At 38.9% G+C, this 144,179-nt stretch overlaps 1 protein-coding gene across 1 annotated transcript; it reads left to right on the forward strand.

Annotated features, from left to right (window-relative positions):
* Positions 1-14,738: 14,738 nt before the first annotated feature.
* LOC136048932 (bifunctional heparan sulfate N-deacetylase/N-sulfotransferase 4) lies at positions 14,739-116,167 on the forward strand. Its single transcript, XM_065736859.1, has 14 exons — positions 14,739-15,360; positions 31,993-33,236; positions 61,735-61,822; positions 66,822-66,976; positions 75,122-75,307; positions 77,226-77,354; positions 101,125-101,307; positions 103,609-103,705; positions 105,428-105,551; positions 107,049-107,223; positions 108,320-108,490; positions 110,450-110,559; positions 114,552-114,654; positions 114,962-116,167. Exons 2-14 carry the CDS (start codon positions 32,256-32,258, stop codon positions 115,079-115,081), a joined length of 2,622 nt encoding a protein of 873 aa, XP_065592931.1. The 5' UTR covers positions 14,739-15,360; positions 31,993-32,255; the 3' UTR covers positions 115,082-116,167.
* Positions 116,168-144,179: the final 28,012 nt, after the last annotated feature.

The raw sequence follows: 144,179 nt of genomic DNA on the forward strand, positions 1-144,179 counted from the left end.
TGTATTTAATCTGAAATCCTTTTTGCATTCTCTATTATGATTTTAATCAGGGTGAGTTTACTTGCCAATATTTGAGCTGTAACAGACACTGAAGTCTTTTGAATTACAGAGTATACTGCACCAGGTGCACCCTCTGACTATGATTTACTCTGAAATGAAACAATTTCTACCAAACTGGTATTTCACTATCTCCACTTCAGTTAATGGCAATTGATTTTTCATTGAGTTTATCTGTATTTTCACCCATTCTGCCTTCCAAGCTGTGAGCCTCCCAAACATACACTAGAACATCCCTAAACATATAATAGAAAAACTAGTTTCAAAAATGCCTCTGCAGATTTTACAATTGTTTTGGTTTGTTTCCAACATATTTGAACTATCTTGATGTTTCTGTTCTCAAATTATATGATTTTTGGTTTCATCTACACTCCTTGTTAATGAGGGAATATGAAAAGCTAAAGGGACTTGTTCATGGAATCTGGAACTCTGTCAGATGTACTGCAGTGTCCATAAAAGACAAAGATTAGCAAAAAAAAAGGAAGGAAATGACTGAATGGCCCTCATGATCACTAACATGATGGCTCCCTGTGTCTACAAGCTGGACAGCTTCCAACCACCAGGATGCATAGATGAAGAGCTGACAGCTTGCCATGCTCGACTCCATGCAATTTCTCTCCCAGCTGGGACAAGAAGTGCTCAGGGCTCATTTGGGGCAACCACGTCCTTGTGTCCCCTGCTGCCATCGCCCCTGCACAGTACAGTTGCACTGGTTGGGTAAAGATTGCAATGCAAAAGCAAGGTTAAATGGTTTCCTCCCTCTAATGGGGGCCACGAGACAGGATGGAAAACTTCAGGAATGGACTAAAATGATTTTATGCCCTAAGACTCACACAGAATGAAAATAACATTCTTACACCGTACATACAAATATTAGGTTTTCCCTCCAATTCTTTTCCAGACTAATTTTCCATGAACAGCAAATTAAAATGAGAAATCTTAAAACATATTTTATCATAGAATTATAGAACGACTCAGGTTGGAAGTGATATTAAAGCACATTCAATTCCAATTGGACAGAATTGCCGTCTATCAGATCAGGTTGCCCAGGGCCTCATCCAACCCAGCCTGATGTGCCTCCAGGGATGAGGCATCCACTACTTCCCTGGACAGCCTGTGACCATCCCCTTTGAGAAAAGAATTTCTTCCTAACCCAAATCTCTTCTCTTTTAGTTTAAAGCCATTCCCCTTTGTCTAATCACTATCAGACTGTTTAAAATACAGTCCTGCTCCTGCTTCTTAGCTCTCTTCAAGTACTGGAAGGCTGCTGCAACATGGACTCCATGGAGCCATCTCTTCTCCAAGCTAAACAAGCTCAGCTCCTTCAACCTTTTGTCATAGGAGATGTGCTTCAGCCCTTTGATTACCCCATCATTGTAAAGCAGATATCTGCTATGACTTAAAAAACAAACAAAAACAAAAACTACAACCTTATAACTACAATGACTGTTCTGCACAACTATGATTCTAACACACAATTTGCTATGCATTTTTTCATTAGTGACTCAATCTCTCTTTCAGTTTGCCTCTTCCAACTCTAATTCTGCTGGCAGCATTTCACTTGAAAAAGTTCTCCTGTAATACCGCACACCAAGCTGTGCAAAGCTTTTAAGATTAGCAAGCTTTACAAAATGGACCTAAAATTCTTATGTCCGTGTTACAGCAGGGTTATCCAAAGCCCAGAAGTTATGTAAATTGACTGAAGATATACAGAGTTGAGCTCTGAAGAAAATACTAATATCCTTACTCTATGCTTCACTCAGACCTAATCACAGATAGATCCACCGCCATAATTAATGTTCTTATTTATGACATACATTTTTTCTAAAGATGTAATTGACACAGTTTTGTTTACCATATACAGACTGTATTGAAATGTCTTTTCTGATGACTAATTTTCAGTAAAGTAATAAGAACGTTGAAAGAATTATTGGAGAAGTCTTGATTATTGAATAATATGCTTATTGTGAACTCTTATATGTTTTTTCTAAAGCGTAGTAGATAGAGCCAGTTCTATAGGTAAAACTGGAGTTTCCTGTTGTAAGATTATTTCTTTTTCAAATGAAATCTATCTTGGTAATATGAATGCTTTGTTTAGCTAGAATTCAGTAAAATCTGCCTTTTGTCAAGAAGGGGATGATTTCATATATTTAATTAGCCGTACAGATTTTCTCATAGATTAGCACATTTTCCATTTAACTCTTAGAAGAAGGATAAAGGAAATAAGCTTAGAAAGCGACTATAGCACAGCCTAAAGCAGGAAGGGAATGACTGATTCCAGTCCATTTAAGCAGAATCTGAAAAAAGAAAAAAGCAGCAGATCCTTTTTGATTCATCTCATTTTTAGCAAGCTAGGAGCAAAGAAAGAAAATTGAAATTGAGAGATTTGAAACATAAAGTTTGCTCCTTTTCTCCCCCACAACTGAACACAAGAATTACCTGTTGCTCAGTAGTAAGGTGTGATTCTCTTAAATGCATGTTAAAATCCAGTACAATTGGATGCAGTTCTACTGCTGACACTGCATTTGAAATGACAGGCCTGAATATAACAGAAGTTATAATTGGAAAGCAAATATCAAGCTTCCTTCTTTCTCCCCTGCACGTGATCACAGAGACATATCATTCTAGAAAGCATCAACCAAATTCACTGGAGTACATTTTTGAATTGTTATTTTTTATGTAAGACATTCTTGTATTTCCCTATAGAGAGACTTTGGAAATACTTGTTTTTGCATTACATTTCTAAGAGTTAAAACAAGGAAGTTATTTAACCCATGACTGATAATATCTCCATCAGGAACATAGAAAATATTCTGCTCCAACATGTGATGCAACACTGCATAGAAATGCTACACTGCTATACTACATATATTTAATAAAGATAATATAGAGGTATAGCCACCAAGTGTCATTCACTGACTTTTAAGTAACCACTGAACACGTAAATAACGAGTCAATTCAATTCAGATATAGGATCTGGATGGAAAAACTAATATATAGGAAAAAAAATGGGCTTGCCAAAATATTTGGTAGCTCAGTACTGGATAAAGAGTTTTTGTCATTTCTGACTGTACCTCTTGGATACATGCCAGCTATTAGGAACTGGACTAATCTTGGTACTTAACATTAGAGAAGGATTCCTTGGACTTGAGAGGTGAAGAGGAAGGGAGGGAGGAAGGGAGGGAGATACCTTCTCATTACATATCATTTGCAGTAGACATATTATAATCTGTTTCATTCAGCGTTGCTAGCATTAATGACACTAAATTCCATTTCAATAGCATTTCATAGCGTTTTCCTTATTTCTTTTCCTTGAACATTTTGGGAGATTTTGTCACTTTCTCTGGTGAAAGTTACCTCAGACTTGCCTTCCCTGCATTTGAAAGTAGGCTACTCTTACAACTGGCAATGCTTCTGTATTCTGACATCGTGTAAGGTTCCCTACCTGAGATCACATCATCCCCAATGAGCTCTGACTGTACAGTCAATGCTCACCCCGTATTTTCCCTCCAGCCTGCATGATCTATCCAACCTTTTTGCCATTTCCTCCTCCTCCCCAAAGCCAATTGCTCGGCCATCAGGGGCCGGTGCATAACAGGCATCAGGATTCTTCCTTTTTCATTTCATATGCTCTCACTAAGGAGATCAGAGGCTTCACTTTGCTAAGTCAGATATTTCTGGAGAACATTAGCAAATAGCTGTTTTCATAGCTACAACAAGCTGTTGTATCCAGTGAGATCATACCAGATATACCTAAAATACTCTTTATGTTTTCCCTTGTTTTGTTACAGTACTTTAGCAGATGGAAAGAGGCTTTCACATCCCTGTTGGAGCACTGAAACATATGCAATGGGCTGAAGAACTGCTTCTCTATCTGTCTCAGCTGGTTGCTTTTCTTTCCTAATCCTTGGAGGTGTCTGGCAGCAGCAAGAAAGTTTGCTGCAAGCCTCCCTGGCCCACTTAGGATGGCAAACAGTTACAGAAACAACTAATGCCACTGACTGAACTATGATGTGAGAATAGCATTTAGGGTGATTGTCATAAATATCACTATTAAAGTACATGTGAAAAGAATATATGTATATTATACAAAAAAAAAATACAATCTAATTTGTTTAAATACAGTAGTTAAGTGAGATAATATGAGGAAAAACACATATTTTTTCACCCTTTTACGTAAAGTAATCTGAAGCAGCCTGAAATTCCAGTATCTTTTCTAACATCTGAGAAGCATCTTTTCCTTGAAGTCTATTTTGTGGACCCATCTGTGCTAAGACCAGAGTGTGCAGTGTGTGCATTTCCCCATTGCAGCTCAGCTCTACAGAGAGCTCGTGATGAGACAAGAACCAAGGGTCCACTTTCCCCAACCATGAGCTCAGCTGGAAGCAAAATCATGGGCAGAGCTGAGGAAGCAACACTGCAGCTTCCAGAAGGATATTCTTTCCGCATGATCAAAGGACCTCAAGGTGAGGTATACTCAACTCAAGCGTTAGACTCGGCCAGTGGTATTACTCTTAGAAGGAGATAAATGGTAATACTCACAAAAATACAGAAACCTGACCTGAAGTGACCTGAACACATTTCAAAGAACACAGCTCATTCTCTGCCTAATACCAGTCAAGTGCAATGATGTGTAAGAACAGACCCCTAAGTCTTAAACAAATATTTCTCATTAAGCAAACTTCATTTTTAATAGATACGTGAAAGTAAACAGTGTAATATTCAGAGCAATAATTATTAATGTTTAATTCAGGGGCCTTCACCAGTACATCAACTAATCTGATTTCTGTGAAAATATAGGAATTTACCACTTCTGAGATTTAATCAGTCATGTCTAATCTGACTGAATCTTTTAAAGACATCAGTATTTTTCTTCATATGAATTTTAACATCATTGTTTGAAAGAATATTATCTGAAACACTGGGAACATGTAATTCTTAGAATTGTGGAGATGTAACTGCAAGGCTCTTGCTTCCCTGGAAGGAGTGTTTCCCTCTCCCATCACTATCCATGAAATTAAAGCCAACACCGACACTGTAAACAACTTATTGACACAACTCAGTAGCTCTCATGAAGCAGGTAAACAAAGTTAGGATAAAAATTTAAAGTATGATGTTATTTTAAAGTGGCATAGATCTTTCCATGCTCCACCTTTTGAAGAGTCGGAGGACTGAAGTCCAGAGTGCCATGCTGACAACACATCAAAAGCAGAAAAGTGCAAGAGTAAATTATAACATGATGGTACATTCACGTATGCATTTTATGGGAAAAAGTATACCAGATGCAGTACAGAAATGTGGATGATTTCAGAATGTTCCAGACAGATCTAAAGGCTATACCCAGGACTGACTTCACAAACTTAGGTGCATTTTCTTATGGATATGCTCAATCAACTTTAAGAGAGTATTACTGTGACTCAGTTACTGAACAGAAAATGTGAGCCGAAATATGATAGTTTGTACTTTATAACCTACAATTTGGTAATCTACAAAATTAATTTCCTTCATCTTTAACGAGGTTCTGTTATGTGGTTTTGTGTGCATTATTATGTGTATTAGTCATAGCCTGACTAAAGGGAAATGCGGCATCAAATTTATCGTAACAGCAATTTTCCTTAAAGTATATTAACACAGATGAATTGGCAGATCTCTAATAAATGGCTTAAACCTATCCTTTATACAATATTGCCCTCTATGGGAGCACAATATGTAACAGATTTGAAATAAGCATGCCACTGTTCTTTTGTCTTTTTACATTTTTAGCATAATTTCTGCCTTAAAATGCTTTTCTTTTTATCACAAAAGCTTCATGCATCAGAAAAATCAACCTATTCTCCAATTATTATTTAATCTATTTCTTTCAAACCTATGTATTGTATTGTAATAAACATATCTATTACTGGTATTTTGCTTCTATATGATAATTTTAGTTAACAGAGTCTCTGCTCAAAAGGTGTATGCCTTTCTGCCATGTTGGGTTTTTTAAAAGCTTGAATCAAATGCACACAATGAAGTAGTTGCATCAGTGGCATAAAAAAAGTGAAAAATATTCTGAGGAGCATTTCTAAAGCACCCAGAAATTTGCAGAGAGCAGAGATGCAACTCCAGAACATTATTACAGATAGAAGGAAATATGTTCAAATATATCGGACACGAGTGGCATGAGAAGTAATGAGGCACAAGAAGTGTGAGGGTTAAGTCAAGTATCAAGAGCTTATTCATTTGAAGTACTCTCACTCTAGATTACTCCATCCATGTTTTTCTTCAATCATTTTAATAATTTTCTTTACTTTCTTCCTATGGTACAAAAAATAAAAAATAAAAATCAAAGATTTGTACAGAAAGATGATTGCTTAAAGAACAACGATCATTGTGTATTTTTCACACTCCACTATGCTACACCTTCTCAAAACACCTTCTGCTTCTCTCCTGATTTAGGAGAGCTGTGCTGAAAGTCTATAAATAATTCCTACCTCAAGGAAAATTAATCTATAGCAGTTAGACATCAAAAACATTTTTAGCTTATTAACTCTGTTCTCCTTACAGACACTGCAGAGATATTTCATAATTCTAAAGAATGCCAATACAATATAAATATAAAATTATGATCTTGATTTTCTTTGTAAGACTAAAATTCCTTGATGTCTGTCAGCCACCCTTTTGTTGAGCACAGTTCTGTACATTTTACTAAATGTTAAGGCAAAGCACAGTTGCACCAGCTTAAAAATAGACCTTAGAGGAAACATTTCCATCTTTCCATTCGAGCTATCAGGTTTCATGGTTTGAGGTTGCTTTTATTCAGCATATCATATTAAGGCCCAGGAGGGAGATAAAGAGAGTCCTCCCAGTGTACTGGCATATGCTAAACTATGCCAGACTGGAGGTTCCACAAGGCTCTTGTGTGATAAGAGCACGAGCCTGCCATGATCATTTGGTGCAAGTTTCTCATCTAGTTTTGAAAGTTTGAAAACCATCCTATAGCGTTCAGCTAATGGTTAGTGCAACACAAAAACATTGGGCTCAGAGTTCTTATCCTGCTTACTCAAGTAATCCCACTGAAATTAACAGTTCCATGTCTAAGGGAGACAATTATATTTGAATGCTTAAAGACAAACATAATTTCCTAGTATTTTTTGCTAGCCTTAAAATAAAAAGCTGCACAAAATATTCTGGAGATCTTTCAAGTGCAGAACATTCAGGTACCCAATAATCTCTAGGAACATAATCAATTTACTTAAGAGAGGGAAGAACAAGAACCTTGGAGTACCAGGGACTTGCCTCAGAGTGGTGGCAAATTGCAGAGGCCACAGAAGAAAACAAAAAGTGATTCACAGAGGCTCAGTTCAACAGTATTTCCCACACTAGCTAGGATATTATCAGCAGTGGCTTGTAACTGTAAGACCTCCTCCTGTAGGACTAGATGAAGCTGGAAACAAATTATAATGGGATTTCAAAAATAAAATAATTTTGCTAAGAGCTGAAACAAAATACTCTGTACAACAACATCCATTTATTACTGTAATACTAGAATACCAGTTTGAATGTGGTTTAGTAATGGATTTTTCACTTTGACTTTTTTTTTTAGTTTTAAATTAGGGTATATAAAAAGCTATGCTTGTGAGGGCTAACCTAGAAAAAAGTCATCCTTAGAATGTAATGGAAGCTTGATATCTAGATCGCAAAGACAGAAAACTAAAAAGAGAAAGATAAATGCTCTTTGTAGTTCTTTCTTTGAAAATATCATTCCTAGTTTCACCTTTTATTCAGAGTGGATTAGAGTATTTAAAGAACCTCTACAGACATGTTAAAGGGGACTCCCATTGGAGCTACGGTCTAATTAAGTTACTTTATGAACCCTTTCACTGTCTGAATAACTAAAAAAAAAAAAAAAAAAAAAAAAGAAATCACTTAATACTTTAAACCAAGAGTTCAAGCTTCTTAATTTTCAGTAATCAAGGAAGAAATGCTTACTTTCAGGATTTGTATGCTGTCAGTTTTCTGCATGTTCTTCTACGTGATAAAGACTTTGCAAACAACTGCTTTGGATTCCTCTTTATAAGAAGCCATGTGCCTCCAGGCAGCTTACTAGCCCTGCAACAATTTCACTGTTTTTACTGTTTGTTCTCTAGAGTGTGCTATTAGCTATTGGGTCTTCAAAGAATTTATTTTAGTTATTGACTTGTTGATTTATCCATCAGAAAATAATGCACTGTGGTTGAATAAACTGCTTTCCTCTCCCTCTATTTAGAAAGCTACCAAGGCTTAGCTATGCAGCTGGCATATGACAACCAAAGGATGATATTATACAGAAATAAAATTTCTCATTGTCCCAAGTGTTGTGATAGAGCAGCAAGAATGAATTACTTCTTTATTTCCCAATATAATGCTGTAATTCGTCTTATAATTGCTCCTTCAAGTGAAAATGGTGTGGAAAGAAGGATACATGACTCCCGAATGGCTGAGCCACAGACCTTTCCTTTGAGCACACTGTGGTTCCCTCCCTTAGTTTAATTATTTTAAAAAATAGCTCCACTAAGTTTGGAATGGGAGAATGCAGAAAGGCCTAAGGAACCTCAGCAGAAGAGTGAATTAGTTGAGACCAGAACAATAGAGGTTTCTTTTCATTTTATGGAAATCCAGAATCAGTGCAAATCTTTGTGTTTTGTTTTATTTTTGTGACAGCGAGGCAGCCCTTTTGGTAGGGACTTTTACTCTCAGATTTGCCTCACTCCCTTGAGGGTTCCCCTCTCTTAAGATCATCAGAAGGCAATGTGTGAGTTGGCCGAACACCATGCTGGAGAAGAGAATGCTACACAGCCTCCTTCTGAATAGTTCCTTGAGCTGCTGCAAGGTCATGCTGAACAAAACATTACTCCTTAAAGTAAGTCATTTTATCACCCTGAACTTGTATTATGAGTGGGCACTGGAGAACTGGAAATAGCGGACACATACCACGGTGACAGCATTTCTACTGTCTGTTTTTGACTGACTATAGGACCAGGGTGTCACGCTCCAATCTCTATGGTTCACTTGCACAGGAGAAAGCAGAAGAGTAAAGGAACCTTCGTATTTTCACAGAAAGAGAAAAGGGGTACTCTATTGGGGTTTCTAGAATGGCAGATTTCCACAGGTGCTGCAGTTAGCTATGTGCTACAGGTAGCTGCACAAATAGTGAACTTTTCTGAGACAGGTAGCAATTGGGTGACTTGGCCGTGCTTTTAATTTAGTGTTTAAAATGATTTATAAATATAGACTGACTTGCTGATTAGTGGGGAGGCCACAGGTACAATCTTCAGGAAAACACACCAGATAGGAAAGTGGAACACCATTGGCATGGTGTTACAGGTGCAAACACAAATTATGGTGGACCAATAATACTAACCAATACAATTAACCTACCAATACAATCCTTCTGCCCCATGAATGTGCAGCCCAGAAAGAAGTTTTTTTCTTTCTAGTCTTACACCCATTTACCTCATTTCTGCTGACTTGAGGCCTAACCCAAACCAAGGAAAGTCTCAGCATGGCAAACAGTGGGAAAGAGCCCCAAAGGCTTTAAAGACATCCAAAGACGTGCTTTCACACTTGCACAGTGCTAGTTCTTCTCTCAGTGTCACAGTGAGCTCAATAGCTCAGAAAGCAGTGATGTAGATCATATTTTTGACTGAGTGGAACAAATACATTTTTTGCTTTGATAGCATCTTGATGGCAGTCCTTGCAGACTAGAATTTATATGTTCATAGTTGAGTAAGCACTTAAGACATAAAACAGTAATGCAATTAGAGATTTGCAGAACAGCTCTAATGATACATGTTAATGAATGTATGTTAGTTTAACAGATACTTCAATATTAGTTTATATCAACACACTCTCTAAGACATACACATCTGTCAATGGTTTACTGGGCAGGTTCAGCCCAGTTCCATGACAATTGGTTCGGGGACCCGCAGACCCACGCCCCAGGAAAGGGGAAGGGGGAAAGGGAAAAGGGAGATGGGACTAGGAACAAAACAGCAGCAACAATCTGAGTAGGAAAGCTAATTTACTAAATAAGATATCAGAAAACAAAATAACACAATATAATTGGTATTAAAGCTAATAAATCACATAAAATGAGCAAGAGAGAGTGTCTGATACACCGAAGGCCTTACGCTAACGCTGAAGGCGAGATGGCAGTGAGCACCCACTGCTGAGTCGATCCCAAAGGAAAAAATGACTGTCCAGTGACCACAGACAGTTTTTATCTTTCCCTCTGAGCGTAAATACATAAAAATGCAAAGCATCGCAACGTCCTCTGGGGAATGTAGTTCTTCTCTTCTGAGACAGGTATACCTGGAACTATCAATGATCCATGGAGCTGGAGCATTAACTCTTTAACTCCAAATGCACTACATGATGTTATGATGTGGAATACCAGTACCAAAAATCATAAAACCATGACAACATCCAAAGGTTTACAGGAACTAAGACACACTGGAACACTGACATTATTTCACGAAGATATGAAAGTTTAAGATAAAGGTCATTACAAAACTGATATGTGCTGATTTGCCTTAGTCATTTGCAGAAGAAATGTGGCCAGACATCAAAAAGGAAGGTTAATAGAAGCTGTTTAGCTGGGAAGGACAGCAGTCAAGTAATATAGTTCATATTTTTGCATATTTTATTTTGTATATAGGACTTTGCAGTATTTTTGCTGTTGTTTCAAATCAGTTCTTCATGCTTAAGCTGAATACTCACAGCAAGTTCTCCACTGCTATCTGGGAAATAATAATCCACAAGAAGTCAGGCACTTCTAGAGAAGACAGAAATGTCTTAGCTGAGTTGTGATGCACAAAACTCTGCTCCAAGTATCTGCAAATTTCATTTCCACATTTCTGAGCATATAAAACCTCTAACACATTTTGGGTCAAAATAATGACAGAACCAAAAAAAAACAAATCAAAAGATTTTTCTTAATGAAGTACGTTTGAATACTCTGAAAAGACCCACATTCAGCTGTGCCTTTCTTGCACCTTTGATGTGATTGTAATTAAGTTCTGCATATCTTGAGAAGCTGCTGGAGAATTACAGACTAATCTATAATTCTCATAAGTTGTCATATTTCCCCTGAAATCAATGGATATTTTGATAGTTTACACCAGCTGAGGAACTGCTCTGTGTTTTTAATAAAAGACACACCGTTGTTCAATTATAGGGAAGTTTAAAAAGTCTCCACAGCTCAAGAGCCAGCCCTTTGAGCAATAGTCAATTTTTGTTTCTTTAAACTCATTAGAACTCAAGAGTCAAAAGCCATCTTTCTTTCAATAAAGACTGTACAGATGTCTACAGCTGAAAGAAACACTCATATGTATTGAAGTCAACTTCATTTTGAAGTGTGGGCTTTGTGCTACAAGGCAGATTTTGAGAGAAGTCAGGAATGCCCATTAAAGTGTCACCAGAGCACCGTAGTTACAGGTGAGAAAGCAGATGACAATTAGAAAAAACAAGAGCTCTGCATAACAACATCAATCCATATATTTACGTGAACATTTTCAAGCAGCCCAGAAGTGTGAACAAGGGTTAGATCATACACCATACACTAATTTTGGAAGTACTTGCATGCTCTGTATCACATCTCTAAGCACAGAATTGAAGGAAACGTATTTTTATTCATTATAATCTGTTGTGAAGATAAATAGCTTAAAAATAGGTAGGTGGATAGACACTGAAGCGATATGACAGTACGAAGAACAACTACGAACACCAGAATCTGGATTTAGGTACCTAAACAGGAGGACACTGAATTTTCAGCAGCTGCCCTCAGTGCTCCTTTAAAAAACAATTAAATCTGATTCAAAGTCTTTTTAACATACATAGAGCTAAGCACAGCCTAAGTGGAAGCACGAGGCTTAGAAAAGAAAAACATCTGTTTACATATGTGTAAGCTCCAAAAAATCTGGACAAAACAAAGCAACACTTTCATTGAAGTCTGAAATAGAAACAGATCAAAAACAAAAACAAATAAACACACCAAGAAAAACAACAGCAACAACACCACACCAGCGTAACAAGTCAAAAAGGCATGCTTCTGAAAGATAATACCAGTTTGGGGGCAAAATATGGACAGTTTTTACCTACAACTTTTGAACTATCGAGATAAAAGGGCTAGGCAATGATGGTTAGCTACCTATACATAGGAGAAATGAATCATGTAATAATTAACTAATACGCTGTTTCCATCAGCTAATGCAAAATCTATGCTGCAGGTAAGTACAGAGAAATGTACACCCTGTGGCAAGGATTTCAACATAAATATGGTACCTCATTAATATGGTATTTCATTATTAGAGTTTCCCTCGCTTTACTGCCTCTCTCCATCCATACTTAATTTCTGTTTCTTCCTGCTCTATTTCTGCTTTTGGATATTTTCTCCTAAAGTAGAGCATGAAAATAATATCTTGATTGGAAGAACATTCTTGATATGACAAGGGGGAATGGCTTTAAACTAAAAGAGTGGAGATTTAGGTTAGATATTAGGAAAAAATTCTTCACTCAAGAGAGTGGTGAGGCACTGGCACAAGCTGCCCAAAGACACTGTGGATGCCCCAGTCTGGAAGGATCCAAGGCAAGGTTGAGTGGGGTTCTGGGTAGGCTGATCTGGTGAAGGGCAACTCTGACATTACAGGGGTCGAAATTAGATGATCTCGAAGGTCCGCTTCAACCCCAGCCATTCTATGATTCTATGATCCTAGGAAACAACACCAAAGAAAATTTGTATATGAGCAAGACAAGTTCTTCTCTCATCACTACCCTAAGGAGAGAGCTGAAGATTCACATTGTACTCTGCCTTTATTCCAAGGGTCAGCATGCTCTCATTGTGCAAAGATTTGGAGAAATTATTCCCAATTCCTTTCTGTATATTCCTAATAATGGCAGAACATGGCAAGAAACTGTAGTAAGTCATCTGATGCTTCACTTAAAATGAACTGCTAAAAAAGAAAACAGATACTGAGGCGGCACAAATCAACAGCCATGCTTCTTCATGTTGAATTCATCTAGCAGGGCATGCTATTAAGCCAAGGATTTAAGTTCAAAGAGCGACGTTAGAATTAAAATACACTCCTGACAGTATGCATAACCAGTTGGTCGCTGGCCTGGGAACATCTGCAGCAGCAGTTCCACTGGAGTGCGGCAACTCCAAAGAGGCAACCGCTGCTCTGCCACATCTGACAGCAGCTGAGCTGTCCTGACACACACCCACTTCCTGCAGCGAAGGCTGGCAGCTCACAGTGGCACCTCTGATGCTCTGAGTACAGCCAGGAACCAAAAGTAGACAGGCAGTAAGAGAAACAACTAATGGACTTTTTTTCTGACAAAACTGCGGCAATGGGATGGTTAGTAATAGGAACTATTATAAAAAGCTAATTCTTTTTTACACTGGGAAAAGAGTCTCTAACTTGATTCAGAGGTCTTGGTCTACTACCTGACCAAAAATTGCCCATTCAAATAGGGTGGAAGGAGACACCTGATCATCACTCAGGTCCTATGGGAACCTGGCCTCCCAACCTTCCCAACAGTATTTAGAAAATAAACCCCAAATCCAGAGTCAGCCATAGGTGCGAGGGATTTTTAAAAGACCCCAGTGCTTGCTTTGTAATTAGAAATTGCAGGAAATGACTCAGACATACTTTTAATTTTAATTTTCCCTCAGTTTCTAATTTAACCAGAAGGAATAAATTAGTCCCCAGTCAGGAATATCTACCATCTTTGAAAACAGGATAATCACAGAGAGTTCTTCACATAGAAGGTCCCAGCTGAAGGATGTAAATGGGAAAATGCATGGAATACCATTTATTTACACTATTTTGGAAACATGAAAGGTTGAGCTGACCCTTCCATGATTCAAATCTGAGTTTACAGCATCATTCATCATCTCAGAATGGGTTTGTTCCAGTCTCCTTGAACAAAACTATTTTCTCCTCACATTTGCTGCACAGAATTGGCTGAATTTCAATTCCGAGGTGCATGGTACAAAGAATAGTTCTGGAGTGAAAGGTGTCAAGCTGGCAAAAATTGAAAATTAGATTGGTATAAAATCTAATTTTTCTAATATAGGAAGTGTTTAGATTTTCCTCTGTAATATAATTTAACCCTAGAAAGTTGCATAACAATCTTGTATCTTGGCAATGGGCACAGGTTTCAACCTTAGCTGGTTGACATAAAGGATTTTAATAAGAAATTATGCAACAAATACGTGGAATTTGTGTATCATATAGTAGAAAAAACTCTTTGCATCTCCGAGCACCACATGTTTGCTGGAATCCACCCAGAGGTGGTAGCATCAAGAGCACTTTTCAACTAGCTTGCCGGGTGACCTTTGCTTGATTTTGGTCACGCCATGCTGTTGCACAAAAAAACAACCTCTTGTTGCACGAGGTGATCTTACCAGTGACCCAGCAAGAGTACGAACCGCTGTGATTTTCAGGAGCCTCCATTAGCATTTGGGGTTGGGGGGGCTCCCGTTGCACACTTGCCTGAAGCACACTCCTTCCATAAAACGACTCTTTCAACTTTTCCATTTTTTATCCAGGCTTTCAGCTGCAAGCTCCAGGTGTACAATCAGAAGCTGTGAGCGGTGCTTTCCTCCCGCATTTTGGGCGGGAGGTGGACCAACTGCACAATGACAGATTATGCAAATCCTCCCGGAGCATCTAATCAATCACGGTGGCGCGAGAGAGACGCGGCTCATCTCCGAATTAGCCTGCGTGGCGGCGGCCTCGCGTGAAGCATCCCCCCACCGCCGTGACATCAGAGCAGCTCGAGTCCTTGAAAGTCTCGGGGTTGATTAGCGGAGGAACGGGCTGCTCCTGCCAATCACCGCCCTGATACTCGTGGAGATACGAGGCAGAGGGAGGCTGGCTCCAGCAAACAGGAGGCACGGCGGCAGCGGCACTAGTAACAGGAGCAGCTGGTATTCGGGTGATTAAATAGTTCTCGCAGCCTTTTCGCTGCGCTCCGGCTGCTCCCTGGTGTAATCCCCGTGTCCGAGAAGGAAGCTGCATTTTAACGGTGCGCTGAGCAGAGGTTTGAATCGTTCCAGCTGGCTGCTTGTTTGGAAAAGGACAGCCTGTGTATAAATGAGATGTGACTGTGCCGGCAGAGTTCAGTCACTGGGACTGGAGCAAGAGGAGCCTTCCCGAGATGCTGCTCCGACAGCTGCTATCAATTGAAAACTCTCTCTAGCTTACCTGGAGCCATGTGAGGAGATGTGAATAGCAGATGTCTCTTTCCTGCACACTAGGAAAAGAAATTCTCCTCTAGGTAAGCTATTCTTCAGTTTCTGCATGCATTGCCATACTAGCCTATACTTCTGGGTATATGTTAAGGCTACTTATTAGACATACATATACTCAGAGAAAACTGTTCTTGAAAAGGTAGGATATATACAGAGCATACAATAGTATGCTTATAACCTATTCATATATAACAAGTACTTGTGAAAGCTGCTGACAGCCTGGCATTCAAAGGTTCATCTGAAAGTTTGATATCCTTTAATTCTGTGCACGCAAGTATAATAAAAACAGAGTAAATAGAGGGGAAAAATAGTTGTATGGATAAATATGTGAAAGAGCACAGAAGTTAGAGCACTGGAAGTTAGATGACAAGAGTTAAAAAACAAAAACAAAAAGATAAGATTGCAGTTCTGTAGTCTGCTCCATATACTCTGCTTTTGTTTGCCACCATGCAACAGTTAAAGTTCAGCAAAGCAAAGTTGAGCACTAAAATGACGATGTGAAAGCTTGCCATGGGTATTTAGTAACAATTACTATTAGAAGTGATCTGCAAGGAAGCAAAGATCTGCTCTTTTCCAGCAGCTTTGTTTCCAATCAGCATCCATTGGCAACATTATTTTAAAATAATATGATCATTCTCTGAGTGGGAGCAGGGAGCATGTCAGGCAGAAAGAGGTAAACCAAAGAAATCAGCATTTATTCTTCAGATTACTACAGTCAGAGCACAGAGGCAGTCCAGAATTTTTGGGTTGCAGCTGGCACATAGGCTCAAAGTCATTGCTACTGGGAATAAGCCTTCAAAGGAGAATTGTGTAGAGGTTAATAAGTCTCTCCCTACAAGCACTACACTAAAGTAACCACACATGCATACAGAAGCCATGATCATTAATTCTGTCTTCCCCTGGGAATTTGCCTTGATATTTTTCTTAACCAACTTTTGTAGCTCCTAATCCCATTAAACCTTCCCTCGCTTTTCATAAATGTTTCCAAATTTGGCCTATCCTGTGTAGGCGGTTGTTCTGCCATTTCTACCTCAATACTCTGGATGTTATCAGAGCAAGTGTAAAATAGAAACAAGTAATTTTCTCTTAGTTACTTCAGTAGTTTTTAAATTATGATCCTTCTGCTATTAGACATTCAACTTGTGGAATAATATCAGAATCTCCTTGCTCAAAGTTTACATAGTTGGCAGTGCTGCCAGGTGCTTCCCTGTCTTGCCCTATCATGTCTGCATACTTTCATCATGCACATTTTACCATCAGCCAAGATGCACTGTCTGATTTGCTTTCTGAATTGCTACTCTAAAGAAGAGAGCAGTGGGAAATGCCAAGTCACATTTAACAAAGGAAATTCTAGGCTTTCAGTTTTCTTCTGAACCTTATCAATTCAGATAATATGATGGGCTCAATTAAATTAGATTTTCAGATTGGCACTGCTCCCTACAGAAGTTTAAGATTGTATATTAGGTTTTTGAGCCATTTCCTCAGAGCATGGCTATTTTTCTAATTCATAATAAACGCCTCATGTCTGAAAGCCTAAGAAATGAAAGTAGGAGTTTCTTGGTTTCTTGTTAACACCAGTTTTCTGTGAGGCTGGAGGAATGATGCTCTGTCTTTCCTTCTATTGCAGTAGTTCAAATAAAAAGTACTAGTTTTAAGCATGGATCAGCATGCTCAGATCAGTGACTACCTGCAGATATATATATATATAAATACACAGACATATTTCTGTCTGAACATGCTGTTAACTCTCGCTATAAAGTTGGGGAAGTCATTAAAACTTTATGGATGTCTAGAGGCTGTGATAGCCACTATATTGCTCTTTGTAATGGTACTGATCACAGCTGATTTGGCAGCACACAGGGAATCATGAGCTTCTCAGGAGTTCAAATATCATTCAGTATGAGTGCATGTGGAGAGGAAATATGCTAATAGTAAAGATTATTTTTGTGAAGCCATATAGTAAAGGAATTCATAGAGGTATGATACTCTAAGGAAAATGTGATTACATATTGCAAAACCAGGGCAATATTGGTTCAAAGAAAAAACTGGTGAGTTACTAGCAAGTCATGACTGAGCTTTCAGTTAAGCAAAAAAAAAAAAAGCATTTAAATGTATTCCACCAAAAAAAAAGCTCCTTTTATTTTTCTACAAGCAATAAAATAAAGAATATCATGCTCTCTTAACAAAATATATAGATATCAGTTCTGTTCCAAGTCTGATTGAGCCCACAGTATTTTGATTTCCCAGCTTCTATGTCCACCAGGCTGACAGAGCTTCAGCTGTGTGTATATACTGATGCTTCCATCAAGCGCTGGCTTTGCAAAGCTTTAATAATGCTTCAGCTTCACCCAGAGAACTACTCCCCACATATCTGCAAGAAGACGTGTCCAAAAAAAAAAAAAAACCAACAAAAAACCACAAAAACAGCCACCACCAAAGACTAGGCTATGAGCAAAGCATTTCAAGCTGGCGTCTTGGTGACCAAGGAAAGAGTAACTCAGAACTGTGCAGACAGCTGTGATTCCTGAGCCCGCAGAGTCAGAAATGGGACACTGAGCTAGCAACAAGAGAGGGTTCTCCACAATTCCCATGGTGAGGGGAGCCTGACTGTAAAACAGTCTGCAATAATCAAAAAGTAGACTATAGGGTGGCAACTAAACAGATCCAGCGTTCCAGGGTGGGAGGAAGCTGGGGATCAGAACAAGGAGCCAGCATGGAAGGGCTGAACTACAAGAGGAGGAGGGTTGTATTCATGCTGGAATTTACTTAGAGCATTAAGTTAGTGTCAGATTTTGAGAAATGCTGAAGAATTGCCATATCACTGCAACAAGCCTTTCCTATTGAGATGTTAAAGTTACACCTTTCATGGAGCAGAAGCCACACAGAAGAGTGCAAAAATAAACAAAACAAAAAATGTTCATTCCACAGTAACATCTAAATTGGAAAAATTGTTTGAACTATTAAAAAAAGCATCTGCTGATCTGCTGGAAGAAAATAAAAGCCATGCACGTCAATCCAAAACATTTATTACAACTACTGTCAGTAATAATAGTTACAATGAAATCACAGATACTTCTGAAATTAACAGTTGCTATAGAAAATGAATAATATTTTATCTAAACAATAATTCTACTAGAATCACATGGCAACAGCACAACAGTGTAGAGACCATGTCAGTATTTGATGAAGAAATTACATTGGCACCAGAAGTACTGTATTGTGACATGATGTTCTAAACTATATCTGGAAGGAACAGAGAAGTATTAAAACCAATTTCCATTTCTTGGGCTACAGAAAGGCTCACAGTTTCTTTCCCAAGTGCAGGCAAACATAGGAAATGAATCCCTCCTCCAAGGCTACAGAGATATTTTGGGGGAACTACAGCAAATGCAGAAGTGTGAGCAGGGTGGGCTTCTTCTATGGAGGAAAAAAAGAACAACAAAAAACACACAGCAGGAAGAAAAGGGTTTCCTCTTTGTATTTAGCTCACTTGACCAAGAGAAAGCCTGCTGAATTTCTGAACTGCTTTCCATGACCTTCATTCTATTTGCTTCATGTCACATAGAGGCAACCATACAAGTTTCTTCCCTCCCTCAAAACTTGCTAAGACAACATATTCAGTACTGCAGCCCCAATACCAGACAGTATAAAGCAGTCAGCAACTTAAAATCTGTTTACATACAGCTGCTAATGCATTTCTCCCAGACCACAGAACAGCTGCATTTAGTGAGTGCATCTTTTTACATTCAGCTGGACACTAACAAGGTTGCTGTCCTGGCTGAAATTCTCCAACAATTGTGAAACTTCAGGATTCAGCCCTAAGCAGCCACAAGACAAGAGGAGTACCTGCAATCCTGTCACAGCCCACCAGAGCACTGAGAAACACACATCTTGCTAATGCTCAGGGTTGATTCATCTATAGCTATAGAGTTTTACTAACGGCTGGGTCTTAACCTCACGTCTTTATATATCATTATTAGAGACACAGCAGACAGTACAACATGAGTGGGTTCCTTCCCTGAGCAAAACTGGGCTTGAGATGTATTCTCCTGAAGGACTACGCACAGCTACTTATTTCAACCTGCACTCTTCCAGAGTTCCACTGAAAGGATTGCATTTAGCTCTTAGTGTATAAATAAGTGTAGTGCTAAATAATTAATAGCAGCTGCTGGCCGTAAAAGAGGCAACTGTTCAGAAAGTTAAAACAGTCTGTCATGAAATATGCACCCACCTACGTTCTAATTTCGGAGGATGCTTTATCCGCCATCCTTTCCCTGTACACAGGACCAGCATTTTGAAAGAAAGACAAAGCTTGAGCTCCAGAGCCTAAGGATATTCTTTGAATATATTCATTCCCATTGGGATGATTTATCACCCCCTAAACCAGCAGAGGGGAAGGAGGCAGGTGGTCGTCTGTTTCACAGAAATTTTTAGATTGCAACTGGTCATTTTTGATTTTAAAGCTCTCATGGTTTTGGGGATTCTTTTCTTTTTGTATAAACAAAGTAGGACCACCTACCTTGATATTTTTTTTCCTAAAACACTGACATTTTGCCTACTTAGATCACTGATATAACAGGCAGTTTATTCACCACCAGTCTTTTTGTCTTTTCATTCAGTTTGATTCATTTCTAGTCTTCAGACTGTATTCATGCTATTTAAATGGTTTAACTGTTCTACTTCAAAATAATTGTACTGTAAATGGTAGGACATCCTGTACACAAAAAGTTTGCAGTCCATTAGGTCATAAGGCACTGTAAAAGCCAGTGATCACCATCAGCAACTATGAGGCCATGCTTTGAGTTGAAACACTGAGCTTGAAATGCCTATGTATTCCAATGATAAGTATAAGTAATAAGCCAACAAAATAATGTTTTGCAAGTCCCTTTCATAAATCAAAAGCCAAGCTAAGTTTCAAGAAACATCCTGAGATACATATTAGAAAACACAATCCATAGAAGACAATAGGAAAATGACTACAAAGGGCACTGGCAGCATGTTAGGTTAAAAAGATTTTGATTACTGGTTGAATATTTTTTTGGTTAGATAATTTTTTCCATCCAGAAACAAGTTAATGTTTTGGCAAATCAATAAGCAGAGATTTTTCACAAAGCAGGTTAGTCAAAGCCTTTTCATTCTATCATATAACTCTAATGGTATTAGTTCAAGTTCCAGACTGCAAGCTTAGTGTGACTCAACAAAAATCCCTTGAATTCCCAAGTAGGTCCATTACCCAACTAGTGGCATTTCTAAATTCAGCTTTACCTAGATTAATTAAAGAATAGATCATTTGAAAGGAAATATTTGTTTGTATTTTGAACCAAAAGAGAAACAGTCCATATAGGTCACAGATAAAACATCAGAAATCTGAGAAGTGCCCTTCCACTTGACTGAAAGTGGCTTATCTCAGATAAACATTTGAAAAAAATTGTGAAAGTATGGAAAAAAAAGGAAAACAAGCACTGCAATTCATTGGTCTGCATATATGAAAATACTAGTTCTGCTTTGGATTTTAAATGAACTGTTTGCAGTACTTACACTATATACAATTGAAAAAATGTAAATCTTAGAATAATAGATGGAAAAGCTGAACCACTGAAAAAGCAGTAACTTCCAGAGGGCAAATGATGGGGGCAAAAAAAACAGAAATCAACATTCTGGCTTCTTGCTTTGTCCTCTCACCACTAGGCATTTTTTCCTCTTCATATGCAAAGACCAGTCATACATTCATTTCAAGATTAGCAAAAAAAAAAACAACCAACCCAATAACAAAACAAAAAAACCCAAATGTTGAACGTGTATTAACATTGTTCAGAAGACTTTCTTGAACTATCTTGTCTTCTTGCAGTGTTGGAAATACTTTAATGTATTAAATGAGATACAGTCTGTTGTATTGCACTGTAATATTTTTAGCAGATGATAAAGTTTCTGTCTAGGCTAGTTTTACTGACAAAAGAAATATGTACAGCCACAATTGGTTTCCAAAAAGGAGATGTTTCCAGTTTTAAAGAGCTGGTAAGAGGAACCAGAATCTGCTAACTCTTGTTTATTTAACTTAGTATGAAAACTGTTACCACCAGTCACAGGTTAGCAATGCCATCTCACCACATTAGCCTGCACATCCTAGGCCAGACCCAACAGCTGAGATGATACTTCCACTCATGCACTTGCTCTTATCAGAGGCTGCTAAGGCCAGACACAGATTTTGAGCAATCTGAGAGGTACATGGAAGGTCTTTGGCTGCACATATCGTTGCACTACTACTTCAAGGATCTCCCAGAAAAGTCTTGCTTTTGCCTAGCTCATTGTCTACACTACCTGTTTTTCTATCAAATCCTCTCGATGATAACATAGCCCTTCAACCAACAATGATGAAGACAGGGAGAGGGAACTTATTTGAAGAACAAATACAGACAAGCTATTATTGTATCCAGAGCTTGAAAACTATCCCTGCCTGCGTAGGACCTGGCTTGAGCAAATTCAGAATAAACCTGTTTAAATGTTATGTGTAAACATGCTGCTCTGAGGATTTAGGTACAAAGTCATCCTTATCTGAGTTTAAATAGACTTCCTTTGTAGCAAGTAATAGATCATTACTGTGTGACAGCAGTAGTTTTTCTTAAGTTAGTGGCCTCCTAATTCCTTGCACAGATGTAACCACAACAGACTTTCTCACAACTACTGCCAGTGACAGGATACAGGTATCAGAAAACATGTTACACAGTGAAATAAATTGTCACTGGCATAAGAACCTGACATTTTGATTATCTTGTATGACAGCAAATGTTTCTAGATCCCATTACAGCAATAGGAAATCAGAAAATGTAGGAAACTATTAAGCACTGGAAAAGAGTATCAAGATCAAAGAATTTAGCACAGAATAAGCTAGTTCAGATCCTCTGACTATATAATGTAAGCAAAGAGACTATTTATTTGTAAACAAGGAACCTTACAAATCTATTTAAGAAGTCTTCAAAAAGTACCGACAGTTAACCGGCAAATCTATAATCACTGTCAGATTTGCAAACTACACAAATTCCACCATTAGATAGATGCTAATAGAATCATAAAGATTTTTGTGATTTTTTCTTATGTATTATACCTTATCTGGTGTTTTTTTTTTTTAATGTCAACGTTCACATATGAACAAACATGCAGAGTTTAACTACTATACTGACTGAATTTAAAGACTACTGGTAGGCTACCATTAAACTGCAAAAATATTGTATCTTGACTAAATTCAAAGCACAAATCATTCAATTGAAACTGCATTGCTATAACTGCCTTATAGGAGCAGACAAAGATAACAATACAAGGACTGTAATAAAACATCTGATACACCATCTCACAAAAGTTTCACATGAAAACTTAAATGAATTCAAACTGGCTTTCATTGAAACATTGAACTATAAATTGAAAAGTGATGAAGAGACATTAACCAAGCAAGACTAGATTTGTTGCATCAGGGTAGGGGGAACTTTTTGCAGGCTGTCTTAGGGAAAACTTGTGCAGCCTGCCTTTATCCACCATCTTAATTCAAAAGCACTTGGTGAAATTATAGGGTGTTCAATATACCTGCATTCTCTCTTAATCCAATTGGGAAAGCAACGAATGAACAACAAGAACATGAACCTGCAAGTCACACCCTACTTTGTAGCATAGGAATACCCTTTCTCTTTTCAACCACAACTTTTTGCTGTGACATTTTGGCTCTGTCATTGTGACTTAAACAGTAAGCTTTTGACATTCAGATTATAGCTCAATCTTCCCATCTTTGGTAGTATTTTTATACAGATCTCACAAAAGTTATAAAGACAACTATCAGTTGAAGGAGGTCATTATCCAAGAGCAAATGGCTATGGCTTCCAGCTCAGCCAAACTGCCTTAGACAGGACTGTACTCATGAATAATGGCATTTATCTCTTGAATTTTTGGTAAATTATCAACAAGAAAGGGTATACATTATCATTACTCAAGCAAGACCAATACACATTGGAAAAGGCACAGTGTTCTGCTTATTAAGAATCAAAATTGCTTCTGGCATGTTTTTTACACTACTAAGCAAAATACTTGCAGATAGACTAATAGTCATACACAGAACAAAGAGTTGAACTCACACAACTGGTAAAGAGGATGTCTAGTCATACCACACTCCTTCTCAGGGAGCAACAGCTTAGGTCCAAGAGATTCCATCCCTTCCCTGGCTGGCCCTCATATGAGCTCAGTGTGGCTCCGCTGTTGGTCCATTCCCTCTGGTCACCTGGGGAGCACAGGTGCAAGCAATTTGCCCACGCTCCCAAGGCCAGCCTCACCCTTTCACCAGGTGCTCAATCAACAGCTTAAGTCATGGCCTAACATTTCCTCTACATATGGAGAGGCTACTTTGAAAAAAAAAATGATAATCTTACCACATAGATGAAGTTTTTATTTAGATGACATAAAAATGTTATGTATGTTTCAGTACATGATACTTTTGGAACAAACCAAAATATGTACACAGCTGTTAATGCCTCCTCATTTAAACAATTAGAACCACCTTATCAAGAAACAGGAAAAAGTATAGGTTTCCCTTTTATGTATGGCCCTCCAAAGATCATATTTATATTACTGTATTCTGTGAGCTTTCACACCGGATATTTAAGAAAAATGTTTATGGAAGTATTGCAACCTCATATTTTCCTAAAACACTGAAGTGTTTGAAACTGATAACCAGTGACAACTGGAGGAAAGGTCATTGGACCATTTTTTATGGATATTTATGCAAATTCCTGGATGGTCCAAATAACTGTGGGACTCTGGGAAGTTAATGGGATAAAGTAAAGAAGAATTAGAATTTACTATCAAGCAACATTCCACAGAAGCGAGGTCTGGGTAAAACTTGGGTTAAAAATTCCTAGTAGGATTTAAGCACCAGGAAATATTACATATGGGCTGGAGAATCAAAGGAGGCTACATTTCCACAAGGGAAGATTTGCTGAAGGAGAACATAATCATTACAGACTCACTAGTTCATGTTTGTAAGCATTCTACTGATAGAATGTTTTTGTGGGTTTCTAGTTAGTGGAGATTAAGTTTCTGGTCAGAGAAACTATCACTGGCAAGTCAGGAGCTTCGGATGTGTATGAATTAATGAGAACAAAATACATCTGTTTACATGCTGTCATGAAAGTACATCTGTCATATATGTTCAAGAAAGTGGGCTTTATGTCAAGTCAGTGGTGGCTATCTCTTCATCTTTGAAAGTATGAGAAGGAATAGGGATGATAATTATTGCTAGGCTCTTGTTGTAATTCTTCTACTCAGTCAAAAGACAAGTAAAGCACTGAAAGAAATAAAACCATTAATGTTCTTCGAATTATACTTGACAGTACTAAGCATGATAAAAAGAAACCAACTTTGGTGATCCTGGAGTGAGATCAGAAGTTAGCTTTGCATTAATTAGTCTGCATCAGTCAGATGTTATCTGCTTTATCAAGACTAAAGAGTCTGAGGACTCAGTAAGTAAATCTTTATATATGATAGATATGGGAGATCTGATGTATTTGTTTAGAGGTTTTTTGCATATATGTACACATGTGAGAATGGGTATGCATAAAACTCATCTTCTGATATGCTTTCAGCTGCCCTTTCACCAGGGAAGCATTATTTTCTTCAAGTTCTGAAATCATCTGTTAAATTTAAAAAGCAAAGGAATTTGGAATTTAGCTATTTGAATTCCAAGTTTTCTTTCATGCATAAATTGTAGTCTTTCTAATATAATTTGGAAAGTTCTGTTGAAAGTGAACTATGAAGACCATCAAGTCCAATTGCTTGACCAATTGAAGGCTAAACAGAAGTTAAAGTATTTTATTAATAAAGCTTGTTCCAATGTTTGACCACCCTCATGGTAAATCAATTTTTCTTAATGTCCAGTCTCTACCTCCCTTGATGCAGCTTTGTGCCTTTCTCATGCATCTTATCAGTGGTTACCAAAGAGCAGAGCCTGGTAACTCACTGTCCACTTCCCATCCTTGAGAAGAGAGCAATGAGGTCACCTCTCCTCAAAGGAGATACCTTGCAGCCCTTTTACCAGATTATTTTTTTTTTCTTCCTCTGGACACATTCAAGTACCTTAAAATTCTTTTTTTATTAAGGAGCCCAGAAATACATACAATAGTCAAGGTGAGGCTACATCAATGCTAAATACAGCAGGAGAATCATATCTTTTGTCTAGTTTTGCTGTGCTTAATGCACCTCACAATGTACTTTGCCCTCTTGGCTGCTAGGGCACACTGCCTGACTCAGAACCTACTGTCAACCAAGTCTCTCCACAGAGCTTTCTGCAGCCATTCATCTCCCAGTCTGTAATTGTGTCTGGCATTACTCTCTCCCTGGTGCAGAGCCTGGCATTTATCCTTGTTGAATTTCATGCCATTGATGATTACCCAATGTGCCAGTCTATGTAGATCACTCTGCAAGGCCTCCTGTCCCTTGAGAGCCAACTGTATTTCCCAGTTTAGTGTAATCAGAAAACTTGCTTTGGATGCACTCCACTCCTGCATCCAGACCACTGATAAAAATGCTGAACAAAACTGGCCCTAAAATCGAGCACTGGGGAACACCAATAGCAACTGGATACTGGGAAGATGTAGCCCCACTCACAATGGCATTGAGCGCTATTGCTGAACCAACTCATTATCAAGAAAAAGCATCTATATGCTTATCTCAAAGATGGACAACTTCTCCAAAAGGATGTTGTGAGTGACAGTATCAAAAGCCTTAGTAAAATCCAGAAAGATTTCGAACACCACAAGGGCTGCTCTCTCTCAACTGAGAGCAGAAACCCTGGACATTTACTAATGATCAACAGAAGTTATTTTTCACTTGAATTGGTTTTCTTGTTTCTGTGTTGAATGAGCAGTCATTATGTAAGGAGTAGTAAGCTGGTGTCATGGATCATTAGACTGCTAATAAATGGCAGAAGTCACATAAGCATAGAACGGAAGGAAAAGAGGAAAGATTTTAGCCTAAAGGGAAGTTTTATATATAGGGGAAAAAAAAAAGACACGCTGACTTCTGATTTATACTGGAATAGGATGAGAGGAGGCCCTGGCCTGTTTCCAGATGAGGTGCACATAGAGCATTGCATGCAACATTGCACACTGGCTGAGACAAGCAGCCAGAAATTACCATATTACAGAAAGTACACTGCTCCTCTACATACCCTTGTAGTCAGCATCATATTCTTAACCTGTTACAGATGTGAAGCCTATTCAGTCAGTCAGCAACATGGATAAAAACAACAGTGTGCTTGGTGTTAACAAAGATTTCTGCTTTTCATAGGCCAAATCAGAACCTTAGCCTGGCTACAATGATAGACAAGCTGATAGCACTGGCAGGCAGCGTTCTCCCTGCCCTTTACTCAGGCTGGCAGCCTAAGCACCAGATACCTCCTGCTGTCCTCATGCCCAAGTCAGGCCACTCACTTATCATGTATGTCTCCTGATGACACAAGGCTGCGGCTCTCACTCTTAATAGAACTCTATTTACACAGGCAATAACTTCATTACTGCAGTGATCTCTCAACAGCAATAGCAAGCTGATTTTGCATTGTAGAGCTGAATTCTGATTCATATGCGTTTCCCTATTCATTACTTGCACCCAGTTTGGTTGAAATACACGCTAAAATCACTACATACTGCTAGAAGATCCATATTCAGAAAGTGGGCCACGAGGGAGTCAGCTTTAATTCCTGGTGCAGTGCTAACACAAGGCATTAATAACAGTTGTTTTCTTCACTGCTGCACTATCATTTTTTAGCCATTGAAACTTTATCTCCCAATCAATCACCTTCAATATCAGTATGCTTTAAGCAATCCGATACATTTGTATGAGGAAGCAGCAAGTATTATTTAGCAGAGATGAATTTTTAAAATTTCAAGGCTGCCTAAATTAAAGAAAACTGACAATTCTAGCAGATAGGTGTGCCACCTCAACAGGATTGCATCATACAGTTGTACAATTACTAGCCAGAGGCATCATGTTTAGTGAGACAGCTAAACACAAGACAGAAAGACCTACTAAGGATCAAGTCTGGATGAATGCAAGCCGACTTCCTTGATGAGTGTACCCAGCTCTAGACTTTGTCCCTGAAGAGTCAGTGTGACCAGCGATCATAGGTTCACAGGCCCCCAAATACCAGTTTCTAAAATGAAACTACATTAGTAATGCTAATTATGAAAGATGGCCTATTTTCATGTTTTTAAATTAATACAGTACAGAAACTCTAAAGAAATTTGAATTTTCGAGTGAATATAAAGCTGTTGAACTTTGAGGGGGAGAGTTTCAAAGGCAGAAACAGCACTTAACTTCCAATTATGCTTTGGAAAATGTCCCACTAACGGCTAATAGAGATGATTTATTTTTATAAACTTATTACTTCACACTTCTTTATTTTTAACTGAACAATATAATCGGTTCAACAGATCAGCTCAAATGCAACACACAAAGCAAAAAGGGACCTGCTCCAAATCCAGATTTCCACATCCAAGTTTAAATTTTTTTTAATTCATCTTAATATTGCATGTCTAGATCATAGAACTGATCAGGCTGGAGGGGACCTTACGAACCACCCAGATCCAATCCCCTGCCTCAGGCTGTTTGTCTCACTGTTGTTCCTGCCAGATCAGGCTGCCCAAGGCTCCGTCCAACTTGGTCTTGGGCACCTCCAGGGACAGGACATTCACAGCTTCAAGACAGAAAGCTGAATTTGCTATAGCATCTACATACAGGAAGCATACTCTTCCACATAGGTAGAAACTACATGCTATTCTAGATAACTAGGAGGAACTTTTAAATTAGCTACTTCAGGATAAAAAAAACTTTAGTATGAATTTGCAGACCTTACTTTTTTTTTTTGTTTTATCAAACTAAATGATAACAACACTGAAGAACTAGCTCAAGTGTATTATTTGGATAGCTTGCAATGCCAGAGGGACAGCAAGACAGAAGAGTGAGGAAAATGTGTAGTTTTAGGTCTTGCATGCAATTCCCCCTTGTGCTACAGACATTGATTGAGACATTCACTAAGTATTCAAAGGAATTTAGCAGCAGATTTCTTAGAACAGAAATCCTGTTTATTTTATTTATTTATTAAACGTGTCTCAATGAAAGCGTTTTACGTGCCTGAATGATTTGTGAGACCCTTCTAGAAAGAGCACGAGGACGGGGCTGTTTGCTCTGTGAGTTGAGGTCAAAACAGGTGCTGTCTGGCAAAAAGCAAGAAAATATTGCCCTCTAGTGCTCAATGAAAGCAGAAGATGCAAAGTCCAAGGTGCGTGTGTGGGAGGGTGTTAATCACTGTTTCAAGATATCTGCATCTCACATGCTAACAAAACCAAGACTTGCTGCAATTAGCTGTTTTGTGGGAAGATTACCTCCCTCCCCCCGAAGCAAGGCTGTCCTTCCCGCAGAGAGCAGTTCTTCTAATCCAATAAACCCTCAGAGTCAGGCTGAGTGACTCATCAATGTCACAGAAACTGAAGCACAGCCTCGCAGACAATGCTTCACTTGATCTGGTTTTATCTTTTTATAAAATCTTAATTAGAGCTTTAATAAGAAGTGAGATTCCAACAAGCACACAGAAAACTACAGAATGAGGGAAGTACCAACGGGATTCAGGGATGGGGTGGGGAGGAAGGGGAAGGTACTCTTATAATTATCTTCCTGACTTTTAATTTCTTAGTGATAGTTGCATTTCTTTTCTATTTCTCTCTTCACACATTAGACATTACTAAATCCAGGACACTTTTCTCACATCCATTCACTTATTAACCTCCATGAAGAAGTTACTCACCTTGCTTACTGTTTTTGTTAACTGCCATACGACACACAGCAGGGTCACTAACACTAAGTAAAACTCTAGCAAAGTCACTGCCAGTCTCAGCAGCAACTCCTTCTACCTAAACTGCCACAGAAGGTGGCAAGCTTCTGTTGAATAAATAGACCTCTTGATCCACAATTCAGCAATTGTTCATGGCTGAGAGCAGCCTTTCCGCATCTAAAGGGAGGCTATAAGATAGGAGACAGACTCTTCGGTAGGGTCTGTGGTGGTAGGACATGGGGAGATGGTTTCAAACTAAAAGGGAAGAGACTGGATATAAGGAAGAAGGTTGGTGTTTGTTTTACAGTAAGGTTTACAAACACAGGTTTGCCCAAGAGGTGGTGAAAGCCCCATCCCTACAGGCATTCAAGGTGAGACTGAAGAGGCTCTGAGCACCTGATGGAGCTATAGGTGTCCCTGATCATTGCAGGGGAGTGGGACTAGATAACTTTTACATGTCCTTTTGAACTCAAACCACTCTATGATTCTAACTCAATACCAAAGTTATATTTTATAACTAGCAAACAAGTTTCCTCAATACCTTCCTTGAAAGTACTTCGATTTTTTTTTGTGTGTAGAAATTAAGATGAATAGCTTTCAGAATAGCAATAAATAAATAAAAAGTATAATCCAATAGACACTTGCCAGTTGACAAGTATCTTCTGTGAAAAACTTTCTTCCTCCTTGCAGTTCAAAAATCATCCACTGCTTACAGATCCACATTTTTCCAATAGGGAAACAAACTAAATAATTCAGGCAGACATTAATTTCTTATTTAAATCCATAGAGCAGCATAGGCTATTTGTTTAGTTATTTTTAAATGATTCTGAGCCATATGATTCATTGTTAGCAATGGTAGCTCCTCATGAATTTAGGTACAACTATCTAGAAGTGCACAAGTGTGTTAGAGTTGGCCAGGCAGTCAGGTTTGAGCACCTCATATTTCAACTATACAATATAGTAAGAAGAGTCCAAAGCCCCCATCCTTTAGCAAGAGGTGCTTTGATCCAGGGAACACACTTATGCTCCCACCCAGCGCTCACAGGAGAAATCTTCATGGCTCAGCAACTGCAACACTACTCATGTCCCATACAATCCCATCATTTATCCCTGGGAGAACAGAAAATTGAGCTTGCACTGCTGTAGCCTGCAGTTTCCACAACCTACTCATTCATTTGAAAACTTCATTTGAAATTTTAATCACTGACAGTTTTTAAATACTGATCATTTCAGGTACAGAAGAGAAACTGGAGAGACAAGTTCTCCAAAGCACTTCCATCTTTTTCTTTGCCTTCATTAGTTTCACAGTCTAAAAGACAATCCGTTACCCCCTTGCAGAATACTTAACCACAGATTTTTGATTTTAAGATAGAAAATGTCAGTTAAATGTAGGGTAAAGTTCCTTCTCATTTTATTCTATAATCTTTAGTCATTCTTAGTTGCAATAGTAATAAACCAGTTTAGCCAATAAATGGCCATAAATAAAAATAGCGTTGTGCTCAAAAAAACCCCTATGTTTAGACTTTCTTTTTCTTTACCATAAGACTATGTGAGGATTCTGCTGCACTAAGATAAAACACATACACCCTGAAAGTAATGCCTCCTATTTATTTCCTTGGAAACTACAACAGATAAAAGAGCAAATTCTCAGTTACAAAAGATTCTCTTTCGACATAGTCACTGCCACTGGCTATGCATGTTTGCTAGGGATGAGCAAGAGCCTCATAAAAAGCCATATCAGCAGAGATGACCCACTGTTTCATAGCTGCTATGACAACATAATCACTAGGAAAATGTTGCCCATGCAGTCCATCTTTCTTCATCCTGAACAGATGGAAGCCAGAAGGCAACAAATATGATCTATACAGTGGGTATGGTAGGATAGTTCAGCCTAGATTGGCTAATGTGCTCTGCAGTCTTCAAACTGGTATGGGGCCTAGCATTATCACTTTGCAAGAAAAAGGTTGTCTTCTCTCACCTGACTCTAGACGTATGAACCTTGAGCTTAGTCAGCATCCTTACGTAGCGATCAAAGTTCATGGTTTGTCCAGGTTCCAGGAAAAATAACCCTTTTCCCATCTTAAAAGTACACATCACTTTACCCACTGGGGGCTGCATTTTGATCTTTTTGTTTGATGAGGAATCCAGATCATCACTTCATGGAATTCACTTGGCACAAGCTTTTCAATACTCCAACACTGCCACCATAATTTCCAGCTCATTGAAGCTGATATTCAGCTTCATGCACATGTAATAATCTAGTGATTCAATGGACAAGCTGATTGAGATGCTCTGCATTTTGCGGTGTGACAGCTGAGCATGGCTTGCCTTTCATGTCACTACCATGACTGCTGAAACACACCACCCGCCACTACCTCACTTTGCTCACATGCTCTACCTAACATTCAGCAAGCATTGATGAATGTCAGTGGATGCCATTTTTCTTCCACATGGAGAAATTTAGTGACACTCTTTTGCTCCGTATGCACTTCCATGTCAGACACCATTTTGTCAGACTGCCTCTCTGCTGCCGTCCGTCACACTGCAACAAAATGTAACAGAATATTGGCAGGAAGGTTCAACCCCCACTGCTATATCACCAAAATCCTCCTCTGACACTGTGGGCCGACATAATAAAATAGAAGCAGCTCTGTTATGTTAAGAAAGCAAGCAACATTTGAACTGTTCAAGTAGTGCTTGAGTGTCCCTCTCAACTCACATCACTGATATAATTGTCTTTATTAACATCCATTTTTAATTCCTTTATAAATTTTATTTACTTTTCTTGTTGTTGCAGATAATGTTAAGAGTTCTCTTCATTGATTATTGGCAACTGCTGCATTCTGAGAAAGCCTCTTTCAATTTAGCTTTCCAGATCCTTTGATTTCCTGCTCCAACAGCTTTATAATCTCCCCAGCAACTTCATAAATGCACTGCAATGGTCACATGAACATCCCAGGAGAGGAATCAGCACCTCCGCATCTCATTGTTATTATGGCACTTTAGAAAGAGAAAACCAAATAGAAACAAGTCCAAATCAAGTTGGAAGTCACACAAAAGATGAATCTAATAGTGAGGCTCCGAAGAAGTTTCAGAACAGTGGTCATTCTCCTGGCTGCCTTCTGTTTAGCAAGTATTGTCATTTCTGCCTATTATCTGTACACTGGCTACAAGCAGGAGATGACTCTTACAGAAACCACTGGTGAAGCAGAGTGTGAAGATCTCAAGCTTTTACCATACAGGTCCATGGAGCTGAAAACAGCTAAGCCAATTGATCCATCTAGAACTGATCCCACTGTCCTTCTCTTTGTGGAAAGCCAGTACTCTCAGCTGGGACAAGACATCATAGCTATCCTTGAATCCAGTAGATTTCAATACCACATGGTCATTGCACCTGCCAAGGGGGATATTCCCCCTCTCACAGACAATGGAAAAGGAAAATATACAATTATTATATATGAGAATATTTTAAAGTATGTATCCATGGACTCATGGAACAGAGAGCTTCTGGAAAAATACTGCGTGGAATACAGTGTTAGCATAATCGGTTTTCATAAAGCCAATGAGAACAGCTCCCCAAGTACAAAACTGAAAGGCTTGCCATTACATCTTTACAATAACATTGCCCTCAAAGATTGTGTTGTAAACCCTCAGTCTCCCCTTCTGCACATTACCAAAGCACCAAGGATTGAGAAAGGCCCACTGCCTGGTGAAGACTGGACAGTTTTCCAGTTCAACCATTCCACGTACCAGCCTGTGCTTTTAACTGAACTGCAGACTTCCAGGCCAACCCCCATGGCATTGCCAAAGGCTGCTCCGTATGCAACTGTCATCCAGGACCTGGGGCTTCACGATGGGATTCAGAGAGTTCTTTTTGGAAACAACCTGACCTTCTGGTTGCATAAACTGATCTTTATTGATGCCATCTCTTTCCTGTCAGGGAAGAAGCTTACACTGTCTTTGGATAGGTACATTCTGGTTGACATAGATGACATCTTCGTTGGGAAGGAGGGAACAAGAATGAATGTCAACGATGTGAAGGTAAGGCAAGAACTAGGGAATAGCATCCCAGATGCAAGTATGTTCACTGGTAGCAAAGACAAAGGGTGAAAGACCTGAGAATTCCACTTCTATTTAAAGGCCTGAAATGCATAAATGTACCCAGAAAATACAGAAACAATAATCCCAGGTTATTTTAAATGTTTGTTTATCCACATGCATACAAAAATGCATTCAAGTATGTTAAATGCACAGAGGTGACCTCAAACAATAACATATATAGCAAACATATTGACTGCTTCTTACTCTTGTGAGTCCCACTCACTTGAGCATGTGGATAAAAAAGAAAAAAACTTTTTAATACCTTACTTTTTTTTTTTTCCTCCTCTGAACCTAAACAAAGACATCTCCGCTTCTGGAGCAAATATACTGCTGAGAACTCTGAACTCAGATAACGACATGTTTTACACTGCATTAATTTGTCCTACTTTGAATATATGGATATACACATGTAATATCTGCTTATGTCATAAATTTCATTTATATGCATTTATATAAGATTGTTTATTTTCTGAAATCTCCCATAACTATTGCTATATCAAAATAGAATTAAAAAGGAATGGAAAAATTGGTCACAGTTTGACTTACAATGCTTAGCAGGATAATCTTCATTAACAGATAAGTATACAAAGTTACTAGTGATAGGTTGAAAGCACAGCCTACACTTTAGCAAAATACCTAAGTATGTGATAAGGTGGACTGTTCACAGACTACTGTTTGGAGAATCTTTCAAACTTATTTTCATAGTCTTTAATACTCAGAGACTCAATTATATCTGTTTAGATTAATTTTTAAAAGTTCATGCACTATAGGAAGACATGGAGTCTTAAGGAGGAGAATAAATGAAGTCTATTGCATGAAAATTACTTTCTTGTGATTTTCCACATGCATGAGAAATCATGTTCAGATGTTAACTGAAGCTCCTAAGCATGCAACATTACATTCTCTAGCCTTTATTCTAGAATTTTCATGTAAATATTCTACTGCTTTCATGAGCAATAAGAAAGCCTCTTTTTTTTAATACCTAGATATCTGTTTTTCTTCTTAATACTTATTTCCAGTTCTATGAGTTTTATATTTGCCTGCCAATTCACTTGGATCACTAAGAGAGTGATGTAATAACCTCCAAAAAGAGTAGTTCGTACATATAAAACATTTGAAAAATTCAGGTAATTCTATTAACCAAACTAGGTATATGATAGATCAGAGCAGGCATTACATATTTTGGTTCTTGTGATTGAAGCAATGATCAAGTGTTTCTTCTGCAGAAATGTATGATAAAACCCACTGACAAAGGGCCCATCTAAAAGAGGAAATTAGCTGAAAAGGCAATTGTGGAGCAAGTTATTCCAGGTGGAGTTTTCTGTGCACGTAACTTTGAGAGCCTTTTTCTACCTTGATTAAAGAATCCCTATTACTAGAATGGAACATCCAAATGAAGTAACTTGAAAATTCAAATCATACAGTCAATTGAAATAACCTCCAAGCCCCAAGAAAAGCCCCTGTATCATTTTCCTTATCATCCAGAAATCAACAGCACTGATCAACAAACTTTTTCACTTACGCTTGGCGGAAGAGCAATGCCCCATTGTCATTTTTTATAGGAGATATAGCACAAAACTGAAGATCTGAGGACTAAGTTAGGAGCTGGATGTCAGAATTCTAGCTGCTTAAAGCATTCAGCATCACTTTTGTATACTGCACATGTTTACCCATCAGAAAACTGAACACTACCCAGCACTGAATACCTTAACAAGAGAAAGGATCTGCTAGGCTTCAGACATGAATTATCATCATGGTGAGACTTCTCTTTATGAATTATATTAAAGACAAGGTTTGAAGGGAAGCTTTCGTTCTTCCCACCTTTCTCAAGTGCTAGACAACTTGCCCACCTCCATTGCAATACTACTAATAGGTCCATTCACAGGAGAGATTCTCTCATGGTCTCAGAGAAGAAATCATGCAGCAAACTGTGGCAAGATATATTTTTGCAAGCACATGCTCAGAACCAACTTCCCCACATCAGGCACACTTTTGGAAGGGGGAGTTTATTTCCATTTTAGATGATGCTCCCATGTAAAAGATCCTTCACCTTGACCCACTGTTACTACTCTGCATGTCAAACTGGAGCTTTCATTTCAAATCAGACGAGACATTTTCAGAACATAGTAGCATTCAAGGCTGGATATTTGCTAATGAATATGTATAGAAAAAAATAAATCAGCGTGTACTTTAGTTAGTTTACAGTAAAGGATAATTACATTGAGTTAGAGGAAAATCTGAAGTCACTTGGGAAAGGAAGCAATTAAAAGCCAATGGTTCTGGCTTCACTTCTCACAACAAAGCAGCCTCCTTGGTAAAAAGGCAAAATAGCAAAGGAAAACAGCATTTAGGAGGCTAATACTTAAGTGATATCAAAGTATTGCCAAGCATTGTGATCAGCTGCTCAAAGGGGTCGGTGTTCCCACGGCACAGTGGGAGACTGCCACGGAGATGACACACAGAGGCAACATGAGATACAAGACAAGCATAATCTGCTCCTATATGAGTATTGCAAGGGTGAAAGCAGGAGCAGGGAGGCAATTGCTTCCCTGTTCTCAGCTGTGGTGAGGCTGCACCTCAAGTACTGTGTTCAGTTTTGGGCCCCCCACCACAAGAAATACATTGAGGCCCTGGAGTGTGTTCAGAAAAGGGCAATCAAGCTGGTGAGGGGCCTGGAGTACAGGCCTTATGGGAAGTGGCTGAGGGGATGGGATTGCTTAATTTGGAAAAAAGGAGGCTCAGGGGAGACCTTATGGCTCTCTACAACTACCTGAGAGGAGACTGTGACAAGATGGGGTTGGCCTCTCCTCCCAGGTAACAGAAATAGGATGAGAAAGAATGGCCTTAAGTTGAGATAGGAAAGGTTCGTGTTGGATACAGGAAAGAATTTCATTTCTTCTCAAAAACAGTGCTGATGTACAGGAACAAGCTGCCCATGGAGGTGGTGAAGTCGTTATCCCCTTAGGTTTTCAAGAAAAGGGTGAATGTTGTATTTAGAGAAATGATTTAGTGGACAATATTGGTGATATGCAGATGGTTGGACCAGATGATCTTAGCAGTCTTTCCAACCTTTATGATTCTGTGAGATTAGTACAGGGCCCATATATTGTTCACTGAGAAAAAAAAAAATTGAATAAGAAGCTAACAAATGAGAAAAACTTAAACATTTCCTTTCTTTTCCGAGCTGTGTATTTCAGGTATATTTAGCACAAAAATCTTAGCCCATATTAACAGTATTGTGCACATCAAAATTCATTTCATTCTATCTCCTGTAACATATGTTTACAATATCCATGTCTCCAGCATGCACTTATTTATATAGTACTTCAAAAAACACACACACACACAAATCAAGTGCTGCTTGTAATGAAGAAGTTTCTCAGCATAGTACTGTTTACTGAATTATGCCACATCACTACTTCTCCAGTTCCTTCATTTCATAGCATTTGTCACTACAGCTGGCATAGATTCACTTTGCAAAGTAATTTGGGACTCTGTTAAGACACTCTCTTAAGGCACTGCAGACACCCATGTTGCTTGGGAATGCTTTTATATGTACTAGACTCCCAGATGCATGAAAGAAAACTGGAAACAGATGCACACTTCTGAAACCATGGTAAAAATACAGCCAAATAACATCTCTCTATTCAAGCTCTTAGGAATTTCTTCACAGTGACCAAGTTTATAATTGCCCGTACAAAGAACACATGACTAGAAATGAGTTTTTTGATAACAGTATTCATACATAGCAATAAAAAGATGAGTAACACTGTTCCTATGTAATTACTTCCTGAAACTTGAATGTTTTCATCCTCTCACAAAGCCTTTCCTCAATTAGGTGCTTCAAGGATATATATATAGTTTTATAAAGGGTGGCATCAGCTAGAGAAACAGAGATTAGAAAACAGAGTTATTATGAGCTCTATTTACCACAAAAGATCTCCTAGTCCCTTGTATTACAGGAGTTGTGCAAGGTCATATGTGGCTAAGTAATTAAACAGGAACTCAGCAGAGCCACGGAAAGCTATTTTCCCAAGCTTTGCAGAAATCTATCTTGAGCTCAGTGAGCCCCTGCAAATGAATTCCTCCCTTTCCCTCCTGCCAATATATTATCTCTCTGCTTGATTTTAGAAGGCAAAAGACTCAAGAACTCTTCAGTTACTTTGCAGAATTACTGAACTCATGTACTTGTAAATTATTTTGGATCCTGACCATAGGAGAAATCCATGATTGACATCAGTGGTTTAGCAAAAACAACTAGAAAAATCTGCTTTTGTGGTTGCCACACAGAAGGAATACAGAAAGAAATTTAAAGATAAACATTCTAAGTGAGCGTTACTCAAACAGGTATTGAGATCTCATGAAGGATTTTTCTTTGCTACTGTTACAGAACAAAGTTACAAAATATGTAATTTTTACTCACCTAGGAAGAGCCCAGAGCAATAGCTAGGAAACTTTCAGCACTGCCCCTAGCCACACTCTCTAATCTGGGAACAATTATTTAAAACAGCACAAATTTAAAAAATAAATTAATAAAATATGAAAGAAAACCTGAAAGATCACATACAAGCAAACATTCTTACACCTAAAAAAAAAAAAAAAACCAAACAAAATGCAGAACAGCTTCCCTTCTATAGCCTTCTTCCAGGTGGACCCTCCCAGGAGCATCTGCTTTTCTGCCTTCCTCCACTTACCCAGCTGGAGCCAATAAGCAAAGAGAAAACTCTCATCCTAATCCCAACATGACACAAAGCCCCTTTCTCTAAAAGCTATGTTTCCCTTTTCTCTGTTGCTTCTAATTGCTTCACAAGGATCATCCTTGTGCTGAGGTGCAATAAAATGGTGTCCTGTGTATTCCTACTGGGTGTAGACTCTGCTTTTCCTAGCAGCATCAAATAGCCTGTCTGTATTCTCCTGCTCTAACCTTCAGTCCACTCGCTTCAGTGGAAAAAAGAAACGCATTAGTCTCTGACACCTCCTTGCTTCCATAAGTCTGCACTTTGCCTTTGACTTTCACCATCATTAAAACGCCTTTTAAAAGGTGTGATTTCTTGCTCATTTTAGTATTTTAAAGACAAAAATTCATGCTGGAGTCACATCTTTCCTGATAATTCCAAATTAAAGAGTACTGGCTCAGCAGGAGTCTGCACTCAATAACAGAATCTCTCCAGCATATGCTTTTTCTGATCTTCCTGCAAGGCAAATAGCTTTTAGATAGAACAGTTAGAAATATCTGGGCCATATCATCAGGCATAAAGAAGCAGTATTCAGTAAAAAGCTGCAGGTGGACACAGGATGTGTGCTACGTGTTCACGCAAAGTCTCAACATCATTTGAAGGAAGGAATTTAATAAACTGCCGTGGACCAATGCTCTATTTCTGCTTCAGTTCTGCTGGAGTCCCTTCTCTCTCATGCTGTTGAGGACTGGTAGCAAGGGTCCAATCCAGGCACATGGATAAGGAAGCTGTGTTTGACAACTGTATTTCTGTGTCCCTTTGCATCTAGCACTGCAAAACACACTCAAGTTTCCATAGGAATTTGCAAGCAGTAGTGAAGAGCAGACAAAGGAGTAAGGGAGGATGATAGTGGATAACTGGATTTCTAACTCAGGTTTCTACAGACTTTCTCTGGATGCCCTCCTCTCCTATACTCATCTTGAACTCATGCAGAACTGTGGAGAGATGAAGAAGTTACAGCAGCCAAACACCTCCATATCCCTCTACTTAGTTCCACATGTACTTATCATCAGTTCCCCAGATCAATCCCCAGTGCTTCAGCAAAACTTGAAATTCCAGGTGCTGCAGATAGAATTGGAAACATTTTTTTTTTGTTAACTCATCTGTAACTCATCTGTGTCTTTTACCTGCAGCAGAAGTTGAAGCAATCATTTCCTTTCTGACAACATGAGATACACTGGTCATTTCTGTAGTCCTTCCATAGTAATAAACTTCTGCCAATAAAGTAGCCATATCAATGGACAATAACAGGGAGAAACTGAAAGCAGAAGATGTACGAGCATTGGAAGTTACAGCAGACAGCTGAGCATTAGTCATTACAATCTAAGTGTTAACGATCAAGACACCCTATAAAGCACTTGAAAATGGCAGTGAAGAACACAATAAATAGAAATCCAGAAGTTTCCAATTTTGGATTTGGATTTAGACTTTAAAAACGAATTTTAAGAGCAGTTGAGAATGCATTATAAGAAAAAAATTAATAATCAAGCCTTTTTTTTTTCTTTTTTTTTTAAATGGGAGTGTCTATGCCAATCTACTTTTCCAGAGATGACTGATCATTCAATATTTTCCTTTTTGATATCTCTAGAATCTCCCTGTTTTTTCTGTCAGGAGTTGAATACTGCTCAAGCACCCTGTCTAGATACATCACGCAGAGCATTTTATACTTCAATTCTTTTTTAATTTTGTTTTCAGTGAAGACATCTCTTTCATTCACAATTTCAGCACTGACATAGTGAAAAAAAACATAATTCCTTTGCCATCAGCAAAACATTTATTTTTCTCTTTGTCAGCCTGGAGGATTGACTGTCTGACCAAGCACTGTATCTGAATTATAATAGATACGGGGTTCTCTTGTGTAATAGATTTCCCATTAAAGATATGGTAGGTCTTCAGCATAAGAGTGTATTTTTACCATAAAATAAATTCAGGAAACTCCAATTGTCTAGTACTTTCATTCTGTCAATTCAGATAATTACACTGTTTTCATGTGTCTCACATATTAAGACTGCCTCTCTTTTCCCAAAGAACACACTGACTTTTGTACAGTGCACTTTGATATTGGTTGTGGAAGGATCACAGAATTATCATAAAACAGACTTTTTTTTTTTTTTAAGAAAAGAGTTGAATCTTTCACAAAACAAGAAAACAAAAACAAGATTAAAATCTGTTGTTTTCCAGCTGTAAGTACTAGATAATGTTAAAAAAAAAAGAATTCTAATTTAAAAACAAACCAACACAGAAAAATACATTTTAATATGTAGGAAGGACATGGATCCTTTTGTCTAGTTCATAAGCTGTGCAACAGTTAGTGCTCATAGCCTGTGCCTAGCACTGTTGTTATGACAGTCTTCTATCTACAGTTCTGTGAATTTCCCAGTTTTATCCCTATTTCCTGAATATCTCAAACAAAATAATTCTGCAGTTATAGGATGTGTCATACTGGAATATATTTTGAAGATGTATGTGGTCCTCTCTATTTTATTTAGCTTCCTTTAATTTCATTTAATTCATTTTCATAGCATTTAGGGAATCAGTAGGAGCCAAAAAGCATGGCTGCTTTATATCAACCTCTCAAGGCCTACAGTAACCTGTGTTTTAAAACAATGCATGTTACTTAAAAAGGTGTACTAACTAATTGTTTCCTCTATAACAAAACAGCACTCTAAGTGATGGGATACCTTTCAAAAAAGGCTAGCCAGATGTAAAAAGCAGTCATAATTGCTGCCTTAAAAGTACCCGATGCAGCAAAAAGCAGATTACCATGAATGTCCTGTACACATTGCAGTTACTTTACTAGCAGTGTTACATAAGCAGCTTCAATTGCACCTTTGTCATTCAAGCTCAATCTAGTATCATTAGTATTATTTAAACAATTTAAAAACACAAATGTTCAGAAAAAGACTGAATGGATAGAAGGATGGAGAAACTGAAAACCTCTAAGGGAAAAGGAGTGTATTGAAACTAAAAATATTTAACAATAAATAACTCAGATTTATCTGTCTACATTTGAGTCCTAAGATAATATGAAAAAAAATCTTTGTTTATGTCTGGTTTTGAATTCTTAGGTAGATAGATATCTATGCATATATCCACACAGAGTTGTGATCTTTTTTGTCTCTTCTATTAATGTGGTCAGAGATGCCTTCAATTAATACTTTCTAATGCTGCAAGTCTCCATTTGTCTTCTTATCATAGTGGCAGAAGAGTGTAAGAGTTTTTAAGTAAAAGATACCAAATTCCTGAGAGCAGAAGAGACTAGGATGAGTGGCACATCAAATTCTGAGCTTAGTCTCCATCCAAGGTCCAAAATTGCATTCTAGTAAGTGGACTCTTAGTTATAATTCCTGAAGATACCACATGTCAGCATGCAGAACTTCAAGACTGGTGGGTCATAACAGATTGTGAGAGCAGATAATAGGATATCCTTCAAACCAAAATTCCTGTTTCCTTTCAGAAAAAGAAATGACAGTGGTCAACAATTGGGATGTGAGCATTGCTTTCATTGAGCTGCATGTTCATCTGGAGGTAGACTTTCTCCAAAGGAAGACTTTCTCTGTAGGGAGACAGGCTTTCTCTAAAGGGCTGGATGCTTTTCATAAGGGTTTCCTTTTCCTCTAGACACATACAGAGACCTAATAAACTCACAGGGACCTGAGAACAAATGACCTTCTGACTCCATTCTTCAACATGAGTCATGCATAGCTTGGAATCGTTAGAGTGAATCATAAATTGCTTTCAGCAGAGTTTGTTGGAGAATAGCACATTGCATACAAATACAGCGATTCATCTGGAGAAGTTCACTTTGCAAGAAACTATTTTAGTTAGGAAATTTCATAAGATCCATGTGTAGCTACTTTAAGAAATAAACAAACAACAAAAAAAGAGTGAGTTCATTGAACATTTTAAATAGTGACAATTTGATATAACTGTTTCACTGCCAAAGGGGATTTCTGTGCATTGGACAGTTTATTGATTTTTTTTCTCCAGTGATTGTAAGAACACACACACAGAGTCAAACATGATGAAAAAATCGTTCTGTATTTTATGTTCATGTCACCAAATAATATTGTGTCCTGTGGACTGGCCAAGCTGAAGAAGAGAATGTATTGCAAAGCATTCAGGATTCACTGAGAAGGCATGAGCTGTACTAAACCACTCTGATGCATTGTGGTTTTCCATCAGATGCAGACTAGCTAGATCTCAGTGTTAGATTTTGATCTATGAGCACTGGCTTAACAACTGCACAAAATGCTTTGTGAAGGTGCAGATCAGCTGTGAGAATCTCCAGCTTAAAATCAAGACATCAGGGCAAGAGATAGTTTAACTCTTCCCCATCTGCTAGATCTCTTGGGAAGGTACACATTTAGAGGACTCAGCCATCAATTTTTGTCTCTCAGACTCTTTATGACTCTTCATTGTCTGAGACAGTGCAGTTTCAAAGGTTGATGTTAAGCATATTGGCACCTGTAACCAATGGTTTACTCTTCAGGTGCACGGCTCCTGAATAAGACTACTATGTACCACACTGTCAGCATTGAATGATGATCCATTAATCTCTATGCACAACTCAGTTGCACGTTGCGGTTTTCACTGAATCTTTGTCAAGATAGGTAGGTCACTCTGAAAATAATGCCTCCTATTTGTTTCCATGGAATCTGTGACACATTCAAAGAGACGAATAGTACTATTTGATAGAGCAGTCTTCCAGCTACAAACTAGTACTTTTTAACACAGTTACCAGCATTAGCTCTGAATTTTCACCAGTGATGAACAAGAGCCCCCATGCCACACTAATAAAAATCTGCACCAGTGGAAGTGACCCACTGTCACCACTGCTAAAACACACCACCATCACTTCACTGTGCTCACATTCACTGTTTTCTCTCAAGAAACATTCAGTAAGTGCCAATGAATGGTAATGGGTCTTTTTTTTTTTCCTGCATGGAGGAATTCAGTGACACTCCTTTGGTTCATAAGCACTTCCATGTCAGATATCATTTTCTCAGGCTGCCCCTCCACTGCCATCTGTCACACAGCAACAAAATGAAACAGAATATTCGTGAGAATGCTCAGTCTCTATTGCCATACTGCCAACTGACAGTGTGGGCCAACAGAATAAAACAAGAGACATTACTTTCAGAGCAGCTCTCATATGTAGCAGGATGAACTCAAAACGGCTGGACAGTCACCACGTTCTCCATCGTCATGCTCAAAGCCATAGGCTTATATCACTGCTAGTGTATCAGCGTGGGTAGACTGGTGGTCTCAGCCCCAAGTATAAAGTTCTTTTTCATCTAGCTCTATTGTTTCCATTTGATTGAAAATATTCCTATTGAAGAAAAGTACAGCGCTGTTATGTGGGGCTAGCAATTTGGAGTACTCGAGAGACTTTGTCCATGCCCACAAGAAGCCATAAACTAGTAAAATGCACTGTAGTGCTGGGAAGTTCTTGAAAAATCTTTCCCTTCTACAGAACCCAGAGCCCCCTTGCTTAAGAGTTTTGTATGATCACTTCATTTTCACTCATTGATGTGTGATGGATGTATGCATGGTAGGACCTGCCAGGGGTGAATGTTAACACATGTCAGATGCAGCCCCCTGCTTTGCTGAACAGGGCACCCTGACTCCTTTGCAGCAATCACTATTGCACAACTACTTTGAACCCCCTCGCAGACAGTCTCTCAATTCTTTCATGTGTTTTTGCTGCCAGTAGAGATTACTCACTCACCAGGTCTGTTTTTATTTACTGCTGCACACATGCTGGAAGCAACAAGGTTCTCCATCAAATCCCCCTGCTTCTTTATTGCCAGCCCATTCACAGTTCAATAGCAAGATGCCAATATCAGTTTCAGCTTATCCTTCATTTTCACTTTGTGGCCATTATGTCATACCTGTACATTTCTTAGCATTGCTATATACATCTCTTTTACAGCACCAGCTCCAAATGCACAGCAGTACCCTTCTGAAGTGATGCACATGCATGCAGCATAGCTCTGTATTGAACTGTAATCATTTTCCACAGTCAACAAACACAACTACTGCATAAACACAGAAGGTGAGAGGAATAAAGCTATTCCCCATTATAAGGTGTGAGGTTAATACAATGAATAATACCAAATGGTATTATGGTCAAGATATTTTATAAATGGCATAGATAGACAGATTGTTGTGATGGAAAGGAGACAATCAAAATGAAGGGAAAAAATGCTCACTCATACCTTAGGCTCTTGATATGAAACTTCACAGAAGCTGTCTCCAGAAAGAAACCCTTCTCCAGGGCTGGTCAGCCCTTAAAGGGGTCTGGGGGAGGTGGAGTCAGACGCCACCTCTTTCGGTCACACAGGTGAATAATCTTCACCTGTGCTCCCATGGCTGACTCAGTGCTCACCTCAGGTGATCAATCAGTGGTTGAGGCCATGATTCAACAGTTCCCATACACCCATGGCCGAAATGCACAAGGTAATGCTTTTCCAAAGGTTCGCTTAGATATAAGAAGTAAAAGTTTGTGAACTATTATCCATATAGCAACATCACCTAAAGAGAGGTGGCAGTATTTTGTTCTTGAAACATTGTTCTAATAAATGAATATATGCTCATACATTTAGTCTCCTTGCTGTGATAGAACATGCGTTGGGTCTAAACTCAAGTGTTTTAAGTGTTTATGAGATTAATCATCACAAAACTTGCTTATGCTGAATGCCTTTTCAAATATTAAAATTATATGCATTTTATGTTCTTGTTTTTTATTTTTTTATTTTTTGCTTTTTTTCTCATTGAATATGATATTTAAAAAAATCTTACTAATTCTACTACATTTGGATGAAAATGATTTTTCATTGCTGAAAATAAAAAAGGATTTTTTGCCTTCATGGCTGATATAAACCATTAAATAATCTCATGCTATGATATTATACTGTGTCATTTCTTGTAGATGAAAATTCTGTGCTTATAGTGAAAATATTAAAATTTGAAAAAATTGAAAATATGAAAAAGTAATTCACAGTTTCTACAAAACAAGTATGAGTAAAAACAGTCCAGAAATTTCTGAACTGTTTTTTTTTTTTAAGATTCGGTTTATTGCAAAACACCAAACGGATTGAAGTTTTCTGGTTTAATAGTCCAGCACTAATTATTGAATAGCATGGTGTACAATGAGTTTCTTATTTTTGGTTAAGGTTGACACAGAAAGACTGTCAAGGCAATGTGGTGTCCTTTCCCTCTGAGGGTTTCTGTAACAAAGTGACATTACCCATTTAGAGGCTGGGATTTGCCTGAACCAGCTCCACTGCCCAGGTCCAAAGAGCACAAGAAGAGTTGTTCTGTGAGTCTGTTCTGTCAGTTCACTTTGGGACAGAAAGTAGCCACAATAAAAATCATCCTTTTGTTTAATCAGTAGTAAGGTTTACTACAAGGTAACAAGGGTCAGAATAATTTGTACATTTGTATGGCCAGCAATGTTGAGTGAAAAAGGCATTATCCCACTTCTGGCTCCTTTAAGATTTAAAGATAAGGATTATAGCTTTCCTTCTTTCCAACTTGTTTACCCATTCATTTATCCCTGGACTAAAAGGGTGAAAAATCCCTCTGAAACAGTGAAGTGGCAAGGCAGGAGAAAATGAAGTTTTTATTCTTGTTATTTGATCAATTTGGACTTCTTCAGTGAAACAGTTTCCCATGGCAAAATATTGATTTATTAAATGCAGAATGTTCCACAGGAATGAGTTTTAAACAAAATGGTATTCTCTAACTCATCTGCTCTGGCAGAGTGAAGGGAAAGTGGACAGTTTGAAGAATAACAAAAAAAATAATTTCAAAAAAACTTAATTAAATGCAGTTTTGGAATTGCTGTTCTTCCAGAAATTAAAAATGAAAATAATTCATAGTGTGTTGAGAGACATTTTTAATATGAGAATATCCCAGAAAAATTGATATTTCAATTTTGTACTGCCTCTTCATTTCACGTAAAAGCCAGAATTATTACTGTAACTTTTACCTTGCATATTAAATCTGAAATGTCAACATTTAAGCAGTCTTTAAAAGTTCTCTCAATATTAGAGTTGAATTGCATCGACTGAATCAGATTGAATCAAAGTCATAGGCTTCAAGGACTTATGTTTTCGACCTCAAAACATCAGAGCTTTGAGTAAAGGCTATATAAAGAATGTTTGAATTCACATTTTTGACAGCATACAGTATTTGCTTCCCTTCCCTGAAACCCATGAAATATTGGCTCTTAAAACTGTTAGTGATTCTTGAAAGCACAAGTGCTTTTTTGGTTGAAGTCCAATTGTTTTAACAGAGACAATCTCAGTATAATTTTCCATTCCCTGGGTTTTTAACCTCCTCACAAGTGTGTAGGCCTGTACATTAGACTGCTCATTAATAGCACAGACATAAAGCCAAGCTCAGGATCTTTTTAGGTGATAGAAATTTTGATATTGATTTAAATTGCAAGTCCCTGGCCTCAAAAATACTCTCTGCAGAAGCAGCTCCTGCTGTGATCCCCAGATGGTCCTACCTGGCCACCACAGAGGTGTCTGAGCCTCTCTCCTCATTCTGTAAGCAAGCATGAAATAACCAGAAGACAAGCCAGACTTTTGGTATCTGTCTTGCTTGTTGCTGTGAGTGAACGAGGAGATTAAAAAGGCAAGAATCACAGATGAGAAAGAGGCTATAGGATCCCAAGGGGGAGCAGGTTTTTCCAGGCGAATAGCAGCCTAGTAAAATACAGAATGTGGAAGAGAGGCTCAAGTGAAGAGGGTAAAAGCAGACCCTGGATCAGTGTTGTGTTCTCACCATTTTCTTATAATACAGCGTCTCTAAGAGCTATAGGGACTGAAGAACTCCTTTGTAATAATCTTTACCATAGATTTGTCATAAAATTATCATAGCTATTTGGAAGTTAATAGACTATACAGGAATAAATAAACACTAATTTACAGTTATTTTTAATTGGTATAGATTAAATACTTTGTAACATTATTAATTTAGAATATGTTTAATGAAGCACCAGACACGTAAAATGCTGAAACTCTACATAGTTAACAATAGAAGCAAATTAAAAATAAATAAATAAATAACAGATTCAGTCGCAGAATGTTAATTCTTTAATATAAAAGCTCTGCATGTGTCTTCCTTATAGCATAGCTCAAGATTTATGTGCATCATAAACAAATATGTCTGTGTTATTATAAAGTGTAATTCCACTGTATTTGTTATTAGGAAAGGGAATAAGGTTTCCCATGTGCTTTCACTATTATTTCTCTTCTAACTGGGAACATGCTGGAAACATCTGGAAATGCAAGCTACTCAACACTGGTAGTAAATATTTGAAGTGGGTTTTACAGGGCCAGTCTGTTACAGACTGGAGGGGCTTTGCCCTCCTCCTTCTGGCAGCAGGTCCATTAAAAAGCTGAGCAACAAGAGGCAAAGCCTTGGACTAATGACACGGTGTGATTTGTTCACCTAATATAAGGAAACATTTTGAGCTGATGATACACACATTGACTTCACAAATGTAATAAGATGCTGGAGGGAAGCTTAGAAATTTTCAAAGACCTTGGCTGAGACAAGGATGTAAAATTACCTTACACTCAAGCTACTTTTTTTCTCTCTGTCAAAGATTTCATGAGGGTAAAGGAAAATTCCTTTCTAGTCCTTTGTGTATTGATTGTTGATATTAAAGTGCAATAAGCCCTAAGGAAAAAAGAAAGTGTCTTTAGAAAAGGAAGTTTGTTACTGTTTAGCCATTACTGTTATGGTTTGCATTGTATGGGGCAAGGGCAGCCAACAAGCCCCTGTATACTGCACGGGGCATTCTCCAAACTCAATAAAAAGTCAACATGTTGACATGAGGGTACAAGACGATGGTGCTGTGCTGACCAACTGCCCTTTTAGTACTCACCAGGCTGGAGTAACATCACTTGAAACCATTTAACTGGATAAATCATGTACTTTCATAACTGCTTTCTTCATAACTTGTTTTTTTATGCTGTTGTATTGGACAGTACTCTTTGTTACACCTGTGTCAAGCTTGAGAATGTGAAAAGACTACAATTCATTGTATTCAGACAGAAATATGCATGTGTACATCTACATATACACAGAAAAACTGGAAAAGGTTCAGCATACGACAACCGAAATCAGTTTTCTAATATTTTTCTACCATCAAACTGATGATAAAACAGATCAGTCTTCTTAGTAGAAATACTCTGTTTTCACTAATTCCACTGGCTGTTTGCTGGTCACAGAATCACAGAATTGTAGGGGTTGAAAGGGACCTCTAGAGATCATGTAGTCCAGCCCCCCTGCCAAAGGAGGCTCTCTAACCCAGGTTGCACAGGTCGGAGTCCAGATGGGCCTTGAACATCTCCAGAAGAGGAGACTTCACATCCTCTCTGGGCAGCCTGTTCCAGCACTCCATCACCCTCACTGTTAAGAAGTTCTTGCACACATTTGTGCAGAACTTCCTATGCTCCAACACATTGTGGTCCTAAGACCTCAAACCGAAAAGCCCTGGGCATGAAATACACTGAGAGAGAAGAGGAGCTGCAAAGGAGAGAGAATGTAAACCCTCTAGGAGAGCCTAAGGAATAGAGAAGATTTTCTACAATGGAAAAATAACACCTATTTTTGTTCTCATCTTACATTCGCAAATTCTTTTCAGAATTTGAACGTATATCTTGTCAAACAATCCCATTTTGGTAGCAGAGCATTAGCCAAATGAAACCTATCAGAACAATTGAGTATTTATGATTTTTAAGCAGCTACTCCCATATAAAATATAATTATGGCACTCCCCCACAGCTGTGAGAGTAATAGTACCTCTCCAGAAATGACTGGAAATTTAGTGTAACACCTATAATTAAAAGGTATATACTTTGCTGAACATATTTTTCACAGTTTAATGAACTAAGTTACATGAAATCATATTTTACACTGCAAGTACCTACACAGTTTTCAATGGGAATATTTAGAGAGAAAAGTGCTACTTGTAATGACTAATATTTGAAGCAGTAAGATTTTAAAGTTAACTGGCTCAGTAATGCTACTTTCAGTCTACCAGCTAAGTGCATGAGGACAACTTTGAAATAAGAATATTTTTAAACAACAACAACAACAACAACAACAAAACAGGTAGAAAGAAAGAAAGAAACAACATCCCCGTCTTTTCTGTGCATTTTTCTTTTTTTTTAATAATAATAATATGACTACTTAATATTCTGGTGAGCCTTCTTCACAGTTCCTGAGTGTTAATAAGTTATTCACCATTAAGATTAACAGCTGATGTTCTCATTGATGTGAAAATAGAAATACATATATATTATAATATAGATTGTAAGGTTTATGAAAGAATTCAGAAACTTTAGCAACACAGATTTTCAGTATATTATCACTGTCATCAGACACAGTTCTGCTTGGAAGACATACTCTTCTTCTAAGGTGTGGTTTTAGTCTTTCAGACAAAATTATGACCTATGGAAGGATTTATATACCACGGGAATAAGTTCTCATACAAATGAACAGTTGGGGAAAACAGTAAGAAATGTCAAGATTATTTTCCCATTCAAATATAGACATCATCCACAAATAGTGAAAGGTGTCAGTAAACAACCTCTGATTAAAACATGCTTGCTGGAAATGTTTGCTTCTCCTTACAAATAATTAACATTGTGTACTAATGGCATAGCACACTATTCTTCCTGTGTAATTTAGAAAAGCAGGGATTGAAGAGCTCAAACAGAGAACAGGCATACCTCTCTAACAGAAAATATTTCAAAGATGCACAATGCTTGGGGAAATTCAACACATTCCAACAGCAAAAAGGTTGCTTGTCAGAAGCAGTTTTAGGAGCCCTGGGGATAAGTCATCCCTGTCAAGAATGATTTAGCAGTACCTAGAAAGGGATGAGCTCCATCAAACACTAGGAAATTCATCCAAATCCTCTTTTACTCTCTGCTGGCTGAAATTCCCTGCCAGACCTCCCACCAACAGCAGCTGCCCTTTCTCAGGGTCACCTCCAGAGCCCTGCAAGCCATGTGGGTCCTCTCCCTAGCTCAGGGGGTGAGGATGGGCCAGTTTGACATGGACATCTATTCCAGGGTGAGCTAGGAAGGCCAAGGGGGACTGCTCTGACATTCTAAATAACATAGGGAACAAGATTTCATCCAGCAGTTTAGGTATCCACCTTCATCTGTCACAATCACTAGAAGCCTGGACCTACCTGCTGCCCATGGATTTGTCTTTGGTTTTGCTGCCAGACTGAAGGGCTCAGTTATCAGAAGTTTACTTCCTCAGTGTTTACTAAAAGTGCTAAAATTATACTTCATGCTCTGGGAGAACTACATGGTACCATTTTAATACCTCAGAAAAAAGGGGGAGTTGCTGTTGTGATTCTTTTTTCCCCTGTATATCTAGTCAAGTCTAATCTGAAAAAAAATGCAGTACTTTAGTTTTGCTCTAGGTACAATTTTTCTACTTTTTGAAATGGCATGATAATATTCTTTAACTGTACATCTATGACCTGACACATTTCCTCTGGCTATTAGTTTGTAGAGATTTGTTCTCCATTTTACCTAAAATTACTTGCTTTTATGATGAAGCAACCTACTGGAACATCTAAAAATGGTTCATTTCAAATTTATCTGCTTCATTTGATGATCCCGCTTGATTTTATTGGAGAACGTGTTGGCCTTTGATATGACCATTTGAGAGAATTGAATAGAATAATAACATTATCAGAGTGTGAGAGGAAAAAAGATTAGCAGACTTGCTATTGGCATTGCCATTTTGCTTTGAATCTTCCAGACTTTGTCATTGGACAACAAACTATGCTACCTGTAAGTACTGGGAAAGATAATAAAATAAAGCAATGTTAAGCAGGAAGATTTTGGGGTCTGGAAGGGTTTTGAAGTCATTTTCAAAAATAAAATAGGCTCTATTTTGCTCTACTCTAAGTTTGAAACCTGTAGGACATGATGAGGACGGAATGTCCTTCGTGACCTTTGGTCAAAGAAATGAGTGTGATGAAAAGCAAAAACACTTGCCTTTGCAATTCCCCTTCCATTTTACAGAAACTTCTAATTCCAGCCAACAAACAATCAAACACTGAAGTGATCTCCCTAGATAATCCAAGATAGCATCATGAAGAAGCCAGAAGGGTCAGAAAAGTTAAGCTCTGCTAGAGAAGTAGCAAACATCTCAGAAGTATCATGAAGTAACGTTTAATTCTAGTGATTTTCAAAGTACACCACTGCTTCTAAAGATTTTTCAAACTGCTTTTTTCAGAATACCCAATAAAGGGACAGAAGTCTCCACAGCCCTGCCAGGGAAAACTTGTTGAGAAGAGTCTCCAAGTGAGACTTAGTTTTGTTAAAGAGTGAAGAAAATCATTGCATTTGCAGATTTATGCAAGTCTACTACTCTACTGCAGGGACTCCAGTTCTAGCACGGTTACATTTTCTACATACTGCAGCCAGATGCAAAATTCCAAACAACTAAGTATGTAATAGGATCTATAAAACTAACATGTTGATTAACTACAACATGGGTTTTCCATAAAATAAAAGCATTACTAGATCATTGGAAGTAATTGCAAAGAAGACTGTGTGATGCATGTATTTTACTTGTAACGTCATCATGAAACACAGCATAATTATTTAAAGACACACTTCCCCCAGTGTTAATGTATTACTTACTTTGTCCAAAAAATACTTCAGAGAACAGTTATCACTTTGTTGAAAGTTATGTTCTTAGAGTGCAAGAACATTTTTCTACCTGTTCAGGATCTATCTTTTTCTCCCTCAAGAGCAACACAGTGAAATAGATGGGCAGGGATGGATGGAAAAGGACAATGACTGCCTCCTGTCTTCTTGCTCCCATCTATCTCCAATGCTTCTGCGACCAACTCTGTGTTTATGGAATCCATAGGGACTCAGGAATCGGTAATTTGCAGAAATGCTGTGTCTGTCTGACAGCAGCTCTCTGCTGAAGTTGATGCTCCTCAGTGTTCCATTGACTTAGACTCCCTGGTTTCTGATTTTTAGAGAGGATGGTAATGGACAGAATTGCAAATGTGAAAATATAAGAACCCACAGACACAGCTAGTATAGGTGCTAGTAGTAATGTGTAAAGACAAAAGGAGAGAATGATTTTAGATTTCACATACCTATTTCAGTAGAGGTTGTAGGGGGAAAACAGCAAGTAACTGTAAGAAAGACAATGATAATGAGAGGCTTCACATGCAGAGTGTGATTTTATAACTATCTTCTCACAGACAGAAAACACAGACAAGTTTGAGAATCCCTTGATTTAAACAAATGAAGGCACCCTCCTAGAAGCCACTGCTTATATCCACCATCATTCAAACACCCATTCTGAAAATTGAAGGACAGACCTGAATTTGAAAATACCACCAATCTTGAGTATGGCTCAATGTGTGGTTAAAAAAAAAGACAAAACCAAACCTTAATTCCACTACAAGACTACACTGGTTAGCAGTTAAGAATTTTGAGATAAAGATCCTAATGAGAATTTGAAGGAATTTTTATGACAAGGTTACCCCAGTAATTGATTTTCAATAGCAGCAAATGAGCAAAAACCTTAGTATATCCAAATCCATAAACTAAAGAAGACCGGTAAGGTCATCTCCATTAGTCTAGCTCTTAAATAATTTAAAAGTAATGAGTACCCACCAAATAGTCTTTTGTTGTTGTATTTTTGCTTTAAGAAGCAATTCTGAATAAACAAGAAAAAAGTGAAAAAATATTTAATTGAAAGAAAATGTAGTTATTAATGTTACTCAGCCTTTATTGTAGATTTTATTGTTTCAAAGATAGGGAGAACAATTTTTTTTTTTTTTGCATGGCATATGCACTTCTTGAATGAAGAATGTAAACATTAAACTTCATGTTTTACTATTAGCAACATGCAGCAAAATTACTGACATGGTACAGTCTGCTGCGATACAGATTGCTGAATGTGAATATTTTATTAACATACTATTTTAATCTTGACACTGCCCCCATAAGAGGGTTTGAGAGGGTTTCCTGTTCAATATTTCTATTTATTTATTTATTTATTTATTTATTTATTTTTGCTAACAGAATTATCATTATATCCTGGTTTAAATAATAGACAAGCAGTTATAATGTAACTGGTGTTGATACTGATGTCACATTTTAAACGTGGCAGAAGGGGCCATGGTCTGGTTCCACCTAACCTGAAGTCCTGTTCAGAAACATCACAGCTTTCCTTTAAGGGGCAAATGGTTTAGGGGATGATGGGAGAGCTCAATAAATTAGAGTAAACATTCCTTATCATGCTTTTTGTTTTAAAAATTAAATCAAAAATTCTTCATCTACGGCTGGCAGAGATTTCTTTTGATGAAAATGCTTAGGTAAAAGACAAGTTCTAAGGCCCTCTACTACAGTGCTGAAAGTGCCACAGATTGCATGCAAACCTGAGAGGAGGGGCCTGCTCTGCAGCAGGTGCCAGGAGTCCGCCTTGCCCCTATGGGCACAGGGAATGCCCACAGCTTAGCACAGGCTGCTGCTTCTCTTTCCATGATTTGTCAGCAGACCAGGATAGTATTTCTAAAAAATCCTTCAGCATCAGTAGTGGAAAGTGATTTCCCAAGTTTCTGTACATCTTTTCTGCAGAAAACATCAACACAAAACAGCAATCAGTTGAAGTAGGTAGCTACTTCAACCATATCCTGCTCCTATGGCACCTGCAGGTTGCCCCTGTACACAATGTCTTTGGTCTTCCCCAGGCAAATCCTGATGGAGAGCTGGAAAGGATTGCATTCACACCGATTTTCATTAATGCTTCTCATTTTGAAATTCACACTTCACCCCCATTAGACTGTCCCCTTGCTCCGCCTCCGAGCCTTTTGTTTCTTGACTTTCTAAGTACAAGACCTTTGGCTGTGAATTCTGCTTTTCCAGGGCAGACTGAAGAGATGCGTTGGCTATTCACCTATGTACATAGGTATGCATCTGGCCAAGGCTCTTTCAGTCTCTCTGTGTCAGTGCCAAGGCATCATCACTCCTGGAGCAACACACCAAAAGCTGCTTTCTGAATTCTCAAGCAATGCTGTTAGGCAGTTAGTCATGAGTAGCTGGTAAATTTGGTGCAATATCACCCCATTCATCTCATTCAGTTGAAAGTAGCTAAACCTTCAGTGGAATGGATGCATTCCTCTGTGCTGAATTAAATGCAATTAGATTCCTGACAGCCTTCTGATTTTGGGATGGGGTTATGAAAGAGTAGCAGAAGCAGATCTGACAAGTTGGGCTTTCCACTCATAAAGACAAAATAAATTATTTCGTTTACAATAAACATATAACATATGAGTGCAAAACATGACTTTTTCTTGCTTCAAATAAACCCACATATCCTCCTAGACCTCACACTAAGACAGCTACTCAAGGGAAATGCTTAACAGACTCAAGTAATAGCTCTATAATAAAAAAATAGATCTGCAGACAGTGCTGGCTGCATTCAGAGACCTTCCTATTAATTATTTATATAGAGCTTTAGATCAGCATAGTATTTCACAGAAATAAATCTGAAAGGAAGAAAGTCCATCTCAACAACACAGTGTATTTATGCTCAAGTGTCTTTCATCTCTTTGGGTTTGGTGAGTGGTGTGCAGTCAGTACTTGGAATCACATCATTTGTATATTGCATATATGAAAAGTGTCATAACAGAGAATGAAAATCAGTGAGGTGAAGAGATGCACATTGATCAGGTGCCTGGTTAACTTCTGTTCAAACCAGTTTTGGAATAGGGTAAATAGCACTAGTGACTTTAAAATTTCATAAAGGATTTGACTGACTTTAACAACTAAACTGCTTGTAAGATCTAGCAAGTCGACAGTGTTAATTCTTTATAATCTCTCCACTGTAGTATTAATGAAGTGGGCTGAAATCTTCACCACACAGAAATCAGTGACAACTTCACAGGGATTATAAACTCATTACTTCATTGTCCTTTTAGAAGCATAGGCACAGCAGATTAGATACTACCCATTAGAGTAGAAGTTAGCTCTTCAAACCAAAAGGTGAATCTTGGGAACCTAGAATCCTGGCCTTGCAGTAAATCTGTTGGTGATGTTAGGCTGCTCAACACTTATTTCAAATTCAGTTTTCCTCTCAGAAAATAGTAACTAGCTACTTCATTCTAGCCTTATAATGCTTACTGGGATTAACTAACTTGTAGTGATATGAAGATTGCTTTGGCTTTGAAAACTGCCAAGACTAAAAGAGGACTAAAAAAAAGACTATTAGATTTTTTCTTACTACAGATTTTGGAGAGGAAACAAGAACAGGAAGAGGTAATCAAGCATCACATCCTGATAACATCTGCTTGCAGTCTAAAGACACTACTCTGCTATTTTTTTTCCTACCGATTTACAGCTGGAAATCAGGAGCAAAACTACTATTTTGTTATACTCCATCTTTCCACAGACCACCAGCAAATTTCTGCATGGAACAGCTGGTAAATGAACCTCAGGCTATATAACTGCAAAAGCATTAAAGACAGATGTTCAGAACAAAAATAAATAAATGCATTACAATACTTATTGGTATTAACAGCAAGTATGTATAACAGGAACTTTAGAAAACTGCTTAGAAGTGAGAAATACAGGGCAAAGCTTCACTGAATCTTAAAATAATTTAGGCTGGAAGGGATTTCCGGAGGTGACTGAGTCTTAGCTCCTGCTCAAAGCAGAGTTAATGGGAAAGATACAGCAGTTAGCACAGGGTCTTGTCCATGCCTGATTTTTTTACATCTCAAAGGACAGACAGACTCCTTAGCCTCTCTGGGCAGCCTGTCCCAAATAAAAGTCTTCTTTGCTAAGCAATGTATATAAACATCATATAAAGGATGATATTCTCTAAAAGAATATCTATACTTTGATTACATTTTATATCTTCAGCACATACAAATAAATTATAATACATATATAGATAGCGTATATACTTTTTATGCCCACACACACAATGAAGAGAGAAAAAACTGCAGCACTGGAACTACTACCCAGCACTGGAATCTATTCCCAAATGAATGATGACTTTGAGTAATGGGAATTTAGCCCATTTTTGACAAGATTCTTAGTCATATCCCAGAGATGGTGATGGGGCTACATAACCTTGGCCATGGGATGCCTGCCACTGGCACATCCTCCCACATCAGAAATGCTTCCCAGAATGATTAAGCGGAAATAATGTAACTCAAGATGACAGCAAGTTATAGATACGTTGAAAAGCAAAAATATCTACCTTCCTCTCCTTCCCTTGATCTCCTTCCAAACTGTACTAAGATCTGTATGCTTTCTCATTCCTTCTCAACATGATATACCTTTGTGGTACCTTTGTAGAAATCTGGGATCAGGTTTCATTGAGCAGATCTATTAAGTGAAGTGACCTTCAGACTGGGGACCCTGGCACCCTGACCACAGATGCCATAGAGATGAGAATCTCTAATTACTAAGATACTGAGGTTTTGTTAGTTTGCAAAATTTACATCCCATCACAGAAGTTCCCTGCAACATCTGCAAAAGTAAGGAATTTTGGTTTCATTGTTTAAAGCTGTTATAAGGACTTTTTGACAATTCTAGGTTTCATTCTAAACAATGTCTGTTTCACAGACATTAGGATTTTCTTCCAGAAAACAAATTTTAACCAGTTTTCACCACTTGTTCAGACACCAGTCCTTGCTTTCACAAATGCATCTCTAACACCACTACCTGTGATGTGAGCATCTTCTCAAATGAGAGGTACGTGAATCAGTATCAAATGCACAACAAAGAATAAGGGCTGCATGCTAATTCCTTTAATTAATCCTTTTTTACAATTGACTACAGTTTCCACCCCGTATTTTCAAAGGGGTTTACTTATTCCTTTTATTTGCATATGCACACGCAGGTACACATGGAGTTGCATGTACCTCTGTCACTACAAACAGCCCCTTGCACTGATCACAGTGGCCTCACTTTCCCTGATAAGAAATATGAGATTAATTTTGTTGACTCACTTCGTCCAGCATCTGTCCTCTGCACCCTATAAATCAACACACGTGCTAACAAGGGCTGACACTCTATTAATTCACACAGACCTTGGAGTTAGTAGCAAAGCCTCTTTAATTATTTGGCCAACTTTCACTGTTTTTTATTGTGTTTGGTTTTCAGTTGTTGCTTCGTTTTTAATTTTTTTGGTTTTGTTTTTGGAGGGGGGTGGCAGTTGCCACATCTTGGGAGCACTAGCCACCATGTTTTAGTGTTGTTGTCATTTAGCTTAGTTAGATTTAGGTCCCCTGAGAAATACCTTCTAACTCAGTATGGCCTGCCCATGCTTGGCATCAAAATCAGAAAAAGTCATTCTTTTACTTTCTCTAAGGATTTGATAACCTCTTCACTTTCCTTAGCCAGAGGTATTTTGACCTTTAATTAAAAGGAAAATTTGTTGTCTTCCATTCAGAAGGCAGCAAATAATGAACTCATTAAAATGAGGTTAGTGTTCAGGCCTTGGAGCAATAAGAGCTGAAGTCTCATTAGCAGCTAACAATCCAGAACATAGCACATAAATAAACCTAATATGGCAGAGCAAAATGCCTTGGTGCATTAAATTTGAGCAGAATCAAATGTTTACAGTCAATGATGTCTGGGGCATGAAGTTTTAATGTACTTAATAAAGGAAAGCAAATTGCTTCCTATTAACCATGAAATGTTACTGAAGAAATTGCCCCAAAAAGTTTATTATGTAAATGAAGGATAGAGTTATAATTAACAAGGACATAGCAGGAAAATATCACTTCTGCACAATAGATGCACCAATTATGAAGGAAAAAAAAACCACAACAACTTTAAATCTACAAAAATTAATTATATGGATTAATGTAAAATACTGCTGAATATAAATGCAGTATAAAGAAGAAACTATATCTCATGGCTGTCACAGTGACAAGCTTCAGTGACAAAACAAAGAATTAATCAACAAAATGAAACTTAACGACTTTTGAGGTATTCCTGGCAATAGATTTTTGTATTTGAAAGAATAATCTGGATTATTTTTTTTAAAAAACAAAACTCTTTGCTTAGGTTTACACCAAGATATGCTAGCTTGCCCATGTGCGGACATGCTCCATGGTTCTTTTCTTGGAAAACAATAATTATCTGGCATGGTTTACTTAACTGTTGAACAAAAAAAGCAGGGGTGAGCAAACAGATATTGGTTTAACTTACCCCTACCCATTGAATAGTAAATGCTAATTGCATTTTCCCATAGCCTTCAACACTTACAAACAGCCTTCCTCTACTTAAAACTCTTTTAAGACTCAGTACTTGGAGGAAATGAAAAATCCTACTGACTTTGAAGGAAAGATGTACATTGACAGATAGGATTCAATTACTATGGGCAGTGAAAATAGTCAGAAAAAAAATATCTCCTCTACAAAATAAGATTTGTCATGCCTTTTTCCTATATTCTTCTGTATGAATCTCCTTCTACTGAGGTTGTGAGCAGTACCTACCAGTCAAGCTTTGAAGTTTGTCCTTCAGTGACAGTGTCAAGTCCCGAGGTCATGATAGAAAGGAAATGGGAGCAGCAACAGGGATGGGGACAGATGAGGCTCTGGGGAAGGAGGGCTGTCAAGGAGAGCCAGGGAGAGCACAGCAGGACCTAAGCAAGAGTGTGAATAGCTGTATTCACACCTGGTGGCAGGCATGATTTCCAGCTGTTAAAATTCAATAGTCCTTCCTCATCCTGCAAAGTCCTTCCATGAGTGTGATTAGAATAAAATAAATACCTTCCACCTCTTCTGAAGGCTGTGAGCCCTGGAAAGACTTCTAGCACCTGGATGGCAGAGAAGCACAACTCCTCCAGGCTGCAGCATCCAGGAGCTGGTGGGCAACAACCCTACCTGAACAACAGCCATCCTTGCTTCAGCACTAAAAACATGAAAGCAAGCAGGGATTTAATCCCTCACAAGCATGCAAGGAAGATGATGAAAAAAAGCCATCAGCACTTTTCTTGTCATGACACTGCATGCTGTTAAAGTCTGTACCCTGCATGATATAAAGTTCTTATTAATTACTCTGCAAAATTAACTGTGAGGGCAGCATAGGTCATCAGAAATTTTGTTCAAATATGTATTCTGCAAAAAAAGGGAAGGTAGGCCCTAATCACCTACGGAGATGTTGTGCAAGCAGATGTTTCCTGTCCTCTACAAAAAGGTAAGCAGTGACAAAATGTGTTAGGTTAATAAAATCCTCTTAGTATTAAAACACAGCGAAGTCATGAAAATGAAGTTTAGCCACATATCATTTAAGTTAATATGCATATATGGAAATGGTAATAAAACTAAGTATTCGGGACCAAGGCAAATCTAGTTTGAGTGACAGATTTGCCCTTTAGACAGAGAAAAATGCTTGACACACTGCAGGTTACAGGATTTACATCTTAATCCTCACTCTGAAATTTTAATGAGACCTCACTGGGATGTAAAGCTTCTGCCTATCTTCCAGTTCTGTGATCTTATTGAGACGTGAGTGTGAGGGAAATTAGAGAGAAAAAATATAAAGTGATATAATGACGATTCTTTCACATATCTTCTTGTACTATATGTTAAAAGACAATTTCTAAATATGCTCTTTCCTCAAAGGAAAATTGAATTGATTTTGCTCAGTCCATCAGTCTCTCTCAACATATATAAAATGCTCCGCATAGTTTGGGAAGTTATATTCTAAGATATAATGACTCATATTCTCTGCTTATGACTTTAGCAGTGTCAGTTTAGTGACTTTTCTATCAACTGGGGATATTCCTCAATTTTTTATAGCTCAATGCCACTATTAGCTAAGCTTTAACATGCCTGTAAATATTTATGTAGTATGTAGATAGAGATCCAACATGTGAAATTGTCACAGAAGTTAAATAATCAATTTTTAAAATGTCTGGCAATATAGACTGGAAACCTACACATATCTTAATACACAATGCTCAAGCACATGATTTATTGCAATTGGATTGCTAGATTTATTTCCTTAGCAACATATCCACTAGGTGACTGTAATAGCCGATAATTGTTGTTTAAGTCTTCTTTAACATTCAATAAATGTTACTGTTAAGACAAAAATAAAATGAAGATGCACTTTCTGGCAGCCTTTTGTATTTCACTCCCAAGCAGCATGGCACCCAAACAGTGCCTTTACTGACAGTGACTGTTAGAAAACGAAGCTTTAGAAGAGACGTGGGCTTCAATGTCCATAGCCTCTAAATATATATTGTAGTTAACATGTGATCAGTACCTTTAGAAAGTTAATGTTCTACCATGAAAGCTGACGAGCTGACAGCAACTCCTAACTCATTGCCACACAAAGGAAATAACAGAAACTGTGCCACTACAGATCTGTTTCGCTTGGCTCCGATCTGGATTAGGACTGCATAGGCCAATCTGCATTTTAGTTTCTTAAATCCCTTAAATCGCCATTTATAAGGGATTGATCACACTTTGGGTCACAAGTAGTCCTTTCTTTTCTTCCAGTTTATAACAGTAAGTTGAACAAAAAGGGATGCTGTCTTCCTGTAATGTAAAGTGAAATTCTTAATGAACATGTGAAATTAAATCTTATCAAATGAAAGGAAACATTAGCTGGACTTGGGCTGCATATAAACCATTGTGTTTGTCTTTGAACTTTACTAGTATATAAATCTTCGATCATTAGAAATGTTACTAGTAGATGATGTGAAAATTTCTAGAGAGCCACATAATGGAGGCATAGAAAATTGAAAATTAAGTTAATAACACATTGAGCAATGGCAAAACCAATAGGGAGAAAAATGCACTATCCGTTTTGCATATATAGCACGTCCAGATTATGTGAGCTGCTAATTCAAAGCAGACAACTGCACAGCAAGGATTATCTTTAGAAGCAGTTGAGAGTTGATAACCTAACAATACAGGTAGATAGCTCATGCAGATGGAACCATTGTCTTTTTCTGTTTTGTTGGAAACATGTGAATGAAAAAAATGGATTACCAGGACTACACCTATTCTGTAAGCAATATACTTGTCCTCTCTTTCATTTAGATTGGTCTTATCCTTTTCATGGAGGAGAGATAAAATAAACAGGAATTTAATTTCGGTCATGAGAAAATGGATGTTACTTATTCCATACGTCAAAATTTGACTTTCACAAGTAACCCTGAATTAGGTAATTAAACACAATCAAATATGTTTTTGCAGGTAAGTAAATCCTAATGCCTCCACATCTGGATGGTAAGCAGTATTTCTAATTTGGATTTTAAGTACATTATATCATGCCTCACTAATAACTCCAGATGTGGGTCACTTAGTGATGTAGTGTACCACTGACTCTCAATGACTGGATTCAAGTCCCACCATAGATTACTGAAAATAATATACAGTATTTTGGTCTGTCAAGTACTTCAGCACTTTGATACTACTACTAGCATTGCTAAATCATCAAACGGATGGAGCAAATAAAGCTGTCTGTAATAAGTCTTAAAAAAATAAAAATAAAAATATCAATAACCCCAAAATTAAATATGAAATATTTAACAGGATCTTCTTTGCTATATCTCCTCATCTGGACACAATTTTTTTTAAATGAGGCATTCAAAAAATTAATATTCTTTTTTCTAAATGCACGTTAATTTCTTATTTCTTTCAGGCTTTACTAGAGACTCAAAATTTACTGCGCACTCAGGTTGCAAATTTTACCTTCAACCTTGGATTTTCAGGAAAATTTTACCACACAGGTAAGAAGGAACTTCATGCTCTCAGGTAGCTACAGATAAATAAGTGACAGGATTTAAAGCCTAGCTTTAGAGATGCCTTTTTGTAATTAAAGCACTGACTTGATGGAGGAGTGGGAAATATTTGCTCCACCATTTTAGCATCCAGGGTCTCATTTACCATCCACTGGGGCAGGAAAGGCTATGGATAAGGTTCTTAAGAATACTTAAATATCATTGATGCTTTTCTGAAAGATTTGTGGAAGTAAACCTTAGTGTTGTAAAGGGAGAAAAGGAGCTGCCAAGATCTCTGTAACTCTGCACAAGGCAAGAGAGCAGAGAAGTCATACTAAAGATTTACCAGTATGACAGATATTAAGAGATACATAAGACCAAAAAAAAATAACCCAAAACATGTCTCATAACCTCTACAGAGACAGATGTATTTGAATGGGTTATGTAAGATTTCGTTATGACTAAAAGTTATTTATTTTAACAGTCTGAAAACTGGGAGGGATGATAAAGGTAGAATCATACAGTTCAGAAGTACATTCTTTTTCCAAGAAAAGGGAAAATAAGATGAAAGAAAATTTCACTGAAACCCTGTTACCTTTGCATTGCATGCAGGAACAAGTTGCACACCCACACCGTGCTTCCATATAAAATTAGTTGTTTTTACATTTCCTCCTTTTTATGACTCTCTTTTCCACTGCATTCCACTCCACTCCACTCCACCTCTCCACTGCATGATGTTCCCTCCTCTCCTTTCCCTCCCTCCCTTCGTTTTCCTCTCTCTAACACAAGAAGACATATTTAGACACTCACTGCACTGGAGACATATACTGCCCTTCCCCTTTCCCAACTTTGTACTGCACCTTTCTCATCTTTCAAGACCAACTCAAGAATCCTCAGCTGTCAATACATTCAGCCACATCTGATGCTTCTTGCCTGAGTGGCACTATGAAGGCTGGGAATCATTTAGAGGAGATGTGGAGGCATTTCAACAGCAAGATGATGAGAGAAGTTTAGAAGTGAAGAATGACACAATTCTAGTTGTAACAGGTCACAAGGTAACTGCAGAGTACAGCAGGAAGAGGAAGATTCCCTGTCACAATGTAAGTGAAGCAGTACTCCCCTTTTCATTGCCAGCATTTGAACATGATGCTAGCAAGCTCACCTACCACTTATGTCTCTATTTCACCACCAATTAGAAGAGTACAAAGGACCCTGGGATAGAATGGGATGAGAAATCATTTGAAAGATAAGTAGAGAGAAGGAAACCAAAATTATTCATTTGTGTTACTATTGCTCTCAGGCACCACTGGAAGTCCAGGCTATCTTTCCCTTGTGCAGACAAATAATGCTAGGCAACTGCTGCCCAGGAAACCTTACAGACTAAAGAAATAAGCAGCAGAGTATGAAAAAAATGAGAGGGAGAGAGAGATGGAATTACTTGCCTGGAGTCATATAACAAGCAACTGGCAGACCTGTGATTAGGGAACAACTTTGGAGACAGACCTTCAGTTTTCTGCTCACTTCATCTTGACCTGCCTGTATAGTTAGTTCTCTTGGAGATTAATTGGACATACACTTAATACAGCAAAATAAACAAAACAGCCCAAGGCTCTGAGCCGCTCCAAAGCAAGATGCAGCTTCATTGCAGCTGTCTACAAAGTGAAGCTGGTATCAGACATTTCAGGGTCCACCATAGAGAAAGACAATTCAAGGAGAGGAAGAGGTAGAAAACGATATAATTTATTAGAAATATTATAAGAAATATTATAAGGCACTGGCTGACAGAAAAAAATGAAGCTTTCCTACAAAATCAAACATTTTACTTACCAACACACTTTTTCTGACAATCCCAATTGTCTCCATATGCTGTTACTATTTCTTAGCGAAGCCAGTTCCTACTAGCCCATAAGTTTCATTGCCCAGCTGGTATAACACTGGCTAATTTCGGATTCACTACTGCTGCTATAGAGAGAGAATACAGGAGAACATGCATGTTAGCCTGTCCTCCTAAGGATATCAAGGCATACCAAAATAGTACAAAACTACTTAATGAGCTGAAGCATGTCATCCCCTCCATTAAGGGACACACTGCTGTCTGTACTCCGTGAAGAATCCAAGTTTTTAAGTGAGCACTTCATTTACAGGTCAGCAGTGACATTTGTCATATCAGTTTAGTGGAAATACTCTAAAGTATTCTCTATGCAATATACACTTTATTGACTCATAATAAATAAAACATGGAAAAGTATTCTTTAATTACTGTAAATGTAGCTCATTTACCCCAGAGGCTTTTAGTATCAGACATTCAACATGCTTTATTAGTTCACTGAGATTGCTGTGCTTTATTGACTTCTTTAATGTGTGATTTTGCTTGCTTTTCCAGAACTAGGATCAGTTTAAACCTACAGGAGGGAGATGATCTTGGGAATGTGTTGGCAGGTTAAACAGTTATGCATTTTCATTGAAAGATGCTGCTGACTTCTGTATGACAAATACCAATCCTATTTGGCTTGCCTGCACACCAGTACAGAAACTGACACATATTAATGCCATCATCATTCCCTTCAGTAGCATGGGTACATTATGCACTCTGCATGTGAGACTGATGGAAAAAAAGAGTAAAGCCTGTTGGCTATGCAGTTTTAGCAGACGTCTTCTGCTTGTTTACACTGTGGCAATAGAAAGAAAGAAATTCTCAGAATCTGGATTTGAAATTTCTAGGATTATTGATAGCAACTTCAAACTTAGTTTCAATCTTGAGCTTCAAACCTGTAAATTGTTTTAGGTTTGAAATGAAGGATTATTTATTATGTGCAAACACTGATTTATTATCCACCTGTGCAAAGTGCATACAGCCTTTCAAAGTAGATATATGTTCATCTTCTTGATTGTAGGCCTACTGCAATTTTCAGATTTCAGATTAAAATGAAGACAGAAAGCCACACAGAGAATATTGATTAAACAAGAACTGAAAACTTCATAAATAATTATTTTGCTCTCAACTTTAAACAAGATGTTGGGCAAAAATATTCAAAAAATATAAGCACTTATCAAATATTCCATTAAACCTTTGACTTTTTAAAAATACATCTACTTGAGATTTCATAAAAGCCTAACATTCTTTTTATAGCCAATAAAGACAATAGCCCTCCAAAAAGTAAAAACTTCACTATGTGTTAAAATTCAAGCCTTTCTGTTCCAGCTCTGCCACTTTGTTTGTATAATTTGGGAAGTGTTATGCTTTATCTTGTTTGATCTTCCCTATGGTAAAATAAGTGTGCAAATTTTGATGATTTGTGTCTAAATTTTTAAATAAATCATTATAAAATATGCTATAAAATAATGTATCTAAAAATCATACTTTAATAAGGCAGTACATTATCATTTGGCCTAAATCTTATGTCAAATAATCGCAGTTCTTTATTATATATATGTTTATATATGTATGTAGTTAGATGAGTAAAATATTCATTTTTTTCCTCCTTATCCCTGTGATCCCCTTATCCCAAGAAGCAAGAGAGTAGTCATTCAAAAGATGCACCATCCAGAAGTTTTGCATGATGGAACAGACAGAGCAGCCATTGGTCCCTTCATTTCATGAAGAAGTTCTCTAAAAACAAGGTTGTTCTCTTTTCCAGAAGTGCTCTCAGTGGGAGCAACTTTATGCCCTCTTAGAACTTGCAGAGTGCTACAAAGCGAGTAAATTGATTCAGTGATGCTAGGCAAAAGTTTCAAAGAAATGCTCCCTTTGTGTAGTAGAATTCTTCAAAACAGAACTACAAAAGTGAAAAATAAAGAGCTGAAGTGCACGCACTGAGCAGCTACCTCTACATGTTCTTGCTTCATATCGCAAAGGTAAACAGTGACATCCTTGGAGCTTTTTCTTCCAGTGATTTTTGTAAACACTGAAAGGCCCGTAGAGAGAAAGCAATCCATGTTTGCATCAGTAGATGACAATTATTTATTTGACTGAAGCTAAATACAGGCATTTAAATTGAGATGATACAGGAACAAGACAGGAGGGTGAAATAAACTAAATGTTGTTCAATAGTTCGAGGATAAAGTTAGTGGAAACATAACTTTTCCTTTTTAGATTAAAAAGGTACTGGGAACATGTCTACAGACTATGGAAGCAGCACTGCATCATTTCTTAGTTAGGGGATTTGATTTGTTATAAGCAACATGCTTCTGCCTGAAGCAGATATTCCTCACTAACATGTGAACTTTTATTCTATTCTTTTTATATAGAGATTGAACATGGCAAGAATGGAATGCTGAACCACAGAAAACATGTAGAACTCTTTTGTCATTTGTTTTGTGTTTACCACATATTTTGAAACTTTTTTCATGTTTTACCAGAAAGTATCAGATTTCACACTGCTGAGGCTAATGAGGTAGCTGTAAAGTGTGGGTTTTCGTAAGACACTGGAACACAGCACTTTGCAATGCCACCAAGCCAGCCTTAGCTGTGCAGTGTCTACCGGGACCAAAGCAGGTGGATACAAGTCATAGAGACATTAAGGCTGGAAAAGACCTCTGTGGCCATTCAGTCCAACTGTCCACATACCATCAATACTGCTCACTAAACCATGTTCCTTAGTACCACATCTCCACATTTCTTGAACACCTCAAGGGTGACTCAACCACCTCCCTGGGCAGTCCGTCCAATCTCCATCTTCACAGGGAGCCTGAACTTCTGAAAACCCCCACTGTATTACATAGAACAGCAATTCAATCTTAAAACTTACATTGTGTTAGAACTACAGTCAATTAACATGGTGTCTGGAATAGAAAGAGATAACTCTCACCCATGGTAATACATCTCATTCCTCTGTGTTATTTCAGAGCCTGACATATCACAGTGAGAAATCAGAGCCACAGACATCAGGTTTTATAGCAGCCTCTATCTTGAAAACAAACAAGAAAACCCCCACCAAAGTAATTATGGACATTTTTTACTTCGGTTTTCTATTCTTTTGTTTTTTCTTCTTCTCTCTATCTTTTGCAGGCACTGAGGAGGAGGATGAAGGCGATGATTTATTGTTGAGATCTGTTGATGAATTTTGGTGGTTTCCCCATATGTGGAGTCACATGCAACCTCATCTCTTCCACAATGAGTCGTCACTGGTGGAGCAGATGATCCTCAACAAAGAATTTGCACTAGTATGTAAGAGTTACCAGATGGATCACCTTTGCATATAAATACAGCAAGGAAAGCGTGCCATATAATATTTATTTTATACGTATCTTAAAATACATATAAAAATAGTGTTGGAAGATTGGTAACTCAGCCCTAAAAAAGAAATATTCTGACTCAAAATTGGGCTGAATTTTGCCTTTTTCTTTGGCAGAGGCCTTCTGGATAGGAAGTAGCCCATCAACCTTGTCTTGCAGGGCCAGAGGGATCAGAAGCAGGGAGCGCTTGGCAGATGTCGTTTGGCCTTTTGAGCTTTGGGAAGGGGATTCTACACAGGTTATGAGCTTCTCGAAGTCTGGTGCAAACACCTTCAGAAGTGAGGGTGAAAACTCTGATGAACTTTGTGAAATGTGCGTGGTTTGTGAGAAATCTTGAAGCTAATGAGGTAAATAAGTGAAGCCATGGGACTTTGGAGTGCTTTTTTAGATGACCTGAAAACATGCTTTTTCACATAGCTAAGCTGTTAGTGATGCTTATAGAAAACTTTTCGATTTTGCTTTTTTCTGTTGTTAACTTACAAGAGCCATCCTTCCAGCACTGCCCAGAGCACATAGCACTTACGCTCAGAGGTCACGTGGAAAACACTTAAGAGTCCTTTCAGGGTAATTCTACTCTGTTAAGCAGCATCACAAAAAGAAAAAACAAAACAAAACAACAACAACAACAAAACAGAAGTCTGCAAATGCTCTCTTTCAAAAAGACACTTGTGTGGACTTTGACAAGGCAAAGAAATGACAAGTAACCTGTGCCACTCTAAAGAGCAGAGCAGCACAGTGAAGCTTTCTCTGCTGCTTAGGGAGCACAAAGCTCAGCCCCTCACAGCTCAGAAAGGGCAGCCAGCAGCAGACCCTTCTCCCCATCCCTCACATGAGCCAAGAGGCATCAGGAAGTCAAGCCAAGCAGATGTCTTAACAAGCAGTTGGAAGCAATTTATTCCCTTGTTTGTGAAAATATTTTCCTAACAATCTTTAAAGCAAATTCATTAAAAATGGCTTAACCATTTACTCTTCTCTCTAAATTGCCTCCCTCATCTGCTTCTTCATAGGAAATCAGTGCAGAGGCATTTTGGATTACTTTTCTACACCTTTATGTCAGTGTTAGCCTTCACTCCTAGCATGATCATCTCTTTTGTTTGATCTGGCCTAACTGCTGCAGAGGCCTAAGGAATCTATATATAGTTGAGGTTTTAAATGCAAGAGCAATTTAAATAATTTCTATCTCAAGTATAAACGGTTCCATTCTACTCCAAACCTACTGGAAAATTTTCATGGTATTTTCAGGTAGCAAGATGTCTTTTAGGTCAAACCACCTTCAGAAATAAAATCTATAATGTGGCCTGAAAACAGGACTTGTAATAGAGTGTTTGCAACTTCAGCTACAGAAAGATAAAGCCCATCTTCCTATCATCATTGAAGGGTAGAGACTCCTTTGGGTGCCTATAAATAAGGGTCTGATGTCAGGAAAAGGCTGCTGTTATTACAGCTTTATTTCCTGCTAACATTTGTACAGGGGTTGTACCAACCTCTCAACCTTGAATCGATACGAGCTCTGCAATTTACTTATGAGAACATTTCTTTTCAAAAGGCTTCCTTTGAAGTCCACTCTGGGGTAGAAATTTGTCTTCCTGATATGACAGCCTTCCTGATATCTAACAGAGCTTCCAGCTATGACTCCAGAGTAGTGTTATGCTCTCCTTTCTCATTCTCAGCCTTATGTCTTATTCGGGAAAAGAACTCCCTTTTCTACAACTGCACTTCCTTAAGTCTTCCAAAATGAGAGCGAATCCTTTTTATTATTCTTTTACTTCACAGCACGTTTCCAAATTTAAATTATAGGTCCAGAACAGTAAATAGTAAATCTACTTAGTGCTATAAATCTTATTTGTGCTCTATTATCTTTATTTAGCACTATACTCAGGGGAATACAGCTTGATGTTTATGCCATTTTCTCACACATTTCCTACTTACTGACCGTATCTGCCCACCTATTGTTTTAACTGCAAGTAGAGAAAACACTTTGCCAGTTTGTGCAAGGGAAGTTGAAGTTACAGTAATTATTCAGAAGTATGATCACATTCATTCTTAACCTGATATATTTGTTTATTCATGTTTTAAACGTGGTAAGAATGAAATGAATTCTTCAGGACGAGAAAGCAAATAATTATATCAGAAAGGAGCAAGCAAGGCTGCTTTAACATCCCCAAAACGACCACAACAACAAAAAAATCTCTTCATTAAGACCTGTCAGTTCCTCAGGGCATTTTCTTTTCAGAAGAAACATCACTCTGACTGGAAACCTGGACTTTAAAGGATAGATCTAAACCCCATCACAGCCAGCAGTTTCTTCATACAAGGGAGTGTGAGGCTCAGGAGTGGTGATGTTCACTGGGAGAAAATACTTCATAAAAGGAATGTTCTTCTCTGAGTGCTGTGGATTAAAGTCAAGCTTAACAAACATAAGCCAATTTATCTGAAACACAGTATTTCATGGATATTATCACATGGAGTTATAAATGCACACGAGCATAATTTTTATTGGCTCTTGCATTTACACAATGTATAATCTTAGGTTTGCAGAAGCTTGAGCATACATACAGTCTGCTGGATACAGGCAAGAAATGCAAGTGCTACAGCCAGCAGCTGACTAAAACACCTTGTTCTGTTCTGCACTGATATGTCTGCACCTCAGAATGAGGCTCTATAAATAGAGAGGTTACAATTACAGCCCTCCTCAAACAGGTACATCACAAAATACTTGTAGAAATCAGATAGCTAAACAAATTCGTATACATACATCTAATTGCTAATTAGGTGTCCAATTACCTTGATTTCAGCGTAGATAAGTAAACCTCTGTGGATAAGTAAACCTCTGGGGCTTTATAAAATCAACAGTCTTTAAATAATTCCCTTCTGAACTGCTTGTGAATTAAAGGAGACCACCTTTAATATGAGCACACCAAATCTTCTAGGGATCACCGAGGCATTCCCCATTTCTGCAGTTCTGTATCTAGTCAGTGAGAGGAAGTTGTTTTTCTGACATCCTTCATACACGTTATTGCCCCACTGCCCTGGAAGTTTTGCTTAACCAAATCCCTGTCCACACATGCCTGAGTGATTACCCCGCAGCTGCCAGTGCCCATCACCCCCAACATTTCCGAACCTCTTCTTAAGTACTCGTGGCATCCTCAGGCTTGTGTTCTGAGAACAGGGGTATAGCCGCTACAGGAATCAAATGCCTGGTAGGATTCCATGCAGCCTCCCAGGTTCCTGCTGTTTCAGAGGACATTTTCCTTGCATGGGGAGGAGGGCAAATCCAAGCCCTGCACACTCCCACTATTGATGCAACCTGTATGTTCATGCTTCATTCCTTCCTCACTTCTCATAGACAAAGAGCAAATTTCCTTTCTTTAGATTTTGGTCTTTGTTACCCATTGGGGCAGATTTCTACCAGAACACCTAAACAAGCAGAACCAAAACAAGTGACTTTAACTTCAGTAAATCAAGTAGCAGACTAACCGTAGCTTTTCTATTCTAACATCTTATTATTTATGTATATATGGCTGTTACGTTTCGAAGCTCAGCTAAAGGAAAATGGTATTTATTTAGATTATCAATTTGTTTTGACAATCATATTTTGGCGGGTTTTATTTTATTCTTCTTCTTCTACCAGAGGATCCCCAAATCCTTTACAGACATTAATGGATTAAGCTTTGTAAACTGATAAGATCTCAAGTATTATTATTCTCATGTCCTTCTAGGCCAGAAAACTGATACAGAGGTAAACAAATTGTGTAAGCAGATGTCTCTGGTAGCCCATATTCCAAAAATAAAACAAACCAAGTTTTGCTGATTTTTAACTCCAACCTTTAATCATAAAATATTCTTCCTCTCCCTCTTCTGTATCCTTATCTTACAAAAACTAGGATGCGTTTAATCCCAAGCCTGTAGCTCTTTATTTTGTCCCTTGATTTATTTGCTCTCTAATTATCTTCTGCTCTTATCTGTGAACACATACACCCAAAGCATGGTAGAAATAGGGCAAAAATTATCATAGGCTGTAAAAATATCACTTGATCTGATATGAAGTGAGATGCACCTACACAAAGCAAATCAATTTAGACTCTCTCCAGTGTTTCCTCTCGGACTCAATTTCCTGATTACAAACCAACTAGATTCATATTAGCACTTCTCTTGCCTAAAACACCTGAGCTGCCCATACCACAAAGAAACCATGAGCTTTTAATACACACATTAAATGCCAAGAATACAAACACAGCAAGAAGATATCAGATGCAAAGCCTCTACCTGTGACAGATGAGTTCAATTTGTCCCATTATTAACATCTGTAGGTAATGCTGGGAAAGAGCTCAGCAAGCCGTTGACCCTAGAAAGTTTTAACATAGTCACTCCAACCTGAGACACCATTCCATAAAGCTAAGAAAAATATTTTATCTTTGCACAACATAAACCTCTGTCACTTAACAATAACTTCTTATTTGCAAAATCATTTAGTCTAGCTAGAGAGCTTTTAAGCATGATTTTAAAAGTTTAGAAGGGATTAAGTATTTATTCAATAAATTTATCCAGAAATGTCAACAAAATCTTGTGTACAGGAAGGCTAGAATACCACATATTTTTATGATTGTTGACAAGCAATTTGTGAATTCATTTATCAAATTAAAAAGAAAAACAAAATGTGACTAAGAATTTTAAACTTGCAAAGTAACATATAATCTCATAGGAAATCTCACCCATCTGCAGCAAAATTAAAAATATATCCCAGCACTAAAAGTATTCGAAGCTTATGTAAATCTCAATTTTGGAAGGTAACATTTTATGAAGTATCGTATTTTCTTAATCACCTACTGTTGGACAAACTCAAAACATTTTTGAAAACTCGCGTGAAGTTATATTAACTTTTTCATCTAAGAATTATTTATATCTATATAATATATAGATATTATTTATATATGCTATTCAATCAATTGAATGAAGAAATCCACAGTAGATATAAAATTTGCTGAGTTAAAGATCTGGGTTTTCTTATACTCTCCCCTATAATGGCCAGTACTAGATGTTATCTTTAGTTATCTTTAAAAAATAGATTGACTATTGTCATATAGCGTAACTGTAGTTCTTATTGTGCTTTAACAAGGAAATACAGTACTTGCCACAATCAGGAACTGTGTTTCTCTGAAAAAACATTCTGCTAATGTGACAGTCTTCCTGTCACTGTTTTGTTGCTGCTGTTTAAATTAAAATCTCCAGCATCTGCTCACAGAAGAAAATGGAACACAAACTTACATTCTCAGAATACACTTACCCCTGAAAAGCAGTGCTAAGTCTCCATTACCTGTCTTTTCTTTAGCAAACATAGAATAGGAATACATAGCACATGCTGACATGATGAATATAGCTCATTTCTGTACAAATTGCAAGATCAAAAGTCTTCACTTGCTTGAACAAAGCTGATAATTATGAAAGGAAAGGAGCCATAGCAGATTACTTCAGCTTTTCAAAGTACTCATAGAAGCACCCATCCTGCCCATGGCTGTGGTAAGGTAGCTCTGAAGGCTTTGCAGATGAGCCAGGCTGCGTTGTCAGGACTGGGAATTTCTAATTCCCATTTTAGATTCCTATCCCAGCTCAAGCATGTTCAAGAATATAATATTGTTCTTCATAGTGCCATAAAGGCCCAGAAATTTTTTAAAGAATTCACATATATGAAGTCTTGAATGTAGAAGTAACCTAATGAAATCTAGTAGAAAATTGTTCCTTAGAACAAAGAGCGTACTCACTGTCATCTCCCATTGTGCCTGACAGCTTGGACCAAGTCCTTCTTGGATTCAAATATATGCTTCTCATTTAACAGATAAATTCTCGAACCCCAAATTAAATTTAATAACAAAATAAGAAAAAAGAAACAAAGTAAAAGAAATCACTAAAACAGGACATCTGATCTTTAATTTACCCAAGTAAATTGAACATGTAACTGGTCAAAGAAAGTATGATTGTCTTGCTTGTTTCTTTTTTAAATCATATTGGGTGTCTGAGTGACATGTGCTTAAGTGACGAACTGCATAGTATGCAGGTTTATTCAGAGGTTAATTATCATTTTATATTGAAAACTTGCAAAGTGATCCCTTATTTTATTTGTGAATGGTAGATTACTGTTTCACTGTTCTGTTACTATAGCAATATCAGCTGCAAATAGTAAGTAGATAAAACAGGGTTTTGCACGTATTCATCCAGATACCAACTTTCAGACATATTCAGAGCAGCAGTCATTAGCTAGATCGAGACACTTATGCTTTACGTATGTGTCTGTGAACTCCCTAACAGGTTCTGATGAAGTTTTGTTATTGCACATTGTAATAATGTACAAGTGCCTGTGTCACAGACTACTCAGACATTCTGTTAATAAATAGCCAGATTTTTCAAAACCCCTTAGATATAACCTATTCCCTTATACATGTTCAAAGAAAAGAGAAAAGAGTGACACTTCGAACTGTACACCTGTTCATCATTTCACTCTTAAACTGACTCATGCCTTTCAGCTATGTAACGATAAGTAGAAGTCACATTTTTCTTTCAGTAAATTGCAAAAGAGTATGTTTGGCATTCTTTTTATACATTCTCTCCACCTTCCCCAATATCAACAGGTAACCTAAGATATTTGCTAGTAAGAAACAGATAATTTTAAGTGGTTATATTAAATGGTATTCCTCATAGGTTTAATTTATTTTTTTCATTGAACTAAAAGCCTTCCATTGCAGAGTATTTAAAGATGCCCCACAGAACCTGCCTCTCCCAGAAGTAATCAACAGATATTAGATAACATGGGCAAGAGGAAGGACAAGCATACCAGCTCACATTTTAACCATTTTCATCTGTATCAATTATACATGAATAGAAAGTGGCTGATGCCAACTCTCTCAGCAGGAGAAAGGTGTGCTTGTAATGATTGCTAGGGCAGCAGAGAAGAGGAGGTGAGGAACTGGGGCCATGGGTGCTGTCCCACATCACATGGAACCAGAAGCAAAAGAGGTACAGTAAACACTCAGAGCATAGAAAGAGACTCATGACCTGGAGATCCCCCATGGGAGTTGAAAAGGACTTAGAAATAGAAGGGGTTGAAAATGAGTGCCGGGATGAGGAAGAAGAGGCAGAACATAACCTTTCTTCCTGGCAGTAGTTGGTGCCAAAATGCTAGGCACATTTCTGTACATGACTCAGACCAACAAAGCCAATAACTGAATCAAATCACTTGCATTCTTAAAAACACCCCAGTCTACAGAAGAGGCAAAGGGGCCCCATCAGATAATCCCATCAGATGAGTGTTTTGGAATAGACCACATAAGGTAATGGATGGGATTAGCACCAGAACAAAGGCAAGAGATCTTCAGGAGTGAAGGAATATTCTCAGCCTGTTAGTACGCTCACACTCTAGCTCCTTCCTTAATTCTGTCTACATGCATATAAACACCTCATTGTTCCATCAGAGGATACTTTCAAGATAGCCTACATGTCATATTCATGAAAATGCACATTTCCTCTGAGAAACTGAATAAATATTTATGAAACAGAAAATATGTCTTATCAGTCCAGATTTTTTGCTGCTACCCTAATACCTTGGGAAACGTAAGTATACTCAGAAGCTATAGGGAATATTTGCCCTTTTTTTGTTGTTGTTGTTTGTTTTGTATCAGCAAGACAGCTTGCTATTATTCAAGTAATAGGAAACAAAAAGCCACAAATGTTACAGCAACATTTTTTTCTGCTTACCTCTCTAATACTATTCGATAATTTACAAGATTTTTTAAACAGAACATCTATTATAATGCAACATGTAATGAACAGGCATACAAACCTGTTCTCTACATCAGTAACACAGTGTAATCCAAGACTATTATTTATCACTCTACAGATATCAAACTAATTCCAGCTCCCTCCACCTCTCCCCTGCTTTTAGCATGTGGTACATGCAAATAGATACAAGGCTGTCCAAGGACAACTGCTTCTCCAAAGCTGTTATCTGCAGGAGAAAATCTTTGAAGAATTACGTGTTCTTTTTCTGCTCCTAAATATATCCTCCCCTCTGCTGTGTCACAGGAGCATGGCATACCGACTGACATGGGGTACGCAGTGGCTCCGCACCACTCCGGGGTCTACCCAGTCCACATCCAGCTGTATGAGGCTTGGAAGAAGGTCTGGCATATCCGAGTGACCAGCACAGAAGAATACCCACATCTGAAGCCTGCACGGTACAGACGGGGCTTCATCCACAATGGCATCATGGTACACTGCATTTCCATGCTTCATAGCAATATTACTTTAAGTGATTCAAAAGTATACTATTTTTACCAAATGTTTCAAGTTTTACAGCAGTCATTAAAATTCTCTGTGATCGAGGGTTTGTAAAGATGCCAAAAGAATACATTTGTTATGTAATTTTTAAAAAATCACACAAACTCAGAATCCTCAGAAAAAAAAAGTGTATTTGTAGCCCAATCTACTACCAACCATCAATCAAAATATAAATGCATAGTTTGAAATTCATTAAACTGCTTAAGACCTACAGTTCAAGGTCTGGTTCATTTCTATGTATGAAAGGATTAGAAACTCACCACTAGAGAGAATGAACAGGTGGAAGTAATCTCCTCCAGTACTTCTCTAGGGCCGAGGTTTCTTTCTGAGCTGTGTTCCTGAATCTCCCACAGCCAGGGACTGAACACATTTGACTCTTCTGTACCCCACATTTGGTGTGAAGGTAGAGGCTCTTCACATACCTACTTCACCCGCTTGGAAGGCAAGAAATTGTGTAAAATTATTTGACCCATTCTCCTAGCCAGCAGCTAAGAGGAAAAAGTTGGAATGGATGAGACTGTGAGACGGAAAGAGGCAACTGCAAATAAGCAACTGCAAAATTTATATCTGCATAACCTAAGTTAGAAATACAATTTTCAAAGCTAGATTCTTGGACCTATAAAAAAAGCCCTAGTGGATGCAAATATTGCCTGCACAAGTGAAATCTCATTTAGGGGATCAAAATTCTGACAGAAGAAACATAGAATCCTAGAATCATTAAGGTTGGAAAAGATCTCTAAGGTCATTCATCCCTGCCCACTACCTAGCACCAATACTGCCCACTAAACCATTACCTTAAGTACTTCTACACCACATTTCTTAAACACCTTCAAGGATGGTGACTCCACCACTTCCCTGCAGCCTGTTCCTAATGACTCTTTTGGAATAGTTTTTCCTAACATCCAACCTGAATCTCCCCAGAGCAACTTGATGCCATTCCTTCAATATGTCTTAATCAAAACCAGTAAGTTACTGTACAAAGTCCAATTATAATTGGCATAGACTTGAATTCAGCCACACAATTACACATTAAAATGCATTGCTGAAGTTAAGGTTTATATGGTTGTTGTTTTTTTTAACTGAGTATAAAAATGAAAGCACTGACTGCAGGGAAACAAAAGGCCTTCTCCTCATGACCTGTCTCTGCATATATTAGACAGTATAATAAATTCTGACATTTGTTGTCTTTACTTGTTGCACAAGAACTCTTTGATTGTAAGTAGTTAGAAATGTAACTAAAACATCTCATTTTCTAAGATCAGTTTATTTCCCCACATCTGCTAGCTTGCAAGTTACTGACATGCAACCTCCTGAATGATGATGGGATAGAGGCCTGACCTCAGATCACTCTCACACGTATGCTCCAACAGTCGTGGAAAGGTTTTACAGGCAAGATAAAGGTTCCACTGTGATTTTCATTTGAGGCCCATAGCCTTGAATACAAACCCACTTAAGTGTCCCAATAACATTAATTACCTCAACAGTGAAGACGGTCAGGAAGCATTATTTATCCTTTAATAAACTAACCTTGCCAAGGGAAGAAATGTTTAGCTTTTTGTTTTCTTTCTCTTCCAAACACTCGGAAACAAGCCCTTAATTATTACTGGATGAGCTGACTAAAGCAGTCTGCATGTGTGATGCAGCTTTGCATCTGGCATCTGAAAATCGTATCTGCAGGAATTTGCTTACAGTGAGAGTGCAGAAGGTGCACAGGAGTCTGTAAACACACAGGGTTACAGAGTTGGGAAGGACTGCAGCTTTAAGTTGCTGGAAGGATTACAGTGAATATGTTAGAGTAAGTTTGCAGAAATAAGTTAATATTACAGTGGTGCTGTCATTTTGTTCTCAGGTGCTCCCTCGACAGACCTGTGGCCTTTTCACTCATACTATTTTTTACAAGGAATATCCTGGGGGTCCTCAGGAGCTGGACAAAAGTATCCGAGGAGGTGAACTTTTCCTCACCATTCTTCTGAATCCTGTAGGTACCTTCTTTTGCTACTTTTGGACACACTAAGCAATGGGATGGAGGGAGGGAAGAAGGGAAAGGTACTAGTTTCCTTTGATCTTTGGGAAATTAAAAAGATTACTTGATCAGAGAGAACACACAGTTTAAGCAGAAGGAAACAAAAACCAGCCAAAAATCAGCAAAAAAAAAAAAAAAATCTGACTGTATGAAGGAAGTTGCTGGAAAATGTATTCCTGTCATTTTCAATCTTTTTCTCACCCTGAAGCCGAGTCTTTGCAAGAGAAAAGGGCATTGCCATGTCTAACCAATATTAAAAGAAAACAGTGAGGGTAGAGAATTGTGTGACCTTATTCCACTTTTCTTTTTGTTTCCCCAATCATGGTTCTGCATACTCCTAAGAGATTCTGTTGGAAACACCAGGGCTCAGGGCTGATCTAATTCCCTCACCACCTCTTCTTAAAAATAGGTCCTGTGTAGCTAAAGAAGATACCCTCAGGTGCTATATAGCCTTCTAATGCCTACACATCACCTAACAGTTCCAGAAAAAAAGATGAAATTGGCTGAACATTACTAATGAGGCAAGTGCAACCAAGTAAGAAAGTAATAGTTTAACAAAATACTTGCAGAATAGCATCAGGAACAGTATTATCCAAGAATATCTTGTGCTCAGTTCTGCACTTTTTCGGTGTCAACATTACATGAACCATAACCTAATGCATATGTATGTAGATGTATATGTGCACAAACAATCTGCACACATATGGTCTGATCACAAGCATTAAATTCTTTGGGATGATTTGTATAGCTACTGACCAATTTTGTCTCTCAATAAAACAGTCTGAACTGTGTTACGCTAAAATGCACGTGCTCTCATAGTTAAGACAACACAATGTATGTAGGTACACAGATGTGACTGCTTATCAAGGAGGAAAGCTACATAACTGCAAATGCCACATTTTGAAGTAAACAACAGCCTGGTGCCATTTGAGACAGCAGCTTAGAGGTTAGAAGAAGGTCAAAAATCATACCATTTGTTTTTGCTGTTGTCCTCCCTTCCTCCTGCTCCACTCATACATGGCACTCTACTTACAAGATAAATGACTTGTGTCTTGGTAGGTGGCCTAATTTTCAATGGTTTTCAATTTTGGTACTCATTGACTTTTTTGTAGAGGTATAGAAACTTCAGCTGAAGCTAGCTCTCAAATCCAGGTCACTTTTATTTAGAGATATAAGTATAGATTTTGGTATTCTATAATTAGATGATTGTGTGTGAAAATTTTGGCTGGGGAGCTAAGTTGGTGCCTGAGTCAAAGCAATTCAGTGTTCATAAAGAAAAGGGACATGTCTATTAGAATCTTTTCTATATCATACGTGACAGCTAATTTGGGAATACTAATCTGAAAATAATAAGGCTGTTCTTTATCCTCTATCTGTTTACCTCTCCCACACGCTTTTCTTCCCATAGTTTATTTAGTTTAACATGGCTTGGGATGCTGCTGATATTTATTGAGGCTTTTCTCATACTTGGATTATCACCTGTGCTATCTTTGACTTATCTGAAGTTTTACTCGGATTTAAACAGGTGAGCGCTCAGCATCAGTAGATGATCTCTTCCCAAGAAAAGGGATGCTCAGAGTATCCTCATTTCCTCCATCAATTGCATATCCCAGATCCACGTTTTTGAGTATGCTAAAGCCACCATGATTTCTTCTACATTTTCACCTTTTCCTTAAATTACAAAATATTTTTCACACCCTCCATTTTTCCTATAGACTTCATGAAGTATTACTGAACAGGATGAAATCAGATAGGCTTATCCCAATACATAATACACTCTCCAAAGTATATTATTTCGCAGCATCTCACAAGGGCTGGAACATCTACTTCCTTCTAGCAGAAGGCTTCTGCCAGCTGCTCTTCACCCAGAATCAACCAAATTTCTCCCTAAAGGGGTTCACAACACAGACAGGCACACTAAGTGTCCCACTTGTTACACTGCATATAACAGAAAGCTCAAGAAAAACAGTTCTATCCTTTGCTTATTAATGGTATGATGTTTCAGAAGTGATGCAGCAAACATGAGACTTCCTAAGGAGGTGACACATAATGGCATATACAGCATTCCAGATTTAATCGTGCATCAGTGATGTTCACAGCATCAGACTTCTTCCAAAAAAAAAAAAAAAAAAAGAGGAGGAAAGTTATTTGATTTTTTTCTCAGCACTTGAGCTTGTTATGACCAAACTATGTTCCAATAACTTGAGATGGCAATATATAGTATTGGGTGGCATTTGAAAAGAACAGCTTTATATCTATACTGTTAATGTTTGATTTTCCCCCCTCTACATTTATGATTTTCTATCTCTACCTCATCAAAAACTGATATTTTATTGAGCTGCACCACACAAGTGAAATACTGACATGCACTTCCCTAACTCTGAGTTAAGTATGAATCTACTCCAATACAGTGCTTATTTAGACAGGAAGAAATATAATTTAATCATGTGTGAGCTGAAGATATACCACAAAACTCCACCATCATTCAAGTCAGGTTGGTACACTACCCTGTGAAATATGTGCTGATGAGAATAAATAAAAAAAATAAGAAAAAATCCAGCCTTATTTCAGAAGGCTACCAATGTGAGTAGGAAGAAATAATAAAACAAAATCAGCAATAGATAAGCACCTCTTTTTTTCAAATACCAAATTAGGACAGCACACAAATGAACGAATGGGGAGGTCTGGCTTTTATTCAAAGAAAAGGTGTAGAATTTTGGTGGTTTATTTGAAACACAATCGAGATTAGTATCCTAAAATCCATGGTATCTACTGAAAAAGATCAAAAGAATGTCTATTCCAAAGTATGCTTTGAATGTGATTTGTTTTCCAAACTACCGTAAGAATAGCAATGTGAGGCTTACCAACATGTAGCCTAGAAGACTTTCACATACCTATGTTCATTAATGAGTATGCTATTTTTTTGTTTGTTTTTTAACATTTGGATATTAACCTACGCATTTTGGGGCTTTACCAAGAGCAGTGTGGTATAAAACAGTGTGTGCTATCTGAATGGATTATGGAAATAAACAGCTGTCTAGAATGCAAAGGCTTTTTGAAAAATCATATTTTTTTCCATTTTATTTAATGAAATGCCTAATGTAGTTCATGAATAGAAATTATTTCCATAAAATAAAGTCTTAACCATAACACAGTCCCCCATTCCATGTAAGCTGCTTCACTTATCACTGTAGTTACCCCACTAAGTTTTGCAGCAAAAGGAACCGTCTGTACCATTATTTTTGAACTGTTGACACTGTTTACATTTTTCTTTTAATCTAAAAGCAACAGATTAGACTTTTTTTCTGGTGAGGAGGAGATTTGCATATACAAAAACTAATAATTGCATCAGTTTTGGCTAGTATGGTTTCCGAGTTCACTTTTGGGTCCCAGTGTCTGGTCTCTCACAAGGTAAACAGGTGCCTGTTTGCTCCTGGCTTAACTATTGGAGAGAACTACACAGTCTCCTCCTAAACAAATTAGGTCCAGTTCTGAGCATCGTTTGTCCACAGACCTCCAACACCATCTACAGCAAGCTTCAGATCCTTGCATCTTCCTCATGTCCTTGAATATGCAACATATCACCTGTGTTACGCATAAAACCAGTGCCCTAAAGCGATGATACAGCTTTAAGTCACTGTTACAGGTACTCTGAGCTATAAAACAGGCATGCAAGTAACTATTGGATTTGAGCCATGTGTGAAGAAATGCCATCTGGCAGGAGCTATGCAGGCATGAACTTCCCCCTCAAGTGGGCACGGATCAGTGGCGCTCTGTATTTCATACCCACGCTTACACACAGCACTGCTGGTGTCAGCTTCTGATGAGGCCTGGAAGCAACCAGAGCTGCTGGGGCTCTGTTGATATGAAACCTCTTTCTGTTTGCCTTGTTAGAAAGGGTTACAGATGAAACTGTTGCTTAGAAGAGACTGATAGCACCAGCAAAACAAGTAAAGAGATGCTGTGCAGCATGGCCCCTTTCCCTTCGCAGCATTAATTTACCACCCCACTAATTCCAGCTGCCCCTTAGCACTAAGTGGTACCACTTGTATTCACCTGATGGAGAGGGCAAGAGTACGGCTGAAATCACTTCATGCCCGCTGTTATTCTGAGACGAGGCTTCCAGAAGTGAAAATCTACACTTAACACTCCAGTAAAAGGTTTGCTTCACACAACTTAAGACTGTATTTTACAGTCTGTTATGAATTTCAGGAATAATTGCAAACCTTTGAATAAAATCAGCACACCACCACCGTTTGCCATCGATTACAGATATTTCTCTGTTTAAAATGAAACTAGAAGTCAGCTGTTTCTGTTCTCCTAGCTTCCTAGCTGACCAAGGCAAAGGCAAAGAAATGAACCTAAACATGTGTGAACAAGTGGTGGCACAAGCCGTTCTGAGCAGACACATGCATGATGAGGGTATGAGTGACATTTAGCATGAATTTCAGCCCAGACTCGATGGAACAAATTAGCACCAGCTTCCAGGAGAGGTGCCCAGTTTTCAAGCCCTGAATCACTGTCCATACATCCTCTTCCTCTGCATTGACATCCATATGGATAGGGTAACATTCTGGCTATTATAACATCCATAGGAGTCTAAAAAGCAGGTTTCTACCTTGTTCCCTCCCCTTCCCCCCCCCAACCCCTCCAGAAAGTACAAGAACAAACACTACTTAAATAATCAAGTTCTGATGAAACACTTTTTCAATTAGTTTGATTACTGAAGCACATTTCAAATTTAATTAAATGTGAGGCAGCAAATTTACAAAATAAGAATAATGTATCATGTAGGAAACCGTTATAGCAGGGGGAGGGTGGGAGATAATTAAGCTCTTGTACGAGGTAAAGAAAATGCATTTACGTTTTGGAAAGGGAAAGAACTGGGTATCTGCTATCCTTTCCCAACATTAAAGCACCTGCAGTGAAGGCTACTGGCAAATTCTCTATTTTTCTCTCCAGAAGCTTGACTAGCATGGGGAATACAGAAACCTTGATCATTACCCACAGTGAAGTAAGCAATTTCAGCAAATGTATAAAAAATAATACATTAAGCTCATATACCAAAAATATTTGCACTTTTGTGAAGAAATGCTATGAAGATAGTTAAATTAGAAAATGTTCAAGTGACATTGCATTAGGATAGTTTCTTGAGAAACTGTCAACAGGATCCTCTGATGGATTTTTTTAAATGGTTTCTACTGAATGCTTTGTTGCTAGATATATATTTTCACTCTCTAATTTATGAATCCTAGGGATGAGTCACGTCTGGCAGAGATGATTTAGTGGTATGCAGAGGAGGGATAAATTCCACCAACAGACAGAAATCAAACCAACTTTCCTTTGAGTTTTAATGAGGGCTACAAGAATACCAGCCAGACCTTTCCAGGACCCAGCTAATGCAGAAGGCTGCGTGAGTCTAGAGTTTGGGGTACTTATTCTTTGCATAAACACTTCAAAGCAAAGCTCATTAAAGGTAGAAGGAAAAGTCTCAGTGAACAGACTGGGTTTGAAATAAATCTACATAGGGCAACACTTTCAAAAGGTTTCCATCTAGCTCCTCTCTGAACAGTTTCATTCATTTGGAGGCTTAGAACAATAACAAGGAGCTTCAGATGTATTTACAAATTAGAAACATACATACAATTTGGTATGGTAAATAGGATTTCACTGTGGCTATTGGAGTTTTCCTTCACTGTTTCATACAAAAAAAAAAAATTCAAATAGGATTTTTTTTCTCCTTTCCTGGACCAAAGCTAGCAGTTCAATCAGTGCTATGTTATTATCATCAATGCTGTTTGTTTGACAATGCAACTGTGATTTGACAGTGATATCAAAAATCAGTTATCCACAAAATTCTAATTAAGACACAAGCAGTGTCAGCATTTTCATGCCTGTGGTGAAAAAAACAGCAGAACAACCACAACCAAATAGAAGTAAACAAGGGAGAAAAAAAAAAAAAGAAAAAAACATCAATTGGTCAAAAATGTACTAAGTTTTGTAAAAACTGCTTTTGTACCTAATCTTATTTTCATAGCAAAGTGAAAATTTTTCTCCTTACTAAGAATTACAGCTCTTGTCACTGCACTGCGATACCACATGTGCCTGTATAAATTGCACTTAGAATACAAAACAGATACGCTGATACCCAAGACACCTTCAAGTCAGTAACTAAAGAAGTGGTGCATTTCTGCATTGTCTGGGAGCTTTCTTCCCAGCAATGAAAGCTCATTGCTGGTCATTTCTGATCTCCTGCAACCTTTTCATATGGGAGCATCCAAGTCCTTGGGAGGGTGCACATCCCACAGAGAACACACAGCCAGAATCAACTGGCAACATGCAAGCACAGCATCCCATGTCAAAGAGCACCAGAACCGTCAGGAAATGCTTGTTTCAGCCTACTTGTTCTGATTTTTCTTTAGAGGACTGGACGAGAGAAATACCACGGCCTTAACAGCTGAATCTAACACTACCTAGCTACTTAACATGACAGAAAATCATCTGGTCTCAACCTCGCAGCAACCTGATCCCTTGCAAAAGAAATAACATTTCTGCAAGGAGTATTCCACAGATTCAACAGGAAAACAAAGTCAGCTTAAAGTTGTGATTGCATAGTGGGTGATTTTTTTTTTATCTATTGTTCTTAAGATTATTTTTGGTGTTTGTTTTTCCTTTTTTAAACAGACATTTCCTTTTCTCTCTTCCTAAGCCTTGCCAGTTCCTCAGAAACATTCTGCAGTGCTATGAGGTGCTTTCAAAGCATTATTTTTTCAGTGTTGGCTTTATTGTTTCCATTCCAGCTTTTTTTTTTTTTAATTCCCATTATTTACTCAGCTTAATTTCCCCTTAAAAAAAAAAAAAAAGACTTTCTTTCCAGGATACAAAATCCCCCTCCCTCGTTGTTTCTCACCAGCTCTGCTTCACAATGCTTTTTTGTCTCTTTTTAATTGCTTCTGTTCAGATGTTAACCATGTAAATTCGTGCACTTCTGTGTTCAATGTATTTGGTCCAGAGGGAAGACAATCCTATCGGTGTGAAATTCAGCCTGCACTGAGGTAGATCCTTCACAAAGAGCATTACTGCGATGCACCAGTTGGGGCAACATATTTTTAAGGCATGCTCACAGCCGCTTCTATCATTAAGCTACTGTGAACAAGCACAGAGCATAAAGTACAGTGAGGAGGTTCGAGGGACAGAGTAAATCTACTTTGCTTCAAAATGCATTCCATGAAGATTTATAATGAAAAATAACCTTCATAGCATACTGTTCCCAAACTGAAATATTTTCAGAACCAAAAAAAGCAGGTTTCTCACATGAGAGCCTAAAGGAACTCCACTGGAATTTAAATTTCTGGAGGTTTTTCCACATCCACGTGTCAGCCTCAGAACTAACTAGTTTCAGTCCACATTCTCTGGCCATTACCCTTTTTTCAGTCTCCTGAGAAATGCTTAGGCATATTTAAAGCCTACTCTTACAAATTGTTCTGTATATCACATCTACAGCAACCTGTATATCACATCGGCAGTATCCACAAGGTCTTCAGTATCTTTTTTCTAGTTCATCTCCTTTACTCCCCTGCTTCATAGACGATAAAGTACAGTCATAAACGTTTAACAGTCAAGATAAGCTAATAAATACAGCCCTAAATATTATCACCATTACAAACAAGAGAGAGTCATTTCTCCTAAAAATTCTCTTTAAACAGACAGCTTTTTATTAAGTCAGCAAGTAACAGCACAAGAGGCACCTCAGTCAAACACTAAAGCAAGAAGTAGTATACTGGGCTTTGAAAAAACTCAGCAAGATTCACTTGCTCCAATGAGAAGCCAGTTAATTGGATTTACTTGCCAGTCTGATGCATATTGCTCTCATCTGTTGACCTTAAAAAGATGATGGATAACCCTTAGTGCTGTCACCTCTTTTACCGCAGCATTCGTCCTAATTTCTGTTCAGTTATAGACCTGTCTCAGGTCCAAAGCCACCAATCCCACCTCAGAAATAGTGTCAAGTTAACTCCAGCAGAAGAAATAGCTGTAGACCTTGCTGCATGCAAGGACAGAGATTTGCACTAAGTATGACCCAATGTATGTACACAAGGCTACCTCCAAAGCGCAAAAAAATGTTTCAGAAAATGAAACAAAATGGGAACCTACAGCCTCAAGGCTTTCCCATTTTTGTCTGGTCAAGGCTGACTGCAGTGAGTGAAGATTTTATTCAGCCTAAACTAGGATACCCCATAGAGCGGTTGTTAAATTGAAGGTCTGTTTCAGGGAGAAGATTATTCCTTATATCTGGTGTCTTAATTCACAAGATGCTCCTCTTTTCCTATTCCTCCTCAATATTTCTCCTTGGTACGGAGATGAACAACCCTGGGCTAACACTTCTTTTTGCTTCATACTGCAAAGCATTCAGTCTTCTGATGCTTACTTTTTCATAGTTCCACCATAAACAACTTGCACATACCACTCCTGCATTCCAAATATGCACACACACTTTACATAAACATATATTGGTGTAGAGTCTAGTTATAGATTTATATCTGCATCCCTACAAAGTGCCCCAAAACAGTCATACTTTGCAAAATATGGTTTTGTCCTCAAAACAAATACAAAATAATGGCAACAGATAGACCAATCCATTTTTAATGTTGAGAAATGTAGAAGAAAAAGGGAAAGTTGAATAAGTTGAATGCCTAATAAGTGGAATATTTATTTTAATCTTTTCTTCTTATCTCAATCAAACAACAAGAAACTTTAACCTGAGATGAAACATGACATATGAATTCAGAAAAATTAGCTTCTTTTGTAGGAATTTGGCTTTTTGGAAATTTGGAATTTTCAGAGTGAAATCAGTCCTGTAATTGAAAGGCAACTTTGAGCTCAACTTGTGAGAAGCTGCAGACCGACCCTAAATAAGGCACATCATTATTCTAACTGTAAACGAAACATGACTGCACACCACAGAGAAGCAAATTCTTCATAAGTGTCGTGGGGTGCTTTTAATTTTGAAGGCAACTTAAACGCATTTACAGAGAGCATTCAGAAGTGTAAAGAGGCCATTGCTCTTTCCAGTTTGTTAGATCTAGATTCTACATTTCCCACATGTGCCATACTTGGAACATTTTGTTCTTGTTTCCTGCTATAACTCCTCACAAGAACAGATGAGAATCATACTATTGCTTCAGAATACTAAAAGTAAATGCAAAGAGGGGTTAATTCCTACCTTCCACAAGAGATCTGGGAGTGCTGTTATGAAACATCTTGAGTGTTAATAATATTTTTATTTGCTTTGTTTCACTGAGCGTAACTGCAGGAAGAATAAAAAATAACCTTGAGCTTCGTAGAAAAAACACTGCGATCCAAAAGTAATTTATAACTGTTCTAATAAGGGCCATGTGAATAGATAATCTCAGCATATTTCAGGAACAGGAGAAACAAAATCCTCCCCACTACAAAAAGGTCAACACTTGTTGAGCCTTCGTTAGCAGCCTACTGCATATAGGAGAGGGACATGCCTGTCCCTCTTACTTTAATTACATTATGTCATGTCTACCAACATAGAAGGGAGCCTTACTATTAACCAGCTATGTCAGAATTTGTTTCAGTGGTTACAAACACATCAAATCAAATTAATATACATATTGTCGGTCCTTATTCTTCTTTGTATTGCAGCCCATTGATCAGTGTGGACAATGTAAAGAGCCATTTTACAGTATGTAAGTGGACATTTCAGTGAAGCACAGCAGTGACCAGATGCTTGCCCCCATTCAGAGGACCACGAGGCTCCATCCCTAGGTGGCCAGAGCCACCTACATGGGTGATGTCACCACATGAAGCAGTCAATAGCTTGTCCCTGAGAGTGTGGGTACTACCTCTCCTTTATTCAGAAAGACACTTGCACCCCATGTACATTCAGAACTGCAGACACCTTCTGTCTTCCTCCAGCCACAGTCCATAGTGATGTTCAGTATAATCAACATGCATTAATACTGAAAGACAGCATGCTACAGAAGTGCCTCTATCTACCACACAGTCACCCCTTCCCCAGTAGACATCTCTTTTGTAACTAGAAGCCCTGTAAGCACTGATAACATGACAGAAATATAATGCAGACACAGAAGTTGAAGCCACTTTTATCATTCAACTTCAGGTGTATGATTACATCTATTTCAACCTTGCTCAGGCTTTTGAATCCTTTTTCCCCTTTAAAAATAATTCTTCCTACACTGCCACACCAGCTGGAAAGAGCTAGTATAGGAAAATACTGTCCTATGGAAACTCAATCCTTCGGCAGCATATTTAGAAACTAATTAGCTTGAAACTGAAAGCATAAAGAAAATGTTTCTGAGTAACACATGATCTTTCTTTCTCTTTCATGACATTTTCCTTCTTTATGATGGTTGATACTCCACACCATACATTCGGGTACTTTATCAGAATTACTTCTCGGCAAGCTAGGTGATGGCAGAAATAGTAATAAATGGCTGTGTGTCAACAAGAGGGTTATTGGGAAAAAAGAAAAAGAATCTGTTGCCTTCAAGCACATACCATACAATAATTTATTAAAGTGTCAGGAGTAAACCTTTAAGGTAAGAATGAGCTGACTCAGAATTCTCTGATTATTGAAAATGAATCCTTAATAGAAGTAAATGGACAAGAACAAAATTTCCTTGCTCTGTTTGCCATTCAAAATTAATTGAAAAGTGGCTGATTTGAGAATATTATATCCTCTAGTGAACTGAAAATGTTGTATTTTTTCCCTCTGAAACCAAGAGTAGAGAATTAAATTAACTCTGAGGTTTGTTTGCTCGTAGTAGGCCACCAAAATAGATTAATTAATCATCATTTATGAATACTCTATAACACACAGCAGTCTGCTCTTCATAAAACTGCAAGAATAGCAACATGACAGTAGAATAGTTATAAAAACAAATGATACATTTCTTGCATCTCCAATCTATATCAACTCACATGACATTTCTCCCTCTGCAGTTTGAAAGGAAATATTCTGGTGAAAACACTTACTCAGTGTTTTATAAGAGGCCTCAGTTTAAACAGGATGATTTACAGTTGCTCCATAACTGCTACTCAGGGTCCTGGACAGACATTTTAATAGAGACATTCACTGTTGCTCAGAGATTCTTGCCTTCCTCTACTTGGAGAGTATGATGTGCCACATTAATGATTATATTTTAAATCCCTCATTCAAAACACAATTAGAAAAAGATCTTATTTAAACACCTACAGAGAGAAATTTCAGAGAAAACAGTCATTTGTGAACATTTATCCAAACCAGTCATCATTGTGACCATTATTTACCATCAGCAGATACACAAAAATATTCCTCCTGAAGTTCAACTGTCTCAGAAGATTATGTTTTAACGCACTGATCAGAAAGATAAACAGGGAAAGATGGCTGTAGATACAGTCAAAAAAAAAAAAAAAAAAAGAAAGAAAGAAAAGCCCTGTCACTAGGTCAGGCTGCTGAACTTACTGAATCCAGCCATAGCTGATAGGGCTGTTTGCATCTTTGTCGGCTGTACTGAATTATGATCTGGGAAATACTGATCTTTCTCCTCAGGTATTTAAACTGCCATATGCTGAACTTATGGGTTATACATAATGGACTTTCAGGGCTCATGTGAGTGCTTCTCTTCCTAAGATGGTCAGCCTGCCAACCTTAAAAATATCCACAGTTACTCAAGGAATAGTTTCATTCTGCCTAGAAATACTCTTCCCCAGAAACTGAGTAGTTTGGGAACACCTCCAGAGCATAGGATGACAAGATTTAACCTCAGGTCATTACAGAAAAAATTTTATGGAGTATCCCCAGATGACATACAGCGTGTAAGTGGAAAGATCAAAGTCAAACACACAGATTGGCCTGTGCACAACACTGGGCTCAAATACAGCACTTATAAATATTTATTACCACTTTTATTAGTTATTTGGCAGCCTATCCACTGCTGGCTCTCCTCACTGAATGCCATCCAGTTATTTACACAGATTCCTGAGTAGCAGTCTCTTCTTCTTATCCAGGAATCATAACCATGCAAGTATTACATGGGTAGAGTAAACAGTCTCTTAATTATATATCATATCCTTTGGGGTCTTCATAACAGAGGTTTCACATTGCTTAAAATGTAAGCATTACATTTAGATTTCTTCAAGGTAATGGAAGAGCAGTTTATTTCCATTAAAATAAAAAGTCAAACAGGGATAAACATTCTGACTATTTTCCACTCACACAAGTTAAGAAGCCCCATAAGATATTTTCCAAATTTTAGAAATAATTAGTTTAGTTCCAAAGATATTAAATCTACACTAAAAAATGATCCCTCCTGGATTGTCTGTAATATTTACATGCTACTAAAATATGTCATTATTTAATTAGCTATCAGGCATTTTAGAACAACCATATACAAACAATGGCAATTATCCTTTCCTAGAAATAAGGCTAAGCAGTGGGAAATCTTAGTAAGGGTAAAGTAAAACAGCTTAACGGGTGGCACCCAGGCTAGCTGACTCTTGTGGCTCCAGATTGAGCACTGAAGTTCATCTGCATGTATTGGTCTGCCCATACATGAGCATTCAAAGCTGCTCTAAGTGTATTCGTTCAAATCAAATCCACCAATTAATTTAATCCGCAGGTCTTTAACTCTACCCAACAACCCTTGTCTGGATATATGTTGTCCTCTACTGTCCTGCTCCATATTGCAAAGCAGAATACAGGTCATAAGGCTCTGTGCACATTCCCTTTCACCTGGGCAACACCAGTTGAGAATTAAAAACATGGGCTTCAGACAAAGAAGTAGAGAGCAGCCCAGGGTGAAGGCCTGGCCCACCTCATCATCTCCACAGGGTTGGGCAGGGTCATCCCTCCACTTGCCCAAACAGAGGATAAATCAAGGCCCAACAAGCTGGCCAACAGAAGGCTTCCCTCTATCTGCAGTCCTTTTCAGCCTATTCCACTGTGTGAAGAACAAGGCTGACCCAAGGCTCCTTCCCCTCTCCCCTTATAATACAATTGTAAATTATCTCCATATTTTATTTAAAAATTTCAGACGCGCTGTGGTGAATGCAGAGCTTGTAAGAGCTGTATGTAATGCTGGGTACAGTGCTCCACTCAAGGGCACTAGGAAGGACTTGGGCTAATTCTGGCCCAGGATGGCCTTTCACCTGTTGGCTCAGATCAACCCTGCTGCTGTGACTATGAGAGAGCTGGGGCAACAGTAAGGAAGAGCTATCCTTTCCTCAAGGCAGTAATAGGGAAAACTTCACATTTTGCTGTAAATAAAGCCAGTCAGCGTGAGATACAGTTAGGTATCACAAAGTGGTGCCAAGGAATATTCAAATTAATTGGCACAAAATAATTGAAGCTATACTGATTTTCATCTGCAGAGGATGACTAAGGAGATGACAGCCTCTACTAGTGTTATGTTGTTGCTTGATAGGCGTTAAAGAACATGTAAATTACATAGGAAAGGAAATGAGTTATTGATATCTATCTCCTTATACAAACTCTTTGATCATCTCTGAAATCTGAAGACTAAAACCATCAGAGGATTCAGAGCTGTTTCTTTTTAATGACACTTTCATTATTCCTTCAGAAAGTGTTGGGGTACAAATCTGACTTGAGACAATAGCCTACATCCTTTTTCATCTGGCTCATTTTTTAAATTTGAAGTTGGATTTATTCTTGAGGCTACACTGAATAGATTTTTCTTCCAGAGAGGAAGTCTGTAACTTAAGGAAACATTTTCAATAAGAAAACACAGCAACAAAGAAAATCCCTATATCGTGAAGTTCACCTAGAAATGTAAATATTTTCTTATAACAGAAGGATTTAATTGCTCTAGACTTTTGCCAGGACTTCACAGAGCCCACAGATGTAACTTGTAGCATCATATTCGCACAGAATTCATTGGACTTCAGCCACAATTAGATGTACTGCTGATCACTTACACAAGTGTGACAAATGAACAGGCAAAAAATCAATTTACTTTTTCCACTCTAATACGGCTCTGAACTGACTGCAGAAAGTCAAAAGCATCAGAGCTGTTTCTCCCCCCACCTGCCCCATTATTGGTGGGGCTTTGTTTGTTATTTTGTTGTTGTTTGTTTGTTTTGTTTTTGCTTTTGCTTTTTTTTTTTTTTCAGGCTCTGATAGTTTGCCCTTAAAAGTAGTGGAAAATTAATTATAGGACTTACTAAAAAGAATAATGGAGCAGAACCACCTAACTAGATTCCTTCATCTCGGACCACAGGCATCAGGAGTATGAAAAATATATATAACACAGGAGATGGTTGCTGTATTGAAACATGATCATGATTAAGTAAGAAGCGAGACTCAGTAGATATTAGAAGATTGAAATAAGGAACAAGCATAGCAACTTGACTTGCATAGGGAATAGAATAAGAAAGCACACAAGTTTTCCGTTAATAATTCATGCAATCATTTCAACTAAATAATAGAAAAGTAGAAAGCTTTCCTGGGTAAAAAATAATTTTACTTTTTGAGTAGGGAATTTTAGAACAACATAGAAACACTATAGCATTTGTATAGTTCTACCAAAGCCATGAACTACCATTTATCAACAACAGATTCGCTTCCTATCACTGGAAACGCTTAGGGTGGAATATAGCTGCCGTAATAAATAAGCATGGGAAATAAAGTGTCATTCAACATTTTTGTTTTCCCTTCGAAGGGAAAAATGCTACATCCCAAACACTGTCTTTGTTGCTTCTTTTAGAGATCACATTTGGAAAATATTTAATTATCTTATCAAGAATGTTAAAAGAAAGAGATGTGAGAAGGGGAAATAGACATTTTTTATTATTATTATTTTTATTTAAATGTGATTTTCAGGCACGTGGACGACTTTGCTTAGTAGCAGAAGTGCCATGAATATGAATAGTGCTGAATTCTAGAGAAACAATTTGTCATTATTAAAATTAGTGCTTTCTCAACACAAAAGTCTCAGTTCTAGCTTCCTTTTTGTGCTGTTGCACAAACAGCTGCATTAAGGAGCCGGCATCCTGGGATTCATTATCAGTGAATGGGGCTTTGGCTCATAAGGTACAAGAGAAGTCTGCAATTCATAATAGGAGGCTGTCAGGATGTGAAATACATTGAACACTTGAAATTGAAAGAGGTATTTCTGTGGTCAGCCTAGCATAGAGCTACTTCATATTAGTAAATGGACACTTGACAGTTTTGCATTTCTCAGCCATGACATGCCATTTACACATTCAGAAATACAACATGCTACCACCTAGATCCAATTATGAAAACTTGCTCTTGGAACAACTGCATAGCATTTTCCAAGCACAATGGAAAGAGAGTAGCAAAATTCATTTTCTGGGAAATGCTCATGCAAGATGAACAGAGAAGAGTAGTAAACGCTACCAGCTTTCTACAAGAAAAGATGCTTGCACCATTCATTTCCCAATGTTGAACCTAGTTTATTTTACATGAATTCATTCCTTCTTGCTAAATTTCTTTTAAGAGGAATGGAAGCAAGAGTGAAAGCTCCTAAAGATGGTGCAAAACAAGTTTCACTTAGAGGAGGATATCTCTGAAAGACCTATCTCTGTCCTGGGCTTTCCAGCTAAGAAGTAATGCATCAGCAAAAGCAGGAGGAAGGAACCTATGAGGGAAAACTGCTTCTTCTTATTATTACTGAATGGCTATTTAGATGACACAGAGCACATAATTTGTACAGAAGTTTTGTACATTACTTTCCCCACAAGAAGCATGGATTTATGGATAGGCACTGTTTCAAGTATTTGCATAAAGACACCAGTGTGGCATTTTGGGACACAGTTCACTGGCCACGGTGGTGATGGATTGTTTGGACTTTTTTGGTCTTTTCCAGCCTTAATGATTTGATGGATACTTCATTTCCAGTGTGCTGCTATACCAGGCAGGTTGGTTGGGGCGCACTTTAGCTGGACTGGAGCACTAAACCCATTTTCCAGGAATTTGTTCTAGACGTGGGCATGTTATTCTCAAGCAGAAAGCAAATTCTGTGATAGATATTACTATAAAATAAAGATAGGAAGTACCTGAGTGACTATGGAACACAAGGCTTCTGGGAAAAAGATGGGAAGAAGCCTTGTTTATTATCAGCTCCACTACAAACAGCAAAGCTGCAGTCCTCAGTTGGGGTGAGGGATTTAAACTAGCTGAGAGCAGGACTCATCCTTACCTCCTAAAGGTGCAGATCTGAAGTGAAACATCAGACATTCCTGCACTCAAAGCTGCCTGCTTAGAGGATACAAAATCCTGTTGTAAACAAACACATGCACACTAAGGACAGTGCCCTAAAAGCAATTGGGCTCTGCTTTAGAAAGTTCCTTTGCTCTTTGATGTTCAGGAAATTCGCATTCCTGATGTTTTATATACTGATGAATTTAAGTCCCTGAAAGTGAAGATAATGGGATTTTCATAGCTACCTGGCCACTGCTAGCATGATGTGTATCACTCAGCCAGGACAAAAATCCCACTGGAGTTCACCATCTTTTGCAAACTTCTCCTTTAAGCCACATCTACACTGCAAGATCTACTACAGTGGTTTGCAGTTCTCTGGAATGATCCCCCCAAAAAGGCAAATATAAATTGCTGGCTTAGAGCAGACCAGCATCCTAGTGCCCTCTAGAGACAGATAAGCAACCCCTGCTCAAAAGCCTGCAGGCAGGAAAGCAGGCCCAAGGCATGAACTCTGCTGCAATCATTTCCTAGCAAGATGCTGCAGTTTTTCTGGCATTGCAGTGGTACAGAATCACAACCAAGGAGCCTGAAGGCAAGTCTAAACACAAGCTGACATGACAGAATTCATATAGCTGAGGCTGTGTATTTTTTATTATAACTGAAGTTGTATCCATGGCTAAAAAGCACACCTCAATTCCCATGTCCAGGTACTCTATTGTAAACAGACCTTCCTCTGATGCTTTTAGGATACCTTGCTTAGCATAAGTATCTCGTTAATGGAGAGCTCAAACTGTAAAGCTTCTAAATCTAATCATCTTTATACCCTGCAGTATAAACTGGAAGATTTTACCCAACAATTCAAATACGTAATACAGCATTACCACAAATCTGCACACTGCTAATACTTCATTAGCTTTACAGAATATTTCTACTGGGCACAGTGGCAACTATTCTCGCTCTCATTCTGCAAATTAATAAACTAAGAAATTGTAAACATTAAAAAACTCACTCTATATACATTACTCAGGTACCTTATAACATTGCTGTAAGTGCTTTTAGATCAGACTGCATGAAGTTTTGCACTTACAGAAGAAAATAAAGATCCAGATTATGCATACGTAGGTACATAGGGCTGTGCTTATGGACAAAGGGCATTAATCTGGAGTACAGAATGCAGCTTCTGTGCACATTGAAGCGTGGGTTTCTATTTAATAATTTTGAAATGAGCCTCTCACCCTACTAGCTAATCCAGGTATACTTCACATTCTCCTCCCAAAGCGTTCCCCTAGAAGTCTGCATTCATAGTGATAGCCCATTGCTTGTGAGATGTTACCGTTTTAATTAGCCTGGCCAGCTCTCCAGGGGAAATAAAATGTGTTGTCACCTGACTGTGCTTGGAAATACAGCAGGAGCTGTCTGTTCCCTGCTGGAGCAGCCAGGAACTGCTTGAGGGCTACTGACAGCTTCTCTGCTCTGGAGGAGCAGCTCGCATGCCTGGCTGTCACAGGTCACAACGGTTCAGGATTGTTAATAACAAGCTACCCAAATATTATGACTTAGAAGCAGAGAAGCTGGTAAATAACCAGATGTAGGCTGTAGCTTCTGTTGGATCACATCAGATGGAGAAGTGAAACATTCTTAACAGTTCTCTGTGTAGTTAATGGCAGAAAAATTACTATTTTAGTTGAAGTTGATACTGACTTGAAGTTACCCATTCCACTGTTTCCAAATGACAGAGGAGAACAAAGTAATGTCTCTGTGCCCCAGTGAAATAAATGAAGTAAAACCTGCATTAAATGAATTAAAAGCACTACAAAAAGTAGAGAATCGATCAAAAACAGAGAAAAATGATCCACCAGTTCTGCTTCCGATTTCCCTTGGACCCCATCTGCCCCCAGAGAAGCACTCAAAAGAATCTTCATTTATGGTTAGCAACCTTAACTGGGATTGTTTAGTCTGGAGAAGAGGGAGACTCTATTGCCCTCTACAACTCCCTGAAAGGAGCTTGTAGCAAGGCAGGCATCAGTCCCATCTCCCAATTGACAGACAGAGGACAAGAGGGAATGGCCTCAGGTTGTGCTGGGGAGGTTCAGATTGGATAACAGGAGAAAGCTTGGCTGAAAGAGTGGTCGGGCACTGGAATAGGCTGTCCAGGGAGGTGGTGGAATCACTGTCCCTGGAGCTGTTCAAGGACTGTGTAGATGATGCACTGAGGGACATGATTTATTGGGCAATATTGGTGGTAGGTGGATGGCTGGATGAGATGATGGTCTTTTCCAACCTTGGTGATTCTATGATTCTCCTTTACATTTGTTAAGAGTTCTTTTTCCTCTTGCTTTCCGTTGCCTACTCTGTGTTAACACCTCAAGTAGATTGTCTGTAACTTTTCTGTTAGAAAGAGAACAACAGTGGTTCTAAATTTCTGACTAGCTGCGCAGTTAACATGCTAACTGGGTGGGTAAATCATGTTTTTATTCCATTAGGTTGGGTAAGGAGAGGGAAAAAGGATGTTCATAAACTCATTAAGGCTGGAAAAAACAGTAAGATCATCTTGTCCAACTGTCAGCCTATGCCTGTGACCACTATAGACCATGTTGCTCAGTGCAACATCTGTCCTTTTCTTGAATATCTCCAGGGATAGTGACTCCACCGCCTCCTTGGGAAGCCTGTAGCTGCTCTTGCCCCACCCTCTTGCATGGGCCACCTGGTCCTGCACCCTTCTGAACAGCTGCAGTGCTGAACAACAAAAAGCCAGACTAAAGATCGCATATTTTATGTATCTACAATAAAAAAAATGCATAGAACCCAAAAGTTATTGTCATGAACCACCCTTAAAGCAGCTATGCCCTGCTCCTGGGGAAGAGGACTGCATGTTAACTCATTTCTCCCAAAATGCAGGACAGGTTTTAAAGCAATCTCATTGACTTTGAAATGCTGACCCCAGGGATTTCTTACTTAGGTATATACAGAGAAATCCATCCTTTCAAAATGAGCCTGACAGCAATCGTCTTCAAAAGAGACAGTGCCTGTCTTTCTGTCCAGCAGATATGGAGGTGGATCAAAGGTTATCTGGTTTCCCTTTCCAAATCTTTCATTAACGTACCAATTAATTCTTCGCAAATCATACCGCCCCCTCTGTGCCTTAACTTTTTCACCAGCAAAATGTAAATCACAGTATTCCCTTTTCCTATTAAAGTCTTTGAAAGCCATAGCTTTCAGCTAAAAAGCTGTAGATATTTCTTATCTGCATACAATAAAACGAGAGATTAAAAAATAAAGTGAATGCTTCAATAAAAAACGGTCCTGAATAAAGAGGAGGGAAAGTGATTTTGAGAAAGAGCATGAAGGGAGGCAGCAAGCAAGAGCTGAGTCAGAGGGTGGATGACAGAAAGAGGAAAGCAAAAACTCTGACTTAAACTTTCAGCATTCTCTCAATTTCAGATCTCAAATTAGTAGCGATCCCAGTTACAGGGGTGAGGGGAGAGGTGAAATACCAAAGCTAAAGAGATATTGCATCGGTACAAAGCGCAGCGTCATTAGAACACTGCTCTCCTATAGTGTGTCTGCACTCTAGCACATCACAGAGGAAAACAACCAGCAAAGTAATTCACAACCAATCCTGTCTCACATATCTTATTGGCAATAGACTGTATGCCAATAGCAAGGGCTTGTACTCAGCTATTCTCTGCACATTTGTCTAACACACACTGCTTATGCTAGTTTAACCCTAAGAGTAATGCCATTCAGCCAGGACCTTTCCCATAGCTCCAGGAACCTAAAGTAATTTATTGCCTTTGCACTACACTGCTGCACAAGCAGTATCATACCTCCCTCTGAAAAGCATTACCCCACCATGATGAAGTGCTGGCTGCTGGTTGTTGTCAGCCAGTGCAGTATCTTGCTTTTTTGTCATGGAAAGTACAGAAACCTGGTCCTTTCTCTTTTATTCCCCAGTTTTGCTCTGAGAACTATGAGAAGAGATATTAAACAGTTTTCATTGCTTTTCTCACTCCTGCCCACGAGGCTGATTCTGAATCCCCCCTGTGACAATCAAAACCGCACAGCAAAGCCAGCAAAGCAGTGCAACTGTGTTGTGCAGCGCAGTACCAGCCCCAAGGCATACAGCAGCATTGTGCTTGCTCAGCACATTGCTCTGTATTGAAGCATCAGCAGGAAAACACAGCTTTGCGTCCATCCATGCTCTAAGTATGATCAGTTAATATCCATCCACATTTCTCTCAAAAATTTTGGAGAAGGTTAGCAAAGACATGATTTCATCAGTGCAAAATGCACCACATTCACTTCCGTCACTTCAAATAATATCAGTGGAGCAAAAGAAATCAAGAGGTATTTAAGGTATCTTAACACAATAAAGAGTGATAATAGGATATTCTGTAGTGGACAGCAGCCTAATGAAGCTAAATAACTAACATAAGCTGATATCCATCTTCTCTGGGTATACTGTTACACAGAAAAAAAGAAAAAACTGATCTAAATCTAAGTATAAATAAACAAAATAGCAATTATAGATTTATGTACCTACATTATTTGCTGTGGTAATATTAAATTCCTGCAATAACGTTAAATGCCATTGACAGACACTTTGGCACTTAAAAAAAAACAACAACAAAAAACAGAAGATGATCTTCTGTATCGAGATTTCCTATGAGTGCTTTCCTTTTCATCATTTTTAATTAGTTAGTATGAAGAAGCACTTATCACACTTATAGGAACAGGGGCCTAAAGCAGAAAGGATACACTTGTGGGTTTTTTTGTTGTTTTTGTTTGTATTGAGGATAAGAAAGCAGGCAGAGAAAGGCCAGCAGACAGGAAACCCACATGAAAAGATACACCACCTTGGTTATAAGTTTCTTGGCACAACATATGGGAAAGAATAAAGTCTGGAGCAATTTTATTGTTTGGCTTTGTTAAATACTTTCAGTCATATGATAATAGTCACTGAACTCCTCCAAATCAGGTGGGAGGAAAGAAAACAATCTAACCTTTTCTCTTGCTAATCCCAAAGACGGCTCAGAACAGAGTAAAAGTGAAGAATAAGTTACCTTCCATGGAGTAGATGAAGTACTGTGCAAACATGCTGCAAATGAACCATGAGGGACACTTTTTCTTAAGCTCCACTAATCTTAACCTTAGAGAAATACTAAAATCCTGATAAATAATATAACAAATTAATGGGTAGGTTTTTAAACATTGTGGGCTGCCACTTAAGAAGCACCAGGGTAACAGAGCACAGTGGTGGAAGTGGGAAGCATGTGGTTTGTTGTCCTGTGATTATCCTGGAAGATAGAACAGCCCACTGCATTATGACTGCAGCATTTACAGCCAAACCTCAAGCCCAGGGCTGACCTCACACAGCAGCAGCCAAAACCTCCCCTTCCATGCCCAGGTCACAAAGATATTACACAAACTACTCCCAGCTTCAAAGCAGAGACAGAAATCTCACTGACCTGAACATAGCAGATCTCCTGCTACGAATCTGAGAAGAAGAAAATATATCTATATCCATAGCCACCCCCTCCCTTCTTATAGCCCACACAGGAGTTTGTAAGTTCACACACAATGCCATGAGCCTTCAGCTGTGCTATCAGTTCCCCTTCCTTATATACCCAGCTGTAAAGAAAGACACTTGTGAACCAGGAGTCCCTACTGCTGGTGACTAATCTCTTCTGATTCAGGTGCTTCAGAAAGACCCCACAAGATGTATACATCTTTTCTTGCCTACAGATGCGAATCTTAGGCTAATGAAGGTGGCCTAAGGGGTTTAGTGCACTGGTTGTGTCTCATGTCAGTTTTCAACCAAACGCTCCCACAGCTTTACAGCCTGGCTCTATAACTTAAATAAGGCACAAAAAAGCTAAAAAATAGAGGGCTGAGCCTATGCCCCTCTCCTAAGTCTAGACCATCGTGAAAGCAAATGGATCTGTGTCTGTAAACTGCAGAGTGCATGTGAGCTGGCTGTATAAAGCAAGAAAAGAGCACACTGTCATTGTGGCAGGAACCTGATCCTTTCACAAGCAAACATTTGCTGCTCAGCATTGTTCTTTCTCTTCATTAAGGGTCTGGCTCAGACCACACTTTGCTCTTGGGCTTCAGGAGTTCAGTGTAGCATGAAAAGGCGCTCCCATGAAAGGTCATCCATAAATACCTCTCATATGGAAATATTCTAAGCTTCACTTAAAGGAGAGTTTCACATGTCAGGAAACACATTGCCCTTGTATGGATTCTTCATTTGTCACAGTCGTGGTAGGCACACAAGACTTCAGGAAAAGTAAACTCTTACAGACCCTAGATGCATTACCAACTGATAACTAAGCACAAAGCCAGTGCTCTATTTTACTTTTCCCAGAATTCTTGCACTGAGATAGGATGGAAAAATGCCACTTTTCCCACCACCATATTTTGGGGTTTGCTGTAAACTGTCATTATAACTGTTTTTTTACTTCATATTAAGGCCTCCTTAAAGTCTGATATGGTTATATATAGATACACACATAAAAACTCTTTAGCTAACAATATGATGCTATTTCTCCGTGACAGTGTAATTAAATTCTGTTGTCACTGTGCACCATATAGCTGAGGCCAGCGTACCGAGCAAAACATTTAACAATACCCTGTTTGACAGCATCTTCAGAAAGCTAAATAATCACAATCTACAGATAAACTGGGTCTTTGCAGCACTGAAATTGAGTCTAATCATCTCATATAAAGAAAATACTGAGAAATATATTTTGCACATTATTCTTACAAATTCTTCTCTTTATCTTTGGGGAATAAATGATGAGATCTACAAGGCAAATTTCTCCATGTAAAGGAGAACTATAAAAATAGCGATAACAGCCAGAAGTTTTATTGCCCTGAAGAAGAAATCAATGGCACTGATATTTATTTGAGATATCATCATCTATAAATGCTTGAAAGTTTCACATTTTAGAATTTTTTATCTTTTTACAACTACATACACCACTTAAACTGGCCAACCCAGTTGGAAGAGACAGTCTATTAGTCAGATTTTAGCATTAGTGTTAGACTCAGTTTGTAGGAGGCAGACAATTAGTCAGATTCCAGTGTTAGTCCTGTAAATTGCAGCTCTAAAATCAATGCTTTTCTGAGGAGCAAGAGCTGGTGCTCCAGGAAGCTGGTGGTGGGCCCCAGCCATGTGTGTGACCTCACAGGCCCTGGTGCAGGGATGAGGAAGCAAGCAGGGGTTGTGCAAGAAACAACTTTGGTGCAGTTTGACAAAAGAAATCAAAATGGAAGAATGAAGAGTCCCTGAACACGTCTCCTAAATGAAGATGGGGAGTCTTTGAAGTGAGAGGGGGGATTTTGAAAACATGGTACATATGCGACAATGACTTGAAGCTGGCAGAGAGGTTGGGAAGTAGGACTAGCTTAATATTTTCCTCTTCTATTGCTTTTGAGTGGTGGTGAGAGAATTTGGCAAAGCCCCACAACGACCTTTGCTGTGACTGAAAGGTTTCTCTGCTCTCCCAGATCAGCATCTTCATGACCCATTTATCTAATTATGGGAATGACCGCCTGGGGCTGTACACCTTCGCAAACCTGGCCAACTTTGTGAAGAGCTCGACCAACCTGCAACTGCAGACACTGCCACCCATCCAACTGGCACACAAGTACTTCGAGCTCTTCCCTGAGCAGACGGACCCCCTTTGGCAGGTAATGTCCTGACCTCTCCCTGCCTCCAATTACATTGCTTGTCAAAAGAAGGATCTGTTCCTGTACAAATACAAAAAAAAAAGTAAAAAGCCCACTTCACATTAAAGTTATTTTTCAACTCACCCCAAATCACGCGTATTAAAAGCATCTACATGAGTGAGAGCTCCTTCCCCTTCTATCTGCAGGTTTGCTGATGCACCACCATGTGTTAACTAGTTACAGTGCACTACCAGCAAGATGAGTAAAGACAGCCCATAGCAAGAGCTACCCCAAGGCAAAGGGTGCAGGTCCATTGTGCCCAGCAATGGAAGCAGCTACAAGGATTTCCTGCCACTTGAACTTCATTCACCACAGAAACGAGGAGAAGGAAGGGACAGAGGGGTCAGTGCTGTAGAATGAGCCGCTGTTTTAGGAAAGGAAAAGGGTTTCCATGCATCCTGCAAATGGCTATTTTCTGTCTCTATTGCAAATGCACAACAGTGCTGCTTGTAATCTCTACACTATAATTTCCTAATCATTGTTGTACATGTCTGGCTCTTCTCTTATTCAGAGTATGATGTGCCACGCGGTGCTTTTAGCTAGGCAGGCTTAAGTCCAGAGTGACATCATTGAGATCCAAGCAGTTTTATCAGGCTTATGCTCATACAAAGGAGCAGAAAATCTTGCTATTATTTTTGGCCCAGATGCCAAAAGAGAGAAGAATAAATCGATAATATTCCCACCGAGTTTAGTGGAGCTGCAGTGATTCACATTATTTAATGATTTTCTCCATTATGTTTTGCTAACTTTTTTTCACTAGCAAACTGTATCTTCTATTACCAGCCAATACTATGTAAAAGCAGGATCCATACGATAAGTCCTAACCTTTCCTGTGGGGTCTTTTGTTCACAAATTTTTATTTTGCATTCATGGGCAGTAAAAAGATAAGAAGATGATGAGTAATATCCCACATTTCTCCCTTCCTTTTGGGTTCTTATGTAAACTAAAATTGATACTAAGAGTACTATGCACCTGAAACCATTTCAGCACCTTTGAAAGTAATGCCTCAAAGCTATTCAAACAGAGGTTTCCATTTTAACTTCAAATGAAAACTTGATTAAATCAATGGTTTAATATTTTTTTCTTTTCCTTTTTCTGTTTTTTTTTCTTCTCTAATGACTGAACTTAATCCTCAGACATGTAAAACCATTATATACACATTTAATTTTTGTCAAAGGGACAACACACGTTTGCCAAAATGCCTACAGGCTCTGAGCTGATGAAAAGCGCAGGAGTAATGGAAAGAGGAAAACACAGTAGTCTCAGAAGGTTTGGATTTTGAAACCAATCCATCTAGGTTTTGCAGAGCTGTTCAGCTTTCCTGATTTCACTGGGGCCCCTGTAAAGACCAGTCTTGAAAGGTATCAAGGAGCTGAGTCCCTGTATACCTGGAAGCTCTGATACCTAGTACAATGGAAGGGTTTCCAGGGATTCATACCAATGATCTCAGTATCTGTGAGGAATAAACTCTTATGGGGAAATACCATAGAATCATAGAATTAATCATGTTGGAAGGAACCTCAAAGACCATCTAGTTCCAAGCCCCTCTCCCATGAGCAGGGCTACTGCCCACCAAATGAGGTTGCCCGGGGCCCCATCCAACCTGGCCTTAAGCGCCTCTATGGATGGGGCATTCCGCAGCTTCTCTGGGCAGCCTATGACCATCCTCCGAGTAAAGAATATCCTCCTAACATCTAACCTATATCTTCCTTCTAAGTACTGGAAAGCTCCCTTTAAGTACTGGAAGGCCACAATGAGGTCCCCCCAGAGCTTTATCTTCTCCAGGCTGAACTAGCCCAGCTCCCTCAACCTGTCTTCATAGGTCAGGTGTTCCAGCCCTCTGACCATCTCTGTGGCCCTCCTCTGCACCCGCTCCAACAGCTCCACATCCTTTCTGTACTGGCAGCCACATGCTTGGACTCAAGACTCCAGATGTGGCCTCACAAGAGCAAAATAAAGGGGGACAATAACCTCCTTCTCCCTGCTGACAGTCCTCTGAGGATGCAGCCCAGAATACAGTTTGCGTTCTGAGATACAAGCATGCATTGCTGGTTCTTGTCAGGCTTTTCATGTACTTATCAGCAGGGCTGTTCTCAATGAGTTATTCTTCCAGTCTTTACACATATCTGGGATTGCCTCAACCCAAGTGTAATGCCTTGGGGTTTTACTATTTTGTGTAAGCCTCTGGTATTAGAATGTACGATTTAGATTCTGCAGTTCTCATATTCATCCAAAATGTTTAGGTCTGTTTTCCTTCTTCAGAATCCATGTGATGATAAACGACACAGAGATATTTGGCCCAGAGACAAAACTTGTGACCACCTACCCAAATTTCTTGTGATAGGACCTCAGAAAACAGGTAAGAAACAATGAATTTGTCATCTAAACTAAATCCCAGATTTGTATCTATGTGAGTAAACTGAGATCATTTCTCTGCTATAGAAAATGCATTCCTGATCCATAGTAGATTCAGATAGTAACTCTTCCACCACTAACAGAGAGAGACAATGAAGTGAATGGTAACACTGTGTTCTCTTTCCAATACCAGCCACTGCTTCCAGAAGTCTGCTAAGGGAATAGCACCAAAATTTCCCAGTGGTCTTTATTCTAATGGGTATTGTTAATCTTTCCTGATGCTGTATTTATTTGAATAGGGAAGGCTCTGATTATGATTTATTTGTTACCTTCAATTCTGCTTTTCTTTCCAAAAACCAACGACATTTTATAAGACGAATTACTTTGGCAATACTTCCAGTTGATTTGCTTTTAGGAAGAAGCATGAACTCATCTGCATTTGCAGGAGGGGCTGCTATTGCTGGTAGCCAAAGGGCAGAAATCCCAGCACTCTCAGGAAACTACAGTTGCTGATGGCAGCCCCAACTGAGCCACAGGCAGCTATGTGTGCACCTGCCTTGTGCACTGATGTTGAAGTAGAGTGTTGCGGCACTTTCAAAGCCAGCTGACACATGCCTTGGAGAGTGGCATATGGGAACAGTTGTAAGCAGCCAGGGCATGGTGCTCAAACTTGATGGCTGTGCATATCTAATTTCACTGCTGACTTCCACCTACTGGTAATAAGACAACACAGGAGTAGGCAAAGCAAACATCCACCATAAAGAAATTTGCTGTCAAGGTTCCATCCATTAAGTTTGTTATTAAGTTCTTTGACAAATCGTTTCCCCATCATTTGAAACTAATTACCAGTCAACCTATTTACCTCTTTGCAGGCCACTGGGGGTCTCAGGGCGTTATTTAAATTAAGTCACATATTCCCACTCCCAAGGTAGCTGTTACTGTTGTTGACATATTACAGAAAGTGGATGTCGAGGCAGGGAAATAAATGAATAATCCAAGATTATATAGAAATTCTGTGACAGTGACAAAGAGACAGAAGGTCTTGATTCATAGTCCAAAGATAACTTGCACAGCATAAAGTCTTTGAAGAGTAATTTACAAGATACATTCTCCTGAAATTTCACCTTATATTGAATAACATTTCTGGGTGTTTTTTTTTAACTAATAAATAACATCAAAAATTTACGGGGGTTTTAAAGCACACTTATTACTGGTAGGTTTGTTGGCAGGGAGGCAATGCAGACAAAATACACTGTGCCTCCTCAATAGACTTTTTACTCCTCAATAGCAGAACCCTCCAGAAGAAACGCACAGAGGATAAAAGTGCTGTTCTGGGCGCAAGAGAAGCACCATCACATAATTATTACTTCGGAAAACTTTTGTGCATGTAAACAATTTAAACAAACATCTTTAGGCCAAATTCCATCATTGGGTTAACAGAGTCAAAAAAGCAGTGTCACCAATGACAGTATCATTACTGCCTCAGAGGGAATGCAGAATCCAGAACTGGGAAAAGTTTACTAAGCACATAAAAAAATCTGCACATATTCCCCACTTAATCTGAACGTATTTGTGCCTACATATCCCTTTCACAAATAGGCAAAGGAAATCTTCCTGATTTTACAGTATATCTCAGTATGAACTGTGTTAGAAGTACTTTCTTAAATCAATAAAGTCAGTGGTAGTTTTTTCTGTATTGTAATGACATCTCTTTGTGTTGTTACAGGAACAACAGCACTTTATTTATTTCTTCTGATGCATCCTTCTATTATAAGTAATCTCCCTAGCCCAAAAACTTTCGAAGAAGTTCAGTTCTTCAATGGGAACAACTATCACAAAGGAATTGACTGGTAAGAAAAATAACACAAAGGAAGTGTTCATTATTAAAATATGCTGAGTCACAGTGAAACAATTACAGTAGCACGTATGACATCTATGTAAATATTAATTTGTTATGCTTGGCATTATCAGAGAGAATGAGAATCTTACTTCTAATGATGGGACATTTAATCAAGTCCATAATTTTAAGTATGTCAGAAACAATTTTCTTATTCTTTTCACAAATGAATACAATAGCAAGCTCAGTTATGATGGCTGTTTCCTGAACATTTCTGTCTTCTCATAACTATGAATTTTGAAAGCAATGAATTATACCTTCTTTCTTCAGTGTTTTTAATTAAGATTTGGCTTCTCGTGAGAAGAAAAAGAGCCCTCCATAAAGATTTTCAGCTGATTCTCCTATCATAAATTTTAAACATTGTTTTTATTGCTTTTGTTTAAGAAAAAACTTTGTAGGGCTTTTGTTTCCATGGGAAACAGTACTCCTCATCTTTGTATGAAAACCAAAATACAAGACAAACATCACATTGTACAGAAACAGATCAATCATTTCCAAGGTGTCATGAAAAAGGAGGAGAAAGAAATACTTCTCATTTATTTTTCATAGTGCATAAGGGAAGCATAGATATCACAGAATATATGGTATACTACACAAGGGGGAGAAAGTGGGATGAGCAGGGCTGATGGATCAGGACTTGGCTCCCAGCAGAACAGGGCTGAAGTGCTGGGGAGCTCCATGAACCTGCCTTTATTCCCTAAAAACCATGTGAGGCGGTGAGTCTCAACTCTGCAGAACTGTGCACTCAAATAAGCTGGCTTTGCTGAGAGCTCTTCTGGCACATTTCACTGCGATTGCCTGCTAGGCTCAAAGGTCAGTAGGGTTTTGTGCACCAGGTAAGATTCCACACCCTTCATTTCAGTAGAAAGTACATAAAAACAGCTAGCCACACCAAAAGTGAAGTTTCTGGAGGACTCAACCAAACTAACAAGACAAAAAAAGGCTTTCATTTTAATTCTTCAATCTTTGGATTAAACTTTCTATGCCATTCATTTTTACTTCAAATCAATTTTCAATGGAAAAGATCATCAAAGTCAAAATTTGAAATCTTGCTTTCTGAAAATGGCTAAAAGATTTGTCAGTTCAAAGACAAAATATTTCAACAACATTAAAACTAAATGGTTTTCATTTTGAAGCTTCTCCCCCTTTTTTTTTTTTTGTATAGCTAAAACTGAACTGGCAAAAGATTTCCTTGTGACACTGAACTTATTAGAAAAATCCCATCCATCAAAGGGAAAACCTAATTACCTGACTTCATGGAGGATTTAGTTATTACCAGTACCATCCAAGAGCCAAGATCTGTTCCCCCTATTCCGATTCTGGAGTGAGCTGAGAAATTTAATTTTGCTTGTTAAGAGTTATGTCTGAAAATCTACTTCTTGACCTACCATGAAATGAGATGCAGATGCATATGACCCTTTTAATTCTAATTAATTTCTCTGCCTCCCAGGTACATGGACTTCTTCCCCACTCCTTCCAACATCACCACCAACCTTCTCTTTGAGAAAAGTGCCAACTATTTTCATTCTGAGGAAGCTCCTAAAAGAGCTGCTTCCCTCATCCCCAAGGCCAAGATCATCACCATCCTCATTGACCCATCTGACCGTGCCTATTCTTGGTATCAGGTATGGACTTTGCCTTTGAGAAACAGATAGTGAAATCAACAGTGGGGGATGATGACCAGCATCAGTGGGAATTTGTGCCATTGAGCAAGAACAGGATTTATTGCACAGAATTTGCACTGTGTAAAAGTGGAAGGATACTGAATGCCAGCTTTTGCAGTTGGTGCCTGATACACCAGTGTCATAAATGATGAAACTTCTCAGAACAGAGCTGCCACTGGCTGTAAACAAGCGTATTAATCTCAATTACATTTGACACCACATAGAGGAAAAGTGATGTTCCTCACCCAGGGAGCTGCACGGGGGAAAATGAGCACAGCCTAGCTAAAAATCAGAGCTTTTTATGCTAAGAATCTGGTGCCTCATCCAGTCCTCTTTTTTGCAAGCTGAGTAATATGAAGTAGTGTACAAATATATGTAATGTCTTCTAAAGTTTCCTTGTAGTTGAAAAGACGTGTCTTGTTTTTTTTCTTTATCTGGAAATGAAACAAAGCCTGCTTATTTTCTGAGGAAACTCTAGGATGCTATTTCCTGTCTTTTCTCATGTCCATGCCTTTCCGCCTTTCAATAAGAAAGTCTGTACATTGTTTTTTTAAAGAGATATTTCAGTATGCAAAATATGATGTTGTTACAGAAATGAAGAAAATACTAAAAATGTGGTTAAAATGGACACAGATAATGTTGCAATAAGCATAAAGTACAGCACTTCTGATAATGTTCTACAAGAAATAAAAAATGGTCTAGGGCTGCAATTTTCACCCTTTGTAATAACTAATTTGCACCTTTACAAATGCTGATGTGAGATCTGGAGCAATAAAACATTACATCTCCTTTGGCAGAGCACCTGCCAAAGGGGTAGACACAGGTGCAGAGAAGGGCAGACACAACCTCCATCCCTCACACAATTCAAAATCTGAACTGAGGTCATTGCCATTTGAGAGTAAAATTATAGGATGTATTAGAAAGGAGGCTGTTAGGAGTCATGATTTTGCTCTTTGTGGGAGTTAGAAATACCAGAGCAATTTGTTCTTCTTTTTCTCTTTGATCATGGCTTAATCTTCAGAATCACAGTGATGTTTAACTAAATATCTCCCATTAGCATCAGCGCTCTCATGAGGACCCCACTGCCCTGAAATTCAATTTTTATGAAGTCATCACATCAAGCCCCTGGGCACCCTCAGAGATAAGGACCCTCCAGAAGAGGTGTTTGACACCTGGATGGTATGCTGTCCACATTGAACGATGGCTAACTCATTACCCAGCTTCACAGGTAACTTCCCATCTGTTAGCTCACCAAGGTTGCAGAAGGTCCTGCAGTGAGTATTGGCCTCATTGATAGAGGTAACAGGATGCTTCCCACTGGAACTCTTAGCCATTAGGAAGTGCATATTTGTCAATATTAGAGCATTTACCAGAAATATTTTGATTTTTTTGCCTTTTGTTGGATAAGATGCAACAGGAAAACTGTGGCCTGTAGCCACACGGACTTGATGGGTGACTTAGGACCTTTTCCTTGCAGGATTGACAAGACTTCTGGGTCTCAAGAAACAAGCATTTGTAGCATGAGACATTGTAGGAAGTTTTGCCAAACTCATCCAGAAAATGCCAAGGGTTTATCTAAAAGCAAATTTAATTCCCCTTCCCACTCACTTTGTTTAATAGAAAAATTCACATTTGTTTGATGCTGATAGGGAATTAGCCTTTCTCAGTATTAGAGGAGAAATTCTTTATTTTCCTTCATCTTCCTTCAAATGTTTTATTGAATTGTCTTTTACAAACTTTTCCATGAAAATTTAACATAGGCCTAACCGATATCATTCAATCATAGAATCATAGAGTCATTAAGATAGTAAAAGACCTCTAAGACCATCTAGACCAACAGTCCACCTACCATGTATGTCCTTAAGTACTATGTCTATTCTTTACTTAAACATTTCCAGAGATGGTGACTCCACCACCTCCCTGAACCTCTCTGATTGACCAGGACAGCTGATAGATGGTGGAAAGCAGCTTGGCAATCACCTCTGCCAGCTCCCTCCACACCCTTGGGTGGGTTCCATCTGGCCCGATGCACTTGTGACAGTCCAGGTGGAGTGCTAGGTCTCTGTTTCCTCCTTAATCACAGGGGATTTAGTCTGCTCCCATCCCCAACTTCCAAGTTATGAGGCTGAATACTCTGAAGAGAACTGGTCTGAAATATGCCTATTACCAAACAAAAATTGTTTTGAGATATAAACCTAAAGGAAATGATTGTGTTACACAACAGGGGTGTTCTTTACCTGTGTACCTGATCCATTGCTTACATACTATGACTGCCTATTTTAAGAAAAAGATACTAAAGGGCATTTAAAGAATACATCCTGGGAAATCTGGAGCACACACAGGGTACCAAGTACCCCATGCCCCATTACCTTTGCTCCTTATTTGCTCTTCTTCTGGGCTGGGCTGCTGCCATCTCTCCTGAAGATTCCTCTCCTACAACAGCAAAAAGCAAATGCACACCTCTTATTAAACATGCAGGGGCACACTGACATATTTCTTGTAAAACTGGTAACCACTCATGTTGCATAGTTGTAGTGATTAATTTTACAAGATGCACAACAAAATGCACTTATCTTAATAAGGTGCACAGAGAGTGCACTCACAGTGCTTACTAATGGGCACTCAGTAATGTGCATTCACTCAGCCTGAGCACTCAAAAACTTAATAATTCATAATAAGCCTTCATGATAAATATAAAACACATCTGTCCAGAATAGTTATTAGCAATGCTGCTTGGTTCTCTGTGAGACTTCTGATACATACTCTAAACATTTGCTTGTGGAGGTCAATGTACCTTTACATCACAACAATCCTAAATTAAAATTAAAAAAAAAAGGGAGAGAGGGACCTTTGCTAACAATTTTGCAAGGCTGGTGGTAATTCTGAAAATAAACAGTCACGATATCTCTTCAGAACATTTAATTGTTTGGCTTCTGAACATTTAATTCTAATATAGATATGAGCCTTCTATCATTTTTCTTATTCCATGCCAGTCTTTCTATGGACACACTGTAAACCTTTGCAGTCCTTTTGCATTCCTTCATTATCTCTCTGACTCAGAATTCTTTGGAACTTGGGTTAGGTTTGTGAGATTTCACTCTTTCTTTTGAACAACAGGGAAATAGCATTATTCCTTTTTTTTTAACCTCAACCTGTTTCTAACTGGTTGGCATATTTATTCCTACAGTTACTAATTATTGATGGACAGCAGCTAAGAAGTGACCCAGCTACTGTGATGGATGAAGTGCAGAAGTTTCTTGGAGTCTCTCCTCACTATAATTACTCTGAAGCTCTAACGTGAGTTTGTTTCTTTATCTTTCTGTTAACAACAAAAACTTGCAAGAAACAACAATTTTGCAAAGCAAATAGCAATTTTTTAAAGCTGTGTTTAAGACGCATTCAGTTTTCCCCTAACTAGCATACGTACATTACATAATTTAGTTGCAAGGTTACATAGATATCCATGTGCAAATTCTACTTCACACATCATACAGAGCAAATGATTGCTCAGTATTTTCTACTAGGCACAGAGCATTCATGTAAAATTTGAGTGTTAAACCACAGATGCCTAAGACATGTTTTCTCTGGTTCTAGTGCTAATTTACTAGCTATACTGACTAAAATATGGGTTCAGTTGATGAAAGTTGTACATGTACAAGCTCAGCACATGTTTGCAAAACACATTGTTGAGCGCTATGACAGCCTCCAGAAGATCCCCTAGTGTTAAGTCTGAAAAGATTAGTTTAAACATTTTTACTACATTTATGTAACTGTCTTATTGCAGAGATTAGGAGAGAAGTATTCAGTGTGGTAGGATTCATCAGCTTGCAACGTTTCTCTATTTGTTTGCATTTATTCTAGACCAAATATACCATTACCTAATCCTATTTCCATAAGTGGGTGGGCCAGTGCTGTTGCCTTTTTCCCTGGCAGCAGTCAGGCACATAGCATGGATGCATCTGGTCTGTATGCTGGCAGTTGGGTGCAATCATGACCCACTGCTTGCAGACCTCAACCTGGGAATGCCAGGCCTGAACACAGTTCCTGGGACACAGGGGCAGCTCAGATTTTCATGTGAAGCTGGAAACCCTTTCTGGCTTGGGTTGCCAGTGCTGCAACTGGAGGTGCACTGCAGGACACCAAATCAAGGTCCTTAAACAGAGTGGAAGCCTTTTGATTGACTGCCTGCAGGCTCTGGCTTAGAACTAGTGACTGCAGCTACGATGAACCCTGATCACATTTCTCATCCTTGCCACCTGGAGGATGAGGCTTTCCCCAGAAAAGGGGATTAACGGCCTGTGTGGCACTCTCTCTTTGACATGTTTCAATTCCCTGCAGGAAGGCAGAGTCTTTGTGGAGGCGGGAGTGGGCTGAATTTATCTCTACCCTCCTAGTCCGACAGCAAACTGTAAGAAGCTTTTGCACTGAATGTGTCTGTGTGAGGATCTTGTCATCATAAGCAGAGCTGCACTGGAGGAGTCCTGGCACATTTGTGGGCTGAGAAGCCTTTTGCCCTGATCAAGGCTGTTCCTAGCCCATGACAGAGGGGTTGGCACATAGAACAGCATCTGCTTTCCCTTCCTGCATGCTGACAGCGGGAAAACTGCCAGAAAATGAGGCCATCAGGCCCCCACTAACCCCACACTGTTTCTTCTCCATCTATGATTTGTCTTCACCGTTGCATGTGGTGGGAGGGTTATACTTATTTAAACCACAGTCATAAAGTGAGACATGAGGGTCTGCTGTTCTTGGACTTTCAAGGCCATTGCTCTGCTAAAATACTTCTCTGGAGGAGAAGTTTTGGATTTCAGAATGTGATTTTTTAAGTCACTGTTTTTTGAAGTGGAGGAAATACGGGAAGAACACACAGCTGGTGCTCAAACAACTGCTGCTGCACATCTGCAGGACCTTCTGCTTTGCTTTAATAATACACAGCCACATGTATATGTCTTCCTTTCTTTAACTAAATTAAAGTCAGAAGAGTAACATATAGGGAAAAAATTGGTGCCTCCTATACTTTTGAACAGAAAAGTGTATTGTAAACAGGTCTTATGTAAACAGTGTTTAGGGACACTGAGAATGCAAATGTGTGATGGAAGTCCACGCTTCTGTAAGGATTTAGAATGGAAAATGAAAATGCATAAAATGATGCTGTGGCTTTACCTTAGGACAGTCAATGTAACAGGATAATTCCTAGCCTAATACCAGCATGTTACACATTTTTAAAGTCATCACGAAGCAGCCTAAGGATCGGTCCTGCAAATGCTAGCAATAAGTTCATTATCAATCATGAGTACATAAACGTCTCATGGGAGAGTAATATTCACTCAGGGGCCAGAGAACCAGCCCCTTTCACAAGCTGCAAAGTGATCAGAGCTGGGAAGTGCACAACATGTTGGGTTGGAAAGAGGGACAGCAGAGATGAGCAACTGGATCATCATCTCTTCCACACACCATTTATTGGTGGGACTCTTCAATTCATGGGACTCTCTTCCCATTGAAGTATAAAAACCCAAATGGGAAATGAGTAAATATTGCAAAGACTTACATATAACATTGGTACTAATACAGTGTGATCATCAGGCAAAGTGCTAGGAGAGGGAAAGAAGTCCATGGTATTTCATGAAGTTCCCACCTGTTTCTGTTCTACCCAATTATGTTTACAGTAGCCCTGAGATTTTTGTAATACCTGAACTCAGTAGGTTGACTTATGTCTGAGGTGTCTTTTTCTCTATCCAGAAAAGCCTTTTCTTCTACTATCTGAACTTATAAATTCCTTTAATAATATTCAGTGTGCTAAGTCTGAGGCAGAAATACTGTTTGGGGCATGGTTTTGCAGTTTTCCTTCTATGTAGCATACTATATTACTATTCCTCTTGTGAAACTGGTGCAAGACAGCTAACATGCTTCTGTATGCAGTGAGCAGAAGGAGAAGGCCAAAGTAGAAAGGAGTGTATCATCAATATACCCATTTAATCAATGATTTATTTATTTTTGATTGATACAGCTACTGAAACAACATAGAAAACAAGGACAAGGCTTGCAATAATAGGCTGGGCAGGAAAAAAGGGTGAAGAAGGTTCACTCTTCTCTAGAAATTAGTTCAGTTCTGTACAGCAGCAAATCGCAAGCGTGCCCGTGTCATATGGACAGATCCAGGGCAGAAAGGTAGTCTGTATCTAATTAACTCCATAGTCTGGCTAATTATACTTCATCCTTCTCAAACACCTGCTGAATAGCATAACTGAACCTTTTCAGTGCTTTATGCGTGTTTCAAGTCCCACTGCGATAAATTCAGAACTTAACACTGTGTGTTGTTCATTCCTTAGTGAGCATGTGCTTTAATGTCTTAATCTAAGACTCCTGAATCTTTGAATTTTAGGTATAAAAATCAAATAGCATATTTCATATAATATTGTTAAGACAATATTTATATTTTAATGCCTTCTTTGGAATGGAAGTGATACTTAGGCCTAATGATATGGAACAACCAGCTTCTCAGGTGCAGTCCAATTACCAACAAAAAAATAGCCTTTTTGTCAGAAGATATAAGCACTACTTATTTCACTGAAAAAATCAACCGAAAACATTTTGATATTGGATTTCTTATCATCTAATAGTCCAATCACACTTTACTTTAGAAATATACTTAAGGATTGAGTCTATGTCTGTCGAAGTCTGCAGAATATATCAGATTGCTCTTTTTAACCTCTTTCACATTAACAGTACTGACCTATAATATCATCAGCTCCTACTGTCCATCTGGAGAGCTTTTCTCAAGCAAAAGAATAATACTGAGGATACAGTGAACATAATTCAAAGAAAATACTTGGTCAGCAATTCTCCAACAAAGGTTCATTTGTTCTTTGTCAGCTGATCAAAATGTAGGCATCGATCCTGCTTGGATCTGACATGGATAACACCTCTGATCAAAACCAGACTACAAAATATGAGTGACAGTCTGGAAGGTCTGAGGTTGTCCTTCAGAACCACAACCGGCAACCTGTAGCTCTGCATTGGATGGACTCTGTATGCTTGGCTAGTAGAATAAGAAACAGAGAACACAGGTAAAGTAAAAACGTATTGCCTTGAGCCACTCTCAAAATGATCTGGGGAAAAATTTTAAATTCCCAGAACTTACATGAGAGGAAAGCTATTTCCCTCTCTGTTCTCAATATTTATGTCATCTAGAGATGTGTGCAGCCATAATTGTTAGCTAACTCTGATATTATAGTAGCTGTGAGATTCTTCTGTAGTTAAATCTTACATATAATTATAATCCTTCATAGGTTTGATCCTCAGAAAGGCTTTTGGTGCCAGTTACTGGAAGGAGGGAAAACAAAGTGCCTGGGAAAAAGCAAAGGTCGAAAATACCCACCCATGGACCAAGAGGTAAAGGTTTTGTAAAGATTTAAGTTAATGGGTTTTTTTTTAATTTTTAATACAGATGTTGTGTCTGAATCCTAAAACAAGCACTTTAAAAATAGTAATTATAAAATAAAATCGCTGGATCAGTATTTTTAAAAACCAGTTTTTTTTTTTCAGTGAACTCTGAAATAGCAGGAGCCCTTAGAAGAGGCTCTCCCTAGGAGACAAGCATAGTTCCCAGGCACCTCACTGCATGGCAGCACAAGCCTGCCGCCATTTTTGTAGGGTGGGTTTCTTTGTCTGACTATTTGTGTTGTTTCCTCCTTCACAGTCCCGAGATTTCCTGTCGAGCTACTATCGAGAGCACAACGTGGAGCTGTCTAAGCTGCTGCACAGGCTTGGGCAGCCCCTGCCCTCCTGGCTGAGACAGGAGCTGCAGAAGGTCAGGTAGCACACATGGGCAGGGGACCAGCCAAGGATCATTTCCTTCACCGTGAAACCCCTGCTTCTCCGACTCACCCGTGATTGTCAGTAGAGGACCTCGTGAATAATGCTCTTTCTTAAAAAAAAAAAATTTGAAAAAAAAAAAACAAAAAAACAACAAGTGTTTATATGCACGCGCTGACAGTTATTAGCATCAACCCCTTTTGTCAGCTTCCAGGAAATAATATGGAGCTACGTGGCATTACTCTTTACCCAGAACAGGATTCGTGCATAGTCTAGTCCCTCTGTTCACCAGAAAGTACCAGAAACTGTGTGTAGGACAGATTGACTTCAGTGTGTATGACAAATTGCAGTCTGTCAGGACACAGCCGAAGGATGGGAACATCTCTCGCTGGATTGTGAGGTTGGTCAACTCCTGTTGTTGTTTTTTTTCCATTCAATCACACTCCAAGTTCTCCTATTATTTCATATGGGAATTCAGCCCTTCGCAGCCAGTGTCCCTTATGTTTATGATATATTCATTATTAACATACTACCAGTGCTTTTGCCAATGAGGTAGGCTAGCTTCTTGTCTCTTGCTCTTCTTACATCTTGCTTCAATAGGCTGATGGAGTAGATGATAGTTAGACCAAGATGATAGTAGACCTTCTGGGTTTCCTGTCTTAACTCACAATAGTCTGTGTTCTTACTTGCACTGCATACCTTCCCCCTTCACAAGAAGATATATCCTTATTTACTGAGTTACATATATTGTTGAAGTACAACTTATCAAGGTGGCTCTCCTCTTACATCTCAATGAAATTCGTTGACTTTCATCAGTCCCATTAGGGTCTGCTTTGCCTCCCTGGTGATATTTTTCATTATATCTGTTCAGTTCCTATAGCAGTTGTGATAGAGCTCTGAGATCTGGAGTTATATTAAATAATTTTTTTTCATAATGCCACGGGACTCCTTAAAACGCTATCAAAACCTTTTAAAAGCTAAACAGGCCATTAGAGAAATGCACTGACAACGACCTAACGTTGTCAATTTTGATTCTAACTGGAAAGCGAAATTTTTGCTCTGAAGCCTTCAAAAGAAGAGAATGGGTTAGTCATTTAGGGATTCAGTCTGAAAATTATTACAGAAAAAACCTCTAATGATGCAAGTTATTTATTAAGTTTTTGAAAAAATCTACAAAGCCCATTGAAGAACACAGTATTTCTGTAGATCTTAACAGAGCTGAATGTACAAGTATATCCACTGTGTAACACATACACATTTATGATGAATATGTTTTTATGCTTACATTTCTACACACTGTGTATATCTAGATCAGGTATACACTTAGTTCCAAATATTTGTTTTTTGTGCCCATAAGTAAATGAGAGGAGAGGAGTCTTCTTCTCTGGAGACATTCTTAACCTGCCTGGAAGCCTGCCTGTGCAACCTGGTCTAGGTAGCCTGCTTTGGCAGGGGGGTTGGACTTGATGATCTCTAGAGGTCCCTTCCAACTCCTACAATTCTGTGATTCTGTGAAAGGATTTGTTACTAAAAACACAATATTATGAATTGTGTTTTCTTGTCAGACCTCTGCGGGCAGGGTTGACAAGGCTGAGAAAAAATACACTGGGAAATCTGAGCTGGGTGAACAAGTAACATTTAGGCACATTAGTCTTGTAACAACATTTTCTCAAGAAAACAAAGGTTTTGCTACATGCTCTTTATGCAGACTTCCTTGTAATTGTTTCTAAGCACAAGCTTCAGGTGCTGCATCACAACATCATCAGGGCTTATCATAACCCTAGGTTTTTCTTGGATCAACAAGCCCAGGGCTTCCCACCACTATCCTGTACACATTCTGCTCACAGCAAGGGCAAGACAGCAGTGGCACTTCCCACAAGTGTCCTTTGGCACTACCTGATGACACAGTTTCCTCTCACATGCCCTTTGCTTTTCTCCACCATTGCTTCACCTGGCTCCCTTTCATGTCCCTTTAGACCTTTAATCAGTCTCAGTGATAACTCCAGTCCAGGTCCCTATTTCACATGAGGAGCCAGCCCTGCCCTCCTCGGTCCCACACACAGCCCATGGAGTTGCATGGGGAAGCAGATGAGATGACACCAGCACCAAGGCTCTGTACAGCCCTTGTGTTCATCCTCTCCACCTCAACCCTCATATTTTCTGCACAAGAACTCACAGCAGGGCTGGGAATGGCACAAGGTCAAGCATCTCCTGCTGCCACAGAGGCACAGCTTATCCAACATCGCAAATCCAATGCCTGCATGCATACAGGAAGATATAAATATACAGGAAAGCCCAAAAGACAAATGTTGTCCAATCTCATATTTGCTTTTAAATACTGAAATTATATTAATCTCTCGCAAGTGAGACATCTACTCCATTTTACAGGTGATGGAGAGAAATAACATTTCTAGGACTTATTTCACTTAATCTCTAAATAGATATCTTAAATGAGTGAGATTAATCTTGCATCTCCCTCATCAATGACTGTTAAAGGCAACTTATTGAGAGGTACAGTCCAGCTGAAGAGGTTTAAAATGAGGTGCGCTGAAATCTAAAATAAAATATAAAACATCTAAAAGTGACTCACTATCATTTAAAAGATGAATTCATAATTAGTCCTCAATTACAAGCTAAAGAAACATGAAAAAAGTTTCAGGATTTTTTCAAGGAAATGAGGAAAACGCCATAAAATCTAGAGCATTCTTTCTTGTTTTCAGCTTTTCATTTAGGAAAAAAAAAGATTTAATCTTTTCAACTCTCAGTTCTGCAATAGCATCATGTCCTTAAAACGTACTGGACTTTTTTATACCTCATTGTTATTTTTTAAGTTTGAATGGTCTCTGCATTACCCAGAGATCTCATGTTCCATTGAAAACTGACATCTGAAGTGACTTCATTATGTGTCACATAAAGATGAAATAACAGCATTTCAAAGTTTCATTCCTTCCACTTGTAATAGGACCCATCAACACAGAATTTCTCCAAATCAGCACATTATAGAGGAGCCTTTGTGAACTAGCTGTAAATGATCTCGATTTCTTTTATGCCTTTGATATCTCTGACCATGTAATTGTTGGGTTTCTTAAAGAGCAGCAAAACAAATGCAATAAAAATGAAACATTTATTCATGGCAAGGGTGCTGTAGCTCCGAAAGATGCTGGGCGTTCGTTCCTATTCATAAGCAACAGGATTTGTTTCTGCAACACTTCCATGAGGTGCAAGCTGTAAATCAAGCAGAGTTTTACATCCTGAAGGCTTGGAGGGCTGCAGTTATCTCCCATTGCCCTGGAAATACTGATTCCTATATTGGTTCAAAGGAGTATTGCTGCACTAAGAACCTGGCCCCAGGATCTGGTTTGTCAAGAACAGTCTGTGCGATTCAGGTTTCATTTCACCTGTCACTGCTGGAATTACAGAGCACAATTTCTTCCTATCCTGTTACTCAATCAGTGTTGTGGTCTAACTGGGGCTTCCTGATTTGCTGCCAGCCTTGTCATGTCAATGCCACCAACTGTGCACCATCTCCCACCCCAGCACCCTTTGGGCACCACTGTCAGATCTCCTGCAGCCCAGGTCTCTATCTGCTCCCATCTCCTTCATGTCCAACCATGACAAATCAAATACCTTAGAGGTGTCAGGGTCTACAGGAGCAGTTTTGATAACAGAAGTAGGACTTTGGCCCTCAGAAAACCAAGCCTGTGTAATTGAGGTTCTTTTTGAGTGAGAAGCAATTAGAATGGCATCCAAAACCTTCTAAATTATGTATTGACCTCTCAAGGTCTGAAATAAAGTAGCCAGATTAACTGCTTATAGATGTTTTCTAATAAAACAAATTTTCCCTCTGATGTGGAATCAGACTGCCAAGTGTCCCCAAAACAAATTAAGATGGTGACATTGTAAATTCTTGGGGGAGGAAAATGTGAAGTAATGAAAGCACTGATGGGTCGAGGCTCTCTGATGTGATAAGGCAGCAAGGACATGCCCTGAATACAAAGGCAAAAGCTGAATATTTTCCCTCCTCCTCCCTCTATGCTTATGTTAAATTTTCAGCTAGATCAATGCATGAAAATTATATGACAGGCAGATCCTGTTAGGAGATGGAATATTGCTCATCTTCTGACCCATCAGCCAAGAATGAATGGGTTGCAGGGTACTCACTTCAGCTGGTCTGGGCCACCTTAAAGTTAGACATCAACTCCCAACTCATTTGGTTTCCAACATAGCAAATTATTCTTATAATGGGTCTAAAATTGATGTTTACAATAGGTAAGAAAATACCATCAAAACAGGTGCAACATAGGTATGTAAATCAGCAGAAATTAAGTGTCCAATTTTATTGTATTTAAGTAAGATTAAGTTCACTGCTATTTTCCTGAGCAGATTTGTTTGTACATGCTATTTAATTTTGCCATTTCAGCTCTCACATTAAAGTGCTCTCGCTTTCTTAAAGGTAGATACTCTTTTTCTCTTTTGAAAAGGCACCTCACTAGTCTTGTCCTCATCAGTATCAGAACATGAAAATTAGATTTAAATATTAGTCTATCCATCATTTTATTAGCTCATATACCTCAAGAACTGTTGCCTGGAAGGTTTTATTTTACGAAAAACTTTCTTACAGGGAAATTTCTATATTGTCCTTATTTTCTCTTTTTTCTTCCAGTTCATCCACTTAGTGCAACTGCAAAGGTGTGGGCCTGCCTATGGATTTGTCTCCACCACTATCCTATTTAGGAAAGCTACCAAAAGCAAACGAGGACTTACAAACAACACAGATATTGAAGTAATCAATGTTCCAGTGACTGGATAACTTTTATAAGACAGTATAATTTCTGTAGTATTTCAAAACAAAAGATATCCTCTTGATAGAATTGAGGAAAAACTTCCTAGTCTTGCCCAAGCTTTTTCTTTGTTCTTTTCTTTTTTGCCCTATGTGACGACAGCAAATACAGATGAACAAGTACTTTGTGTTGAAGAAAAAGAAATCAAAATGCATTTTAATCACTCAAAATATTTTTTGGGGGGTGGTGAGGGAGATCAAAGCCGATATTTGCTGGAATTGTTTTAAATAATTGATGTGCATACACCTTACTATTAGTTTTTTCACCTCTGCAGAATAAACACTTCTGATGGCGTATTGTACAGAGAGCTTTTATTTCCTCTCTACCACTTTCTGAGCCAAAACCTGCTCTTCAATGACCTCTGCAGTGTATTTGTGTTGCACACTGACTCAGCACCTTCTTCTTCAGCAGCCTCAACACTTTGGGACACACAGTGCCGTAGGCCCCATCCGCTGACTCCCTCCTGATCTCCCATTCCCTGTCAGGCAGCACTAACCGAGTCAAGTCTGACATCAAGGGTTTTTTTCTCCCCCTAAAATATCATTATACTTCTATGTTTTATTATATATATTATTATATATTTATATTATTATATATTATAAATATTCATTTGTTTTACAGATCTACATCAGAATGAGGTTAAATCATATCACGGCCAAGAATTCTCTGTGCAAACTATTCAGAATAGGAAATTATGTCTCACTGGAGTTGATTTTTTATTTTGGTTAAGCGAATTAGAAGTGACAGTGCAGACATCTTAATACCAATCTGGCTTCTTTCTGGATCTTCTTGATGCTTTCAGACAAGGGAGGTGTAGTAGGTAAAGTTTTCAAAATATTTTCAGGCTTCAAGTCTGCTTTTCAAAAATGACTCTCAGGCCCTGAGAAACCAAGTGCTTGGCTTTCTATTGTAATTATTTGTTAGCAATTGAGTCAGACGGCCAGGCTCTTTTGAAAGCCTGCACAGACATTCGCCTGTCTGCTTATTTGGTTCCCAAATGCCTTTATACATCTAAATGAAGAGATTACTGAACAAATGTAGCTGTTTTTTTCCTGTCACTCTGATTCCTGTTCTTTCCTAACTGCCTCTTATTTTTTCTATCTATTTCCCAGTGGGGAAACAAAGCCCGGTGGAAATCACTGTGAAAACCCAACAACAAACTTGAACGACACTTAGATTTTTACCTAAAAGAAAAATCTCATTCAGTAAAAAGATAGGAGTTCTTCCAATAAAAGCTCTATTTCTATTACATTTATTAATGCTTGCACTTTCCCTTCCAGCTTCTGGAATCATATTATTCCCTCCCAGACAAAGAGAAACTTGAAAGTATTAAAAGCTCTCAGCTTATACAGTTGTGGTAGGGGCTCTTCCTGCATGCAGTTCAGAGGCATGAAAGGCCATTTTTTTCATGAATGTAAATATCCACATTCCAGTTAGAAACTGATTTATAGAATTACAGAAATGAATTCTAGATGTAGTTTACACTCAAGTTCATGAAGAAATAAGAATTTCCAACAGAAACCAGATTGATATTTGCATTTCAGTCCACTGCAGCTGTTAGGTCGGGGGGAAAAACACATTTAAAATGTCTAAATAAACCCGTACCTTCCACTTTTTGTTTACAAAACCATTTTTCCTGATGCAGCTAAGTCTAATCAAACATGGGCTGGTTTTATAGCCCTCTTTCTTCTGGAAAAGGACTGTAACATGTTAATTTACAAAAACTGTTTACACCACAGAAGGTCAACTAGGTTTGTGAGCTGGTAGTTAGAATTATCCTGTGGTTTATTTTTTTCCAGAAGCTATTTTCAGCCAGAGGAAGGTCAGCAGAGGGTGGAGGGGGATTCCTTAATCTGGCTAACTTGCAATTCCATAAAAATGCTACAGGGGTTCAAAAATGCTCTCTAATTTGGGAGATAATTGCTTGCCATTCAATTGACTTTGTACTTACTTCTTCTCTAACTCTGCTGTCTTGCAGAACTTATCTGTAAGCCACATTCCCTGTTGAGTAATTTAACTTCCTTCCATAGCATGATTTAAATTACAAGAAAGAACTGGATATCTGAGAGGATGAGTTCTTACAGAACTTCCTGCAAGTCAGTTATTTATAGACATTTCCTCTAATATGTTTTGCTGTGTTTGCCCTGGCCAAGGAATCATCTCCATATTCATCTGCATGCCCTCTGAAGACACACAGTTCTCAGTAACATCAATGATGATTTGATATTCTCATAAAGGAGAGATTAGACTCACCAACAGAAAATGTTGTTTAACAATATTATAGTTACAGCACATCTTCCTTCAGAGCTTTGTGTAATCACACCAAGTAAGCAAACAAAAATTGTACTGCAGCATGAAGCATTTAAGATTTTATAAGCAATCTTGGTTAAATAAAAAACAAAAATTGTCCTTCAGTTACCCCAAAATGTCTAAGGGCTGAAGAAACCCCATGATTTTATTAACATGAAATTCTCCATGCACTACATAACCAGGAAGTTCAGTTTGAACACAAGAGCCAAACTCACTACTGCCCAGGTTCCCTGCTAGGCTGAAAGCCTTCCAGTGGCCTGAGGCACATCTCCAACTGAAAACCACAAATCCACAGTTTAAGAGGTCCTAGTTTTGTCACTTCAGATGCGTTTATCAGTTTTGGTCCATGCTTCCAAGTGATTAGCCCCCACACAGTACCCAGGTGAAAGAGGCACCAGAGCAGCTGCTTGTCACTTGCACCTAAGTACATGAATTGAATGTGGGCTTTTCACTCAGAGGGAGGTGACACTGGAACAGGTTCCCAAAGAGGTTGTGGATGCCCCATCCCCTGGAGCAGCCCCTGGATCACAGCAAGGGGGTTGCAACTAGATGATCTTCGAGGCTTTTTTCAACCCACGCCATTCCATGATATGACTCTACGGTCCAGATCAGAGAAATCTAGCCTGAAATAAAATAATCACAGCCAAACAGTATATTTGGGTATTTTCAGACTGCTAGTGAAAACACTACAACCATACCATGCAGCTAATGCAACCTTACATTATTATTATTTTTAATCTGGAATCATCCAATTAATATCAAGAGACATTATTGAATATATTTGGACTTTTTTCAAAATATTAGAATCTGGGCAGCCTGGTCTAGTGGCTGGCAATCCTGCCCGTGGCAGGGGGTTTGAAACTAGATTATCTTTGAGGTTCTTTTCAACCCAGGCCATTCTACAATTCTATGGTTCAAGTACCCAGCTCCAAATCAGGGAAGCAACTCAGTTTTAAAACAGGACAGTATTGGATGGCATCTGCCATCATTAAGTCAGGAGCTGCAGTTTAATTATAAACTGTCATCAAAAGCAGAAGAACATTTTTATGAATCCCAGTTCACCCTCTGCAGATTTCAACTATTTCCAGTAACGGCCTCATAGAACATACTCAAACTTTTCTGCTGCTTGGAAGAGGAGAGTTGAGCCTGGAGACTTAATACCCTTCAATCGCCTTAAAAGATAATGATCCAGCAACTCAAGATAAAAAATATTTTCAGCTTAGGGAGATATGGGGAGGTAATCCAAAGCAGCTGGGACAATCAGAATAGACAACACCCTTACTTAAACACTAAAACTCGTTTTTCCAAAGGTTAAAGACACAGCCAGGAAGCCACCTCCTCTTCCCCCTCTTGTTACAAGATCTGGTTGAAGATGAGATTTTAGGTCTTGCCTGGATCAGCGTGAGAAGCTGCAAGTGCTAGAACAACAACCATGTTGTAGTGGTCTTCCTAAACCCCATTTTATTAGAAGTGGTTCTCTTACACACAGGCCTAGTCCAGGTTTTTTGGTTTTTTTTTAAAAACAAAAATGTTTTATATTGGTGGTACCTCGCAACAGCATTTTTTGCTCTGGCATGGAAAACTTTTATATGAAGGAGAATATTTATGACCACAGAAGCCTGCTCAGCAGCTGAAAGTTTTAGTGCAGATCCTAAATCACCAGTTCTGTAGTGCTGCAGCTATTATTTTTTCCAGCATTGCTCTGTAATTTTCAAGTATTTTTGCTAAAATTTCGGCATATTCACATACTGAAGTCAACTACTCATCACATCATTCAGTCTTCTGTCCAAAGAATCCAAAATGAACCGATCTCCCCAGTAACAGATGCAAAATCCCCATATTTACAAAGAGTTCACAGCTCCTTGGTGGGCTGATATTTCACCATTGAGCTGCCTTTAGCACAGGGAATGCAGCCACTTCATGGTCACACAGAGGCAAGGATGGTGATCTCAGCAGTCACATCAGGTGCATGCACAGCAAGCAGCCACCATCCCACAGAAAAGAATGGTGACTGAACTTGCTCTTCTGCTGCAACCAGTGTGAGAAGGCAGTACAGATCCTCTGAATCCCCAAATGAACACCTTCACAGCCTGGACTGGCTCATATGGCAATGCCAAGCCCCAGGACCTCCCAGCCCAGTGAGGTTATATTCCCTTCAGCTGGTCTCTCACTACATCACTGTTGGTAACACATTTATTGAGTAAGTGAACAGAATTGTAAATCACAAAAATGCATTTGGTAATTTTCTTTCAGAAAAAGATTTACTTTAAAGGAAAATACTTCAGAGACAGTATTATATCTTCTTGGAATCTCCAGTTGTGTTAATAAAGTCTGCACGAAAAGCTTACTAGCTTTACACTTCTGACTTGTCTGAAGACTAAATCTGTTAGAAACAGTCAGGAAACTACATGCTACAAAACTGCTCACCCTCCACTCTGCAGATTGCCAATATGTTTGAAAGTTCTCAGGGTTTCCACACCTTATTTGGAAAGGATGTTGACACCAGTCATGGATGGTTTCAATCATAATTTGTCTTCATTTATCTTAGACACGACAAATACCCCTAACACACAGACCTCTCCATGCCATCTTTGCATGTTGCAGCTTTTACACTCATCCTCTGTGAGTATAAAATTGATTTTTGTCACCCAGAATATTAAGCTCTAAGGAGATCTAGGTGAAGCATTTACCAAAAGCCCAGCCTTCATTCTGTATTTCCTTGTTTTCTGTAACACGTTATCGACCAAATGCTGAGTATTAAAGTAGGATTATCCTTTTCAGGCCTGTCTTTCCCATGGCCCTATTTAATACTGGTACATTAGGCATATTTTTATTTTACTCATTAAACAATTAAGTGTCCTGAATTCTTATAGTGACACAATGAAGACACTAAAATTCTGTAATGTGCAATAAAACTACTTTCATAGACATTTAACCCTGAGTATATCCACTTTCTGGTTTTCTTCCAATGAATTTTTTTCTCCAATCTTGACTTTTTGATTACAAAACTTAGAGCCAGATAAAAATAATTCATTTGTCCATAGATTACTGTTTCTTTTTGGCTGCCTTTTTCTTTTGCCACTTGTTATCTTAATAATTTATTCCTTCATAACTTTCTTGTTAAAAAGCAAGTTGAATGCCGGGGCAGACACTAATCTTTCTTCTCTGTAAGAAATGGGCAGAGGGAAAATGCTACTGTTTTGTGCGTCTGGGTTACAGAAATCTCTCCTACATTGCTACCAGACAGTTTTAATTGCAGAGGCTAAGCACTAAAGGAGAGTTAAAAAAAAAAAAAACAACTAGGAGATTCAGTTTGAGCTACTAGTTGCTCTATTTCTTGCATCTCTAATAATAACCACCACAGTTAAACGTGTACTAATGAAGAAACCATAATGACAGCAAGAAGCATTTGAAAAACATAATGAGGGAGAAATGACCAGCATCCTGAAACAGAAAACCCTTCTTAGAGAAGATTTAGTGTATGGTAAAGAAAAAGTCAGCAAAACATCTCATTAAAACCAAGCCCCATGACTGTTATGTTAAAGTCAGCTTACAGAACCTGCAACGTGTCAGCATCTCTCCTTGCTTGAAGTCTATCCATTGTGAACTTCATTAGAGTGTTAAGCGCATCTAACTCAACAGAGGCAAGGAATTATTAGTTCAGCTGGTGAGAGTAGGACTGGTGGCAGCATGAGGTAGAAGCCCTCAGAGGGAACTTAGTGGCACTAAAATTTGGTGTTCTACCTTAAGAAGGACTTCTACAGGGACTGGATCAGAGGAACAATTGCCATTTTAAATATTCCCTATTGTTCAGTGCTCTAGCAGTGTTTAAGGAGGGAACTAATCCTGGACCTAAAGCAGCCCGATGGAAGCAAAACCAAGAAGGCTGAATTTCACCAGGGATTTTGCTTGCAGCAGGAACCCCTGCAGGGACAGCAAAGTGCAACACCCCGCAAGGAAGAGGCAAAAGCTTCCAGAAGTTATTACAGATTTACTGGGAAAGTCAAAGCTTATTTTCTCCAGCAGGCTTCACCCTGACCAGTGTGAAACCTGTACTACATACGCCATTCTGCAATTAGCTCGATGAATCGCACCATCACTCATCAGCTTTGCAAAACAAGCAAAGCCCATGGGAATCCAAATCTGATTTCAGAAGCGTTTCTCTGAAGCTAGAATCATTCAGGATATAAAAACATAATCCTATTACAGTGGCAGAGTTTAAACTCACTCTGAGCCACCAGAACAAAGATTACAGCCAGCATAACAACCAGGTCCCTGCAGCACAGCAGTCAGACCCAGCTGCAAATGCCTTGGAGGAGCCTGCTGGATACCTGTGGGTACAGCTGGGGTGAAGAAGGACCATGGTCAGTTCTGCACCTCTAGCACAGGAAGAAGAAAACAAGAACAAAAAAAAAAAAGCTGTGTTAATCACAGAAATACCAATTCAACACTTTAGTGTTAATGCACTGAAATCCTTTGGCTGATCTCAAGAAGCCGGGATGACTCAAGGATCTTGAGTCACAGGCCATGAAGAAAAATCTGCTCCACTGAATAGAGCTGAATGGAACAAATGGAAAAATAAGGCAATCAGAACAAAAAATAACCGCATGTACTTGAAACAGCAAGGAATTTTGTCAGCTACCTGAGCTAAAATTTATTGGATAGTAAGTTAAAAACAAATAGCACAGACCTCAAAGTGAGGTACTGTGTCTCAGAAGGCAGCCACAATTACACATACAGTGCCCAGAAGTACATTAATTACTTTCGTTCCCTTGCAGCATTTCTTGTAGGTGGATAATAAACAAACCAGGCTCTAATTGCATAATTGACTTATCATACTAGAATGCTATCTAGCGCACAGCTCTGGCAAAAATTCTTTGAGAATACTTGACCTGAACTCCTTCCTACACTGCATTAGCTACCATTTTTCTCAAGAAAGCACTCTGAACATTTTAGTATGAGTTTGTGAAATAACTGCACAATCTCTCGAAAAATCTATATACTTTTTCTGATGCATTCACATACACTAAACATTGGGTGGAAAAAAACAATGAAAGCATCACATTTAAGAGGCACACAAATGAGATATCTAACAACTTCACGTGCATTTAATGCCATGGATTTCACTTGTGCAAGTCATTACTGTAAAACAGTAATCAATATCATCCATAAAGCACTGAACCTGTGTGGACACCAGGCAAGATTTTTCCCTGCTGTAATTCTACAAGACTTCAGTGTAGTCACACAATACACAAATCTGGACCAATGTTTCTGAAAAAAGGCGATCAAAGGCATAAACTCATCACTAACCATAAAATGCTGCTACTAAAAGAAAACAGGGAGGTAGGGGAATCTTTGCTGAGACATTAGTTAGAATTTATCTGGATTTAGCTAGAAATTAGCACAGTACTGAATTTGTTTTCTTTTCACCTCTGAATATATCACAAAAGTTTGACAGCTGATTTCCAGAATAACTTTTTTTTTTTTTAGATTTGTGATGATTCTTCCTATGCATAAGGAAAAATGGGAACTAGCATGCATTTTTTTGCTCTCAAGAAATCAAAAATGGGTAGCCAAACATAAGACAGTCCTTATGAGAGCAGCTGCAGGCTTCCTAAACTTTTGAAAATCTGGTTACACACACACACACAAAAAAAAAAATTTGCAAATGTAGGAATTTTAACCATTGCAATTTGAGAAGGACATTTCTGAAGCAGCACATATTCAGAGGAAAAATGAAAATCAGCTCCATCTGATGAAACGGGCTATAAGAATTCACTTTTGAGATGTTTGATTATACACATATTATTGTATGCCACTGCTGACTGTTACTATCATAAAGAAATAATATGAAATAGATTAAATTTTGTAAAGAAAATAAAGAAACAAGATTTTTTTTATTTATACTCCAGAAATTCTTGCTTCCTGGGTCCATTTAATAAAGGACATGTTCCCACAGTCCAGCAAGCATTCAACTATCCAAACCATAATGGGGCCCACAACCAGCAAAAAGCACCCTATCACCTCAGGCTTCCCCAGAAGGGACTACTAGGAGACCCAGACTCTGCCAGTCAAGCACCTTGCCAACCTCTGGCTCCTGTTGGTTGGTGACAACTTACCCATGTTTGCTACATCCTCAGGCGCACCTCCAACAATAGTTCTGAAGAATGAAACTACATCAAATGATGCACAGCACTAGTTTTAAACCATTTTGGAAGGTGATACCATCTGACACAGGTCTCAAAGGAACTTTTTCCAACCTTCTGACAATACAGATGGTACCACTCTCTCGGCACATTTCACAGCGTTAGAATGAAATTCACCTGCAAGGAGCCTCACAGGTGCTGAGCTGGAGAGATCTCCAGATTCCTCCAGATACAAAGTTCCCTTGAGTGCTAGCCTTAATTCCACTGCCAGCCTAGTAGCAAAGGAGGCACTTTTAATTAAGTGTAAGACAAGTATGGAAAACTGAGTTCAAGAAACAAGGAGGAATAGGATTATCATAATCCAATGAGACATAATTAAATGCAGAAATCAAAGGCTCTAACAAGTTCTGTGACGCTAAGAGTCTTCAAGTGGGTATTTGCACTTTAATCTGACACATTGCAGCGTCTTCAAAAAAAGAAAAGCTTTTTAAGAAGGAATGAAATGATTACAAAGCCATTCGTAAATCATTAAGAAAATACAAAGTGAGCAAAAACATATAAATGAACATCACAGCAAAAGCCTGTTCCTCACACACACACACCAAAAGCAAAATCTGACAGCACTCATGAAGATACTATTTTAAATCTATATTCCTATATGTTTTATAATCTCAGTGTACCTGCACTGGAGAAAAGAAGAAAGAAGCATAACTTCGCCTAAATTCATTCATCTCCTTTGCAAATCATTCTGATTGGCCTTGTGTATTCAGTGACATACAGACTCCCAGCTGTCATTCAAAATTTGCTTTAAGTCAAAAGAATCTCCCTGACATTGGGTCAGACCCACCAGGATACCTCTTCAGGCCCAGTTCTCCTGTTCCAGTTAGACTTATGTGTAAAAGTGGTAACAGTCCCCCACCCAAATGCTTCCACCCCATTCCCATTCCACTACTTACAGATACTTATAGGACTTAAACAGGAGAGATAGATTCTTGCATGTGTCTTAGTACTGCCATGATGTGTAACACAAATTAGGATACAGCACAATTTCACTGGTCTTCCAGATCACCCCTGCATAGACTAAAATTTTTGTCTCCTTCTCTGCTTCCAGCAGGCTGCTATTATTGCAGTGGGAGCAGAATGGTCCAGATACTGCTTAAGAACATCTTGGTCTTCAGTAAGCCACGAATGAAGCCATCTCACAATCATTCACAAACACTGAACTCACACAACTTCAGCCCTGTAATATAGTTATCAGCTAACAGAACCAGGGAGTCGAAATGAAAAAAAGAAATAGCTAATACTGCATAGTACAGAGATAAGGTGAAGGTTAGTGCGCAGATCACAGGGATTAAATTAAAGCATTATTTCCTTGTGTTCACCTTTTATTGTCTGCTCTTACTTTTTGAAGAAATGCAGTCATGATCTTTTTCCTGAGACTACCCTGATTGTAAAGTTTAATTATGACTACTGCTGGAAAAAGATTAATGAATACACAGTCCAAAATGCATTGTAACAAAAATATGAATGTCTGTAAAAAGGTAGTTTCTAACTTTATGCTTTTTTTGAGCAGAAACAGCTCCCAGGATACTTAAGCTGCTTTTATTCCCTGATAAAACAGACAATTTATTTTTAGTTGCTGAATTGGTCAGATTGGGGAATACAGAGAGGCCATGAAAGAGCAACACATTGCACTGGGAACAGCGACAATAAAGTTTCAAGGAGGCATCCATGATACAAGATAATGTTATTTCAAGTGGGCTGTGCTGCAGATCCAGCTCCTTTTCAAATCTTAACATCTTGACAAAATAGATGTTTTAATAATCCCTTTTTACAAGGGGGTGAGAAAACATTGAGACTAAGGTTGTGTTGCTGTTCCTTTCCCACCAAACGCTGTCCCCATATAAAGTATAAAACAGACAGGATCCTCACTCAGCTATGTGAGAAAGAAAAACATCTGCTATTCTGAAGAGTTCAACAGAGCTTTAGTTTTAGCCATACTGACATTTAAAGCATAACGGCACAAGTTCATCTTTCTCTCATGGGCATGATGCTGTGGATGCCGTTATCTCACGTACCTGCATATAGGAGCTTCTTTATTACATATCCAGAACCACACAAATAGCCTGGTGGTCCTCCAAGCCAGTAATCTCACTCATGATCATGCCTTGGGCAAGAGCCTAGGTCAAGACTGCCACCAAGAGCTGTGCTTCTGCAAAGACAAGTTGAGGGACTGCCTGATAAGCAGAGAACTTGGAACAAAGAAAGTAAGAAATGAGAGATGACGACCTCACGTTGCACCAGGGGAGGTCCAGGTTGGAGATTATGAAAGACTTATACACTGAAAGAGTGGTTGGGCACTGTCACAAGCTGTCCAGGGAGGTGGTGGAGCCATCACCCCTGGAAGTGCTCGAGAACTGGCACTGAGGGATATAACTAGTGGGCAATATTGGTGATAAGGGGACTATTGGAGATGATGATCTCAGAGGTCTTTTCCAACCTTAATGATTCCATGAAATTCTGGATTTTTGTGCATACAGACACATTCTGTGCCTCAGCTCAGACTTTTTTTTTTTTTTTTTTGGGTGAGGGGAGGGAGGCTTGGGGGGAAAAGGGGGAAGTTGGGGGGTTTGGTACAGCAGCTTTTCCTCTATATAGGGCAGAGACCAAGGTGACCATCTCAGAGCAGTGGAGACTCCTGGTGGTGTACCCAATCAGGGCACCAGGCCCCAAAGGGACAACATTTGCCTCTACACCCTTCAGGAGTCTTCAGCCCACCTTGCTGCCTACATGCACCCCTCCAACCTGCAGGAGGGTCCACTTCCTCAAAAATACAAAATACAATCCCCCCCCCCTCAGAGTCACATCTGACCACTTTCAGCAGGCAAGAGTAGTTCACAGGGCTAGGGAGGGTGATATGAAATGCAGCCACTGAGTGCCCACAGGGATACAAGAAGAGTAATCAACAGTAATTCTTCAGGAGTCCATCATTAAATTTGTCATTAAACAGAGTCCACTGCTACCTGCCTGCCCAGACACCGGCAGCAAGTTGCACACACCACGTAATGGCATTTTGATAGACTGTCTTTCCTGCAGCCTTCCAAGATCGGACTGCATAATTTATACCACCAGCACAGCATCACCTCACTGTTATTTGAGCAGTGAGATCTTTGTCCCACTATGATTAGACTGTGATTAACTGGATGCTTGCCCACAGAGTCAGAGTACAGTGATAGGGATGACTGCCAAGCAGTTGGGACATGGCACAGAGCTTGCCATCCTCAGCTTCCAGTCTGGATGTTTGTGCTGATTCATTCTCCTTCTTGTACAGGAAGGAAAAAGTAACCACATTATTTAGGTATTTATGGTGTTAGGACAGGGCAATGTCCACAAGCCAGCTGAACCACCCTGCCCAGGGACATTCCCTGAGCTCACTTGCCCAGGAATTGCCCAGCAGCATCACCCTTCAGAGCCCAAATGCTCACACCAAGAAGCTGCCAGCCTAAAGTTGTTTCTATACCTTTCAGCAGGCAGGAGAAGTAAACTCCTGGTGGCATGTGAAGACCCTGCTTCTGGTTCCACACCACCTACTGTGCCCCTGGGTAGTGTCACTGTGGATATAAGTATCTATCACAGCTCAGTTATGGGAGGGCTTAATGGGCAGAAAGGAAATCTAAGGAATTCATCATCCTCCTCATAGCAGCTGGCAATCAATATACCTGAAGAAGGGCTGCATATTGATCTCTAAGGTTGTGTATCCTTGTGCTAGTATCAACACTACATATAAGGATCTAGGGTGGCATATAAACAGAAAATGAAAGGCAATATGTCTGTGGTGGTGTATTGATTAACCAGCTGTAAAACTGTTTTGGAAGAGTGATCTCTAAGTGCCTGTCCTTTATTTATGTCAAAGGCACAATCCTTCGGTTGGAAGCACCTTTGATAACTACAGGGGTTTGATATTTAGGGAAAACACACTCTGGGAATAAATAGCATGGCTCATTTTAGAAAAAAATCTGTTTGGTATTCAGTCAGCTCTCTCAAGCTTTGTTTGGAGGCGAGATTCAGTCTATCTCTGACAGAGGGAAAAAAAAAAACAACCCTTCCCTTCTCCCCACAAAATAGTACTGACAGTTCTGTACTAAAGTACTTGGTTCATTCGTGAATACGTAGATGACACCTGGACTTCTTCCTTCAAAATCTGCACGAGATAAAATATATATTAGAACCCATGGAAACCAGTGTACTTCACCACAACAACAGCACAGCATGCAAACACCTAGCACAATCATACATAAATCCATGCAGGTCCATGCATCATGAAGTACCCATTTGTACCAAGTGTTTTGCTCAGGTTTCACTACGCATCTGCAATGCTGTCCAAGCACACTGCTTGTCCCCATATTATTTATGGCAAGTGCCTGCTGCTGTCTTCCAAGAGCTTGTATGCTTTCTGTAGATATTGTATCCCACTTTGCCTTCAGCTAACTCATATATAAAAGCCTCCCTAGTAGGCAGCAATGGGATCACATCTTTTTCCTTTAGGTGTCTTAATGATAAGTATCTACTCATATAACATAAACAATACAACTTAACGTAACACTGATCAAATAGCTTTGGTCCTTTTCAAATCAATTTGCTGACAATTCAGTTAGTTAAGTCTTAATAATTTCAGAGGATGCCTGCAGCACCCCATAATAGTTAACAGCTCTGTTACAATACATCAGAACAGCTGCTAGTGACAGAAGTCTCTCCACTAAAATAAACCCATTATCAACCTCACCGTTAAAACAAGCCTGGAGACAGCCCAATAGTTTACACCAGCACAGAGGTGAGCGGGAAGGAAAGCACTAGCACAACTGCAAGAGGCACTTGGGAACCTGACATTCTCCCCCTTCAGTTTCACAACACTAGTCACAGCAACCTTTGGAAGCAGCCATGCCTTTCAAATAACAACTGCATTTTCTTCACATACACTTCACTCTCCACATCATAATAATTAAAAAAAACCCCACAAATAAACATGATTACCTTTCCAGTAGCAACCAATCCAACTGTTGACCACAAGCTCTTCCCCTCCAGATCAGAGAATGAATTACCTAGGTGCTGTCCCAACATTATAAATGCTTTCAGATGCTGCAGACAGCTAATTCATTCCCTTTTACAGGCACACTTATTTTTTTCAGCTGTGTTGACCTGTGAGAGGAGGGGGAAGAAGTACGTAGCAGATTCTTCAAGATCTACCAAGTATGGTGTTTCTAAACATTGAAGGAGCAGGGGAGATATGTGATATTCTAAACATTGAAGGAGCAGGGGAGATATGATATTCTAAACATTGAAGGAGCAGGACAGCCATGTGCACAGTTTGTGACCTAAAATCTTGTTTGAGTAGGCTCTGTGTCCTCTGTAGGTGTGAGATGTAGTGGTTCGTGGACTCATGCTACACAGCCCACCTTCGTGCAGTCTGCAGAGCCCCCTCTGCTCTGACAGCCTCTACCCTGCAGCCACAGGCTGCATGAAAATCTGGGAAGTGGAAACAGCAACTAATTTAACATTGAAACCCAGCAAAGTAAAATAGGACACTGAAGTAATTACAAGTCAAGCTGCGTTATTTGTTCCCATAAAGACTATGGAAAAAAACAAATTTCCAAGGTGCCACAGGAGAGAGGTGCAGGATTTAGGTCCAGTCTGCACAGAAACACAAAACCATGCCCACGAGGAGCCGCACCAGAGCACAGCTCTGTGCAGGACGTCGAAGCAGTGATGTATAATTCAGCAGCGCTCCAAATACCTATTCAGTATGGCATTTATGAGCAGAAATAGCACAGTGGAGCTTACTGGATTTATTGAGTGCAGCATTTATTATATTCATTGAATTCCCTGGTTTTATATGGGACTCCTAGTAACAATTTCATTTCAGCTCTTACATATTAACATATCCAGAATTGCCTAGCACGGGTTTTCAGCAGTACAGAGACATGAGAGACAACACCACTCACATTTAGAGTGGTGCAATGGAAAACAATAATACAGATATTACAAATAGCTTAATGGGGGAGCAATATGCACTGCAGAACAAAAACAAAAACAAAAAACAAAAAAAACCAACCCTATTTAAAACATCACTGAGCCTTCACACACGTGATCAGAGAAGCAGCAGCAAGACCACACAGGTTTATACTAGCGGAGTTCAGTCTAATCCCTCTCCTTTAAGTCTCCTTCAAGGAAGCTCAGCAGCCTGCTCCCTTCCTTATTGCCCTTGGTGCCCCATGGCTCTGACATGGTCTGCTAGCCCTGCTCACCCAGTTCATTTATCAATAAATTGAGCTCATGATGCCTTACTGATCTCTAGCATCTATGGAAAATAAGCTGACTTCTTTTCCATTTTACTATAGTTTTTTGCACAGTGTTACCCCTTCTTCTCTCACTCTTCTCTTTGCCCCTTCCCTGACAAAGTCAATTCATTTTCTCCAACTTTTCCCCCTCCATCATTTCTAAACCTTCCTAATCTTGATATCCCAGCAACACCAAAGACAAACCCAACGGGACAATTGATTTAAGCTTTAAGTTTCAAGAGTGTACTCTCCTGGTCCTGGCACACCCCGAGGTTTTCCTGATATCCCTCAGCAGTGATGCCATTCATAGCCAGCCTTATGTGATTCTGGACCAGCAGGCAGCCAGAATCAAAGCTGAAAGAGTTTATCTCCAGATATCAGGTAAAGTGAGGTTGCAAAAAGGAAAAGAAAACCAGCCCTCCCATTAATTTCCTCACTGGCCAAGTGAGACCCTTTGTGTTTTACATCTCTTTCCCTATCTAGAATTTCTGGGGACAAGATCCCTGCTTGTGATATGTGTTTTGTAGGGCATGAAGCATCAGGATCACAGACTCAGGATAGAACTTATGCCAAGCTTCAAATGAGGGTCACCTCAAGCTTAAGAAGTGTGGGTAAGATCTGATCTACTGATTGAGCATCATAACTTACAGTTGCTATTACAGGGATTTTTTTTATTATTATTTGTTTAATGCCATGACTCAGCGGCCTCAGGTCAATGATGGAGACAGGAAGCGTGGCTGCCAGCAGCACAGCATCTCCCTTCATGTCAATCTCATCTTGTGGGGGATGGTAAGAAAGAAAAAAACACTATTTTGGGTTCAAATAAGCACATGGGTTTGAATTAGGCTTTTGAGGGTAGAAGGGTATGATGATAGTGTCTAAAGTTAACTTCGTCAGCATTCAGTGAAACGCTGATTCCACCTGCACCAAGCACTGCAGTGACAAATAGTAGGAGTAAGAGCTTATTTTCCAAATTCTCCATCAGCCACAGCAGCAAAGCCTTCTGGTGATTCCAGTCATCACCTCTGCATGTACCTCCAGACTTTGGTTAAGCCTTCACCACAGCTGACCATCTGGCACATGAAATTGTGAACACCACCACTGATGAGCTCTTTGCTTATTACTTAAAAGAACAAGAAAATACACAGCAATTGTAAGGTCAAGGTATTGTTTTCATGGCTATGAAAGAAGTATCACTCACAATATTGCATATGCCTTGTCTGGTATTCAGAATTTCCAGCCTTATTAATTTTAGAAATCACATATTTCAGCAGATAGAAAGGAGGAAAAATAGTGTTCTCAGCATCATCTATGCATTAGAGCAATCTGGATGTTGAACAAAACCTCACACCCTAATTTCGGTATTCAATCCTTAATACAAAAGAGATCAACATAACACTGTCACTCTGTGGGGCGATAACAACTTGCTTTCCATGTGGTATTTATCCATGAGCATTCTCTAAAAGCTGTTGGTGTCACTTTGCAGTTTCACTCAAAATATCAGCAAAAATTTCCATGTTTGCCTAAGCTCTGTTGCACTTTAGGAAAAAAAAAGCCCTCAACCTTTACAAAACATCTAGTTGTACCAAAAAACCTAAAGCTGCAAGGTAAATTCTGTAATAACATTTCTTGCACCTGTATTTGTATGATCACAAAATTTACATCCACATGCCACTCCTTATATCTTCAAAGCAAATTCTGAACTTGAACTCTAAGCTACGACACTTTCAGTATTAAATAAATGTGTCCCCTTATCTCAACTTTTCTAATTGCAAATTTGAGATACCAAGCAATTACCTTCGGATCTGGAGTCAAGAAACCCCAAATCAAAATAAATCAATGGAAAATATATATATATATAGTTTCTACACAAGTTTTTACTAAAAACTACAATATGAAGTATGCAGTGCTTTGGAAGTAAAACCTTATTGTCATTGCTGGCATTGTGAATTGCAGCTTTAGAGAGGGGCTGTAATCAAAGCAGAAATGCCTGTTATCTTTGTCATTATTTCTGTAAAGATATTATAGAATCATAGAATATCTCAAGTTGGAATATTCTTCCTAATCCAGTCAGAAGAGCAATAGCTTTGGTTTTACTCTTTATTACAGGTAGGGCTAGTGGGGCGGCACATAGAGGATGCTACACCACTGTTCTCTTCAGAACAGTGCTTTGGTGAGCCAGGCTTTTGCATTAGCACAGGAATTTTCCCCAAAAGACTTTTATCCAGAACTCTTTCATAGCAGAGAGGAGAGATGTTTGAAAGAAATGCTGTCGTCATCCTAATACAAAAGCTGTAAATTGCCTCTGCAATTTGTGTCTTCTTTCTGATGGAAGGGTTGATGTCCTGCTGCAGCTTTGGATCACCTTGCTTGGAGCTGTCTTCTCCCATTCTTCTCTTAAGGCCCTCATCCCACCTCTGACCCTTTTTCCTGCAGCTGGAGCACAGGCAGATCTTTGTGAACTACGGAGGGACCTGCATGAAGGAAAATACTCAAAACAAAATCCTTACTTGATATTCAGAATGAATCATCCTGTTCTGACTTGATTCCTTACCCATTCATAGCAAATAGTAATAGCTCTTGTCTGGTATAAGTTGTTAGTATATAAAGCACAAGTTTCTAATGAAGGAACTTCTGTGGCACTTCAATTAGCAGGGTGCAGTGTTGCACACTGGAGTACATGCAGGACAGGGAAGCTTTCAGGGAAATAATGCCCTTTGCAGCAAATGCACATAGGCACCCAAGTGAGGAGCCCTGTTTCTTCAGGGCTCTGGAGACATCAGGACACAACCTATGCAGTGAAATCTTCACTGAACACCATACATACCAGTAAGGAAACCACTAAACATTGCTCAGTAAGATTTAATGATGCCAAACTTCCTCAGTTCTCATGTTTGACTTAGAATCATAGACTCATTCGTGCTGGAAGAGGCCCATAACGGTCATCCAGTCTCACTCCCCTGAAATGAACAGGGACACCTACAGCTCCATCAGGTGCTCAGATCCCCTCCAGCCTCTCCTTGAATGTCTTCAGGGACAGGGCATTGACCAACTTTCTGGGCAACCTGTTCCAGTGCCTTACCACCCTTATTGTAAAAAACTTCTTCCCAATATCCAGTCTAAATCTCCCCTCTTTTAGTTTGAAACCATTTCCCCTTGTCTTGTTACAACAGGACTAAAGACTCTGTCCCCTTCTTTCCTGTAGCTCCCCTTTACATACTGAAAGGCCACTCTCAGGTCTCCTTGAAGCCTTATCTTTTCCAAGCAGAACAGCCCCAGCTCTCTTAGACTGTCCTCGTAGAGAAGGTGTTCCGATCCTTGCGTTGTTTTTGTGGCCCTCATCTGAGCACGCTCCAACAGGTCCATGTTTCTCCTGTACTGAGGAGTCCACATCTGCACACAGTACTCCAGGTAAGGTCTCACCATCTCAGGACTTGTTAATATCTGCTATTTTTTTAACATACGTTTCATCTACGTAGAATAAATGCACGTTTGAATTAAATGGTTTGTGCACTGATAACTAGAGCTTCTGTAACTTCTGCAGTGCATTTCAGATTTCCAGGTACAGAAGGCTGCCATATTACCACCTGTCCTCTTGGTGTCAGTGACACAACATATTGTGGCACATCCAGCAGGAAGTTTCCAATGGAAGAACAGGATGGGAAAACATAAACATCACCGACCTGGATTTGGGAAAACACAGGAGCATAGAGCCAGCAGTGCCATAACTCCTCACACTCAATGCGTGTACAGCCATTGCGCTGGCTGCTCAGGCTGACAAAAGCACTGAACGAATTCATACATTTTTGAATCACTCAGGAAAATTGTCCTCACACTTGCAGTTTGCATTGCAAATCACACTGAGAAATGTGGTGCATACATTATTATTAGGCTCCTGACATACCTCCGATTATCCAGAAGGTGCTAAACAGCTTCTGCCTTTCACACCTTTCAATTCATTTAAAAGGGACTTTGACAAATTGTGAGCAGGTGCAAACCAACAAACTAGCATGTACTGCATGATGAAATAAAGGCCTTGATAAATACAATCCCTCAGGGGCAGGAAATGTATGCTGAGTTAAAAAAAAACCTCTCAAACACATGCTAGGGATAAGTAACAGGACCAGGAGCCCTGTGACTACCGCAGTAGCAAGGATGGGTGACTGAGAACACCAGCACAATACTGTGCCTCGTCTTTCTGGTAGGCTAGCCAGCCAAACTGACTTCCAAATATATGCCACAGCGTGAGCGTATTCCAGACTCTGTAGCCACTACAGACTTCTAACATCTGTTAATCATTTATATACTACTTATACATGTGTTAATATCAAGTTTCATCATGAGGTTAATAGCAACAATCTGTTCTTGCTTTGAGACTGCAAGGATGTGCTCAGCAGAATCAATTTGAAGGGCAGGAGAAACATGCCCAAACATTTCCCCCTGAAAGACTGCTCTCTTTACATGAAGGTCAGCCCTCTGGGGCAATGCTAGAGAAGATAGTTTTCTTTTTTATGCCCTTTAAAAAAATTCCACAAGTTGGAAGGTCAAAAAATCTTGCAACTTAGTGAATAAGTTTAATATGGTGTTAAAATGGTGAACTTCAGGATAGTTAACAGCTCTTAATACATGTCCTGAGGACTACAAATGTATCTGTGTACTCATTACCTACTCACAAATAGAGCAACAAAATCTTGCCTTGTTTTACTGGTGGTTTGTGGTAAACAAATAAACATATAACTCACAGAGCTTACAAGGGTAAGAGCTAGCTCTGATTCGCACAGGGAATCACACGTCTTCAGTCCAGCGTGTTCATTGTCTAAAGCTTTGTGTCTGAAAATTCTCAGTCTTCCAGCAAGCCAGTGCAGTACAATAAAGCATCTCTTTGTGCCTCAGTGTGGAGTTACCACAAGTTAGTAGTTAGGTTGGTCTGGAGAGCCGCACGGAGCCATAGCAAAGCCCAACCATTAAAACACCCTCTGTACAGAGCAGGGAAGATTGGTTCATCTGTAACCACTCCAAATCCTCAGCCAAATTTCCGCTCCAAGGATGTAAGAATTAGCATTATAAAGGAGAAAAAGCAGTCACTGGATGTTATGGCATAAATCTAAGTGAAATTTCTACTACTGGCATCAACTGACTCACAGCAGCCTCCTGTGTGCACAGGCCTGGATCCCTGGCTGGTGACCAACATTGTAGTAGTAGGATGATAGACCTTCCTTCCTGCAAACCTGTCACAAAAGGTCACCCTGGGCCTTCTAGTGGGAAGTTTTCAAAGGCAGTTCAGGAACCCACTGACCTGGGAAATCTTCTGGTGCTGTGATCACCGTACTGACAAGCCTTCTCCCAGGACCTGGCAGACCTTTCCCATCGCACTGTATAAAAGTGCAGAGCTTGGTTGTCCTGCTCTTCACATCGTGTGTCTTTACTTATTTTGTAGAAGCTACTTTTCATTTACACTGATTAATCTGAATTCAGGCCCTGGTTTGCAGGTGGGCATTTGTCCCCATGCACTGAGGGCAAGCAGGGACAGAAACCTGCTTCTGGCAGACAGTGCATAAGACAGCAGAAAATCCCACTCTGGATGTTTATGATCTCTAAACGCTTCAAATTAAATTCTTGAATATGGATTTTTTTATTCCTTAAGATCAAAGCTGTCATAAAGCATATAACACTGTGATGCCTAGAATACTTACAAGCTGCCATAGAGAGAACTTGGCTTTATTTTTTATGTATTAATTACAAGCTGCCAGGTGGGAGGATTTGCTCTTGTAGGGCCACCTACCAGTCTGGTTATAAAATATTTTGTACTGAGTCCAAAAATGTGATGAACTATCCAACTACTCTATCCTGCCATATAGAGGGAATTTAACAATATTTTAAAAGGGACTGTAAGAAAGAAGGGGACAGATTTTTTTACCACGGTCTGTTGTAACAGGACAAGGAGAAATGGTTTCAAACTAAAGAGAGGAGATTTAGACTAGATATCAGGAAGGAGTTTTTTACAATAAATGTGGTAAGGCCCTGGAACAGGTTGCCCAGAAAGGTGGCCAATGCCCTGTCCATGAAGATATTCAAGGACAGGCTAGAGGGGCTCTGAGCACCTGATGGAGCTGTAGGTGTCCCTGTTCATTGCAGGGGATTTGGACTAGGTGTCCTTTTAAAGGAACCTTCCAACTCAAAAAATTCTATGTGGTTTTGTGGTGCTGCAGCCACCACAGTGGGCTGACATCCAGGCTCTGGGGTGAGGCCATCTCCCCTCACTATGGAGATGGGAGAAAAAGCATACTCTCATGCACAGCCTCCAGAAGTCATGTTATGCTTACCCAAAAATACCCATGAAGACTGCATTTCCTAATGCAACCTCAGTCCCTTCTGCCGTCAGGGCTGGGCAGGGAGTGGATAGGGCCAATCCTCTTCTCTGCTTGGCATTCACTTGACCTCTGGAAGCACTGCCGCACCCGCATGCCCCACTAGGAATTTGATGTTGTTTGCCCAAGGAAGCATAAATAACTGCGAAGTTCAGCAGCACCGGCTGAACAGCCTGAGCCTGTGAGTCATCTGCATGAAGTTGTCACCAGTACATCACCCTCTCCGCCTCAGCTTCTGGCTTTCACAGACTTAACATACACACATAATCTGCTATTAAAGCACCACCTTTGTCTTCCAGCAGAGTCTTAGCCAAAACTAAAATGAACATTTGCAACACTCCTCCTTTTCCTAAAATTGCTCAGTGAGAACCTCATGGGGTTTAATTGTTCTTTGGTCAAACCAAATTTAAGAGAGGCTCTGGAAACAAAGTCACCTTTGTGTCACTTGTCAGCAGAGTTTTATTACTGTTTCGATCCTGATGGCTGTCCAGATAAAAGGAGGAGTCCTTTCAAATCATACAATGGATGTAACTTAATAAGTGGTCAACAAAATTGCTGAGAGCAAAGAACTCTATTGCTCCTTTTTCTTCTTCCTTTCCTCTGTAAGTTATGAGTTTCGCATCCTTTGCAGTTCCCTGTACCAATTCCCACCGGTGGCAGAGGTGCTCAGAGCACACAGCAGCATGCTGGGGGATGCCACGTCTTCTCTGTCCTGTGAAGCTGCTACCATGCAGCCCAGTCCAAACAATATTCAGGAATGTGTTTGTAGTGCTGAACAGGTGTTGCTCTTTTAAAAGGAGGTGAACTCCATGAAGGGCTCATTTGAAAAGCAGGATTTCTAAGCAGAATTTTGCTTTCAGTTTGGGATGGTAGTTTGCAAGAAACCTGGTCACACTACTGCTCTTTTCTTGTGTTGAAAATGGCTCTTCTAGACAGAGCCCAGCTGTTCACCGTTACAGGAGGACACATTTTCTCTTGAGATCAGTGAGCTCTAAGCCTGAGTAGTTTGGCTTTGACCTTACATCTTCAAACTGACGTTTTTGTCTGTGCACAGTCAGCCATATAAGCTTTAGCTCCATTTTGCAAAACAAGGCACTTAGGTCTATAAGGACATGTGTAGCTTACAGCAAGAGAATATGTGACAGTGGAATAATCCTGACCTTAAATTTTGGGCAGATGGTTAAATGTCTACCTGAATCGTGGTCTCACATAGAAAATAAAGATGACTTTCTGAAAAAGATACGTGTTTTCACAGTTAATTTCCTTGTAATTAATTCTCTCTCCCCTTATGTGTCTCTGTAATACAAAATTACAATGTCTGATGTCCTATGAGAAAAATGTCATGACCTGTTTTTTTAGCATTATTTGCAAGCTTCCACTCCGAGAAATGAAAAATAAAACCCCTTTTAGACTTATTATTAACAAGAAGAAATGTACTGACAGCCTAGCAGTACGTGTGAATTATAGGAGTGATAGCATGAAGACAAGTACTAAGAGATTTACAGCCAAAACAGAACTGTCCACACAGCCCCAGGGCTCCCGGCTTCCATCCTGATCCAAACACCATCTGCCTTTGCCATGGCTTAGAAGAACAGCTGAGCATCCACTATACTCATAAATATCCTGCCACCTCATAAAACACTCCCTTAAAAAGAGGCTTCTTAATTTCTAACTGGGCTTCCTTAATCTGGGGGATTTCAGAACCCTGATATAAATTATTGAAAGGTTATTTGTGCCAAAGTCTCCACCAACAGAGAACACTGAATAGCCAACCCTGTAGCTCCCTTCCAATGGCATTCCAGTAAGGGAAAGTGATGAAAGTTATGAAAATAACTAAATTATGTTTCAGAAACAAAAGCCTAAATTATTCAGAAATAAAGTTACCTTGCTTTGTGATTGACTAAAACTGGCCATTTCTGTTTGGAGTTAATAGAAGCAGATGCTCACATCCTCACATCATAGCAGTCTGGGTGGGTAGATACTAAGATGGAGGGGCACACTGTCTCCTGAGTAATTTCAAACAGAGTAGTTATCATCACTTCCGATGACAAATGCTTTGTCTCTTATCTATGCTGTGTCCAGCTCATCAAGCATCTGCTTCCTGAGCAGCAAATACAGCCACCATGATGCACCATCCCAAATGGACACTGCTCCCAAATGGGCTCTGCGTCCAAAGGGGCAACGCCCTCAAATGGATGCTGCTTCCAAATGGATACTGCTTCCAAATGGATGCTGCTTGCAAGGGATCAGCTCCCTCCCCATTCCTGCTGCTCATAGCGCTGCTGACTTTGGTGTACATTAATTGCATCCTGTTGGGATGGCAGATGATCATCATTCAAAGTAATTTGCAGCCGGGCCAATTTTTAAATTATTTTGGGAACAATATTTCTTTGTTCTGTAAATGTTTACCCGATAAATATCAGATGTGTTAGTTTCTCAGCATATTGAGAGAAAAATCTGCATATGAATGAAAGGGAAGTAGATACGGTTTCTGGTATACAGATGCACATAGAACTGCAAAAGCTTTGGATCCAAACACTTGGAAGACATTATGTTGTTTTCTCTGATTTATCTTGTGTTGTTCTAGCTGCAGAGATGAAAACCCCAAATAATTTCATAATTTTTGATGTCCAGATTTCATGAATTCCAAGGAACATTTGTGGGAACATTTCCCACTCAGCTTCTAATTTGGAAATTATTTGAAACACATTGAGTGATTTCCTTTTACAGATAGAACAGCCCCTCCAGGAGGATGTGGAAATAAAAAGCAGTGAAGGACACAAACTCAAAGGCTTCAATTATCAGGTAAAGTCACGGTTTTTCCCAATTACAGTTTGTGTGGTGAAAGGAAGACTTCTGTAGCAGAGGTACAGGCATGAGAGATAAAAAAGTATTTATCATTTTGTGTAACAGATTTCAGTGACTGCACTGGCAGAATTACTCTCCTAACATAAAGCATTCTCACATGGAGGCAGATAAATGGCATCAGTGCAGGTTGTGTGATCAGATGAGGTGTTGATCCTTACTGGAATTCCTCCATTACTTTAAGATACATTTTGAAGTTCTTCTCAAGGAGAATCATATTGTCCTCTGCCTCTTTTG

The sequence above is a fragment of the Cyrtonyx montezumae genome, unplaced genomic scaffold (assembly GCF_038088225.1).
Source record: "Cyrtonyx montezumae isolate F1298 unplaced genomic scaffold, pur_monq_1.0 scaffold_2, whole genome shotgun sequence".
NCBI classification, from domain to species: Eukaryota; Metazoa; Chordata; class Aves; order Galliformes; family Odontophoridae; genus Cyrtonyx; species Cyrtonyx montezumae.

Coding starts and splice junctions, on each gene's coding strand:
- LOC136048932 (XM_065736859.1), top strand. CDS start 32,256: ATGAATCTAATAGTGAGGCTCCGAAGAAGTTTCAGAACAGTGGTCATT. Junction 75,308..77,225: donor TCATCCACAATGGCATCATG/GTACACTGCATT, acceptor TTTTGTTCTCAG/GTGCTCCCTCGACAGACCTG. Junction 101,308..103,608: donor AGACGGACCCCCTTTGGCAG/GTAATGTCCTGA, acceptor TTCCTTCTTCAG/AATCCATGTGATGATAAACG.